The sequence below is a fragment of the Mustela erminea genome, chromosome 5 (genome assembly GCF_009829155.1).
Source record: "Mustela erminea isolate mMusErm1 chromosome 5, mMusErm1.Pri, whole genome shotgun sequence".
Taxonomy (NCBI): domain Eukaryota; kingdom Metazoa; phylum Chordata; class Mammalia; order Carnivora; family Mustelidae; genus Mustela; species Mustela erminea.
In genome coordinates, this window is record NC_045618.1 from 30,373,523 (window position 1) to 30,485,872 (window position 112,350).

Below are 112,350 nucleotides of genomic sequence, written 5' to 3' on the forward strand. Positions count from 1 at the left end.
AAAGGGAGAAACAGATTCCACGCTGAGCGGGGAGCTGGATGCAGGACTCAACCCCAGACTCTGGGATCATGACCTGAGCCCAAGGCAGACGCTTAACAGACTGAAACACCCAGGTTTTCAGAAAGAGGGATTCTGATGAAAGAAGGGAGGGAAAAGCACGGTGGGGGTGCTCTTCCACCCACTTGCTGGGCAGAGAAGCTGAGGCCGGCAATGCCGATGCTGGGGCTAGGCACAGGGCGGGCAGTGCCTCTACATGCTGGAAGTTCTGTGGTAGTATCGCTTTTTCTCCTCCTGTTTGGGGCAAGGCTGAAGTTGTTGCCTCAGAGGGAGTCAAGAGGAGCAGGATCCAGCCTGAAGCTGTCAGGTAGAATCTAATGCACGGCCAGATTTCCAGGAAGCAGCTCTAGGAATTTGGAACACCCAGATTCAGGAGTTAGGAGACTTGGAGTCTTAGTCCCAAAGGGCCAGGGACCTACACTCCACCTGGGGCCTGGTAAGAACGGCTTCTGGCTCTTGAGCCAACGTTCTCCTCCATAAAATGTAAAATGGGGTTGGGGGAGGGGGAGGGAGGGAGTGGTTCTTACCCACTTTGTGGGGTTATTTTGAGGCAAATGATACTGCCTTGTGGGAGACTCTGGAACATCTCTCTTTCGTAGACTACGAAATGGAGGCTGTGTGGGGCAGAGAAGGCCAAGATCACAATGCCAGGGGACACAGAGCAGAACCTCAGACTGGTGCCTCTCTGTCCAAATGGAGTCCCAAGGAGACCTTAAAGGAAAGCAGCCCAAAAGCAGTTTGTGTGTTGGTAGGCGCCTGTCCTCCTAGGCCTGGAGCACACACACACACACACACCCCAATCCTTGCAAGGGCAGGAGAAAAAGAAGTGGGGCTAACCCAGCTCAGACCCAGAGGAGGTCTCCTGGAGCCCTTGGGTCAGACCTCCAGGGGTCTTGGCTCCTCTGGGACTTTGTTCCTGATCTGCAGGGCAGGGGCTGGATCCAGCGGAGCTGTAAGGGTCTTCTCACCCTGGAACAGGGAGGAGCAGCCCAGCACGGGCCCTTTAAGAAAGTTGGGGGTGAGGGGGGCCAACGGGGGAGCCCCGTCCTGAAACCGGAGCGCGCGCTGGCGCCTGCCCCGCCCCCAGAGTTAAGTAAGGCGGTGGCAGCGGGTTGCTCCAGAGCCCCAGCCCGAGTCGGCTGAGCCAACCCTCCAAGCTTCTCTCCGCTAGCGCCTTTCTTCTAGCGTCCCAGCTCCTGGCAAATCCTGCCGCACAGCCCGCCGCGATGCGCTCAGGCCAGCAGCCTGCGCCTCTGGCCCCTGCCCTGGCCCTGACTTTGACCTTGGCTGTGTTAGCCAGACTGTCATCCGCAGGTGAGTAAGGGGTCTGAGACCACCGGCCTGGCTGGAGCTGTGGAGGGCTCCTGGGGCAGAAAAAAGGGACAGGAGGGCCCTGAAGTCAGCCCCGGACTGGGAGGGAAGGGGGCTGTTCTTCTGCTCCTCCAGGCTGGGATCTCTGGGAGTTCCACTCTGGGGCCGAAGCAGGCTCCCCAGTGACAGCTCTCCATCTTGGGGCTTCCGTGGGCTCTGGCTATCTGTGGTTGGCCCCACTAGGACTGTCTAGGGTGTGGCTTCACGCACGGTTGTCCGCTAAACCTAGCAGGGCCACGCAATGCTGTCTGGGCTCCCTGAGCCCACAGGCTTTTGGTGACTGCCCTGGTGCCCAGAGGACACTCTGTGACAGCAAGAAGCCAGTACCCCAGCCTCAGCTGCCAGGGCCAGGAACGGGGTGTGCTACAAGGCGAGAAATGGGGAGGGAGCCGCCCTGCCCCACCCTGTATGGGGCCCCACGTGTACCTACAGCCTGCAGCCTCCTCTGGCTTCCTCCAACGGCTCTGGCCCCCTTCCTTGTCCCCAGGTAAATCTGTACGGCCTCCTCACCACCACCTTCCTCCTGCCTTCGTCTCTAGCTCCTGCTAGACCACCCATGCCTCAGCATCCCTTCAGATGTCCCACACTCCCACAGGGGCCTGTCCCTCAGACAGCCCCTGGGTAACCCCTGCCACACTTTCCTGTCCTGGCATTGGTGACTGACCCCAGCAGAGACTGAGTGACGGTTCACCTTCTGAGGGGCACCAGGATGTGTCTCCTCTCTGTCACGCGCCAGAAATCCCGCCGTGACGGCATTCTTCCTTGAGTCAAGGCATGGTCTAGTTATGCCATAAGAACCGTGGCCTCAGGGCCCATCTGTCATCACTACCCATGTATGAATCAGTACTTCAGCCTACATCTTTCGGGACCATTCCCAAGAGCAACTCTCAGCAGAGGAAGAGCCTGATTCTCCCCTCCCAAGGGCCCAGGCCACACCCTCCTCCCCATCAGATGGGGAAGCCAGCTCTAACGGACAGCATCACGAGGTACCCAGAGGGAAATGAGTCAGGGGAGGACCCCCCACTGGGGTGAGTCAGAGTTGGGTCCCCAGGCTCTCCGCTCCCATTCCCAGGGACCCCCTCCTTCAGAGCCTCAGGGCCTGGGTGATGGGTTGGGCCTCCGGAGAGATGGGAAGGGGCCATCTGGGGTGACTGGAGTGGGCTGCTTACCCAGTCTGTGGCCTCCAGCCAAGAAATTCCAGCACCCCCATCCCCTTGGGCTTCAACTGAGAGCCATTCTTAAATACCTTCTCTGCATCAACAACGTACAAGCATTGTGCTGGGCAATGAGGAGGGCACGGAAATGGATGGGCTGAACTTGAACTCATGCAGGAGGCAGAAAAGCAAATTAAAACTCAAACAGCAATTCCCGTCACGTCTGCAAAATCCAGATGAAGAGTATGGTGAAGAGAAACTGCCAGGCAGGCTGGGGCAGGCCAGAGGTGATCCTGGAGCCAAGCTTTGGAGGATGGAGAGGGGTCAGTACTCTAGGCAGGAGCTCAGCCTGAGCAAAGGCACTGAGGTGGATGTGAGAAGAGCATGTTGAGACAGGAAAGGCAGCAGCCTGGTTAGAAGGCTTATTTTGAGCACCAGCCAGGAAGAGCCATTGGGCTGGGGCACAGAATCCTTAAATGGCAGAATATAGCCCACAGCCTATGCCCTGTTGGCACCGGGGAGCCAACGAAGATTTTTAAGGCAGGAAAGTAGTATGGCAGCAGTGGTGTTTTATGTTAAGCCAATCTCTGCCTTTAGGAAGAATTTGGAGATGGGAAGGGGACAGAGAGCGGGAATCTTCTCCCCCTCCCAGGCAGAGTTCCCCTCCAACAGTCCATCTCTGTCACAACACCTGCCGGGCTCAGCACCCTCTCCCGGTTTCTGCATAGGGTCAGCCCCTACCTGAGGAGGGCACCATTCCCATCCCTCCTAGACACCCCGAGCCGCAAAGGCCCTAGAGGTCTCAGGTACCAGAGTGAGGCACGTTAGGATGCTTTCCCTGCGTTCATCAACATTCCAGAACGTCTAGATCATGAGGCCTGGGAGTCAAACACCCTTGGAGACTGCCTGGGCCAAGCTTCTAGTAGTACAGACTGGGAACCTGAGACCCCAGGGATGAAGCGAAGTGCTCTAGGTCCCACAGAGAGTCCCAGCAACCCAGGAAGCCTTGCTTTGGGGGAGCGCCCCGCCTGTGTGGGAGCTTGGGCTAAGGGCCACTCTGCCAGGGTGGCATCCAGCTTCTTCTGAGCCCTATGGGAGGCGTTCGGCAGAGGGACGAGCAGTGGGGGAGACCGGTTTGAGCTGATGTGGACTTGGCATTCCCGCCAGGGGAACGGCATGAGTACAGCTGAGAGCTCAGAGTGGGCACAGAGCCTGCAGGAGCAGTGGCTCCCACGCCTCTGACCTGGCCAGACAGAAGGTGAGGGGTTGAAGTAGGACTTCGGGTAGGGCAGGAGTACCCCACTGGGAGGGCTCCACATTTCCCAGGTGAGGACTCCGACCTGATGAGGAGTCCCGCAGAACAGGACCCTGGAGCCATGGACTCAAGGAATTGAGTCGGGTAGATTCTTCTGCCTCTGGGGATCCTCTGGGGAGCAATGGTGCTGGAGATGTGTGTGTTTGTGCGGGTGCGCACTGCCCCGGGGCCTCTGGGGCAGGGCAGAGGCCAGGCCCTTGGCCTGGCCCACCCAGGCTCTGGAAAAGTTGTTCAAGAACCAAGTATAATTGAGCCAGCCCCCATCCGACGTCCGCCTGCCCTCTGTGGCAAGACAAGAGTCTCTCAGTGCTGTCCGCCCAGGGGTCTGTGGTGGGGGCTGCCAGGTGGGCTAGGCGGCTGGTGGGGACAGCCGAGGGGAGCGGGCTGTGCAGGGAGCTTTCAGAGGAAGTGTATAGGCTGCTTCTGGGAACTGGGCGTGCTGCCCAGGAGGGGGCAGGCAGGGGAGGGGGAGTTGGAAATAGGCCTGACTACACACTCACTAGAACACTCACATGTGGGTGTGCACACAAGTATGAGAGCTCCGAACACGATCACAGTGGCCGTGCTCACAGACCTGGGCTGGGTGGGGCCCGGGGTGAGGAGGCGAGGGCCAGAGCGGGCCAGGGGCTGCTGAGCTGGGCTGGGCTGTGGCTCCTTTTCAGCACCAGGACCAACTGAACAGGGGGGCCTTTGGACTTGAGCCTGCTACCTTCCTGGTCCCTCTGCCCTTTTATAACCTCTCCCCCAACTCCGGACCCCACCCAACTCCCCCATAGTCTCCAACTTTCCTCCTTGCCCTGACATATGCCTGGGTCCATAGAACTTTCTAGAGTTAAGACTCTTTCTCCAGGTGCAAGCTTCAGGTGGGATTCAAAAGTACCCTGTCATCATTCTTTTTTTTTTTTTTTTTTTTTTTTTAGATTTTATTCATTTTATTTGACAGAGATCACAAGTAGGCAGAGAGAAGGAAGCAGGCTCCCCGCTGAGCAGAGAGCCTGTTGAGGGGCTCCATCCCAGGACCCTAAGATTATGACCCGAGCCGAAGGCAGCGGCTTAACCCACTGAGCCACCCAGGCGCCCCTACGCTGTTATCATTCTTACTGAAAGTAGATGAGTGCTGGGGACACATGGAGTTTTTTATGAACAGTTTTGTACTTGGTTTCTCTCTGGGGTAAAGGTGCCTGGCTCTCTCGCTTCTCAGAAGGGCGCATTATTCCAAACAGCGGGAGGGTAGAGCTATGTTTAATTGGACCCTCACCTCCAGAGAAATCCTGGGCAGGAGCAGCTACCCTGTTGTACACAGCTTCACATCACCCCCGCAAGCCAGGGACTGTGCCCATTCTAGAGATGAGGAAACTTTTTTTTTAAAGATTTTATTTATTTATTTGACAAACAGAGATCGCAAGTAGGCAGAGAGGCAGGCAGAGAGAGGGGGAAGCAGGCTCCCTGCTAAGCAGAGAGCCCTATGCCAGGGCTCGATCCCAGGACCCTGGGATCATGACCTGAGCTGAAGGCAGAGGTTTTAACCCATTGAGCCACCCAGGCACCCCAGCTGAGGCTCAAGAAATGCAGGGACTGGCCTCGGGACACACAGGCCGCAGTGTTGTCACTCCCCTCAACAGCAGCCCACATGGGGCCTGTGGCAGTCACTCACCAGTGGGCCCAGGCCTCCGCAGCAGGGGAGAGGGACAGGTCTTCAGGGGTGAGACAGCTCCCCGAGGACCTTAGAACTCTGCTCCTGTGCCCCACACCTCACCTCTCCAGCCCCTCCCTCCTTTGTCAAGGAAAAAACAAATCCTCTTCAAGAAAGTCCCCCATGCCCTTCAACAGCTGGGGTAGCAAATGAAGCCACATTCGTCCCAGACGGAGGGCAGTGGTACTCAGGGCTGCCATGGAGGTGGCCTGGGGGCAGAGCTCTGAACAGTGCCCGTCCTGTTGACCATCCCTTCCTCCCACTCAGCTCTTGCCCACACCCGGCCACACCTGGCCCTCAGAACAGCCCTGGTGCCCAAGCCAGGCCTCCAGCCACGGCTTGCGCCTTCCCACGTCAGTGTGTGTCTCCTGTGGCTTCACTGTTGTGGTGGGTAGTGGAGTTGCCTCCCCTCCCAGACCTTACTGCAGAGGCTTCCCATGGTTCATAGGGAAATGGGCCCAGGGAGGGGCAGCTACTCTCAGTGTCCTACACCAAGTCCTTAGCAGAGTGCAGGCGAAGCCTCCTGGCTCTCTGTCCGTGTATCTGGCTTAGGTGTTGGCCTTGCCCACGGGACGAACCATTCCCTGCAGGCAGACCTCCCTTCTGCTTTCCTCGGAGGTCTCCACTGGCTTGCTCCATATAGAACTGAACCCACAGAGGGGCGCAGTGACTGTTTGCCCACTATGCCTGGGATGCCCCAAGGCTTTTCATCCAGAGGGGACTGAGTGTGGCAGCGGGAAGGGGGGTGGAGGGGGAGGCCAGCCCCGCCCCCAGCCACACAGAGCAGCTTCAGGAGCAGGTTTACATAGATCTGGGTTTTGTGTATGATACAGTTTTCATAACGTGTTCTGTGGCTTGAAAAAAAAGAAAAGAAAAGAAAAAAAGACGGGAAAGCCAAGCAGTTGCTTTGAGTTGAAACATGCTGAGAGCAGGGAAGACTCAGGTCAGATACAAGGAAGAACATCTTGGTTTTCAAAGAATCCAAATCTAGACTGATTCGAAGGGCCCCTGAAAGGCGTCCTTTCCCAGGGGGAGCAAAGTCCGGGGGCCTGAGGGCGGGGAGCAGCACATAATCCCAGCTTCCTCCCGGGCAAGCCTGGGGACCTGGCCCTGCTGCCCCAGCATCCCACTCCTGCCACTTCTAGAATGAAACGGGACATTCCTAAGCATCCAGAAGACACCATGATTCTGCTGGGCCCTCTCCCCCACTCTGATCTATCAGCCTCTACACTAAAGGTGATCCTGGGTCCCAAAGGATGACCGATGAGCTCGGCCACCGTAGGATAACCATATCCCTGGTGCCCTTCCACCTCTCTTCAAGCTGTTCCCTGCCACTGGTCTTTTCTCATCCTCCAAGGCCCAGCTCCTGTTCCTCCACCCTGTGGGTCTTTCCCAACCCTTGACTGCTGAGGTCCACAGCCTGGTCTTCCCCCTTTCTGGGGCCCTGCCCTCCTTGTCTGTGGGGCCAACAGCCTTTCTGCCCCCTGCTCCAGGACCCCCACCAGTACGAGGCCCAGGAGGTACGCATACACATGTGTGTGCACACGTGCACACACAGCCACGAGTGCCCCACACTTCAGCCAGTGGTCCTGGGAAAAGCCCCCAACTCAGGATTCACAGCCTCCAGCTCCATGTTCGAAGCAGGACCTCTGGCCAGGCCAGCCTCCTCTCTGGGGAGAAGGAGGAGGCTGGAGAGAGGAGACCAACTTCCTTTCCCACCTAAGAGCAGCCCTCCCCCACCCACATTTCAGGACGGGCCAGCTATAAATACCAGTGGGCCCAGGATGCTCATTCCCACGACTCCAGCCCCTCCCTGCCTCTACCCTGTGCACAGCAGCTGGGGCCGGTCCCCGTCTCCTGCAGCTGGAGGCTGGCCAGGCAGGCTACAGGCCCAGAAACACACACACACACACACACTTCCCACCATGGTCAGGGAAGAAACAAATCACCCTTTTTGGGTGCCTTGGAGCAGCTAAGAGCAAGCCCCCTCCCGCTCCTCAGACTCGGGCCCCACCTCTCCCTCCTCTGAGTCCTCAGCTCCGGGAACTTCTGCAGGGCTGGGGGAAGTGGGAGGGCTGGGAGGTCAGGCACACGGCGGTAAGGAACAGGGCATTAGGGAGCCCAGGATTTCATTCCAGCCCTACCCCTCGATGAGTGACCTTTCTGAACCTCAGTCTTCTCTCTAAAATGGGTCTAAATGATTCTGACCTCTAGTGCACATTGAGGATCAAAGCCCTTTGCCAGAGTAAAGGCTCAGCTAGGGGCTTGCTGCCTTTCTGTTGTTCCCATTGTCTTCTGGACTGGGGCAGGCCCAGCAATAAGGGGAATCTTTGAGAAAGGTGCCAAGGTGGGGGACTGGATGAGGCGGTCCTGTGAGCCAATCTGTGTGGGACTCAGAGACAGGGGAAGGTGGGTCCCCAAGGGAGTGAGCAGCCAGTGGCTTCCTGCCAGCCCAGGACCCTTCAGTAGAGGGGAGGGGTCCTGCATAGGACCGCCTCACCCCGCTGAGTCCCATACACCTCTCCCACGATGAGAAGTGGGACAGCCCTCCCCAGCCTCACCCCAAAGCCTAATGGCCCCTTTGACACAGACCCTTGGTCCTGGGTACAACACAACCAGTCCGTGTTCAAAGAACCACCAAATGAAACTCAGAGCCTGTCGGGTGCGGACAAAGAGAATGAGCAGGCAGCGGTAACTTTGGTAGGATAGGGCACCTGGACACTCATCTTCGCCCTGCCCACTGCCCACACGTGGGGCCCCTATGGAGGAGTGGTTGGAGATGACCGCCAGCGCTCCCATGGGGTCTGTTAAGGAGTGGTGACTCCTTAGGCAGGAGGACCTGTGTCACACGGAGCAGAATGCAGATGAAGGGAGCCAAGCGCCCTCTCTGCTCTGAGCAGCTCGGACCCATTGGGGATGTTGTTGATGCCCGAGTCCGTGTGTGTGAGATCAGAGCTGGTGCGGGATAGGCCACGTGAGTCCTGGAAACAGGCCGCGGAGCGGGTTGAGCAGCCGGGCCATGCCCCCTGGAGGGGCACTCTAGCTGAGAGGCTGGGTGGGGTCTGGGCCCCCATCTTCTGCCTTCACCCTCTAGAATTAACTCTTCTCAGCAGAGCACTGGGCAGAGCTCGGCCCGCTCCCCGGATGGGCACTAATAGCATCCAGGCGCCTGCCCCCGGCTAAGGCGCCCTCTCTCGGCATCTGGTGCCCAGCTGAGGCCCCGGTGAATTCTTCCAGAACTCTTCCAGGACCAGATACCCAGATGAGAGCCCATCCCTCCAAATGTTGACAGCCCTGAGGCAGGAGAGGTGGGGACCCGGAGTCAGCCTTGCTACCACAGCCCTTGGGATACCTGGCCCTGCTGTGTGGCCTCAGGCAGACTCTACCTTTCTGGGCATCTGGGTAGGATAGTCAGTCCCCAAGGTCAGCTGTAAAAGCCCCCTGACAACAGGACACTGGGCTCTGCCTCTGTGCACAGAGAGCCAGCTGCCTGTGTGGGGCCAAACAGTGAACTGGGCTGGGCCTGCAAGGGGGCGAAGGGGCAGCCCAGCCTGCCCGAGCTCCCTGGCACCTAGAATCCACTTTCCCTAGTGGGCATGAAGCCCCAGGGCTCTCCCAGGATGGGAGTAGCGGCCCTGCTCCGCCCCCGGTTCCCATTTTCCACCCCCTTGCTCTAGCCCCACCCAGCCAAAAATAAACCCGGACCACCCCATCTTGTACCAGCCGGACCCACCCAGGCCCTCCAGAGCCAATTGAGTCACCGCTCCAAGCAGCTCCTTTTTTTAACTGTCTGAGTCACCGGCTGTGGCGAGGGCTCCGTGACACGAGCCCCAGGCTACAGCCAGGCCACAGCCTCCAACGGCACAACCCAAGGAGGGGTCCGGATGGAGGCTGGCAGCAGGTGTGAGCCCAGACCACAGCCTCCGCCTGCAACACCTCCAGGCCAGGGACACCCGCCCCAGAGCCCAGACCTGTCTCCAACACCCCTGCTACCACCTCACCTCATCCGCCCAGGACAGTTTTTCAGGGATCTTGGTGACAAAGATCATCTAGGTGAGCCCAGCCCCCATAGCACTTCTTTGCCTCAGAACAGGTCTGGGCCTCCCACTCTGGGGTAGAGGGTCTCCAAGGCCCTGGGCCCTGCAGGGATGGGAGTGGGCCAGGCCACAGAGATACCTAATTCCTGCCCCTCCTCGCCGGCTCCAGCTCAGACTCTGGGCCCTCTGCCCTGAATGCCATGAAGACTTTCTATGGCACAGAGGTCTCCCCCTCAGATCTCTCTGGGCTTCCTCTATCCCCAGCCCTCACAGGGCCAACCAAGCTCTGGTCTCTCTTCCCTCATCCCTCCGTCTCTTCCCCGTGGCTGTCTCTCTGTCTGGCCACCCCATGTCTCTGACCCTGCTCTGTCCCCTTTCCTTCACACAGTCCCCGTGGCAACCCACAGTGCAGCCTCTACATCCGGCTCCACACACACACAGGGCCTTCCCGGGCCTTCCTGGGCCTTCCCAGCACACACAGCACACCCTCACCTCCACCCATTCCCATAAGGGGCTCTGGGCCCCAGGGACCCATCCTGAGGGAAATTTTCCATCCCCTCACCCAAGTCCCCTCCTTCCCTGGCCCCTGAAGCACAGGCTACATCCTGTCATCCTGTCATCCTTTGGTAGGGGATGTCAAGATCCCACAGGCACTTCCTTGGAGGCTGAGGCGGGGTGGGCAGGGGGCCTGGGAATGACCCCACCCCCGGCCCTGCCTGAGCAGGAGCCTGCACAGCCTCAGCCCCAGCCATCTCCTGTCTGTGGCCATGGCCTCCAGCTATAAATAGGGGCTCTGGTTCTATTTTCTTTAAAAACAAGCACCAGACTCTATCACCATGGGCCCAGAAAAGCACTCCCTGGCTGGAGCAGTCCCCCACCGCATCCCAGTCATGGTTCTCCTCCCCCTCCCCCCACCTGCTGAGGGCAGGCTTCCAGATTGGCTCCTGCCGCTGGCTCAGCTGGAGAACACAGCCACCCCTCTCGACCTCCCTGCTTTCCATCTCCCTTCCCCAAGTGGCGCCAGTCTTATTCCTGAGACACCACTGTTGACAGAGAGAGGTAACAGGAGCTCAACTCCCCAAGCCACAGCTCAGGATCTTTGCACCCCGAATGCAGAGAAGGAACTGTGGGGTGGGCTGTGGGGAAGGCCGGGAGAAGGCTTCCTTCCTGAAGGAGCAGGAGGGAATTCTGCCCGCCCCGAAAGGAAAGTAGAGCTGGCCTGAGCAAAGTCTGGGAGCGGGGACCTGTCAGGTGCGGACGGAAAACAGCACAAGGTCTAATAATGAGGCTGACACGTGCATGGGGTGTTCCCGGGAGGTGAACAAGAAAGCCTGGCAGGGCTGCGACAGGGTGACCCAGCACCTTCAGTGCCACACCAGGGTTGGGGCTGGATTGTGGGGCAATGGGGAGTCATCAAAGGCTCTCAGACAGGGCGGGGGGTGACAAGGCGACTTCGAGTTTGGGTTAAGAATGGTTGCTATTAGCAAAACAAGGCAGGAAATTTATTAAGCCTAGCAGGGACTGGTGACCATCTGCCCAGTGGGATGGCACAGAGGAGCAGGGGGGGGAGATGAACTGGAAAGAGAATTTAGGGACAGGATGGCTGGAACATGGGGAGGAAAGAGGGAGAATGTCCAAAATGACTTTCAGATTTCTACCCGGCCATGGGTAGGCGGTGAGGCCTTCTCTGGAAGGCAAGCAGGTTTGGGGAGAGATGACACCAAGTCTGGCTTGAGATGGGTGGGCTAGGGTTTGGAGGTCCATCTGGGTGTTTCTGGGGCAGATGTCTTGGGAGACATTGGCAGGCAGGCCCAGAGCCCCGGAGCCTTGGTGTGGAGACAGAAATGTGGGTGCCATGAGGAAGAGCCTGTGTCTGAGGCCAGGCGAGAGAAGAGGTTGGCCTGGAGAGAGCACAGTGATGGGACACACGCCTGGCCTGTGGGGAGTGGTAGGCAGGAACCTATTCCCAGAGGAGTTGGGCCCGTCCATGGGGAGAGGTCTCAGGGTAGGGATCTCTGGGGGATCTGGGTAGCACAGAGCCCCCTAGCAAGGACTCTGGGGTTTCTCAGTCTACCCTGCCAGGCCACGCACTCCTGCAGGCATCCCAATCATGCTGGAAGCTTGCTACTCAGCCTGTCTATGGCCAGCCCATAGAAAATCCCTCCCAGGGGCCAAGGGCCACCTCCATTTGATCCCTGTATTCCCTTACTGATGTTTCTGCTGTGGGCCCACATGTTCGGGTCTCCTGGATGGCAGGAGTCCTGCACAGGGGGTATGGGCCCTCTGTCCTGTCCACAGCGGCATGTGGCTGGGGGGGGGGGGGGGGTGGTGGACACTGTCCCAAGCCCCTGCTTCCCTCAGTCTCCTGGATAGGCGACTGCCATCTGTGAGATTATCCCACCTCTCTCCCCTGTATTTCAGTTGGAGGAACTAAGGCAGGGTTAGCGTGGCTTCTCCAAGGCGCACAGACTCCTGAGCGCAGGCTGGGCCAGACTGTCCAGGCCTGCGTCCAGATCAACAGTCATTGCTTCCGCCAATCCCCCACCCCAGCTGACACACTCACTGTCTCCAAGCCCAGGCTGCCAGGCTGGGGGAAGCCCCAGGACACCTCCCCAAAGGCCCTGCCTTTAGCGGTTTCTCATCCCAGAGCTGAAGGGGAGCTCGGGGACGAGCAACAGGCTTCCGCCTGCGTCCTGCCTCTGGCTTCAGCCCCAGAGAGGGGGTGGCCCCACAGCGTCCCCAGGGGAAGCTCCTCACCCAGGCCCCCTGCCCCACCACCCTCTTCCCTGGTCTCCAAGTCCCCAGTGGGCACGACCAGCATTTATCACTGGCCATTCTTAGCCAGGCCTGAAGAAGGTCCCTCCCTGATCCAGCCAGCCCCAGAACCAGGCCCGTCCAGCCACACCAGGAGAGGCCGGCTGCCAAACCAGCCCCAGAAAGCAGATGCTTTCCCCTCCCTTCCTCTCTCCCCTCCCCCCTGCCCCCCAGGGAGCCCCTGAGGACAGGAAGGGAAAAAGTGTGTCTCCTGGGCAGCTGGCCAGCTCTCACACCCTCCTCCTGTTGGAGCCCGGCACATGCCCCACTTCCACTCGCACACGCAACAACAACCCCCCCACGGCTTCTGTGGGCACACGGCCCTCCCTGATACCACACCAGCTGGCTCAGAGCCGCAGCCCAGGGGCTCCGATCCAGCCCTGCTCTGCTCCTCTCCCGGCCTCAATGCCAGAAGCATCCTCTTTGAGCCTCCTTACCTCACCTGTAACAGGGGAGCTTTGTCCCAGAGACCCTGGTGGGGGGCAGGGGCTGCTCAGCAGCCCAGCAGCTGGGTGAGAAGGGTCTCTCGCTCCCTTCCCTGCCAGATCCCCTGCCTCTCAGCCTGGGCCCACTAAGCTTTCCCTACCTGCCTGGGGCCAGGAAAGCCAGGGAGACGGGATGTGGAGAAGGGCCTGGAAATCCACCCATCTCCCTGCACAAGAAGGAAAATTATAAGGCAAGGAAAAGCCTCTCAGTATTGCTCCACACGCAGCAGCCCCACCCCTCTGCGCCTCAGGCCTGGGGAGCAGCCCGCCTTGCACAAAGACTCCGTTGAGGCCCAGCTTCCTCCCCGCCCCTGCCCTGCAGCCTGGGTGGACTCTGAGCCACTTCTGGAGCAAACCTCTCATTTTCCCTCCTGCTTCCTCTGTACGGCACGGGGCCTTCAAGGTTGGGTCACATGGCCCAGGGTACCAGTCCTTTTAGGTAATCCCCTTTTAGAGGAGGTCCCGAAATTGGAAATGTCGCCCAATATGTGCCCCTCGGCTTGGGTGGCCTCCAAGCTCTGGGTTAGAGGACCCGTAGCCGAGGCCAGTGGCCAGGGTCAGGATTCAGCCAATAGCTAAGGAAACTTATACCGGCCTGGCCTCCTTGGTCTCACAAGATCCAGAAAGGCAACCGAACTCCCGAGTGTCCTGAGAGTGAATCTTAGGGCTCAAGAGATCCTGGAGTGAAAAGAGATTGGGGCCCACCTTGACTCCAGCAGGGGGTCTCCCCAGTGCTGAGACGACAGGCAGGCGAGGCCGGCAGCCTGAAAGCTGGTAAGGAAAAAGCACATCCCTTGGAGGCACGAGGGGAGGGCATCTGGCCTGGGCTCTGGAGGGCCTGGGTGACCTTGGGGAGGGGGCAGGACACCTGCCTTTACACAGGGCCACACACTTAGGCACCCACAAGAGAGTCAGAGAGCCCTTCATCCTGGCCTTGGCCGTCCTAGAGCCCTCCCCCAGGGCCCCCTTCAGACTTCCCAGGAGACGGGCTCTCCCAGCCTCACCCCTGCCTGCCTAGGATGTGGATTTGGAACAGGGTCCGCACCCTGGGTGCCCAACCCCAAGAAGCTACAGTGGAGAGGGCTGGCTTCCCCTGAGAGCAGGAGTCCTTCCCCTCCCTGGCTGGCTGGCCATGCCCCCTCCTCGCCCTCCTCACTCCTGCTCACAGCAGCAGGCTTGCCGCCAACATCCAGCCTCCTGGGTCTCCCTTGGGTTCTCCTTCTTCATCTCCTTCGTCAGGCTTCTGTCTGCCCCTGAGCCCAGTTTTTGCAGAGGAGGGGGGTGGTCTTCATTTCTCATTCCAGGTTTTAACACCTTTCTCAAGCTTTCTGTCTCCCCGAGGTGGTTCTTCTTTTCCATGGCTGCATTACCATACTTGTGAATGAATGAATGAATGAATGAATGAACATGAATGAACGACTATGGATTCCCCCTTCTCCCACCTCCCGCTCCATCTCAGTACCACTGGGTACACCTCCCCAGCATCCATGTGTCCAGGTCTCCCCCCGCCCCCCTTTGCCCCTGGGCCCTGGGCGTGCCCCCTGGCCATCCTGCCCAGCCGCTCTGACTCCCAAACTCCCTCCCTTATAAAGTCAGGCGGCAGCAGACACCCAGGAATGCTGCTTCTCGTGACGCACGCTGACTGGGGGGCCGCCTGGCTGCCCCAGGGCAACCAGGAATGTGGCGGGAGCAGGGCCCACGGGGAAGGACTGCCGGGGAGCAGGGTGGGCTGGGGGTGCCTGTGTGGGAGGGGGCTCATTCAGGAGGCTGGGCCAAGAACTGCAGACTTTCTGTTTCTGTGTCAAACTGCTTCTCCTCTGGGGCCTCAGCTTGTCTGTCTAGAAACCCTACTGAATGCTAAAGCTGCAGAGAACTTTGATATTGTGGAACCCATCACCCAAGGATCTGGGGGCCAGGGCTGCGGAGGCCAGGGGCCCCACACCTAGCTCTCTAGACCATCCTGGGGTAAGAGTGGTGCTCCCAATGACAGCCAGGATGGGGCAGGGGCAAGAGGGGAGCCAAAGGTAAAGAAAGACAGGGAGAGGCAGAGATAAGGCTCCGAGGTGGCCAAGTGGCGAAGACAGAGACAAAGGAGATAAGGGACAGACACTTGGATAGAGACGGTGTGGCTAACACCAGGCATTGTGAGGACTCAGAAGGATCAGGGTCTGCAGCCACCCCGACCCCCAGTGACTCGCAAAGGGACCCACACTAGAGACCCTGCCCCTGGTCAGCCCGGGAGAGCACGGTGGGAGCCTGATGTGTGGAGGTACTCCCCACAGGGAGACCCGTTGTTCCAAGCCACTGACAGGTAAGAGTAGAGCATCATGGGGGAAGTAAGTCTCACGCTTGGGGTCCCCCAGGGCAGGCTTCTGGTCCCCATTCACACACACATTAAGAGTGCCCCGGGAGACAGGAGATGCTGGCACAACCTAGAGCCTGCCAGAGGGTGGTTTGCAGGGGACACTGGCCTAAGTGGAGGGGAAGGACATAGGCTCTTTCTGGGCCCCCAACCTCGACTCAGGAAGAGGAACGGAGCCGCTCTGCCTTGGCCCAGACAGGACGCCCTGTCCGTGGTCAGGAAGGGCGGGAAGCTGTGGGAGGCTCCACCTTCAGCAAACCTCTGGGACGGACGGGCGCCGGGCAGGAGGGGTGGGTGCCCTCCGGGAACACACAGCCCCTTTCAGGGAGCCAGGCCCGGCCAAGTCATGGCGGGCGGCACCGAGGGGCAGGACAGGCCTGGGCACAATTGCAGTTCTGTCCCGGCGGCTCCCAGCCCACACGCGCACACATGCACAAACACACAGCCTTATGCAAACCCAAAACACACCCCCGAGCAGCCACCCACACGCTTGAACACACACGCAAATAGGCTTCTACGTAGTCCTACACACCCACCCATGAACCGTCTTTCAGGTAGAGAAACCCAGACACACGGCATTCTTGGGGCCCCTCCCATTCCACCCAGACCCCTCAAGGCCCCTGCCCCCCCACGCTGAACTTGGCACCAGCCAGACAGCCCACACCATTACCCATTAACCCTCTGCCTACCCCTATCTGAGAGCAGACTCCCAGACCAGAAAGGGACCTTCGGGACTAATCCCCAGAGACAGAGGGAGGAGGGACTGGGAAGGAGCACCCATTTTACAAAGTGGTGACCGGAGGCCAGACTGGGCCCCTTCTGGCCCAAAGGGCAGCCCGCAGATCTGCTACAGGCCTGAACTGGTGTTTGGATGAATCATGGGTGTTCTTGACCCAGAAGAGTCAAGGGCAAGTCTCCAAGCAGTGATGTTGCCTTCTCTCCTCCCCCCACTGCCCTAGGACCCCAGTCAGGCCACTGAGGCTAGCTTGGTTCCTGCTTCTTTTCCCTCTCCTCCTCTGTCTTCAGTGTCCCGGTCTGTAGGTCCCTGCTGCCACCCTCTTACCGGGCCTTGCTGCCCTTTGAAACTGCCCAGGCCCCTCCCTCCCTCCTCTCCACCACCCTCACCTCTTCCAGGAAGCCTTCTGGAACTGACTCCTAACTCACTCCTTTATGCTGCACTGTTTCCCCATTGGCAGCCTCTCCCACTGGGTCCTTGCAACTGCGGCCCATCAGAGACGGTAAGGGACCACAGAAGGAGACCAGGAGGTGGGGGGAATGGCGCTGTCAGAGTTTCCAAAACCCTGGCCAGCAAGGCCTCCGAGGCCTCCATTGGGATGAGGGGGCTGCCCGAGCCAGGAGCTCCCAGCAGCACAAGGCAGCTTGTGTGAGCGCTTCCCTGCCCAGCCCCACAGGAAACAGCAGGGCCCAGCCCCTCAATAGGCTCATTCAGACCCCAGCTCTCTGGAAAGTACCTCTACTTCCTGCCACCCTCCCACTCCAGCCTGAAGAACCAGGCTATGCAGGCTGCCCCTCTCCTCTTCTGAGATGCGGCTGGAGGCAGGTGGTTCAGTGGGCAGAGCCTGCCATCCCCATCCCTTCCCGGGGGCTTCACACCCTGAACCCACCTTCCCCACACCCACTTTTGATGAAAGGGAGTGTGAATGGGTGTGTGAGCTCACTCCCCCCACCACCAGAGGGGGAGGGCCCCCTTCCCATGCATGCTAAACAGGCAAATGTTGAGCAACAGGCTTTCTGGGGGAGAGGGAATGCTGATCTATAGCCTTTGCCTCTTCTGTGGTATAAATACTGCCCACAACATCACCTGGCTGGCAAAATTCCTGCAAATTTAACAATCAGCTCTTGCCAACTGCCCATAGTGATAACTGCAGCCAGGGGGGCAGCCACGGGCCCCCACGTTCTGTGTGGGGGTGGGAGGCTGCCCTCAGTTCTGTGTGCTGCCTTTTTTTCTTAAGAATCAATGCCCTTGGGGCCCCTGGGGGGCTCCTTCCTTGGGCATCTGCCTTAAGCTCAGGTTGTGATCTCAGGATCCTGGGGTTGATCCCCCCATGGGGGCTCCCTGCTCAGTAGGGAGTCTGCTTCTCCCTCTCCCTCTCCTCCCTGCTCGTTCTCTCTCTCTCTAATAAATAAATAAATAAAATCTTCTTTTAAAAAAAGAGAAGAATCAATGTCCTTGCACAGGAGGAGCCCCCGCCCATGAGTTCTCACCGCGAGGGGCTGCCCCTCACCCACACCAAGGTCAGCTGACTCTGCTGGGCCATACCCACCCAGAGGGTCTTGTAGCTCGCACTTGATTCCTCTAGCCCCTCAGACAAGGTACTGGTATTGCCGGCAAGCACTGGCAAGAGGGATAACCGGAGAGATTTCAGCTCAGCCCAAGAGGAAGAGCATTATCTTTCTTGGACATCCTGCCAGACCCTTCCAGTGGCTGAAGCCACCTTGTCAGGTCAGGAACCAACACATATTGTGGCTGGTGCCAGATTATCCCTTTACTCAGTCACACGGGGCTTAAGGGAAGCCCCACAGAGGTGAATAGCTTTTTTAAACCGTTCTGCTCCCCACCCCCTTCCCTAGCGCTGGACCTCTGGGGGGCAGAGTCAAAGTTGTATTTGGCCCTAATCTCTGCAAAAAGAAAAAAACAGAAATTGTTGCAGCTGGTTGGAGGTCAAGGGAGGTTAATTTGGGGAAACTAACTGGAGGCGGTGGCGGCTTTAAAAGTTGAAGTATCCCAGTGAGGGACCAAAGGGGCCCCCTACAGCACCCACCAGCCTTGGGAAACCACAGATACAACCTGCTCAGGCCATGTGGACCTGGGCGCTCTGTCCTGCTCAGCAAACCTTCAGCCTCCCAAGGCCCTATCTTTAGCCATAGACCCAGGCTCAGAGAGGTCAGCTGTAGTCATCAGTGGCTCACTAGCTGAGGTGGAAACAATAGGGCCGGATCTGACTGCTCACCAGGGACTATCATCAGGTCTGCAGCAGGAAGCAATATAGGGCCATGCAGGAAGTTTTGGCCCATTTGGGGTCCAGCACTGCACATGGTCTCCATCTGGCCTCAGAGTCTTTGCTCCTTGGTGGACTCAGGCCGACAAGCTACTACCCCCATGCCTGAAGACATCTGAGAGTGTGGCCCAAGAGAGAAGCGGGGATGGGTGGGCAGCCTGTCTGAGCAACATGGTGGGAGGACATGGCATGGAAAGTGTTGCCCAAGAACCAAAGCACAGGGCATTTAGGAGAAGGAATTTGAGCAGGGACCAGTGTGGGGTAGGGATGGTTCCCCTGGAAGTCCATTTCCAGAGTCTACAACCATCAGGCCCGGTGACCCCGTCAAGGATGGTTTTCCTTTAGGCTCGAGGACTAGACCCAGGATGGAGAATCCTTTAAGGCCCAGGAGAAGAGAGTCAGAGCTGGCAGAGGTCCCCGGCCCCAGGAACCTCTGAGGAGGAAACCTGAGTTGCTTGGAATGGGTCTGGGCTCCTTTGGAGCCAAGGTCTGGGCTGGACACAAGGAGAGGCTGTGTCTTTCGGCCCCAGGACCAAGCAGGTGATGGGCCACACAAAACCACAAAGCCGCACCAGCCTGGACTACCTCCCCACAACCTACTCATCCTTTGCAGCCCCCACCCCTTCCAGGCAAGAGTCTGCAATTTGACCCCAGCTCTCTCTCTCACTCTCTCTCTCACGCAGCCTCCTTCTTCGGTGAGAACCACCTGGAGGTGCCCACGGCCACAGCTCTGACTGATGTAGACCTCTGGCTACAATTCTCCACTTTTCAGCCCGAAGCCCTGCTTCTCCTGGCAGCAGGCCAGGCTGACCACCTCCTCCTGCAGCTCCACTCCGGATACCTAGAGGTCAGTGCTGTCTCCCTGCTGGCCTCCTGCTCTAGCCCCAGATGGACCCCAGCCAGCTGGGTGGCCTTGTATGATTCACCTTAGCCGCAGGGTCTCTAGGTCCCCAGTGTGAGGTGAACAACAGCATTGCCATAAGTGTGACTCCCTCGTGAACTGGCTGTGCCTGCAGCCCTTCACCCACTCTTCCCACCGCAACCCCTGGCTGGCCATTTCCCTCACTGCGCGCCTGCAGTCCGGGCCAGCTGGCGGTCTCTGGTCTCTCGCCGCCAGACCCTGGCTCACCACAAGCCCTTGGCCTGGCCCTGCCCCACCCCGGCCTCCTGTAGTCCTGCCCCGTCCCCATCTCAGCATGTCCCCTGGCACTCCCCTGGGCTGGGTGCCTTCTCCTGGGACTGGCAACTCTAGGAAGTCTCCTGCCTAGCACCAGTCACCCAGCTGTTGAGTTGTCTGTCCATGATGGACACACCCTATACTGCAAAGCTTCTCCCTTTTCCCATTTCGTCCAGTCACCACCAGCTTTATTAGAAAGGAGTCTTCTGGCTCTCTCTCTCGAGGCTCCCCCTTGACCATGAAGAGTTTGAGAACTTGAGATCTTAGTCCAAATTTGGGAAAGCCCTCTGCTTCCACACTCCAGAGGGGAGAGGACTAGGACTGGTCTTCAGTTCATCTGCTGCTGCCATTGCTTCCCACTGCCACAAGGTGTCACTGTTGAGCGAAGGCTGGGTACAGCGCCGGGGCTGGTGCTTTCCCTCTCTGCCAAGTACAGGGGTGCCTCAGCCCTGTGGAGGGGCTCCGTACTCGGACTCCCAAGGCCACAGTTCTTAGTGCTCGGCTCTTCCAGTTTCCACACTCTGCCACCACCCACTCTACCATCCGGTCATGAGAACACCACACTAGATCCAGTTCCGGTGCCAATGACATCGAGACACATCTGTGTTCTCCTCTCCCCAAGGATCCCTCACCCTGGATCCAGGAGCTTTGCTTTATGTAACCTTCAACACAGAGAGCACCTGGAATTGGGCTCCCCGTCCCTGAGCAGTGAGCCTGGCTGCCCCAGGGGTCCCAGGGTGTTCTGGGGATTCTAAGGTGCCCGTTATTCCAGGGGCGAATCTTCTGGGTACTAAAGTGATTTTCTGGCGGCTCACCCAACCTAGGAAGGTTGGGGAGAGTGAAAAAATGCAGACTGAATCTCTAGAAAAGCATCTTGCTATATGGCAGTTCTCTGGTTCCCAGCAGGGACCCCAGAGCCCATCTAGACGTGGCTCAGAGATCGCTTCGGTGAGAGTCTGGAGGATGAGTAAGGGGCGTGGCAGGAAGGAGACGGGTGGCCTGAGAATCCCCTGTCCCAGCACCTCCAGTCTGGGGACTCCGCTGTGGCAGGCCCACTGTGTTCTTACAGTAGAAGCAGATGCCCTCAGGATGTGGCCCCCACTCCCATTCCTCCATCTTTCCCCAGGTCACACTCGCCCTGGGCCAGGAGAAGCTAAGGCTGCAGACGCCAGCTGGGACCCTGCTGAGCGACTCTGCCGTCCACACTGTGCAGCTGACCGTTTCAGACAGCGAGGCCTTGCTGTCCGTCGATGGGTTCCTGAACGCCTCAGCCCCCATCCTGGGAGCTCCCCTGGAGGTCCCCTATGGGATCTTCCTGGGGGGCCCCGGGAGCCTTAGCCTGTCCTACCTGAGGGGGGCTAGCCAGCCTCTGAGGGGTTGCCTCCACGCTGCCACCCTCAATGGCCGCAACCTGCTCCGACCACTGACCCCGGGCGTGCATGAGGGCTGTGCTGAAGAGTTTTCTGCAGATGACAGCGTGGCCCTCGGCTTCTCTGGACCCCACTCCCTGGCTGCCTTCCCGGCCTGGAGCACTCGGGAGGAAGGCACCCTGGAGTTTATCCTCACCACTCGGAGCCAGCAGGCGCCCCTGGCCTTCCAGGCAGGGGGTCAGCATGGGGACTTCCTCTACGTGGACATCTTTGAGGGCCACCTGCGGGCTGTGGTGGAGAAGGGCCAGGGCACGGTACTGCTTCACAACAGCGTGCCCGTGGCCGACGGGCAACCCCATGAGGTCAGCGTCCATGTGGACGCTCACCAGCTGGAGATTTCCGTGGACCAGTACCCCACACGGACTTCCAACCGCGGGGTCCTCAGCTATCTGGACCCACGCGGCAATCTCCTCCTGGGGGGGCTGGACGCTGAGGCCTCTCGCCATCTCCAGGAACACCGCCTGGGGCTGGCCCCAGGGACCGTCAACGCCTCCCTGCTGGGCTGCGTGGAGGACCTCAGCATCAATGGCCGGAGGCAGGGGCTCCGGGATGCCTTGCTGACGCGCAGCATGACAGCCGGCTGCAGGCTGGAGGAAGACGAGTACGAGGAGGACGCCTATGGCCTGTACGAAGCTTTCTCCACACTGGCACCTGAGGCTTGGCCCGCCGTGGAGCTGCCTGAGCCCTGCGTCCCTGAGCCAGGGCTGCCGCCTGTCTTTGCCAATTTCACCCAGCTGCTGACCATCAGCCCACTGGTGGTGGCCGAGGGGGGTGCGGCCTGGCTCGAGTGGCGGCATGTGCAGCCCATGCTGGACCTGAGCGAGGCCGAGCTGCGCAAATCCCAGGTGCTATTCAGTGTGAGCCGCGGGGCACGCCACGGCGAGCTCGAGCTGGACATCCCCGGGGCCCAGGCACGGAAAATGTTCACCCTCCTGGACGTGGTGAACCGCAAGGTCCGCTACATCCACGATGGCTCCGAGGACACCTCCGACCAGCTGATGCTGGAGGTGTCCGTGACCGCCAGGGTGCCCGTGCCCACCTGCCTTCGGAGGGGCCAAACCTACATCCTGCCCATCCAGATAAATCCTGTCAATGACCCACCCCGTATCATCTTCCCACATGGCAGCCTCATGGTGATCCTGGAGCACACACAGAAGCCACTGGGGCCCGAAGTTTTCCAGGCTTACGACCCAGACTCTGCCTGCGAGGGCCTCACCTTCCAGCTCCTTGGCACCCCCACCGGCCTCCCCGTGGAGCGCCGAGACCAGCCTGGGGAGCCAGCAACGGAGTTCTCCTGCCGGGAGCTGGAGGCCGGCAGCCTCGTCTATGTCCACCGAAGTGGCCCCGCCCAGGACCTGACGTTCCGGGTCAGTGACGGGCTGCAGGCCAGCCCCCCCGCCACCCTGAAGGTGGTGGCAGTCCGGCCAACGGTTCAGATACGCCACAACACAGGGCTGCGCCTGGCCCAGGGTTCCGCAGCCCCTATCTCTTCCACCAACCTGTCAGTGGAAACCAACGCCGTGGGGCAGGATGTGAGCGTCCTATTCCGAGTCACAGAGGCCCTGCAGTTTGGGGAGCTGCAGAAGCAGGGGGCAGGTGGGGCCGAGGGGGCCGAGTGGAGGGCCACACAGGCCTTCCACCAGCGGGATGTGGAGCACGGCCGCGTGAGATACCTGAGCACTGACCCGCAGCATCACACCGAGGACACCGTGGAGAACCTGGCCCTGGAGGTGCAGGTGGGCCAGGAGACCCTGAGCAATCTGTCTTTCCCAGTGACAATCCAGAGAGCCACGGTGTGGCTGCTGCGGCTGGAGCCCCTGCGCACTCAGAACACCCAGCAGGAGGTGCTTACCACGGCCCACCTGGAGGCCACCCTGGAGGAGGAGGCAGGCCCCAGCCCCACCACCTTCTACTATGAGGTGGTCCAGGCCCCCAGGAAGGGCAACCTGCGGCTACAGGGCACACGGCTCTCAGAAGGGCAGAGCTTCACCCAGGATGACCTGCAGGCTGGCCGGGTGACCTATGGGGCCACGGCACGCACCTCAGAGACAGTTGAAGACACCTTCCGCTTCCGTGTCACAGCTCCACCGCACTTCTCCCCACTCTACACCTTCCCCGTCCACATTGGCGGTGACCCAGATGCTCCCGTCCTGACCAACATCCTCCTCTCGGTGCCGGAGGGCGGCGAGGGCATTCTCTCCGCTGACCACCTCTTCGTCAAGAGTCTCAACAGTGCCAGCTACCTCTACGAGGTCATGGAGCGGCCCCGCCATGGAAGGCTGGTTTGGAGGGGGGCACAGGACGAGGCCACCATGGTGACGTCCTTCACCAATGAGGACCTGCTGCAGGGCCGGCTGGTTTACCAGCATGACAACTCCGAGACCACAGAAGACGACATTCCCTTCGTGGCAATGCGCCAGGGTGACGGCAGCGGTGGCATGGCCTGGGAGGAGGTGCGGGGCGTCTTCCGCATGGCCATCCAGCCCATAAATGACCACGCTCCCGTGCAGACCATCAGCCGTATCTTCCATGTGGCCCGGGGTGGCCAGCGGCTACTGACAACAGATGACGTGGCCTTCAGTGACGCCGACTCCGGCTTTGCAGACACTCAGCTGGTGCTGACTCGCAAGGACCTTCTCTTTGGCAGCATCGTGGCTGTGGATGAGCCCACACGGCCCATCTACCGCTTCACCCAGGAGGACCTCAGGAAGAAGCGGGTCCTGTTTGTGCACTCGGGGGCTGACCGCGGCTGGATCCAGCTGCAGGTGTCTGACGGGCGGCACCAGGCCACTGCGCTGCTCGAAGTGCAGGCCTCAGAGCCCTACCTCCGCGTGGCCAATGTCTCCAGCCTCGTGGTCCCTCAAGGAGGCCAGGGCACCATCGACTCTGCCGTGCTCCAGCTGGACACCAACCTCGACATCCGCAGTGGGGATGAGGTCCGCTACCATGTCACAGACGGCCCACACTGGGGACACCTGCTCCGGGCCGGCCAGCCCGCCACGGCCTTCTCCCAGCAGGACCTGCTGGATGGGGCCCTTCTCTACAGCCACAACGGCAGCCTCAGCCCTCGAGACACCCTGACCTTCTCCGTGGAGGCAGGGCCAGTGCACACAGATGCCACCTTGCAAGTGACCATTGCTCTAGACGGGCCACTGGCCCCACTGCGTCTGATCCAGCACAAAAAGATCTACGTCTTCCAGGGGGAGGCAGCTGAGATCAGAAAGGATCAGCTGGAGGTAAAGGACCGGTTTAGGGGGCCCTTCTGGCAAACCTTCATGCCCGGTGTGCTTGGATGTTCAGGGACACGCCTGTGTCCCTGGGGCTGGGTGTCTGTCTGTGCTTTGGGTATGTACCTGTACATGTGCCCAGGGGCGTGCCTCAGAGATTCTGGGCGAGCGTGTGTGTCTGCCTGTGAGCTGTGTGTGCCTCCATGTGTTGAGTGCACACACGGACGTGCTGCGCTAACCACACAGATTCCTGGGCCCCACCCAGACCGTGGCATCTCTGAGGTGGAGCCCGAGAACCTGCATTCTAATAAGTTCCCGGGGGGGATCTTCATGGGTACAGACTTTGAGGACTGGAGGCCTTGAAGACAAACCTATTTGATCTCCAGGCTCCCGTGTCCTCAGCTCTCTTCCCCAGACCCCACCCCAGGCCTCAGGACCTGGACGGAGCTGCTGACCATCCAGGAACCTCTCAGGGCAACCACAGGCCTTCCAGCAGGCCTACTGACCCACTGTGTGACCTCAGGCCTGGTCCTTGCCCTCTCTGCCACACTGCCGATTTCTGAGCCCTCTGTAGCTCCAGCTGTCTGGATTCCGGCGCAGACTGTGACTAAAGATGTCTGGCATCAGAAAGGCTTTGCCCTGAAGGAGGCAGCATTTGAGACAGGCTTTGAAGGCCCTGGGGTTTCAGTAGCAGGGGACAAGGGGACAGTAGTCTGGGTAGAGAGAACAGAATTCTGGAATGCAGGCAGTATTCCAGGCAAAGGCACAGGACCAGGAATGTGAGTTGGGGGTTGGCGTGTGGTCTTTTGTAGCTGGACCATCAGGCGAGGGAGCACGCAGTGGCCCTTGGGTGGGACCTGGGTCTTCAACGCTCCGCGAAGCCTGTGAAAAGGATGGCGCGCCCTCTGGTGGTGGAGAGAAGCGATAGCGGGGCAGGGGCTCCATCCGTGTATGTGTGTGCATGTGTGTTACCAGGGTGTGTTACGTGTAAGATGTACCTGTGTGTCTGTGTCCACATGTCAGGGTGTGGTGATATTGTACATCTGTGTCACTACTCTGGGGGCGTGTGATTGTATACATCTCTTAGGGAGTGCGTGTCTCCGAGGCTGTGTGAGCATGGGACTGGGTGGGGGGGAGGCATTGTGAAAGGGTGCAGTCCCCCCTGCCCCAACCAGCTACATGTCTGGGTGTCGTGTGTGTGAACCTGAGTGTGTGTCTGTGTGTTAAGGAAGCAGCAGTCGGGGGCTCACAGGGGCATGGAGACTGAGCCTGTTCTGGCCACCTAGGGACCACAATAGCCTCCCCCCTGACCCTCTGTCCACCAGGCAGCCCAGGAGGCAGTGGCACCCGCAGACATCGTGTTCTCAGTGAAGACCCCACCGCAGGCCGGCTACCTGGTGATGCTGTCCCCCAGCGCCTCAGCGGCCGGGTCGCCCAGCTTGGACCCAGTGCAGAGCTTTTCACAGGAGGCGGTAGACGCCGGCAGGGTCCTGTACCTGCACTCCCACCCAGAGGCTTGGAGCGACGCCTTCTCCCTGGATGTGTCCTCAGGCCTGGGTGCACCCCTGGAGGGTGTCCACGTGGAGCTGGAGGTGCTGCCTGCTGCCATCCCACTGGAGACGCACAACTTCAGCGTTCCTGAGGGCGGCACCCGCACCCTGGGCCCTCCGCTGGTCCGCGTGCTGGGGCCTTACTTCCCCGCACTGCCTGGCCTCGAGCTGCAGGTGCTAGAGCCACCCCGGCATGGGGCCCTGCGCAGAGAGGACGGTCCTCAGGAGGGGAACCTCAGTGCCTTCTCCTGGAAAGAGGTACAGCTGTCGGGGAGGCCCTGGGCACGCAGCCTGGCCCTGCAGGCAGAGCAGGGGAAGCTGCAGGCACTCCCCGTCTGGGCACCAAGAGGCAGGGAGTCCCATGTACGGACCCCTCTGTGAGAGATACCTGACGTCAGTCCTCCCTCTCTGGCCATATGGAAGTGCCTGTCCTCTTTCCTTTACTCCTTCCATCCTTCTCTCTGGGAGGAATGGCTGTCCCCATTGCCACCTGCAGGAGCTGAAGCTCTGAGGAGCCAGTCTCCCCCGACACCTGAAGGCAGGGCAAGAAGGGTGCTGGGCTCGAGACTCTCACAGCTCCCAGGCTGGCTGGCACCTGACCATCCGCTATGGGCCTGCCTGCAGGTGGAACAACAGCTGATCCGTTATGTGCACGACGGGAGTGAGACGCTGACAGACAGCTTCATCCTGGTGGCCAATGCCTCAGAGGTGGACCGCCAGAGCCATCCTGCAGCCTTCACCATCACCATCCTGCCCGTCAACGACCAGCCCCCCATCCTCACCACCAACACAGGCCTGAAGGTGAGAGTAGCCTGGGATCCCCTCCCACCTCCCTTCCCAAAGAGAGGCCCAGCACGTAGCACCCCCTCACTGAGCCTCAGCTTCCTTCTCTGAAATGGGGACCATGCCCCATGCCTCAGTAGGTTGTTGGGAAAAGAGAAGGAGTCATCGCACTGAAAACAGAACACAGGTATAAGCCTTCGTTATTGAACACTTTTAAGTGCTGTAAGCAGCCTTGGGAATGGCCATCCTTGGCCCTGATCTCCCTGGACTCACCCTCAGCAGGAGGCTTTTTTCTAAGGCTCAGGACCAGAACTCCCGAAGAACATTCTTTCTAGCCCTTAAGGGTGGACTCCCGGGTCAGAGGGGTTAAGCTCCTCCCTTCCGCCCACGGCCGGTGAAGGCCACAACTTGGCTTCTTGAGCTCCTGCCCCTTACATCCCGGCAGAACCGTGGTGCTCTCACTCAGCAGAGGTCAGAGCTGAGGCGCAGGCAGGTCACAACATCTCTCCATGGTCACAGAAGCAGTTATTGGTGGAATGAAAGGGCATGGCTTGGCCAAGATCACCCAAGATAGTGGATGGCCTTGATGCCAGTTTCTAGGGTCAACAGGAGTCATGGAAGGACAGAAGAGAGCTGACTTGGGATGTCTGTGATGTGAGACACAGGACACCTTTGATGGTAGAGGATGTACCCATGGGGAGCGGTCCAGCGGTGGGGAGGCCTGCAGAGCAGTGGGGGTACAGGGTATGGGCTGCCCTGGAACCGCAGGCAGGTGGTGCTGTGTGGCCTCTTGGCCACCAGGTGACGCTGTCCACCATGTTTGTGTCAGGAGCCGGGAGCTAAAGACCCACCTCCATACTTTGGTCCCCCCAACTCCAGAGCTCATCTAGGGTTAACCTGGGGCTCGGAGAAGGTGCCCTGCAATCCCAGAGGGCTCGTTTTCCAGGTATGAGAGCCCTCCCCGAGGCTGCCCAAGTTGCTTACCCAGCTGGGGTCACGTAACAGGATCCCAGAAATGGATCTGCCAGGCAGGAGGCTGAGGGAGGCTCCTCTTCGCTCTGAGCATGGGGAGTGGCTGCCGCCATCTGGTGGGGCCTCATAACTGCCCTGAAAATACCTGAGCCCTCATTGCAGTGCCGCTTCTGAGCCCCGAGCCACAGGACAGAAGCCAACCCTCAGCCTCTCTGGCCTCTGTGCCTCCCATGCCCTCCCTTCACCTGGAAGGGGAGCCCATTTATAAACCTCCTGGGGAAGTAAAATCACCATTCCCATAGTGTGTACAGCGCATGCCCAGACTCACTATGGAGGGTCTAAAGGGAGGCCCCGGCCCTGCCAGTGAGACAGGACCAGGGAAAGACAGTGGCTCCGTCAGTCAGGGCTGGGGGGCTCTGAAGGGAGAGAACTTGATGAGAGGAAGAACTGGGGGCTTCCTGAGGTCAGGGACAGGAGCTGGCCTTGAAGGACAAGCAGGATCAGGGCAGAGAGAAGAGACTCTGGGCCCTGGGGTGATGCGGAACAGCCAAGTAGAATTCCTACTTGGCAGAATGGGGTGGAGGGCCCTTTGTCAGGCAGAGCCCAGCATCGCCGGGGGCTGAGCTGCAGCCTGAGGATGATGGCCTCAGGGCCAGGGAGGAGTCTAGCGGGAGAGCATGGAGGGGACAGAAACTTCACAGGCTTGTATCCCTAGATGTGGGAGGGGGCCACGGTGCCCTTCCCTCCGGAGGCTCTTAGGGGCACAGACAGCGACTCAGGACCGGAAGAGCTGGTCTACACCATTGAGCAGCCCAGCAACGGGCGGGTGGTGCTGCGGGCCGCGCCAGGCACCGAGGTCCACAGCTTCACCCAGGCCCAGCTGGATGGCGGGCTCGTGCTGTTCTCGCACAGAGGTGGGTACTCGGGGAGGCTGGGGGGTGGTGCCCTGAGGATGGGGAGCCACTATGGGCCAGCGAGACCCAACTCCACCCCCACCCGCAGGAGCCCTGGATGGCGGCTTCCGCTTCAGCCTCTCCGACGGGGAGCACACCTCCTCTGGACACTTCTTCCAAGTGATGGCCCAGAAGCAGCTGCTCCTCTCCCTGGAGGGCAGCCGAACGCTGACCGTGTGCCCAGGTGGGTCTGCCACACATGGCATGCCTTGTAGGCCAGGTGACACGCCAGGGTCTCTGCCTCGCCAGCCGTCGCAGACCTCGCCCTGGCTCTGGTCCACAGCCAACAGGCCCCTTGTGCCTCTCGCAGGGTCGGTCCAGCCGCTCAGCAGCCAGAGCCTGAGAGCCAGCTCCAGTGCGGGCACTGACCCCCAGCACCTGCTCTACCGGGTGGTGCAGGGGCCCCGACTGGGCAGGCTGTTCCATGCCCAGCACGGCAGCACCAGGGAGACCCTGGCGAACTTTACCCAAACCGAGGTAAGAGCCCAGTTCTCTACAGCCACCACGCAGACTCAGTTCAGCCCCAGGGGACCCAATCTGCCTGTGCACCTGGGCACCACTCCCACATCATGGACAGCAGGCACTCTCTGGCCCCACCATGCCCCAGGCTGAGCCTGCCTTGCCCTCCAGGAGCCACCAGTCCAGTACACAGAAGATGGGAAAGATCTCAGCCCAGAGCAAGCCTAGGGTCCTGGGGCATGGCTTCCAGAAGGAAGCTGCAGTTGGACCTCAGGAGCTGAAGAGGGTGCTCTGAGTCAGGGACGTGAGCATATCCCCTGTGGCTAGTGAGGGGCCATGCTTGGTTTAGGCGTGGAGTTTGAGATGAAGGCAGCTGCTGGGCTCCTGAGAGGTGGGAGCCTGAGGCTGAGGTCTGGCGCCAGCAAGAAGCAGAGTGGGTCCCAGGGGCGTGAGTGGACAGAAGGCAGCCAAGGAGGGTGAAGTGGGAGTGAAGCTGCCATCTCTCTTCAGGGCCTAGTTGTTCCAGAGCACGCCAGAGGCCACCAGTTAAACACTAGAACTGATAGCCATGGGAAGAGGTCTACTGCTAGGTTGCTGGGAGTGCACAGCTCTGTGCTAACTGGGGGGGTGGGGGAGGTTGCGTTGGCAGGGATGGGGGACAGCAGCCATCACTTAAATTAACACCCCTTCCAAGTGCAGGGGGTACTTCCTGTGAGTGCTGGCAGCCTTGGCTCTCTCCAAAGGCGGAGCAGGTGGGGAACTTTCAGGCATGGGGGGAAAGAGGCAGTTCTCACAAGGGATACACGGCAAAAGGTCTCTCCTGTCAGCGTCCCCCTGGGCCCAGGTTTTCTGTTCTCATCAAGTCCTGGCTTCTGCCCAGGTCTCCTTCCCACCATAAGATATTCAGCAGGCTGGCGGCTGCAGCCGCTGAGCACCCTGGTTCCCAGGGAGCCGCTGTCATTGGATGCCCAGGAAATAGGAGGGAAGAGGACCAGGCTTCAGGGTCCCACCCCCACCCACCGCGCTTTCCCCACCCGCTGGCAGTACATGCAATGACCGTGAATGGCCGCCAGGGGGCCAGGCTGGCAGTGCCACCCAGGGAAGCCGGGGAAGAGGCTTCGTGGCGGAGACTTTGTCCTGGCTTTGGGGCAGGGGCAGGGCAGGACTGCGTCTTGTCTTGACAGCACCACTGTCCTGCAATATTGAGTCGGGTGGGGCAAGGATTAGGTGTTCCGTTCTGCAGATAAGGAAACTGAGGCTTACAGAGATCATGTGACTATTCAGAGCGCGCGTCTAGTGAGAGGGAAAACGAGGAATATGACTTCTGACTGTCAATGCAAGATTTCTCTCACCAGAGGATACCACTTGCTCGCAGAGCTGAGAGGCCCCTCCCCATCTTGCCTGTGATTTGCCACCCCCAATGGCACACCTCCCATCCACAGAAACTCCTGCAGGCTTCCATTCTCCCAGGCCACTCCTGGGGGTCTCTGCTTCCTGCCACCTTCAGCCTGGGCCAGAGGTCACAGCTGACAGTCCTTGAGGGCCACATTTAGACCACAGATGTGTTTTATTTGGCATGGACAAGGCATTTAATATTTTAAAATTAATGGTCAACATACAACTTTTGAGGGATTTTAAACAAACACACACACACTCAAAAGCCTGATTTCCAGTTTTGGGTTTTTTTTTTTTTTAAAGGTTTTATTGATTCATTTAAGAGAGAGTACGTGTGTTCAAGTAGAGGGGAGGGGCAGAGGGAGAAGCAGACTCCCCATTGAGCAGGGAACCTAACCTGGAGATCATGACCTGAGCTAAAGACAGATGCTTAACCGCCTGAGCCACCCAGGTGTCCCTGATTTCCAGTTTCGTTTCTTTTCTTTTCTTTTTTTTGTTTTAAGATTTTGTTTATTTGACAAAGAGAGAGAGAGAGATCACAAGTAGGCAGAGAGACAGGCAGAGACAGAGGGGGAAGCAGGCTCCCTCCTGAGCAGAGAGGCCAATGCGGGGCTTGATCCTAGGACCCCAAGGTCATGACCTGAGCTGAGCCGAAGGCAGATGCTCAACTGACTGAGCCACCCAGGTGCCCTGATTTCCAGTTTCTTAAAAGGCTCTGTTCCCTCCTATAGCAATCAGCTGAGGAGCAACCACCCGTTTCACTGGGGCTCCACTCCCCCTTTAGAACTGAGGTGACACCCCCTTAGCGTGTGGCTGCCTCCCCTATTAGATGGGCACTGCTCTCCAGTTCATCACTACCCTGTCCCGAGAGTCTCCCACACGCTGGGACATCAGTTTCCATCTCATTATTGCACAAGCCCTGTTTTTCTAAGGAGGAAATAGATCTCCCTCAGGAAATAGATCTCCCTCCCCTAAAAGGGGAAAACAAGAGATAAGACCAGAGAACACATTTGGATTAGCAGGCAGAAGAAAGGAGCAAAATTCTTCATGGAAGTGAGGACTATCCCTGGGTGTTTACCAGGCAGACGGGCCTGGAGAACAGCAGGTGTGGTGGGAATGGGGTCAGAGTGGGGGCTTTGTGGTCGGAGGAGAAGCCGCTGTACTATCTGAACAAGAAGGACAGTAACCCTACATAGGAAAAGTCTCGCTCTGGCTTCGGTGTTCAGAACAGTTGTAGAGCAGGGATCAACGGACAAAACTGGGACACGGGAAGCTATAGCGATGATCCAGGCCAGAAGTGATGGCGTGCGAGAGAGGGAGGAGTCAGGGACGCCTCCACGGCAAGAACAGAGCTGCCATCGTAAGAAGCAGGAGGACTAGGAGAGGCGCGCAGGTCAGAAGGCTGTCTGGTCCAGGCCAGCTCTGAGCTGGTCCTTAGACATCCTCAGGGAGCTGTCCAGAAGCAAGTGGATATGTGAGTCTGGAGTTCGGGAGAGAGCAGTCCAGGCTGGAGACAGAAGTAAGGGGGTCACCTGCAGAGCTGACCTGGGACGACACGTGGGATGTGCCTGTAGATAGAGGAGACTCTGGAGGCCATGCTATAGGCATCGGGGAGAAGAGGGGGACCATGGAGTCTGTGAAGGAGCAGCTAACGAGACAGGAGGAAAACATGAAAGGGGGCCATGCTGGAAGCCAACGGATGTTAGAGGAAGGAATGCACGATGATGTCTAGTGCCGCGTGCCAAGCAGGTAAGCAACATGAGGCCCGTGAACCGCCGTCGGGTCTCACAACGCAGACATTGTGGGTACCCTCGGTGAGGACGGGAGCAAAGGCCTGTGTAGCCTGCACTCAGGACAGCATAGAGCAGGTTCTAGACTATTCTTTTTGGAGTTTTGCTGTAAAGGAAAGCCAGATGTGGAGAGGGGTGACACATGTTGGTGGAAAAAGTGAAGTCATGGGTCTTTTCTTTAAGAGGGAAGAGAGGAGGTGGCTGGGGGGCTGGGTGCAGTCAGTTAAGCACCCAAGTAGATTTCAGCTCCAGTAGTGATCCTCAGGGTCATGAGATTGAGCCCTGCACTGGGCTCTGTGCATAGCGCAGGGCTTGCTGGAGTTTCTCCCTCTAGCCCCTCTCCCCCACGCACGCACGTGCTCTTGCTCTCTCTCAAAAATAAATAAATAAATAAATAAATAAATAAATAAATCTTTAAAAGAAAAAAAGACAGAAGAGAGAATAACGTGGTTGAGTAATGATGGGAATGTTCTCTTTTGGGGGGGAAATTTTTGCCATAGGAGAAAGGAGGGAGCTGGTGAAACTGGTGTCCTCAGTGGGGAAGAGGGGCAGGGACCCAGGGCAGAAGAGGAAGGACCAGCTGCCGAGAGAGAAGCGTTCGAATACTGCTTTTCTTGCGGGCTCGGAGAGGGGAGGTGATTGACCTGAGGAAGCAGAGCCCAGATTTCACAAGGCATCACGCTCTAGATCCAGTGTCCTCACTGCCGCATCACTACCGATGGTGATCCACTGAGCTAGTGAGGGAGAACACAGGTCCCTGACATGGGGCCAGGGAGAGCCAGGAGAGTCGACAGTGAGGCTGGGCACCAGGGGCTCGTCAAGGAGACTACAAGGGGCTCCCAGGCTCCATAGGCTCAACCTGCCTCTCTTCTCCCAAAATGGGGTCCCTCCCCAGGTGTATGCTGGGAATGTTCTGTACGAACACGAGATGCCTCCTGAGCCCTTCTGGGAGGTCCACGACACCCTGGAGCTCCAGCTGTCATCACCCCCTGCCCTGGATGTGGCTGCCACCCTTGTTGTGTCTGTGTCCTTCGAGGCTGCCTGCCCCCAGCGCCCCAGCCGCCTCTGGAGGAACAAAGGTGAACTGTATGATGGGGAAGACGCTGGGCAAGTCCAGAAAGAAGGGGACACAAGGCCAGGGTCAGCAGCTCCCTCGTCAGTTCCCAGGATCTGGGAAGTTAAGGGAGGGTGAGCAGGTGGGGACATTTTGAGGTCAGAGAGGAGACATGATCCTTATCCTCCAGGGGTCCCTGAGCCCCACCCTGGGGTACCTGGTCTGAGGGAAAAGGCACAACCTTGCCGTGGGGGTCCTGGTCTGAGGCTCTGAGGTCTTTCTTCAGTGGACAGGACCTTCATAGCCTACATCCCACCCCTAGGTCTCTGGGTCCCCGAAGGCCAGCGGGCCGAGATCACCACGGCCACCCTTGATGCCTCCAACCTCCTGGCCAGCATCCCGTCACCCCAGCGCCCAGAGCATGACGTGCTCTTCCAGATCACACAGTTCCCCACCCGGGGCCAGCTGCTGGTGGCCGAGGAGCCCCTCCACGCCGGCCGGCCCCACTTCCTGCAGTCCGAGCTGGCCACAGGGCAGCTGGCCTATGCCCACGGCGGCGGGGGCACCCAGCAGGATGGCTTCCGCTTCCGCGCCCACCTCCAGGGGCCAGCGGGGGCCTCCGTGTCAGGACCCCAGACCTCAGAGGCCTTTACCATCACAGTGCGGGATGTGAACGAGCGGCCACCGCGGCCCCAGGCATCCGTGCCGCTCCGGCTCACCCGGGGCTCCCGCGTGCCTGTCTCCCGGGCCCAGCTCAGTGTGGTGGACCCGGACTCGGCGCCTGGGGAGATTGAGTATGAGGTGCAGCGGGCTCCCCTCAATGGCTTCCTGAGTCTGGTGGGGGCCGGCCCAGGGCCGGTGACCCGCTTCACGCAGGCTGACGTGGACGCTGGGCGCCTGGCCTTCGTGGCCAATGGGAGCAGCGTGGCTGGCATTCTGCAGCTGAGCGCATCTGACGGGGCCAGCCCTCCCGTGCCCATGTCCCTGGCCGTGGACGTCCTGCCATCGGCCATTGAGGTGCAGCTGCGGGCGCCCCTGGAGGTGCCGCAGGCTGTGGGGCGCTCCTCCCTGAGCCGGCAGCAGCTGCGGGTGGTGTCAGACCGGGACGAGCCAGACGCCGCCTACCGCCTCACCCGGCGGCCTCGTTTCGGGCAGCTCCTGGTGGCTGGGCAGCCCGCTGCCTCCTTCAGCCAGCTCCAGGTAGACCAGGGGGAGGTGGTCTTCGCCTTCACCAACTTCTCCTCCTCTCGAGACCACTTCGGCATCCTGGCGCTGGCCCGAGGGGCCAATGCGTCCGCCACGGTGAACATCACTGTCAGGGCTCTGCTGCGTGTGGGGGATGGTGGGCCATGGCCCCAGGGGGCTACCCTGCGCTTGGACTCCACCGTCCTTGATGCTGGAGAGCTGGCCAACCGCACAGGCAGTGTGCCCCGTTTCCGACTCCTGGCGGGACCCCGGCATGGCCGTGTGATACGTGTGCCCCGGGCCAGGACAGAGCCCAGCGATAGCCAGCTTGTGGAGCAATTCACCCAGCAGGACCTTGAGGATGGAAGGCTGGGGCTGGAAGTGGGCAAGCCAGAGGGCCAGTCCCCTGGCCCCGTGGGCGACAGTCTCATTCTGGAGCTGTGGGCACGGGGTGTCCCCCCCGCTGTGGCCACACTGGACTTTGACACTGAACCTTACGATGCGGCCCGACCCTACAGCGTGGCCCTGCTCAGTCTCCCCGAGCCTGCTCAGACCGAAGCAAGGAAACCAGAGAGCAGCACCCCCACGGGGGAGCCAGGCCCGTTCGCCTCCAGCCCCGTGCCCACTGTGGCCAGCGGGGGCTTGCTGGGCTTCCTGGAGGCCAACATGTTCAGCGTCATCATCCCTGTGTGTCTGGTCCTCCTGCTCCTGGCACTCATCCTTCCTCTGCTCTTCTACCTCCGCAAACGCAACAAGACGGGCAAGCACGACGTCCAAATCCTGACTGCCAAGCCCCGCAATGGCCTAGCGGGCGACAACGAGACCTTCCGCAAGGTAGAGCCGGGCCAAGCCATCCCGCTCACAGCGGTGCCCAGCCAGGGGCCTCCACCGGGGGGCCAGCCTGACCCAGAGCTGCTGCAGTTCTGCCGGACACCCAACCCTGCTCTCAAGAACGGCCAGTACTGGGTGTGAGCCCGGGCCTGGGCCCAGATGCTGATCAGGCCAGGGACAGGTTTGCTCAGGCCCTGGCCCCATTGCTCCCATGCCCTGGTGCTGTCTGAGTATCCCCAGAGCTAGAGACACCTGGGGACATCTGGTGTGGAGGGTGCTGGGAGGAGGTCCCAGGGGTCTGGGACCAAGCGGAGTCAAGAGCTGGAATCCCCCCAGCTTTCTCCATGCCTGGAGAACTGCAAGGGGTGGGCTAAGGTCAGAGGCAGGCTTGGAGTCAGTCCCCCTGCCCTGGAGCTAGTTTGGGCTGTCAAAACCAGAGTGACCTCCTAGATATGTCAGGACTCTGGATCCTGGGTCTGTGATCTTGGGTAAGTCACAGCTGGCCCAGACTGCTGAGAGGGCAAGGAGAGGAGAGGGCTGGGGTGACAGATGGGGATTCCTGGCTTTTCCACTCCAAGCCAGGCCTCCCTTTGTCTCTGCCCCAGAGCTGATGGGAAAACTTTTTCCCCTGGTTTTTTAGGGAGATGGTATTCCCTGGAGCAGAGGGCAGGAGGAGGGAGCCCCTCCACTCTCTAGGAGACATAAGCCAGTAGAATAATACATTCAGGGAACAAGATGGGGTGGGTTGCTCTGGGGATGGGTTTATTTAAGGGGGATTGCAAGGAAGCTATTTAATACAGTGTCGAGCTCGCCCAGACTGAGGGAGCTCCTGAGAGTGTGGGAGGGAGGAAGGTCTGAGGCCAGCTCATACCCGGAGCCCAACCTTGACAGGCTGAGGGCGAGGTAGGCAGTGTGTGTCTGTGGCCCCGGACCTGGCTGGGCTGGGGACTATGCGGGCCTCAGGCCAGAGGCCACTACAATGCCTGTGCTCCCCCAAGGACTGGGGGTGAGCAGTTGAGGACACTCAACTCCATGGGGCCTGGATAAACGGTGTTGTGGAGGTTCTGGACAGATGCGTGTTGTTTGTCTGACCATGCACTGGGCCCTTGTCCAAACCGGCCTGCACTCCTCTGGGGCAGGCCGTCCCACCAGGCCTCAGCCAGCAGGCTGGACAGGGCCATGTGAGCCCTCAATGTCCACCTCCAGGGACCATTCAGATCTCCTCTGCCCCCACCTGTGTAGGCAGGTGGGCCAGTCTTTGTGGAATGGGACCAAAGCCCTTTGGTTTAGTAGAGATAGGCTAGGCCACCTCCGAGGAGCTCAAAGAAACAATGAAATCAGGAGATGTATTAAACGTCCCAGCCACAGATGTCTTAGCCTGAGTTTTGGCCTCCACAACCTTGTCCTTCTCCACCTACCTCTCAAGTGGCTGGAGCAGCAAAGGTCAGGAGACTGAGGGGGTTACATAGGGATCCCAAGGCTGGGACCTGGTGCTGCGGGGGAGACGAGGGGACCGCCACTGGTGTCTTCCCTTGGCTCCCTGGAGATTTTCCCAAGGAACATTTCAGTTGGTCTCCGCCCCCCAACAAGAAGACCGAGGGTGCCCCTTCTCGAAGGCAGGGTAAGCAGCAAGGATTCTGAAAAGCGAGCTGCCCCAAGAGGCCATCCTCTGGTTAGAGACCCTCTATGAGCTGCTCGGGAGTCACGACCCCTGCCCCTCTCCCTTTTGAGAGTTACCGACAATGAGGACAGATTCTGGATCCCAGGTGATGCTGCCTGGCAGTAAGCAGACGTCCTCCAAAGAAACACAGTGCGGGAGGTGCAGGATCTGGGACATTGGAGCCCAGTGCCTCAGCACAGTCAGACGGGGTGGAGAGCCCCAGCCAGCCTTTGACAGCTGACCAGTGTCTGGGGACCAAAAGCACCCCTTCCTTGTGTCTCCATATCGGGAACATCTGAATCAGAAACTAGGGCAAGAAAGGAAACTCCCTCCTCCCCACTGTGCTGTCCCCAGAGCGCCCAGCCAAGACGCCTCTTATCATCCCCTTCCCATCCCAGCATTTCCCAGATCCTCCTCCACTCTCAAGATGTGGGCAGGTCACCTGGAATCCTGGACTATCAGTGCTGAAAGGGCACCCAGGGGACCAAGGGCAGGCTGAGAATCAGGGCTATCCAATCACACACAGCCAGGCAGCACTAGAGTGGACCAGAGCCCAAGGCCCAGCCAACTCTTCTTGCCAGACTGAAGAGCCTGTCCGAGGCCGTAGAGGGGACCCCCACAGAGACCCCTCTCCAGCAGGAGTTCCAAATCCCAACCTGGCTTCCTTCTACAGCCTAGTCTCTCTGGCACCCCTCAGGCCAACCTCATACAAGGGGCCCTGCCAAGGGAGTCTCCATGCCACACCCCAGGCACTATGCCCTGCCTCTTCCTAGAGCTTGGGGCCAGATCCTCAGGGCCCTCATATCTGACGCCAGACTCCACCCAGGGCGACCAGTTTCCCTGGGAGTGTAACCGGAGACAAGAGTGACAGACCCGCCAGGCAGGATCTGGCCTCATCTCCTATTTCCCGCCCCTCCCAGGACTGACGACATGCTCTCTGTTCGCTCAGCCCAGCCTGTCCTGCCCCCCCAGCGAGCTGGCACAGGCTGACACTGCTCCAGCTCCTTTAAGCCTCTGCTGACCAGGGAGCCAGCACCCAGGGCATTGTGCACAGGGCTCCATGAGGACCTGGGAGAAGGTCTTTCACTGGAAGACCAAATCTGGAACCCACTTTAAATGTGGGGCCTCCATTTAAGTAAATCCCTTGCAGATTTCAGACAGGCCCCCAAGGCTTAAAGGGATTGTTATCCACTTTGCAAAATAACTCACTATCCCCTTACTTTAAGAAGGCAGCTCCTCCCAGGCACTGAGATAGACGCCAACCGGGGCACAAGTGTTTAGGAATGTGTGGGAGCACTCTGACCCTCTTCTTTACCCCCCACCCCACACACACACACAGTGCACTTATGCACATGGCTGTGTAACTTTAGACCTTCAGACGCACCCTGTTCTAACATAAATACCTGCCCACGTAATACGTATGCCCGCATGTCCATACAGGTGCACACACAGACTTGGGAGAGAAGTACTCTGCACTTGTGGGCCCTCCTACAGGCCTCAGAGCTGCCCATAGGGAACCAAGGGCTGGGGCTACCTGACGATCCAGAGGCCCAGACTGACATCAGCAGTGCCAGGAAGCGGAACCACAGCAGGAGAGGGTATGGGGAACAGGGTAGGGATGGCCAGAGGGCCCAGTTTTTGGGGTCCCCAGCTTGGAAGTCCTGCCCACCACCTTAAATGTTTTAGCCGCTTAGATGCTAAAGAAGGGGCTCCCTCTGAGCCCCTCTCCTAGTGCTAGGAGCTGGCCCTTTAAGTGGAGCTGCTCAGGCTTGAACCATCATTCCTCAGTAGGAAGCAGAGACATGGACCTCCTTGCCCTGCCCCCACTCCACATTGTCTCCCGACTGGGATAGGAATGGCCAGGTGCTGGCATCTTTCTCTAGGCCCCGAAGATTCAGGATTTTTGTTTTAAAGATTTTATTTATTTATTTGACAGAGAGAGATCACAAGTAGGCAGAGAGGCAGGCAGAGAGAGAGAGGAGGAAGCAGGCTCCCTGCCAAGCAGAGAGCCCGAGGCGGGGCTGGATCCCAGGACTCTGGGATCATGACCTGAGCCGAAGGCAGAGGCTTTAACCCACTGAGCCACCCAGGCGCCCCTAGATTCATGACCTTAAAGAAATGGAGGTACCTGGGCAGCCCCCGGAGTGCTCTGGTTGGGTTTCCGTTCCTTGTCACACCACATGAGGAGGCCCTGGCAAATGGCGGGAGCCAGGATGGGAACCAGCTCTGCTGGAACCCTCTCTCCACAGCCCGTCTCCTACCCGAGGTCGGCTCCGAGTTCACATCGTCCCTGTCTGGTCTCCACTGGGATTAGTAGGCAAGGGCATTTGGGGCCAAAAATGTTGTGGGAGACCCCCTGAAGACAAAAGTAACCCTTGGTTAGATCAACCAGTGGCCAAGAAGGGACTTTTCAAGGAGCTCCCAGGCCCCTCAACCTGGGCACTGCCAGCTCTGTTAGCGTAAAGGCACAAGCTAATGACAGGGCTTCCTCTGGATGCCTTGTAAGCTCACAGAGGGCTCAGGCAACACCACCTCTGGGTCCTGGAGGCCCAAGCTGGATGGGCTGCCTAAGTCTTTGTCGCTCAAAGTGCGGTCCATGGACCTGGAGGACCAGAAACATTCGGGAGCTTATTAGAAATAAGAACTCTGGGGCGCCTGGGTGGCTCAGTGGGTTAAGCCGCTGCCTTCGGCTCAGGTCATGATCTCAGGGTCCTGGGATCGAGTCCCGCATCGGGTTCTCTGCTCCGCGGGGAGCCTGCTTCCTCCTCTCTCTCTCTCTGCCTGCCTCTCTGCCTACTTGTGATCTCTCTGTGTCAAATGAATAGATAGAATCTTAAAAAAAAAAAAAAAAGAAAGAAAGAAGAACTCTGGGGACACCTAGACTGCTCAGACAGGAGACAGTGAGACTCTCTTGGTCTCAGGGTTGGCAGTTTGAGCCCCACGTTAAGTGGAGAGATTACTTAAAGATAAAATCTTCAAAAAAGAAAAAGAAAAAATGAGGGCTCTCAGGCCTCACCCCAGATCAGCTGAAACAGACTCTGTGTTTAACAAATAGTAAAGACACATTGACTTAGGTCCTACCCCTCCACCTCCAAATGGAGAAACAGCTCAGAGAGGCAGGGACAAGGTCAAGACCATGGTAAGTCAATGGCAGAGTTAGAAAGAGGTCAGACCCCATGATCCAGTTCCAGAATTTTGTCTTTCAACTCAAGTCCCTATATCCTCTGCAGATTTGGAGGGACAGGGTTCTGTTGTGGGGGTTCCTGCTCAGGAGCCTCCACTGAGGACAAGAGGGGAGCAGAGGAGGATGAGGCCAGTAGCCAGGTCTGATCAGTGGGGAGGGTCTGCAGAAGAAGCCCACTTCCACCCTTACCTCCCAAGACAGGCTCCTGGAATATACAGCAACCCCCTGCCACCCCACCTTCTACAATCCAGCTAGTCCTTCCCTCCCCACCCATCTGGGTTCCACCTGTAGAGGGAAGGAAAAAAGGAGGGGCCCCGCCAAAGCCCCCAGTCAGGGCATTGGGTCTCCTGCACAGTAGAGCCGCAGCAGCCAGCAGAGGAAGGGGAAAGAAGCTGGCCGTCAGGCCACAAGACAGGCCTGGTCAAGAAGGAGGGCATGGGCCTCCCACAGCACTCTGTCCTGTCCTGCAGGGGTGGGAAGCGAGGGAGGCTGGACTACTCACTGTCCCTTCTGGCCCCAGAATAAATGCTGTGGCCCCCAGCCTATGTGCTGTCCTGGTGCTGTGCATGACTTTGAGAGCCCCAGCTCCCTTTCCCTGCCAGGTTGCTGACCCAGCCCTCTGTTCCTTGCAGTAAACATAGTTCAAGGCTGTGTGCCCTCTGGGGGCAATGGCCAGCCGGGTCCAGGACTAGGTTCATAGCAGATGTTCAGTAAACATTTCTTGACAGAATAGAGCCCCTCCCTTCCCGCAATCCAAAAGGTCTCTAACCCCCAATCCCACTCTGACCCTGTATCCTGACTTCCCATCTGGTTCCCCTGGCTTCCGTCACCCCTAGGAGTGCTAGTGGGGCTCCCAACCACAGTTCTAGCCCCCAGATCCCTTCCAGGGCCCAGGCAGACCTGGCCCCACGTCCTAAGTTTCTAAGGAGCAGGTTTAAACTGTCCCTGCCCGACTCTTCAGCACCCACTTCTCTCTTCCTCCATACTTACCCGTGGCTCCCTCCTACCAAATGCCTGGGGTCTAGCTCTCAGAAGCACACGGGCAGAACACTTCAACCCAATCATGTGTGGGAGCATACCACTGATGCAGTCAAACTGATTAACTGGGACAGGAGGAGGAGACAACCCAGGACTCCCTGACACTCGCCTTCCCTTGCCCTACAGCTTCTCCTCAGATCGTCCTGGAGCCACTGGCCACCGTGCCAGCTGTTCTAACCCCGGTAGGGCCTACCCGATCCCCACCTTCAGAGGCAAGCAGTGGAGATGAGCCAAGGGCTTCCCCAACTTTACCTGGCCCAGAGGACCCTGCATTCAGTTGGAGGTCTCAAGAGTCCCAGCCTACCTCCTGGAGGCTTGAAACCCTTCCAGATGCCAAAGATGCACCTTCCAGCAGAGGAACTCCTGGCATCTAGAGAGGCATCAGGATAAGTGTGAGCCAGTGATGCCAGACACGCAGGCCAGGGCAGAGACCTCCAAGAGCCAGAGAGCAGCAGGGAGAACCCTGTTGGGTCTTGTTGGGGAAGGTGGAGCCTTTTCTACAGAGCTATTGGTTGAGCAAGCAGGCAGGTGGGTGAGGCTGGAGGAGGCCGAGAGCTCCTGGAAGTCTGTGAGTCAGGGCAGAAGGGCTCCTCCTGAGTCAGCCCTGCTAACAGGTTGCCCTGTGAGGCAACTAGGACAGGACCCATGGATCCGAGAAGGTTCCAGGCCCTGAGACTTCAGCCCCTCTGCCCCATGAGCTGCCCTGCCTAAGAAGCTCAATCTGGGGATAGACGCAATAAACTAGAGGAGGGAGGGCAGCGACGGTGATTGTGTCTGCCCAATGAACTTGTACAAGTCCACGTACCTGTGAATGGGATGTTCGACCCTAGCAAGTACAGAGCTAGGCCTGGGAGCTACCTGCTTCTGCCTACAGCCCCGCCTCCTGTCTTCATTTCTGCCCATTTCCCAGTTCCTACAGCCATGAATGGTACATGATTGGCCTGGGGTCCCATCCCCTTGCCTGCATTAGAACCTCTCAACCAAGGCTGCTTTTCAAAGTGTTGTGGCAAAGCCCTTAGAACAGCACCAGGCACATAGTAAATGCTCAGTAAATGCTGACTATTATAATCAGTGCCGTTATAATGGTGGTTATTATTGGATCGGCTAGCATATGGGTCTGACATATTGTAGAAGCTTAAGAAATATTCAGATTGACATTATTGTTATTACTATGATTTACGACAGCCATCTCGGTGCCTGGCACAGATTACATGCTAAAAAATGCTCAGTCCTGGAGCATCTAGAAATTGCCCATTTGGAAAAGAGGGACATTCAGGTGCTCTCCTTTGCTGGACTTTGGCAGGAAGAGTGAGGTGTGCAGACAGGTTCAAGTTCTGGCTAGAAGCTGGCAGCCACACTGACCTGCATTCCTTCCCCCCACCCTACTGATCCAGAAGAGCTCAGAGGAAGCTTGACCCCAGGGACCCAAGAGGGAGGAGTGGCACTTGAACCTGCCTGGCTGGTGGAGGAAGGCAGGGTGGAAGGCAGGGTGGAAGGCAGGGTGGGGGGGAGGGTGGGCCCAGGGAAGGCCAAAACACAGGGGATTCCAAGAGAGGGGAGCCTGGACTATCCCTGAAAGACAGGGAGTACGAGGGCAGGGGCCAGATGACGTGGAGCCAGAGGGACCAGAAGACTGGCCCTAGAGCCAACAGGGGCTCTGGGGATCAGGCTGAGAGAAGCTCCCGTGGAATTCCCAGTCTGATAGGGAGTAGCTGCCCGCCCGGAGTCAAGCTGTGATGGGCTGGAAGCTTGTCCTTCCCCACTGCCCGCCTGCCAGGGCCAACCCTTTAAGATACAGAACTGTCGTGAGGAGCAGGGGACTGCTGAGCCCCTGTACCAGAACTCTGCATCCAGCCCACCCCCACCCCCAGGTTCAGTGAGCTCAGTGGGAGCCTTAGGAGTCAATCAGGTTGGAATACCATCATCCCTCCTACATAGTGGGCAGCCCCCCACCCAGCTCGTGCCAGGCCAACCAGGCTGGGCTTCAGTGCCAGGGAGGAAGGAGGTGGCCTGCTCTGCCCCCTGGGATGGCACAGCCTCCTACTCCCCAGAGGACAAGGAGTGGCTCTCTGGGCCACCCTGGCCTCATACCCAGCCCTCCAGCAGAATGAGCAGGGAAACAGTGCATACATCCTTCCCACCCTTTCCCAAGCCATGCCTTGCTGAGAAAGGGGGAAACACTCCCCAGAACAATCCCTGGATCCTGGGGGGTGTGGGAGGGGATGTCAGGGAGGAAGCACGCTTTCAGCCACCAGCTGCTGCAGCAACACACTCACACACACACACCCATGCACATACGCACGCAAGCACAGGCACGCACACACGCACGCAAGCACGCACACACGCACGCAAGCACGCGCGCATGCACACGCACACTCCCACGCACGTGCACACACATTCACAGGACTGCCCCACGTGGCAGTGCACACAGGCATGTGCAGAGGCATTCCCTGACAGCAGATGACCTGTGCAAACCACAGTTCACACACCTCCCCTCCCGAAGATCTGAGACAGAGACCTGCAGACATCCCAAGTCCTGGGGCTGTGAGCACCACGGGGGTGAGGGGGGGTGCTGCAGCTGTGAGCAAGACGAACACCAGCTCCCCCCAGGGCTGCCTTCTAACCAACAGGCATAGTTAAAATCTAAATTTTGCCTAGAAGTATTTATTTGCAGATGAGAATGTGTGATGTCTGGAGTTCGCAGGAAGCTAGGGATGTGGGGGAGTAAAGTACTGGCCTAGGGTTGATCATTGCTGAAGCTCACATATGGGCATGTGGGGAGAGATTACATTAGTTTCTCCATTTTTGTATATCTTTGAGACATACATGTATACAGTTGGCAGTTGATAATAAATAAAATGAAAAACAGTAAGGCAGGGCAAGGGGACAGAGGACTAGGACGAGGAAGACTCTAGCTTCTCCAAGGAGGTAACATTTTAAGCAATGACTTGAATTAACTGAAGTTCAAACCACACAAACATCTGAGAGGAAGAACATTCGAAACAGAGGGGGCCAGCAAATGCAAAGGCCCTGAGGTGCAAGCATGCTGGGCTTAGGAGAAACAGCCAAGAGTATAGTGGGTCTGGAATTCTGTGACCAAAGGGACAGAGGTCCAAGGCACCATCAGAAATGGGCCTTGTGGGCTGTGGCAGCAGCTTGGAAGCTGGAGTCAGAATGGCAGGAAGCCCTAGAGGTTGAAAGCGGGGTCAGATATGTTTGGATTTAGACTAGTTTTTTGGGGTTTTTTTAAGACTTTATTTATTTGAGAGAGAGTGCGTGCATGCATGAGTTGGGAGGAGGAGCAGAGGGAGAAGCAGGCTCCCCGCTGAGCAGGGAGCCCCACGTGGGGCCGGATCCCAGGACCCTGAGGTCTCGACCTGAGCCGAAGGCAGACCCTTAACCACTTAACCAACTCAGCCCCCCAGACACCCCTAGAGTACAGTCTTTTTTTTTTTTTTTAAGATTTATTTATTTATTTATTTGACAGATAGAGATCACAAGTAGGCAGAGAGGCAGGTAGAGAGAGGAGGGGGGAAGCAGGCTCCCTGCTGAGCAGAGAGCCCGATGCAGGGCCCGATCCCAGGACCCTGCGATCATGAATGACCTGAGCCGAAGGCAGAGGCTTTAACCCACTGAGCCACCCAGGTGCCCCCTTAGAGTACAGTCTTAAGAGATCACTCCAACCCCTGTTGGACCATCAGGGAATGGTTGAGAAAGCAGAACAGCTCGGAGCCTACTCCAGCTGTCTACACAGGTGGTGGCTTGGGCTAGGCAGTGAGACGGTGACATAGGTCAGAGCTGGGATCTCTTCTGAGGAGCTCCCCAAGGCTTTGTTCGTGGATGGATTTGGAGTGTGACAGAAAGAGAGGTACTAAGCCTGCCTGCACATCTAGGCCTGGCTTCAGGGTGAGAGCTGTTGCCTCTTCTAGGCTGGGGAGCACAGGGAAAAGCACATGTGGCCGAATGGCCACAGGCACAGAGTGCCAGCACAGGGACCCTCAAACAAGCATGGGTGCACCCATGGACAGGCTCTCAGCGACCACATGGACGGACGCACACACTCCAGGCTGCCAGGCATAGGCACACGCCCCATCCCCCCGCCACCAAGCCCCCCACTGCCTGCCCACCCTCCCCCACCCGGAAGCCCCAGGGCCAGGGTCCCCCGCCCTCTCCAGCTTGGCCTCAGCACTCCCAAGAACCCTGTCCTAGAATCTCCTTACCAAGCCTCACTCTCACCCCCAGACTGGCTCCTCAAGCAAGGAGTTTCCTGACTCACTTCCTTCCCAGATACCTGAGTCTGGCCCCTGACCCCTGTCCTGCCTTTATCTGCCCAGCCCACTCTCCCATGGCCAGATTCTGCTCCCACACTCCAGCCTGAGACCCTACAGAAAATTATCAGTCAACAGATATTTGCTCAGCGCTCTCTGGGGGCCAAACCCGCTGCCCTTGCCCCTGCTAACTCAAGGCATGCAGCCTCCCCCAGCCACTACCTGCCACTCGCCACCCACCTCCCCACACCCCTCAATCCCCGGCACACGTGCGCTCACCCCACAGCAGGACAGCTGCCCCCAGCCTGCCCAGCCTGTCCACCTCAGAAGGGCACAGCTCTGTGCCCGGGGGGACCTCAGCCTTAATGGGATACACAGACCAGCAGCACGACCTCGTGTCCATGACCCCGTGGCCTTGAGCCTCTGTTCGCAGGGACGCACTGGCACTCATTCTCACCTCCCGTGCAGTTGCAGATGAGAGGTAACTCAGGGGAGGCACTGAGCCTGATGCCCAGCACCAGGGCTACACAGCAGCCATGCAGTGTTGAGTCGCTGTGCCCTTAGGCCGCCCCCCACCTTGCCGGCCTGGGCGGCTCCGAAGACACAGTGCCCCGAAGCAGGGACATGCTCACACTCGTGAGTGCGTGCCCTCGTGTGACTGTGTCAACTGCCAACATCCACTAAGGAAAGTCCAGACTAAGGAGTCACCTTGCCTGAGGTCTCCTGTCTACCCAGGGAAGGTCTGACATGAGGCCACGTCTCTTAACCCTTGGGCCCCATGTTCCTGTGTGTGATGGTGTGTGTGACAGCCAAAAAATGGCCCAGGGGACACCTCCTTCCCCGGGGCTGACGAGTAGCATGACAGGCAGCAAACCCCAAGGAGTGCTCCCTGTGAAGACATGGTGGCGACACAGGGCGCCTAGTCCCAGACCCAGCCCTGCCATCTACCTACTGTGTGGCCTCAGATGGCTCACTCAAGCGGTTTTCTCACAATGACCCAGCCTCTCTCTCCGGGGCTGCTCTAAAGGCTCTGCTCGAAGGCCGGCTGTCCCAGCTACTCCCTCCTGAACACTGGCTATGGGAAGGCTCCGTCCAGCTGATGTGTCTTGCTCATGCAATCATGTAATCCTCCTAACAGCCATCTGGAAGGCCTGTTATAAATAGAGAAATGGAAGCATGAACCAACTAAAAAACGCCCCTCGAACAAGTACGTGTAGTGTAGGATTCGCACTAGGACTCAGCCACTGCAGCCAATACTGGGGCCCTGCCCCCAGGGGGGTGGAGGGAAAGGACACAGGGGGCTTGTGGCTCTCTGGGGGCAGTAGGGCCACCCCGCCCATTACACTCCTGCCAAAATAGTAGCCGGGGGACCAGGTCAGCCCAGAAGAGGCTCCAGGTGCCTCCATGAAGCCAACTCCTACCACAAGCACCAACGATTTGCCTCCCAACGCAGGTGACCCAGGCCTGGGTACCTCTCACACCAGCTGGCCTGCTCTAGCACCCCCTCGCTATGCCCCCTTTCCCTGTCTGTAAAATGACATTGATCATCTCTCGAAGGCAGATAGTGGTTTGGAAATACTGGCCATCCAGCATCTGCCCCACAGTACTGCCTGCGCTGGGGAAGGGTAGAAGCCCCAGAGGTGGGGAGATCTAGGAGCAGCAGGCGACTTGGCCCCTTCCTAGGTAGAGCCCCCAGGTGGCAGCCAGACCCCATAGGACAAAGGCTTACATAGGCTCTCCAGAGCTTCTTGTGCTTGAGTATGTGCTGGGAGCTGTGGAATGTTGACCATGAGCCCCAAAGGGGACCACAGGCCCCAGAAGAGACTTTGGCCAGCCCCCTGAGGTTCCTTGAGGTCCGCAGGTATACAGACAATCAAGGGAACCCCAAGTGCTCAAAAGAGACCAAAGGCCAGACCAACAGAGGCCTTGGGATGAGGATCAAAGGAGCAGGTGGTGGGAAGACACCGGGTGGGGAGAGGGGAGAAGATGACCAGAGGATCCAATGCTAACCTAGGACCATGGTGGGTACCCCAGGCCCAGTGCCATGGTCCAAGACTCTGCAAGAACTCACAACATATTCGGGGGGGGGGGGGTAGCAGGACACAAAAAGAAAAGAAAAAGACAAAATCAAAATTAACAAAGTTTACGTAAATATCTGTAAGACAAGGCACTGCCAAGTAATAAACTGAACCCAACTGAAACAGGTGTATATGAGTGACCTTTAATGTGGAAAGCAGGCAAATTTTCATGTGTGTGACAGGCTGTGGGATTCAGCTTCTAAAATTCGAAGTGCCAGAGGCCTGCCCACCATCTTCAAATAGGCCATCCCCAAAATGTATATGCATCCTGTTAGAAAGGAGGGGCTCCCAAATCGATTTGAGATTCCTTTTCTACCATGTGAGGGAAGGAGAATGTGACAAAGAAATTCAGGCCAGTTGCGGAGAAACGAGGTGCTGTTCCTCACACAGGTTCATGTGTAAGGAGAAATCCTGGGCCAAGGCCATGGCCACTGTGCTGGGCTGTGGTCAGCCTCTTCATCCCTCCAGCTCCTTCCCATTTCAGCAGGTGGGTCTGCCAGCCTCCTGCTCTTTTACCTCTGGAGCAGAGCTCTGCCAGCCCCTTTTCCTTCAGACCTAAATGAGTCAATCAAGACTTTGCGGAAAGATGTCAGGAAGCTGGGTTCGAGTCTAGCTCCACCTTCATCTCACTGTGTGATCCCAGGACGGGCCCATCTTCGCTGTAGCCAAGCCTCAGTCCCTTCATCTGTGCAATGGAACAACTCTGCCTACCAGGGCTGCTATGAGGACCAGGGAGGCCACAGCTCTGTGAGACTTGCTTTTTCAACAGCCTGGACTGCACCGGGATTTGACTAACCAAACCAAACCAAAGGAAAAAAGGGTTTGCGTTAAATTATCCTGAACCCTGGGACTGGGTTTCGCAAGCAGAGCCCCGTCTGGGGGAGGTGAGTTTTCATTTCTCTCCGTGGTTTTGGCCCGAGCTCCTCGTCTCCTACCCCAGCCCACAGAGCCATACTGGAGCTGAACTGGAAGGGAGACAGGTTGTGTGGGGGGGGTTGGGGACCCGCCGGCTTGGCTCCGGGAGGCCTGAGTCAGCGGGCAGGCAGGCAGGGCGGGCCCAGTCCTCGCATGCTTGGGGAGGAGACAGTGCAGGAATGTTCCTTCTGCACAGGCCTGGGCCCTGCCCACCGCGTCCCGGCTCTGGTTCATGTGGATACTGCAGCCTCAGCTCTGACTGGACAGATAGGAGTTGCCTGGAGCTTCATTGGGTGGGTTCAGCCAGGGCCTTACTGAGGCAGGAGGGGCTGGCCTTGGGGACTGGCCGCAGAGCTACCCAGAGCTGGGCTCAAGCCCTTGAACCTCCTCCAGCCCTGCTGGGTGACACCACCAGCCACCACCCTCCACTAGACTTTGAGTTCCCCACCTGGACAGGCCAGTGTCAGAAGACGGGTGATGCCACTGGCTCCCCCCAGGAGGGAGCACGGGGGCAGTCTAGAAGCAGCAACACAGGTGACACCTTCGCTATGAGCACATGTGACTTGAAGCCGTGTGTTTGAGTGTATGTGGCTCTGTGCAGGTAGGACAGTGGGACATTATGAGTGAGGACACGATGGGACCGGTGCTCTGAAGAGATGACGCATGTGCAGCCGTGGCTGTGAACGTGTGACGGTGGGCAGTGCCATGGCTGGGAATGCCCCTGTAAGAGCATTTGTGTGCAGATGTGCACACAGGTGTGGCCTATGTCCCTGTGGGCAGGGTGTGTGGCCGCATGTGGCTGTGCCTGCTTGGGGCTGGGTGGCTCCAGCTGGGACTATGTGGACGTGGGGATGACAGCATGGCCGTGCCACAGGTGCGGGAGAGGTGCTGAGCTGGCCCTGGAGCCCCCATCTACCTGCCTCCCCTCCAATGGTGGCACAGCTGTGGCAGAGCCATGGCACAGTAGTTCACGTGCCCCCCCCCCCCCCCCCCCCCCCCCCGCTGCCAGCTTGTTGGGGAAGCAACAGATGCAGGATCTGAGCGCTGCCTCCGTCCCCAACCCCCACATGTGGCCACAAAGCCAACTCCTTTCATGGCCTGGACCAAGACTGGGGATCAGAGATTCGGATCACCCCACCCCCAGGTCCTGATAGCTGCCCAGGGCAGAAAGAGGGGCCTTGTTTCCCACCCCCTTGGAGCAAAGTGAGGGAGGGAACTGGAGGCAGCTGGGCCCAGCTCAGTCTGAAACATCTGCCTGGCTAGTGACTGAGGCTCCCAGCGGGCCCTGCCACCACCAGGATGCTCTCACACCTCCCCCAACTGGTCCCCCAGGTGCCCCCTGAAAGGGGCTCCGGTCAGCCCAGACTAATCTCAAACTACTCCCCCAATACCCCAACCCACAGAGAGACAGAAAGAAACCTGAGGGAATGTCTGTGACATCCTCCCTCCCACTTATACAGAAGCCTGCCCCAGCCTAGATAGCTCAGGATGCCGGCAGTAGACCTGGCTTGTCCCAGGACTTCACTTCTGGACTCTTCTCCCAGGGGCACACCCCTCCTGAGTCAAGCGTCAGACCGCCTTCCTCACCCTGACAATGGAAGGCGTGCAAGGTGCCCCCCACCCCAAGGAAGGGACACAAGAGGGTAAAACTCTTCCCAGGGCAGGAAGCAGGAACAGGGGACTTTCCAGGCACCGTGGGTTAAGAAAGGCGTTTCCACCACCCCGACCCAGACTGACCTCAGAAAGGAGCCTCCCCCACTGTGCCCGGAGTTCTGTCTACAGAAGGCTGCCTGGAGGTCAAAGCGGGAAGGCCCTTGGGTGGGTTGGAAAATGGAGGGAGGGGAAAATTCCACAGAAAGTCCCAAATCTGACCTAATTTTGACCCAGGGCCAAGGGCCCATTCCAAAAGTTTCTCTGAGGGTGCTCTGCCCTGAACAGGGAGGCTTTGCTGCCCCTTTCCTACTGCACCCACCATTCCTCACCCCTCTCACTGCTGTGAGCTCCCTGGGCCCCTGGCCTGGTCATAGTCTCCCCTGGGGCCCAGCCCTGCCAGCCCTATCCCCTTGCTCTGAAAGAGACCCGGGGTTTTCTAGCACCCCTCCTTCCCACGTGGAAACTGATTCTTGCTCATCCTAACTGGGACATCGCTGAGGGACTGGCCAGGGCAAGGGGAGGGCAGTTCTCCTCAGCTCCCAACATGGAAGCCACCACAGGACTGGGTGCCCTGGAATGCTTGGGGAAGGACACAGATCCCGAGTGCCCCCCCCCACCTCCCACCTCTCCTGGACCAGGGCCTCCCTGGGGCACCCCCTTTCCATTAGACTGTCCTGAGCCTGGCCTCCTCTCGCAAGGTGCTCCTGCCGTCACTGATCACTGGGCAGTGCAGAAAAACCCTCAGCAGGACTCCACCCATTTGAGAGATGAGGAGCATGAGGACTGAGAAGGATGGTGTCCAGCTGGGGTCCACGGCCACCTCTAGCTCCCCAGCTAGCACCTGCTATCGGCACAGCCCTCCCTACAAGCTTTAGAGGTTTTGTGCCCACTAAGACCTCACAGTCTAATAGCTCCCAGGGACACTTGGGGTTTCATCCTTCTCCCACCCTCAATCCCTTTGGGATCCAAACAAACAAACAAACAAACAAGCCATGCTTTTGTTGTCTTAATTGCAAAAGGTTTATCAAGAAAACAAGAAAGAAAAAAAGATTCAAGCAGCAGGAGCCAGAAGTGGCCATGACCTCCTGGGGAGGCCAGCAGTGGCACCTGTCAGTTCCCCCAATCCTGATGGCCCACACCCTGGCCTGGGAGAAGGGAATAGCCCCCTTGAGGATGTAAACATGGGTGGGAGACAGCACAACCTGGCTGGGGAGGGAGCCGGGGCTGAAATCACAGTGAGGCTGGCCATAGGCGCGTGGGCCCAGGACTTCTGGGGCAGTGGGCAAGCTGGCCCCTGTCTTTTTCCCCTTGGCCTTCCCTCTGTGCAACAGGAAGGATTCCGGGATTCATTGGGGCCTGCGCCTGCTCAGAATGTGCAGAGCTGCTGCTGGTGAACTCAAATATCTGGTAACTTCTGGGTGTCCTTTCCACGAAGGTGCCACCAAGGTCCTGGGGTCACTGGCTTATCTCAGCACCTTGAGCCCAGGGAAAAGATGCTGCATGGTCCCCTAACCAAGAGCTAATGGAGGCTCAGGAGGTGGAGGGGAGTCAGGAGGGAGTTGGCCTGCAGCTCCTCCTAAGGGAACAAAGTGAGGCAGGGACAGCGACAGGGGAGGAAGAGCCCTTCCCTCTGTCACAAAGGCCAAAATCCCCACCAAGGGGGCACCAAACTTACTGGGGAAAAGTAAGGGAGAGAAGAGGGGGTGTTTTCATGTCTTCACACCTTTGCCCATGCTATTCTTCTCTCTGACTGTCCCCTCCACCCTTGGCCCCATCTACTGTCTGCCAGGTCCTGTCATTCTCCAAAACACTACTCAAACGTCACTTATTCTACGGAGCCTTCCCTGACCAGCAGAATGAGTGGTTCTTTCTTTAAGCTTTCAGGAAGCCATTATTTACCATCAGTCACTCTGTGTTGCCCTTGTCTGCTTCTGTGTCTGACCCCAGCTCGCCTGGGGACTCCCTGAGGGCAGGCATGTCGCAGCCCTGGTACCCAGCCAGCATCTGACATGGGGCCGCAGCAGGGCCACCCCGTGCCTGCTGAACGAGTGTGGGGGTGGTGGCCAGGTGAGTGAGCACTGCAGGTTCTACGGGAGGCTAAGGCCGGGGCCCAGCCTCAAGCACTGACCCAGGGCCCAGCCTCAAGCGCTGACCCACAGCCCAGGGCTCGGCCTGGAAGGTTCCTGACCCCGATCTCACCCCTGCTGTGCCCCTTACCTCTAAGAGCTGGGGAACTTCCACAGGGGGACCCAGGACTCGTCCAAAGCCCCCACAGCCCTCCCAGCCACTACTGGAGCAGGTGGGTCTAGTGAGCAGAGCACGTGGCGGCGACCAGGCTGAGGCGCAGGGCGGGGGCTGGGGACACATGGTCAGAGGCTGTCGTACATGCGCAGAGTCTTCTCCAGCTGCTGGCCCACCCGCTGGTAGAAGAGGATCTGCTGGCGCAGGTAGTTCTGCATCATGTGCTTGAAGTCGAGTTCGCGGCGCTGGTGGAAGTGGTTCATTTCGGCCTGCAGGGCGAAGCCCACCACACGGCAGCGCCTGCGAATGCCATCTGCCTCGTCCTGTGCCATGCGGCCCTCGTCACTCATGCGTTGGCTCTCCTTCACCTTGGCGAAGGCGCCTGGCACGGGCACAGTGGAGGAGGACAAGGGAAGTTAGGGCTCTGGTCTGCCTGCTTTGCTCCCTATACCTTCCAGGAGCCCCCTCAGGGACAGCCACCTGGGTGTCTCCCCCAGGACCTCCCCCAAACCCTCACCATCAGGACATCTTCCCTCCAGACCTGGGGCACTGCCAGCGGCCTGTGGCACCCAGCCCATCACAGCCCTGCTGGCTGTATCAAGTTCCAGGACAGGGTCGTCCTTACCCAACACCAGCATCGTCTCTCACACTGGCTCCTAATCGGCTCAGACGTCACCTCCTCCAGAAAGCCTTCCCAGCAGCCCCCCAGGGCATGAGGTACCTCCCCGTGTTCCTGGGGCTTCCATCAGCCCTGGCTCTTACCACCCTGTGCTTGCTCTGCCTGCCTCCCTCTGCTCTGTGAGTTCAGTGTCTCCTGCACCCAGGACCAGGCCTGGCCCCCAGGAGAGCTGGGTACACGTCTGATGAGCGGATTCGACCAGTCCCTCCATGAGCAGCAACTAAGGGGCTCCCACCTCAGGCCCAGTGTCTAAGAGGTTCTCCATACCACCTGACGAACAGCCAAGAGGGGTGCCCCTCTACCCGCAGACGAAGGTTGCTGGCTGTCTGCCCAGCCAGGAGGCGCTCCGGGAGTTAGGCCCTGCACCCATTCCATGCTGACCCCGTGTTCATCAAACTCACCCTGCTCTTTCCTACCGCCACCTCTCTGCCCGCAAGATCTTTCTGTATAATTTAAGGCCCCTGATCAGACTCGGGCAGCATTTCCCTGCCAGAGCCTCCCGCAGTGCCCCTAGGTTGGATGCCTCCCACACCTCCCGACCCTTCTCCAGGGCGCTCCCGACCCCCACTGATTCTAAAAACAGCACATCAAAGTCACATGGAATTTTCCTTTGTGTGTGTCTCCCCACCAGCCTAGAGGGACCAGAGGAGGCCCTGCACTAACCAGGTGACAGATGGGGGATGGGGGACAAACCTGGGCAGGGGACCCAATTTAGAAGAATCTGAATAAATCAGCAAGCAGTTGGTGAATGAATTTCAGCTCTGCATTAACAGGCACTTGACTGACTGTGCACTGAAGGCTGCGGGGCCAGTTGCAGGGGTAAGGAGGACGTCTTCCTGGGCCTGACGTGCACTCCTCGCAGGGCTGTAGGGACTGCACTGTGCAAAGCAGGGTACAGGTACAGGAAGGCCTGGCACACAGGACAACACAGCCCCGAGCGCTTGAGAAGCATCCAATCACGCCAACAGCCCGCTGGGTGCCTCTGACTCTTGTTCAAGATGTCTAATGCATTCGAGATCCTTCTTTCAGTCATTTACTCTGTGGCAGGCCCAGGGCTCCACATGCTGGAAACAACTACAGAGGCACCCATAGAAGCTGGCAAGTGCATGGCTAACAGGGACACCTGAGGCGGGCAGACACAAGTTTGGAGGATCTCCAGGGTCGCTCACACCGCACTAGAAAGAATTCCGCCGTCACCAGCTCCCAACCCACTTGCTCCTTCTGCCACCCTCCCTGAGCCACCTCCCGCCTCCTGTTCCACCCCAACTGCCCAAGTCTGGGTAGCACAAGAGGGACCATCCCAAGGCCCAGCACAAGGGCTCAATAAGAGACTTCGGAGCTAAAGAGGTCCTAGAGGCCAGCAGCACAAAGGAAACTGAGGCCCTGCCAGGGAGGACTTCCCTAGGGCCTCCCAGCCTCCTTCGTGCCCCATATGTGGGGGTGCAGAGGTGCCCCGGACAGCTGGGGATGTGGACATCTACTGCAGAGACCCCATGCTAGGTCACCCAGGTCACCCCATCTGTGTGAGGCCCCCAGATAACAGACAAGGAACCTACTTGAAAAGGACACACTAACTAGCTTGGATTCCAGCTGCTTTAAAAAAATCTGGATGCAGTGAGGGTGGACCCAGATTCCAGAGGGCTTTTCTGACCTTGGAGGAGAGAAAGTTTCCTTTTGTTGACGGGGAGACAGAGGCCCAAGTAATAGAAATGAATCTATTGCAATTGCTAGGTATCCACACCCAGGCAGGGGGCCAGCAACAGGGGACAAAAGCTGTGGAGGGGAGGGGACAGGCGGAGGTCCCACCCTGCTCTCTGTCACCTCCCCACCCTGTGACTCAGATCTGGGGCTGAGACCGAACAACCCTAACATACCCCTGAGACAGGCTGGGAGTCGGGACTCAGGCCCATCGGGCAGCTCTGCTATATTCCATGTAGGACTCAACCCCAGAGCTCAGGACCCAGGGAAGCCTCCTGCCCTGGCAGGTGTCCTGTAAGCTGGATCCCAGGAACTAGGAAAGGAAGGTCGGGACCCAGACACACTCCTGACGCTCCCACCTAAATCTAACCTGTCCCCGCCTCTCCGAGGAAATCACCCCCAACCCACGTCAGGGACAGGAGGTCTGAGCTCCCGTCCCAGCTGTGTCACTTCCAGAAAGCCACTGGGTCAGAGGTCTCCCAGCTGTCCAGTGGAACAGGCTGGACTAGGTCTGATGCCACTGACTACTGCTCTTGGCAGTACAGTGATTTTGAGTTTCTAGATCTAAAAAATGGGATCATAACTGTCCCCACCCTAGAGTGTAGTTAGGATTTAACAGAACTCATCTGTACAAAGTACTTAGGCCAGCACCCAGCAGAGTTTAAGAGCTCAAGATGCTCCATGCAACCATGTGCATCAGCTGCTGGTGGCTGGTAGCAAGAGGCTTCTCTTTGTTTATGGAAGTCTAGGAGGGGAGGGAGAAGGAGGGTTAGATGATAGCCTAGAACACAGAGGTCAGACCTGCCCATCCCCCCAGACAAGCACTTGGTCCTGCTGTGGACATGCTTCCACCGCCAGCCTAGGAGTCCCATGGCCGCTGCCGCACACTGTGAGTTCCTGGGCCTGCTTCCGACCCGCCAAGCACGCCAACTGAGTTAGCAGGGTGCTAAGCACCCATCCTCCCTCATCTTTCCCCTCTGCCTCATCTACCCGTGCACCCATCCCTTGGGGTGCTCCTTCACCCCATCTGTCTGGCACAAGGGAACCAGCCTGGGCGGTGTACTCAGACACCCTTGGGCCCCAATTTCTGCTCTGCGTATCATCCCCACCTCACTGGACTTCATCGGGAAAATACAGGGGACCACAGTAACTTCCCTGCCCTGCTGGCTCACAGGGAGAGGCCCTGGATAGGCACTATTTCCCCTTGTCCCAGAGTAACTATGACTGGGGCCCCTTTTACGCCAAGACTGTCCGGGTTTCAACGGTTAATTATATGGTTCCTCTTCTCTTAGGGGACCCCTAGACTGCTGGGCCACCGGGCAGACAGAGTGGTGGCCTTCATCTCAGTGCCAAGTAGACTCCACGATCTGTTTTACTAAGGGGGACACTGAGAGAGGAAAAACACCCTCACGGTCATCTCAGAGGCAATATTTGTCCAGATCCTGGCCTCCTGACCCCACCTAAGCCTCCTGTCTCCTTCCTTCCATGGCCTCTGCCATTCGCTTGCTATCTTTCAGATGTCCTGATGGACTAGACAGAATTCTGGAGATCTGAGGCCCAACTTTCCTGCTCCTCTCTCTAAGAAAGGGTCCCACCCACATGGCCAGCATGGAACTCCTTCTCGCCTGATCAGGCCATGGTCCTCCAAACCTGCCCAATTCTGTCTCAGCCAGATCCCAAGCCCTCCTCCCTAACTTGCCCAGCCACAGCCCAGAAGGGGGAACAGTAAGCCCAAATGAGTTGGTCCACTGGGGAGGGGTCCTCAGGGTGAGGGAAGGTGGGTTTGCCTCTGCCTAAGGTTGAATGCATGAGCCCAGATGACTGCTGGGCCCTCACTCTCAGAAAGACCTCAGGAAGACACTCGGAAATGGCCTCTCTTAGCTCTGCGTCCCTGCTCCTCTGAAAGGCCAGCCTGACATCACTGCTTCCTGCTTCAGTGCAACCCTGGGAGCCCTGGCTGGGGAAGGGGCCACGCTCCTTCCCCAGCTCTGGCCCGGGGTGGCTGTTTACTCACTGTGCCCCTGCTTTCCCCCGCCACTGCCCACACAGACATACACGATCCAAGGAGCTGGTTGAACCAGCTTTCCCAGGCCTGAGTGCAGCAGTGAACGTGCTTCTACTTCCGGCCAGGGAGACACCTGCCCCACAGGCCCCCGTCAGCCAGCCGCCTCTGCTGTATGCCTGCCCCAGAGCTCAGAGTCAGCTCTAAGGCATGACCCTGTTCTCCACCAGATCCTCCCCAGGAAGCTCCCCTCCTGAGAGTTCACTGGATCGACCTTCCCTTGTTTTCTAGATCAGGAAACTAAGGCCCAGAGAGGGGAAGGCACTTCCCGGGAATACCCAGCAAACTGGGAACACAGCCAAAACTAGAACTCAGGGCTCATGTTTCCTGAAGCTGAAGGAAGGTGAAAGGAGGAGGACAGGAAGGTGAAGGTGAGAAAAAAAGGGCAGGGAAAGGAAAGAGGATGAGAAAGTGAGGGGAGAAAGGAACCTGGGAGAAGTTCTAGAAGGCGATCTCCTGGTAAAGTAGAACAGGGCTGGCGTACTTTGGGCTCTCCTGGATACAGAGGCAGAGGGTGGTGTTTGCTGTCCCCCCGGGCTCAGTCCAGAGGTCTGCCTCTGAGCCCCACCCAGAGGAAAACTCCGCACCAAGCCAGGCCTGACCTCAGGGCCTAGGGGCCCGGGAGCCAGCCCCACGCCCTGCAGACGTTCTTCCGGAGTTACCAAGCAGCCCCAGGGAGAACCACACCTCTCTCAACATCTGCCCGGCCTGTTGTCCCAGGACTCAGCCACCTGCCAGTTCAGCCCCTCACTCACTGCGCAGGCCAAAAGAAGCCAGGTTCAGGAAGGGGGAGTTGAATGGGCCATGTGGGTAGTGCCCCGAACCCCTGTTCCTCCCCTGGACCAGCCCCGGTGCCCCTAGGTGACCTGGGATGAGTCACTTCCCTGGCAGTTCCTTGAGGGCCCAACAGTAACAGACAGGGGCTCATCCTGTCCCTCCCCCACGGAGGGGGGCCATGAGAACTGAAAACACAGCTGGGCTTGGGAACTGGCCAACATGGTTGTGTCCTTAGGGAGGCGCAGGAGGAAGGGACAGTCTCAGCTGGGCCACGGACTCCCTGTGCAGCCAGCCTTCTGCGGACATCAGCTTCTTCATCTGCAAAATGGGGACAGCGAGCCTCCCGCACATGGACAGGGAGCTCACAGATAGGGTATGCAGTGCGACGAACAGGCTCCAAAACACGAGGGCAGGGAGTGGAGCTTGAGAGGAATGGGAAGACAGGCCACACTCTGTGCTCTTGTTATCTGTGTCCCTGTCCCCCACGAGCCTCTGGGCTCCTCAAGGCCAAGGCCTGGGCCCCAGTCATCTCCATGTTCCCAGACTCAGCCTGATACCTCGACGGGCTCAGCTCAGAATGGCTAGATGATCAAATGAAACAGAAACAGAAAAAATGGAATGCATGAGCAAACGAACGGACAATGAAAAATAAACAGCGAGCTCCTCGAAGTCAGGGACCAGAGCTGTCTACAGTAACATCCCACACATAGACCAGCACCTGCCCCATGGCAGGTGCTCAACACAATGTGGAATGAATGAATGAGACAGAAAGACTAGACAGGCTGCTCCTATTCCCCTAGGCTATCCTCAGATTTCCAGTGCCCTGCAGAGCGCAGACTCGGCAAGGTCTCCTGCCCACTCTGGCTCTTACCTTTCTGCAGGTGAATGATGTCGGGGAAGTTTGAGAGCAGGCCCTGGTAGAGGGAGAGCGTGTCAAGCATCTGGAAGAGGTCGTTTTTGGGCTGCTCGGCAAACATCTCACCGACAGCTTCATAGGTGCGGCCCGTGTGAGAAATGGCGCTGTTGAGGGCCTCGGAGCTAAACGGGGGGTCCATCTGGAAGGCATGGCTGATGGCCTGGAAAGCACTGCCCAGTTTCTGGAACTCCTTGCGGAAGCCCCCCACATGCTTGCGCACCAGTTCTGAGGCCACGGTGCTGAGCTGCAGGACACTGTCATCCATCTTCTTGCTGAAGGCCTTGAAAGTGTCCACACGGTCCTCCACGTCCTGCAGGTCCTGGTGCTCCGTGGGGATCTGGAAGGTGAGCAGGAAGCTGGCACCCACCATCTCATCTTTCTCGGCCCGGCGCTTGCCCATCTTCCACTGCTTGTCATCCAGGCAGCTGAGGAAATGCTGGAAGCCCTCATACTGGGACAGCACGGGGTGGCTGGTCATGTGGTCCATCCAGAGAATGAGCCGACGCTTCCGCTTCTCAATAAAGTCCTCCTCGAAGCGGCCTGTGGCCTGCTTCTCCGGCAGGTGGGGCACCGAGATGACAGTGAACTTGTGCAACAGGCGGTTATAGAGCCAGTCAAAGTGTTTGTAGCGCCGGTAGACTGGCGAACCGGCGTGGGTCGGTGTGAGCTTGTAGGAGATGTAGCTTTTGATGCCCTTGAACTTGGTCTGTTTGGTGGGGTCCTCCACGGAACAGGCAAACGGGTGGGGGTTGGCCTTCCACTGGGGCCCACGAGGGCCCATTTCAATGGAGTACGTCTCGGCAATCTTGGCCATCATGGGCACATCACCCAGGATAAAGGCCTCCACTCCAGAGCGCACGAAGCACGAGAAACGGTTGAGGTTGCGTCCCACCACACTGCCGCGCTTGGCAGACGCCAGGCTGTCCTGCCGCTCCAGGGCTGGCTTGGGCCGAAAGGCCATGTGCTGGCTGGGGTAGGCACCAGGGTAGGAGAGGTTGAGAGGTGGGTGCCCGTTGGTGCCCAGCCCACCAGCCCGAGGCTCCTCTACCACCGTGCTTCCATCGTCCCAGTCATCCCAGTCATCGTCATCATCCTCCTCAAAGCTGCCCTGGTGTGAGAGGAAGCCACTGACCCCACCACTCCTGGAAGGGCTGGCCACACCAGAGCTATCGTACAAGCTCACCTGGGTGCCCAGAGAGCCTGGGCTGCTGGAGTAGTCGGCATGGTTGGGGCTGGCACCAGACCGGATGATCTCCACGTAAGAGGCAGGGAAGAGCCCTGTCTCCCCGCGGCTATTCTGGCCCTGCAGCCAGCCATCCAGCGAGGTCTCACTGAAGATGACCAGGTCCTCATCCTGATGGATACTGATCTCCTCCTTGTTCTCGCTGCGGAAGTCATAGAGGGCTCGCCCTTTCAGTGCCATGGCTGGGCCAGTGGTAGAGAGAGACGAGGACAGCGTCCTGCCCAGAACTGGGAATGCACTAGCAGCTCAAGGCCTTTCACAGCAGCTCAGTCTCTTGGCCCCTAAACTGGGGTTTACTACCCACAGATGCTGTCCAGCCTCCCACTACTCAAAGCAATGTCCGAGGCCCATTAACTGCCTATTATTATTAGGTCTCCGGAACCCTCCTGTGAGCAGGGAGAGATCATGTCCATGTAGTCTCTCCTTTCTTCCCCTCCCAGAAGAAAAGTCAAGTGAACTAAAGAAATCAGCTTTAAGAGGGCAAGAATTTGACACTTTCCACTGGAACAATGTCCTAAAACAGAAGAGAATCACTCAAAAACCACCGTTTCAGAAACCGAGGCAGCTCTGGCTCTCAGCTCCTTCAGGCTGCTCTCGTATTCCTCTGCAGATCTGCTCCTTCCTCCTTCCTCCTCCTCCTGGGCCACTGGGTTTTCAAAAATCCAGAAAATCCAAGAAGGGCATGGAGAAAAGCAGCAGCCTCTTGAATCCAGTCCAAGGGTGGATGTGTCCGGCTTCACAACGAGCCAGGCCGGGGGGGAAAACAAGGACTGAGGCTTACACAACAGGCCGCCAACTCCGCCGACCCTGGCGGCCCAGCCGGCTCTGGCCCGGCCTCTGGCCCCCCGGCCCCCAGCCCTCAGCCGGCTCAGGAGCCTTCTCCCGCCTCCGGAGCGGCCGGCCCCCACCCTAGGGAAGGAGGGGGCGCGACGAGGCGCTCTGGCGACTTCTGGCCACTAGCTGAGTGGCCTCTTTTGTTTGCCTAGCTCCTCCGCAGATTCTGAGCCTGAAGCTGACCCTGATCTGAGTCCAAGGATCCCGTCCAAAGGTAAGCCCCGCGGTCCCCGGCCCCGGCGCGCAGGCCCTACAGACCCCCAGCCCTGGCGTGCACGCACACACTCAACAGGAGTTTGTAGAGTGCGCTCCGGCGAGCAGATGGCGCGCCCGGCCGGCTGGCGCTCGGTCCTCCGCTCGGCCCCGCGGTGTCCCGCCGGCGGGCGGCGGGCTGTGCCCCCGGCCCGCCTCCTCGTTCAGCAGTCGCAGCCCCTCTGCGCCGCCGCCAGCTAGAATCTAGCTCCAAAACAACAGAAAAAAGGGATTCCAGGAGGCGGTGTCCGGAGAAAGGAGGGAATAGCCGAGGGGGAGGTGAGGGGTGGGGAGAGGGAGGGAGGGAGGGAGGAAAAGCTGGCTGGGGAATTGGGCAAACTCCACCGCACTTCCGTGCGTCCTGGCTGGGCCGGCACGGCCCGGCTCCGCCCTCCCGCGGCCTGGAGCGCTGCAGCCGGGGGCCCTCGGCTACTCCTCGCGTCTTTCCTTCTCGCGCTCGCCTTCCCTCGCTCGCTCGGGTCTGGGTCTGAAGGAGGGGGCCGGAATTCTCCAGGATCCCCTACCAGTCCGCCCCGCGGGGACCCGAGGAGCTGAGCGCCGCCGCCGCCGCCGCTGCCGCTGCCGCCGCAGCCGCCGCCTCGCCTTGCCTCCTGGGTTCTGTCACCCTCCTGCCTTTCCCATGACGCAAGTGACGGAAAACTCCGAAAGTTTGCAAAGTGAGGGCTTGCGAGGAGGATGCCAGAGCCAAGACCCGGGGGAAGGGATTGAAGAAGGGTGCCGGGAGAGCAGCCGATGCCCCCCTCCCATTCCCCTGCCCTTTCACCCCTTCCCTGGGGAGACAGGATGAAACTGGGCCGTGGCGCAGCCTGGGGATTGTTCTCCGGAGGGGGCCCCAGGGCGGCCCCAGTGCCAGCAGCGCCCTCTGGGAAGAATCCTTAGAGGCCTGGGATACTGACCGCTGCAGGTCCTGGTACTTTAGCCAGACAAGGCCAGAAGTGCCCCCTGCCCTGGGAGACTTCCTTCAGAGGGAAAGACCTAACCCTGCGTATGTAGCAACCGGGAACAAGCTTAGGCACAACCGGTTCCCTGATGCTTTGTGCGGCCACGGGGACTAGATGTTCATCTGCAGTCAGCAGCAAGGAGAGAGGGGTGGTCTACAGAGGCTCGGGCAAAGAGGCAGGGGGGATCTGACACTCGGTCAGCCCATCCGGGACACTTTGGTCGCTGACTGTCGGGCACTCTGCTGGGGGCTGGAGATTACATCACAACAGGCAATAGGTATTGTGCCTTCTTGGGTTTACAGTCCACGGTCTTGTCTTTAATTCATCTATCCTGTGTCTGTCTCATTCATTCAGTCATGCAGTCAAGGAAGCATCAATTTAGTAATCATTCTGTATCAGGCCCCCTAGGCTACAAAGATAAGACATTGTCCTTACTTTCCTGAAGCTCAGATACATCAGACCGGTAACTCCCTACCCAGTGTCACCAGGGGACTGAAATGTGCATGGGAGGGCACTTGTCCCATGGCTGGAGCAAGGATCAAAGAAGGCTTCCTGGAGGAGGAGGTGCTTAAGGTGAGACCAAGGCCTTAGCCCCTACTCCTCTTCCTGGCTATGCCCTGGAGCCTTGCCTACCCTCTTCCACCTAGAACATCCTTCCTCCTCATTCTGACTTTTCCTACTTTTTGCAGATTGGTACAAGGTAGAGCTGCTAAAGCTGGGCACCTTTGGCTGTTTTTGTTGTTGTTGTTTTGGTTTGTTTTTTTGTTTTTTTTTAAATATTTTATTTATTTGACAGACAGAGATCACAAGTAGGCAGAGAGGCAGGCAGGAGTGGGGGTGGGGGAGGGGGGGGAAGCAGGCTCTCTGCTCATGCAGGGCTCGATCCCAGGACCCTGAGATCATGACCTGAGTTGAAGGCAGAGGCTTTAACCCACTGAGCCACCCAGGCGCCCCACCTTTGGCTGTTTTGAGGGTTATAGGTGCAGGTCTCTGGCCCCAAAACCCAAGTTCATTGGTACAGTGAGTAGATCTGATTCCCTATGCAGGGCTGGATATGACCTGGCTATGTACAAACCCCTGAAGGCCAGGTTTGTTTGTTTTTTTTTTTAATTTTTATTTGTCACTGGAGTTGACATACATGAAACTAAAATACGTTAGTTTCAGGTGTACAACATAAGTGATTTGACAGTTATATTACCAATTGCTCACAGTGTTAAGTGTAGTGACCAGCCCAGGTATTAAACTGCAAAGAGAAATACAACTGGTCAGGCAGGCCTGAATTTTTGCATCAACAGAGCATGGTAGTCTGAGCTGCTCCTTAGGAAACCCAGTTACCAGGTTAGCTCAGAAACAGAAAACCCCGTGATAGGAAGAGGAGACGGTGTGACAAGTCTTTTAGCCAAGAAATCTTGAGATCTTGACCCCCACAATAGGGGCAGCCTTGATTCTAAGGATTCGGGTCATCCTACTCTTGCTACAACCAGAGCTGGAGTATGTTCCCCCCAGTTACTTTTGGGATACCCTTTCTTTGTGATCTCTCTTCAGTTCCCATAGCCTCTCTCCAAGCTGAGCCTAACAACAGCAACTTCTTCATCAGTGCCACACACTGCTGTAAACGTTTTACCTTTATTAGCTCCATTAATACAATCAGTAGGATTTCTGCTTACCCAACCAGGATCCTAGTCCAGCCACCTCCCTGATGGCCTTTGAGTTGATTCCCAAACACCTCAGTCACACATTCACAGACCAAGGATCTCAGACTTACTCCTACCTCTGTTCTGGGTGGGGTTTTTCTAACTCTCAGGAGCCACCCTTATGTCCAGGTTCTTGGGAAAAATTCTCTTGAGTCTCATAGAGATTTCCATCCAGTACTGGTATCTTCAATTCCCTCCCTTTCAATGACCTTCTTGAAGTCTAGGGATAACACCACTCCCCCGACCCACCCCGGCCCAGGTGCTAGTCCCTGGGAACTGCACTAACCTTTGTGGTTTCCCTACACCCTGCCCATTCCCTTGAGACAAAGTCCTTTTATTTAATTCTCCTCACATTATTCTTTTTTTTTTTTTAAGTTTTATTTATTTATTTATTTGACAGACAGAGATCACAAGTAGGCAGAGAGGCAGGCAGAGAGAGAGAGGAAAGCAGGTTCCCTGCTGAGCAGAGAGCCCGATATGGGGCTTGATCCCAGGACCCTGGGATCATGACCCGAGCCGAAGGCAGAGGCTTAACCCACTGAGCCACCCAGGCGCCACCACATTATTCTTTTTTAAAAAGATTTTTTAATGTATTCATTTAACAGAGGGAAAGAGCTCAAGCTGGGGAAGCAGCAGAGGGAGAGGGAGAAGCAGGCCCCCCGCTGAATAGGGAGCCCAACCCTGGGATCACAACCGGAGCCAAAGGCAGCCAGCTGCCCCTCCTCACATCGTTCTATTTGGAGTGTGTTCTCTTTCCTCCTGGGGCCCTGACTCATGCTCAGCAAACAGCATCCATTCCCCATCCAAGCACCCAACTCTCCTCCTTTAGCAAAGGAGTCAGCAAGGAGAACTGCAGCCAGTGGTTTCCAAGCTGACCCCACTTGTGGCAGCGAGAGTACATGGGACTACACTGTAACAATGCACAGGAGAGGACAAGAACCTGAGATAGTGCAAGGGTACCGGGCTAGGGAGAAGTAAATCTGGGACTTTATGCAAGTAGAATAGACTGGAATGGCATCCAACAAGCTGTGGGTATTGAGGAAAAGAGTCAACCCACATCTTTAAAAAATAGATTCTCCACTCTACTTCCCCCACCAGCTACTGCCCCATTTCTCTGCATGCATGAGCAAAATTTCTCAAAATAGCCATCTATACTAGCTGCCTGCAATTTCTTTCCTTTCTCTTCTTAAACCCCTCTAGCCAGTCTTTCATAGTCACACTCCACTGAAACTATTCTTGTCAAGGGCAAAGTCATCAATGACCTAATAGTTATTCTCAGCTCCCCTCTTACTCAACCTCTCCTTAGCATTTCACTGGGTTGATCACTCTTTCCCCCTCTGTACACTTTTCATTTGCATCAGGGAGACCATACTCTCCTGGTTTCCCTTCTACCTCACTGGTTCATCCTCCTCTCTCCAATAATTCTTAATCCTAGAGTGACTACAGAAAGTGCTCCTCTTAACTTTTCTAACCTATTCTCTCCTTTGATGACCTCCCAGGATCATCTTTCTGCCAATAAATTTCAATTTTTTTAATCCCCAGCCTAGGCCTTTCTCTAGAATTCCAGACTCAAATGTCTTTCTCCTTGACATCTCCCTGGGATGTCTAATAGACACCTCCAACCCAACACGTCCCGAGAAATATTGGGTACTGCATGCCAGACCTGTTCTACTTGGCAGCATTTCCATCTCAAGTGATGAGTAGTTTCTTCCACTTGCTCAGGCCAAAAACTGGAGCCGTCCTGGACTCTTCTCATCATCCTGGGACTCCTGTCACTTCAGATTTTCACTACTGCTCTCCTGGTTCCAGCCAATGTCTTTCTCACCCAGATCACTACAACAGCTTCCTAATGATCAGTTTCCATCCTTGCCTCCTGACAGTCTATTCTCAACATGGCAGTCAGATTGAGCCATTTAAAACATGAGTTAGATGTCAATCCTCTGCTTAAACCATTCAGCATCTCACAAATGTAAAAACCAAAGTCCGTCCTTACTCAAAGGCCTATGAGCCTCTGTCATCTGAACCCTCTTTCTTCCCCTCAGAGCCCACTGCTCCAATGAGAATGGTGTTTACTCCTCTTCTGACATGCCAGGTGCATTCCTGTCTTAAGGCATTTGCAGACTGTGTCCTCTTTCTGATATACTCCTCCCCCAGATATCCATATGGCTAAATCCCTATAAAATATCACCTTCTCAATAAGCCCTCCCCTGACATGGCCTATTTAAAATTACAGCCCTTCCTCACCCCCCAAAACCCCAGTTTTGTGTCATAATGCTTGTCACTTAACACATATAGTTTAGTTTTTTACTATGTTTATTGTCTGGGGAGCAGGAAGTTAACCAAGAGTCCTACTGCAGACATGCTGAGCGAGGGATAAGGATGGAGGTGAGGTTGGAGGAACATGAAGGGTGAGGATGCAGTACAAAGTGGGAGAAGATATTTGTTCCATATATAACTGGTTAGGTTTAATATTCGTAATACATAAAGAACATCTTCAAACCAATTAGGAAAAAAAAAAGCAAACTGTATTAGTTTTCTATTGCAGCTACTACAAATTACACAAACTTGGTGGCTTAAAGCAACCCAGTTTTATTCTTTCACAGAAATCCAAACTGGATCTCACTGGGCTAAAATTAAAGAGTCATCAGGGCTATATTTCTTCGGGAGCTCTAAGGAAAAAATCATTTCCTTGCCTTTCCAGCTTCTAGAGGCCTCTCACAGTCCCCTGCGTTTGGAACCCTTTCATCTTCAAAGCCCACTATCACATCACTCAGACTTCTGCTTTCATCATCATATCTCCTGACTCTTCTGCCCCCCTCTTTTATTTATAAAGACCCTTTTGGTAATATGGGACCCACCCAGATAATTGAGAATATTCTCACCATCTCAAAATCTTTAATTTAACCACATCTGCAAAATCAGTGTGTATACAAATTACCTGGGGACCTTGTTAAATGCAGATTCTGATTCTGTAGGTCAGGAATCGGCCTAACATACTGTATTTCCAACAAGCTCTTTGCTGGTCCACTGACTCCACTTTGAATAAGAAGGCTCTCAATGTATTTAGAGATGCATGTGTAATGATAAAACTGTTTTTTACTTTTTAAGCAAAAGGAAAAAATAAACACAAAACTCAGAAGAATAGATACCATTAGCTCTGGCTAGAGGAGTGACTGGAATAGGTAGATGAAATGGTCCTAGCGACATTTTCTTAAACTGGCTGTCCGGTTCATAAGTATTCATTATATTTTGTAACTTCCATATATTAATATATTATTTTCCATATCAAGTATTATATACTTAAGAGGACGATAAAAACCATACAAAAATAAGACAAAATGATCACCGAAGAAGCTAGGTGGCGTCAAAGGCCTGGGCAAAAAAAGTGGTGAGTCCACATAACTTACAGATGTAACTAGCCATAACAGCGTTAAATTTCTTAAACTCAGTACTGGGTGACCAGAAGTCCACCCACCCAGTCGGGCTAATTTGTATGAATTCAACTGAGGAGTTAGGTTTCGTACTTAACGTCCAAATTTCTCAGACTTGCTCTGTTTTAGGAACCACGTGGCAATCCTGCTAACAATACAGTTTTCCAGGAAGCTCCCGTATAGATCTCGATTCTATACATGTAAGGAAGCAGCCGGGGAATCAGTATTTTATAGGTTCGCCGGCGTCCAGCCCCGCCAGACAGGCAGGAACCGCTAGCCGGCCTGCTGAAGGGCCCGGCGGTAGTGAGCCCCGTGGACTACCGGTCAGCCCCGAACGTCCGGCTCCGGAAAGATCCCCACCAGGTGGGAGGGAGCCGACGAGGGTTAGCACGGTAAACTCCATTCAACAAGCACGGCGGTCATCCGTCTTCCCCCAGCACTGTCCTCAGCTTCTCTGGGCAGACTCACCTGAAAGTCCCTAAAAGGTGTAAGTGTGAACGAGAGGAAACGACTACCGCACTAGAGGATACATTTTTGGTAACTTAAGACCTCGCGAAATTTTTTAACAAAAAACGAAAAGAAAAACACCTCCCCGCGACACCTCCAGCCCGCCGCCCCACCTCCGGCCTCTCTCCGCTACTTCTTCCCGGTCCCCTCAGCCAACGCGAAAAGAAACGCGAGACAGAGATGTGAGGCGTGGCTCACTCTGACCAATGGAAATCGAGGGCGTGGCCTCGAGCCTTTCCCTCAGTGGCCAGGGGCCCCAGGCCCGGTCTTCGCGCTCGGAGGCGGAAGTCGCTGGGCTACTCGTGCGCGTTCTTAGCCTGGCGGTTTGCTGCACCGGGAGCCGCCATCATGGTGCGGAAGCTAAAGTTTCACGAGCAGAAGCTGCTGAAGCAGGTGGACTTCCTGAATTGGGAGGTCACTGACCACAACCTGCACGAGCTGCGCGTGTTGCGGCGTTATCGGCTGCAGCGGCGGGAGGACTATACGCGCTACAACCAGCTGAGCCGGGCTGTGCGCGAGCTGGCGCGGCGCCTGCGCGACCTACCCGAGCGCGACCCGTTTCGCGTGCGCGCCTCGGCCGCCCTCCTGGACAAGTTGTATGCTCTCGGCCTGGTGCCCACTCGCGGCTCGCTCGAGCTCTGCGACTTCGTCACGGCCTCGTCCTTCTGCCGTCGCCGACTGCCCACCGTGCTCCTGAAGCTGCGTATGGCGCAGCACCTCCAGGCTGCCGTGGCTTTCGTGGAGCAGGGCCACGTGCGCGTGGGCCCCGACGTGGTCACCGACCCCGCCTTCCTTGTCACGCGCAGCATGGAGGACTTTGTCACCTGGGTTGACTCGTCCAAGATCAGGCGGCACGTGCTGGAGTACAATGAGGAGCGCGATGACTTCGATCTGGAGGCCTAGCGGATCGTCCCGGCCAGGGCTGTGCCTCATAGATGGGACAGCTGAGAACTGAAGTTTGATTCTGTGAGGGCGCTCTCCCCGAGAGTGTGTCAGCCAGGCTTTGGTTCTTAAGAACTTAGCCCCTCAGCTGCAGGCTACACACAGAGCCAAAGGGTACGGCCGTTTTCCATGAATTTTGTTAGTCCTAGGACTGTTGATAAATGACTGATTTAAGAGTCACTGGGAAGGAGTTTGGTGCTGCACTGTCGAGTTGTTGGATTGTGTGCCTGAAACATTGTAGTGTGAAGGAACTTTGGTCTCCACCCCCTTCCCCTCAACTTTCCCTGTATTATCTTGTAGCAGGACAATTTGGTTCAGTCTATTTAATTAGAATACTTGCTCTGGTTTTGTGATTAAGTTATGTACAGACGATGGAGAATTTGGTCTCACGTTTTCATAAAATGGGTGTTACTGTAGTATTATGGGTGCCCTTCCTTGCCTAAAGGAAGACTTCCAAATGCCAATAAATGGTCCAGCTGCTTTCTATGTGCAAACTTTTGTCTGTCTGGTTTTCTCTTTTAGGTACACATCTGAGCTCCTAAGGCTCAAGAACCCAGCAGAAAAGAATAGGGTCAGCAGCGACCTGCCTGTGGATGAGGCCTGCCACAGGGGGGCATGTGGAGGTTGCAGGATGTTGTACAGGGCTGGGCAAATTTGTCAGTTTACCAATCCCTTCCTCAGAATGAGTGTTTTGGCAGAGCTCTTCCCCACAAGACTTCCTGTTGATATTCCAGCCCCAGGAAATACCATATTAGAGGGTGAAGTGTTTGCTGTTTGCTTGCCTAAGGAAATAATCACCCTGTAGCTTGGCCATCTAGCGGCCAGAAGTGGCCCAGGGAGGGTCCTGGAAACATGTTCTTCGTGGTAGGAAATTGGAGAATAGGAAGACTACCTCTTTTTACCCAAAACTTAACACAAGGAGAAAAGGTAGGATGCCAAGACCATGGATTGGCTTTTACATGTGCCTTCTCCATTACCCAAGGTGAAAGGCAGCATTTGGTAGAGAAACAAAGGAAGGGGATGCTGTGGAAGGTAAATAGCAAATACCTCTATCATGTGTCAGGCACAGTTGTAAGTGCATTATGTGAATTAATCTGTTTAATCCTCCCAGCAGTGCTAAACTAAGAAGTGGGGAATCCAATTATCCTCTGCTTTTCAGATAAGGGAACTGAGGCAGAGATGGGTCAAACTGCCCAAGTTTGCATAGCCAATAAGCGGCGGAGCTGGCATCATGCTCGCTTTAAGAGACTGTCAGTGTTGGCTCAGCCAGTCCCTGAGATAATGTAGGGGTATAGAGAGAATCCCCGAATTTGAGTTTCCAAGCCAGCAGAGAAGCAGCACCAACCAATGTGATTGGTCCCCGACAAGATGCTATACAAAGGTTTGAGCAAGGAGCAGGCTTTGGGCTTCAAAGACTTAACTCTCACTGAGACCTGTGTTAGGCTGTCCTTTGATCTTTCCAACAACCCTGCAAGGTATAGGTAATCTTATCCCTGTCTTTAAAGTGTGGGAAATAATTGAAACAAGAACTTTGTCCAAGGTTGGGGTTCAGGTCCAGGCTTATGTGACTCTAAAGGCCATGTTCTTTTCAGGGCCATTGCTTTAGAAGTAGAAGGAAAGAGAATCCTACTTAGCTCGGGTGGCTGGGCACAGTCTCTGCCCATTTGAGGAATGTCCTCAGGGCTCCCAGGATTGGGGATCTCATGGGGAAGCTGATGCTCTAAAAGCCACCTCTGGCTCCTACCCAGATCCCACAGACCAAGGCAGGTAGATTGACCCTTTGGAGTAGTTGGAGCCTGCTTCTATAGCCCAAACGGATACAACTTCCAAGTTCCCTTAAAGGAAACTGGGCTTAGGGTCTTGGGAGTAAAATACAAGAGTCTTTAGAAAAGTTCTTCTTTCTTTGGGAGGAAGATATGAAAGAATAACTTAGCAAAAGTTATCTAAAAACTTAAAAACTGGGATAGCTCAGTCTGTTAAGCATCTACCTTCAGCTCAGTTCATGATCCCAGGGTCCTGGGATTGAGTCCCACATCCGGCTCCCTACTCAGCAGGGAGTCTGCTTCTCTCTCTCTCTCTCTCTCTGCTTCTCCCCACAATTCGTGCGCTCTGTGTCTCTCTCAAATAAGTTAAAAAAAAAAAAAAAAAAAACTTCAAAAAAAACTTGTAAAAACTTAAAAAAACAACAAAACCTATGCAAGAATCAGAAGGCAAGTTCTCAAACCAGGCTAACCTGGTCTGAATTGGGGCTTCTAGGCTTAACTAGCTGTGTAACGTTGATGATTTTTCTTAGCCTCCTCTGTGCCTCCATTTGCTATAATACAAATATGTGGTAATACAGGGTAGGGGAAAACAATGGGGAACTACTGCTCAACAGGTACAGAATTTCCATTTGGGCTGATGAAAAAATTTCAGAAATAGATTGTGGTGATGGTTGTACAATGCTGTGAATGTAGCAATGCTGTGAATGAACACCACTGAGTTGTGTACTTAAAAATGGCTAAAATGGCACCACCGTTTTTTAATTTATTTACCACAATTTTTTTTTAAAGATTTTATTCATTTGATAGACTGAGACACAGCGAGAGAGGGAACACAGCAGGGAGAGTGTGAGAGGGAGAAGCAGGCTCTCCACGGAGCAGGGAGCCCAACGCGGGGCTCCATTCTAAGACCCTGGGATCATGACTGGAGCCGAAGCCAGATGCTTAACGACTGAGCCACCCAGGTGCCCCACCACAAATTTTTTTAAGTTTTATTTAGTGACTTAAGTAATCTCTATACCGAGCATGGGGCTTAAACTCACAACCCTGAGATCAAGAGTCGCACGCCCTACTGACTGAACTGGACAGGTGTCCCCACAATTTTTAAAAAGTGAAAAAAATGGGGGTGTACTGACGTTAAAAATTATGGAGAGGATTAAATGGTTTAATTCCTACAAAGTACTTAGAGGAGCTCCGGGAATGTGTTAAAACCTTAAAGCTTAGCTCCTGCTTCCCCTCCTTCCCCAGGCCACAAAAGAAAGTCAGGGAGCTAGACATGTTACAACCAAAAAGCCTAATGGATGGGGCGCCTGGATGGCTCAGTGGGTTAAAGCCTCTGCCTTCGGCCCAGGTTATGATCTCACGATCCTGGGATCGAGACCCGCACTGGGCTCTCTGCTGGGCAGGGAGCCTGCTTCCTCCTCTCTCTCTGCCTGCTTCTGCCTACTTGTGATCTCTCTCTCTGTGTGTCAAGTAAATAAATAAAATCTTTAAAAAAAAAAAAAAAGGCTAATGGATGAAGAGATGTGGCAGGAGATGGGGCACCTGGGTGGCTCAGTGGGTTAAGCCTCTGCCTTTGGTCATGGTCTTGGAGTCCTGGGATGGAGCCCTACATGCCCACATCACCACCCCTCACTCCCCAACCCCCCCACCCCCGCAGGCAATCTGGCTCACTGCTCAGCAGGGGGTCTGCTTTTCCCCCTCCCTCTGCCTACTTGTGATCTCTCTCTCTGTCAAATAAATAAAAATAAATAAAATTAAATTAAAAAAAAAAAGAAATGTGGCAGGAGGGAAAATTGATACGACCTCTCAGAGCAATTTTACAATGTATCAAGAACCTTAAAAACAGGGCGCCTGGGTGGCACAGTTGTTAATCCGCTGCCTTCGGCTCAGGTCATGATCCCAGGACCTTGGGATCAAGCCCCACATCAGGCTACCCACTCAGCGGAAAGCCTCCTTTCTCTCTCTCCCACTCCCCCTGCTTGTTTTCCCTCTCTCACTGTGTCTCTCTCTCTCTGTCAAATGAATAAATAAAATCTTAAAAAAAAAAAAAAAAGAACCTTAACAGCATACATTATAGGGGCACCTGGGTGGCTTGCCAGTCAGTTAAGCAGCTGCCTTCAGCTCAGGTCATGATCCTGGGGTCTTGGGTTGGGACCCCCCCCCCCCCCCCCGCATTGGGCTCCCTGCTCAGTGGGGAGCCTGCTTTTCCCTCTCCCTTTCCTGCCACTCCCCTTGCTAGTGCTCTCTCTCTGTCAAATAAATAAATAAAATCTTTTTTAAAAAATAGATTATATGTGGGGCACCTGGGTGGCTCAGTCAGTTGGGCATCTGCCTTTGGCTCAGGTAATAATCCCAGCATCCTGGGATGGAGGCCCAGCAGGGCTCTCTGCTCAGCAGAGAGTCTTCTTGTACCTCTGCCCCTCCTGCTCATGCTTTCTCTCAAATAAATAAACTCTTAAAAAAAAAAAAAGGGGACACCTGGGTGGCTCAGTAGGTTAAGTGTCTTCCTTTGGCTGATGAGGGTCATAATCTCAGGGTCCTAGGATTGAGCCCTGTGTCAGACTCTATGCTCAGCAGGAGTCGACTTCTCCCTCTCACTCTCTTTCTATGATCTCCCTCTCTCTCTCAAATAAATTAAATGTTAAAAAAAATACATTATATACCCTCTGATCTAGAAATGTCACTTTCAAGAATTTAGCATAATCATGGGTCTTTGCAGAAAATTAACTACAGGGATCATCACAGTATTTCTAATACAGAATAATAGGAAAAAATAAAAAAATGTGTCCCAAGTGGACTGGTTAAATTATTGGATAGCCTTGTGATGAAACACAGCCACTAAAAATTATAGGTAGGGGCACCTGGGTGGTGCTGTCCATTGAGTGTCAGACTCTTGGTCTCACCTCAGGTCATGATCTCAGGGTCGTGAAATGGAGCCCTGAGTGGAGCTCTGCACTCAGTGGGGAGTCTGAGATTCTCTCCCTCTGCCCCTCCCAGCCTCATGCATGTGTGCACATGCGTGCGCATGCACACACTCAAATAAATCTTTAAGAAATAATAATAATTATTATTATTATGGCAAGGTAGCCCATCCCCTCCAAGTTTCTGACTCAAGTCTGAGTGGGCCTGAGGTGCTGCTGGTCACATTTTAAGAAGCACGAGCTTTGTGCCCAGTCCAATGCATGGCATAAAGCCAGCACTGCGACAATGTGAGATCATCTCCCAACAACTGAGCAGGGCAGAGGCTGTAGGGGCTGTAGGCAAGCCTGGGCAGAAAGCAAGAGAAGCAGGGGCCTGGCTCTGCTGATAATTTAAAGTATGATTTGGGGCATACATACCCTCCCGCACTGGACCTCTCTCCCTTTCCTCTCACTAATAGGAGAAGGCTGAACCAGGTGGCCCCTAGTTTCTGCTTGGAAGGTTTTTTATTTGAAGGCGAGAACATGAAAGAGTGCAGTTAACATTTAAAAAAAGGCAGAGAAGAAATTAGAGCTGCTTTGCCTGGCCCAATAATCCCCAGTCTGACTCAAGGTGAAAGCTGTGCTAGCTTTGGGACAAATCTGAGAATGGGCCCCCCTGTTTGGCCCCAGGGAAGTTTCTAGGAGATATCTTTCCCCCCACTATCCAGGGCTGGGACTATTCCCAGCCTGGGGGGGTGGGAGGGCAACATGGGGATGAACCAAATCACCCATTCAGCTCACCAGCTGAAAATCAGAAGCAAAATGAGACCCCCTCAAAATACAGAGCAGGCAACGTCTCATGGGCTAAAGATAAGGAACTTTGCACTCACTAGGGCCTGGATTAAAATCATGGCCCATCACTTTCTGACTGTATATGACCTGGGCGAGCACTTCTGTCTACAGAGAAGAGACTATTTTGGGCTCGCCTAATTAGTTGACATACTTATGATTAAGTAAATCAGTAAGGGAAAGGTTATCTTATAACAAGAAGTTACATACTAATAAAACAAAATTTTTGAGGATTCACTCCGTGCCAGGTACTATCCTAATCACCTTACCTGAATTATGTCACTTAACTCTAACCATCTTGTGAGGTAGGTGCTATTAGTCACATTTTATGGGGGAGGAAACTGAGGCATAGGTAGGTGAAATGAAATAACACATAGGCCATAGAGCCAGCTGGTAGGTGAGTCTGGATTTGGACCCAGGCCATCTAGCTCCAGAGCAAAAGACCTGAACCACTCTGACTTGCTTCCTTTCACCCAGAGCTGAGCCCTAGGTACATTTGTGAGCATGGGGGAAAAGAGCTTTGTCCCCTCTGAGCTTTAGGATCTCCTGTGCCTGCAGCGTCTGCATCCCGGCTCATGTGACACGTATTAGTACATGATTTTGCCACCCTCTCAAGTCAGAGTCTCCCTCCTGTCCAACTGGCTGGAGAATGCCTCTCTTACAGGGTCTCCAAGTGGGCGATGAGAAGCAATGGTCCTCAAGATGGCTTAGATGGTACAGGGCCTAGGTTTAAAGCATATCAAATTACACGGGGGAAAAAGTTGTTCCCTTTTCAATTCTCTTTCAGTTCCAGTAACCCCAAAGGGAAGGTCTTGGCTAGGGGGCTAGACTTGAACACTGTATAATTCTTGCTACCTCCTCCCCTCTTTGAGAACAGTAAGACTTCTCAGTTGTTGGTTTTGTTTTTTTTTTTTTTTTTTCTGCATGAATCCCAAAGGCAGCCCTTCCTGCCACAACTTCAGTGCAAGCCCTGCTCATTGGCCTCCTGATCACCACGAGGATTTAGGTTCTCCACTGAGTTGCCAGGGTGAGCTCTTTCAAGCTCAAAGTTATCTCATAACTTTAAAAACCTCCATATGGAATGCAGGTAAAATCCAAACTCTCCGCTACAGGAGTTAAAGGCATCCCACCTGCCTCTGCGACCTTGCTGCCTCCCCTTCCTCCTGTGCCTCCTGTCTACCCCCTCACACAAACCTCTCTGGAAATGCATTCAGTCTCCCTGTCCTCACCAATGGCTCCTTTTCATCATTTGGGTCTTGACTCAAATGTCATCTCCTGAGAAGAGTTCCCTGAATACTGGCCCAGCAGCCCCATGCCACTCCCTCTCAACCCAGCCACCTAAGCTCCTTAACATTGGTCTGCCCCCCAGCTATAACCTGTAGCTCTTGGTTTTCTCTTGGGCTGTAAGGTCCTGGAGGGTGGAGACTGCGGCAGTCTTGGTCATTTTGATATTTCCTGTGCTTGGCTCAGTATCTAACCTACAGTAGATATTAAACACATATCTGTTAATTGACTGATGACACAGTGACACTCGGGAGTCCTCCTGAGAGCTTATTTTTTTTTTTTTTTTTTTTTTTTTAAAGATTTTGTTTATTTATTTGACAGAGAGATCACAAGTCGGCGGAGAGTCAGGCAGAGAGAGAGAGAGAGAGAAGCAGGCTCCCGCTGAGCAAAGAGCCCGATGCGGGGCTCGATCCCAGGACACTGAGATCATGACCTGAGCCGAAGGCAGCGGCTTAATCCACTGAGCCACCCAGGCGCCCCGTCCTGAGAGCTTCTTTTGGAAATGGCTGGTCACCTTCCTGCTCTTGAGGTCCTCTTTTTTAGGGAGGGATTCTCCCACTTGTGGACACTTACTGGATGATTTTAGGGAGTACACAGATTCCACCTGAAATAATATCACCATGGAAAAAGGGGAACTTCCCTCTTCCATTATCTTTGAATTTTCCTCATTGTACAAGAGGAAAATTCTGTTAGTGTTATTCCTTATCACTTCTCCAACACTTGCTAATCTCAGATTCTTACAAAGTCCTCAGTTTCACAGTTTCCTGCACATACCAGTATTTAGCTAGATTATAACATTATATTATTTTCACTGTGTATATATTTTATAGATACTTTGTTAAAGTGGGAAGTAATTTAAGGTAATGCTATAGTGTTCCTCTCTTAAATAAACTTATTTAGGTTTTTTAAAATAGCAAATTGACTTAAAGACATTAAACACAGGTGTATGTGTCTGTGGCCAGTGTTGTGAAGGGGGCGTGCCTTTGGTGATATTTGGGGGACCACTCACTGTTCCAGGCAAAGCAGTCCCTTCTGGAACACAGACTAACTCCAAATGAGTCCCTGGGCCAAGTGCCATTTAGTTTGTTCAGTGATATGAGAAGTTATTCAGCTGAGTATGAATGAGCCTTTTCCCTGGACCTCAGTGCATGAATTTGGGGGACCTCTTTGTCAATTGCAGTCTATTTTGCTTTAATGTGTAGGGCCTCTGTTCTTTTCTGTGCATTTCCGACAACTTGGTATGAACTCCATGGTCATGAGTAGAGAATGAAGGATCTGGAACACAGAATACTTAATATCCTGCTGTTAAAGTTGCCTAGTGAAGTCAGGCCCTGGGCTTTTGTCTATCTTATAAGCCAGACAAACATGAGCTATTATTTGTGAATGCACCAAATAAATAACCTAGTGCACAGCTTTGCTCAGCCCAACTACTGAAAGATAGAACTCAGCCACATAAATTCTAAGGTCCAAAAAACTGTACCTTCCCGGGCCCTAAGCACCCTTTACCCTCTGTGCCAGTCGGATCTCCTATTCTTTTCAGTCCATATGGATGGTGTTAGGTATTTAAAATATGCAGCAAGTATACATCTTGGCATTCCTTTGACTCAAAATGTGCCAGCTTTGTGTAGTTTCTGTAGCATACTAATACCCAACTTCTCCATAAGTCAAACATCCAGCAAATTCAAATGTTTGGCTTGAAAGCTGTGTGGCTTTGGATAAGTACTTAACCTCTCTGAGCTTCAGTTTACTTCCTTGAGTTGTTTGAAGATTAAAGGAGATAATGCAAGTGAAGCAGTGTCCAGCATTCAATAAATGGCTGTCATATTTTTAGTTTGCATCTCACCAGTCCCCTCCCTCCAAGAGACTGCACTCTAATTTGATTAGCTCTCCTAACTATATCTCGGCAGCTTCCTCTCCACCCCTTGCAGTCATTCAGTCATTTCTTTACCAAGATCTACTGAGTGCCTTGTTTTGTGCTGCACGCTGTCTCCGCTAAGCGGGAATCAAGCCAGGTCCCCAAGCCAGGTACCAAGCCCACAGCCGAGTAAGAGACTCTCAAACGGAGCAGATGGGCTGTAATGGAGGTATGTGGCCCGTGCAGCCAGAGCGAATGCGGCAGGAATGTCTCACTGAGACTTGGGGGTGTGAGGAGTCGACGGAGAGGGGGTGTCATTCAGGCAACTCGCAGTGTCCGTACAAAAAAGCACAAGCACAGGAGAGAGCGCGGACTGCTGGTGTACGCCGAAAGCCTGGGGCAAGCTTCAGGACCCCAGGCCGGAGGGCTTTGAGTCCGGGTTCCTCCAACTGACAAAAGGAGCCCCGAGGAGCTTGAGCTCAGGAGTGAAGCCTCGGCCCGGCCAAGCCACCTTGAAGGAACGGTTCCGGGCAGTGCACCACAAGAGCCTGTGGACCCCCGCTGCGGCCGACCGAGAACACGCCAGCCACTGAAGGCGGAAATCACTGCCCGCGAGCTAGTGGACTGCGGCTGCACTACCAGCATTCACGGCGCTGGGCGGAACCGGAAACTCCGGGCGCGTGGCTGGTGGGCCTGGCGGCGCGGCTGCGGCCCAGGGGGCGGGCCCGGCTCCCTCTGGACAGCTGATTGGTCGGCCCCTGGCAGCGCGGCCGCGGCTCCTGGAACTGTCATCTCCGCCGGGTGAGTCCTGGGTTCGAGCCTGAGCCCCTCCGGCTGCCGAATTGCTTCTCGGTTCCCGGCTAGCACCCCCGGCCTTCCGAGGTGTCCCCTGTAGAGGCAGAGCCAGGCCCGGGCTCGTCTCGGGCGTGCTGCTCCTTTTCTGTTCCAGACTATTGTGCCAGGACCGCTCAGGTAGTTTTTGTGGGGGAGGGGCGAATCATGCGTAGCCTATGGGACCTCGTCCCTAGAGAAAGGTAATGCGGGGCTGTGGCATGGAGGACAACCGAGTGGATTAGGTAGAGGCTTGGGGCCTGAAGCCTGGTGAAAGCCTCAGAGGAGGCCTCAATCCCGGACTGAGGGGTGGGAGGGGAGAAGGAGGCGGCAGGGGACTTGCGTGGGTCTGGATGAGACCGCCCAGGATGAGGTCAGAACTCCTGGAGGCAGGACCATCCGAAGAATGGGTTGAAAGAGTAGGAGCTAGCCAAGAAGAGCCATAAAGGTACAGAGGACCGCTCCAGTATCCAAGACGTGTTTAATGATTTTGTGATTCTTGGCAGAACGGGAGGCCACACCGAGATAAAGCGAGATACGACCTAATAAGTGTATTTTAGATGTGGGCATCACATTGGTAAGCCGAAGACATAATTAATTTTTTAAAAGATTGTATTATGGAAGTGTTTAGACCTATATAAAAGTCAATAAAACACGGAAAATAGCATACCATATGGATCCAAGTTCTGGTCACCCAGCCTCAACCACAAATGGCCACCCTGGTTGCATTACACATATGTTAAGATTCGCCTCAAATCCATACCGGTAATATGTCAATCTTAAGTTTAAAAACAAAAAAGTTCCTTTCATGTTTAATGGGTATAGAGGTTCAGTTTTGCAAGATGAGAAGAGTTCTGGAAATTGGTTGCACAACAACTACTGAACTCTAACTTAAAAATGGTTAAGATGGTAAACTTTATGTCATGGGTTTTAACCACAAATCTTTTTAAAGTTTCTTTCAAATGAAAAAAAAAAAAAAAAGATGCTGCAAATTAGGGGAAAAATCTGATCTTCAAATGTGCAATGGAAAGTAACTCATTGCCAAGTAGAGACCCATAGAATTGTTTTTAACTATGGAGGCTCTGGAATGAACCTGTTGGTTTTGATGCTCAGAGCAGTGGGACCTGATCTGGGGTGCAGTTTAAGCACTGGTGGTGTCCTCTGGTTTATACTAGACCTAACCTGAAGGTTAGGCCCACCTGGCTTTGCCAGATTTCTCCTGAATATTCCTGTTTCTTACACTCAGAGGCGTACCTTTAACCCATAGTGAAGCTCCTGTACCTTCATTCACAGAGGGTGAGTGAAGTGTGAATTTGTCTTTTTCTCTCCATTCTTATTCTTTAGGGCACACCTGGGTACTCTGTCTCCAATCTACTCCATCTCCCAAATGTACCACAGGTCAGTCTTTCACACTCATTGGTGTTAACTGGTAGGCAACCTCTCTCTTCCAAGTGAGCCCTACATGGGTAGCCCTGAAACCTCCTTTTTCCCACCCTAAACAAACAAAACAAACTATAAAATGAGAAAACAACTGCCAGGTTTGGGTTTGGGGCTCCCCTTATCTTGCTCTAGGGGCCCCAGGACCGGCTAAATTCTCTTACTGTAAGTTGGCATTTATTAGAGAGTCAAACAATAATTGGATAAAATCTGCATCAGAAAGTTATATTAGAGGGGTCACTTGGCCTGCCAGTTGGTGGAGCATGTGACTCTTGATCTTAGGGTTGTGAATTCAAGCCCCACATTAGGCATAGCGCTTTAAAAAAAAATAAAATGCAGGCATCTGGGTGGCTCAGTTGGTTGAGAGTCTGCCTTCAGCTCAGGTCTTGATCCCAGGGTCCTGGGATCAAGCCCCATATCGGGCTCCCTGCTGAGCAAGAAGCCTGCTTCACCCTTTCCCTCTGCCTGCTGTTCCCCCTACTTGTGTTCTCTCTCTCTCTCTGTCAAATAAATAAATAAAATCTTTTAAAAAATAAAAAATATAAAAATAAAATAAAAATAAAAAATAAAATATATGCATTAAAAATAACTTATATTAGTTTTTGAGTAATGGCTATTTAGAACTATTCAGGAAAAAATTAGACACTTAATCATATCACTAGATAGTAATGATGGTAAGATGGAATTAGTGACAGGGCTGCTGGTAATGAATGACAAAGCAAAAGCTAGATTCAAACACAGGGTGAGCTTGCTTAGTGTTCTATATGTAAATATATATCTTTTTTTAAAGATTTTTATTTATTTATTTGAGACAGAAAGTGAGTGAGAGAGAGACAGCATGAGAAGGGGGCATGTTAGAGGGAGAAGCAGGCTCCCCACAGGGCAGGGAGCCTTACTCAAGGACTCAATCCTGGAGCAAACTGAGCCACCCAGGTGCCCTGTATATATATACCTGTTTACTGAGAGCTATCGAGATGATCGTTATTGAAGTATCTGCAGGAAATAATGCTATTGTTCATATATAACTCATTTACCCTTTAACTTCCTTTTTCTCCATAGAAACAGTTGTGATTTTGGATTAAGTGAGTTTTTTTTAGGAATACAACCATCATGTTACATCATAACTGCCTGTATACAGGAGGTGATATGAAATCAATGAACCATTTTCTTATGTTTTTCTTTGTAGGGAAGATGGAAGAGCTGAGTCAAGCCCTGGCTAGTAGCTTTTCTGTGTCTCAAGATCTGAACAGCACAGCTGCCCCACACCCCCGCCTGTCCCAGTACAAGTCCAAGCACAGTTCCTTGGAGCAGAATGAACGGCGCCGTCGGTTGTTGGAACTGCAGAAATCGTAAGGGACGCTTTAACTCTTTGGCCTCTTTCTTTTTTTTTTTTTTAAAGATTTTATTTATTTACTTGACAGAGAGAGATCACAAGTAGGCAGAGAGGCAGGCAGAGAGAGAGAGGCGGAAGCAGCCTCCCCGCCGAGCAGAGAGCCCGATGCGGGACTCGATCCCAGGACCCTGAGATCATGACCTGAGCCGAAGGCAGCGGCTCAACCCACTGAGCCACCCAGGCACCCTCTTTGGCCTCTTTTTCAGGTTAGGAGCTGGGAGCCAACCAGGAGGCTCTACGTCTGGTTTCTTCAAAGTAGCCCCTTTGTACATACATCTTGCCCATGAAGTTGAGAGGCATAAATCCTGGCAGAGGTAGACATCCTGTACACTGAAAGCTTAGGAAAAGATGGAAACAACGGCAGATACTGAAATTTGAAAGCAAAAGCTCACTTATTTGGTTAAATTTTTCTTTTTTTCCTGGCAGCAGTACCGAGCTTTGCGATTTAGGGACTTGTGAAAGCCACGCCCAGACTTCCACTCCCCACATTCCCCGTGTGGCTTCTGCACTCTGAATCCTGGCCCTGGTGTGGTCTTCCTGTCTGCCTTAGCCCAAATGTTTCTGTGGAGCCCTTGAGAGTTCAGTACAAATAATTCCACAGGGAATCTGAGGAAATGTCTTCCATACACTGAATTCTCCGTGCCAAGATGAGCAAGCAGGCGAAGAGAGCAGGATAGGAGAGTTTGAGGCTGGGCTGCTCTGAAGGCAGGCCCTGTCCATTTTTCCTCTGTACAACATGAGCCTCTTGGTCATAAGGAATTGAGGATTTGAAGGAACTATTAACAGCTGCACAGTTTCTCTATGATCTGCATTCTGCCCAGTGCTGCGTCAGTGGCTGTATTTAGCAGAAATGGTTCCCTGTGGCCTCTGGGTTGCTTGTAGATTACATTCTCAGATCACCTCCCCCACTCCCCACCCCCACCTCTGTTGTTTAAATATTATAATTGATTATTTGGGAATAGGTAATACATTGATTGTATGTATTCTGATTCAAAATTCAAAATTTGTACGAGTATATGGTGAAAAGTCTCCATCCCAGTATGATGCTAAGTGAAATAAGTCAGACTGAATATGATTTCGCTCATATGTGGACTCTGAAAAATAAAACAATTAAATAAACAAACAAAAAGTAGAATCAGACTGTAAACACAGAGAACAAATCGGTGGCTGCCAGAGGGGAGGGGGTAGAAGGATGGGCAAAATGGGCGAAGTGGGTGGGAGAGGCAGGCCTCCAGTTACAGAATGAATGAGTCTTGGAAATAAAAGGCACAGTGTAGGGTATACAGTCAATGATATTTAATAGTGTTGTATGGTGATAGATGGTAGCTACACTTGTGGTGAGCACAGGAGATAACAGAGAGAAGTTGCATCATTGTATGTACACTGGAAACTAATGTAACCTTATGTGTCAACTGTGCTCAACAAAAAAAAAAAATTAAGAAAATAAAAGTCTCCCTCCCAATTCTGTCCTCTGGCCATTCAGTTCCTCTCCCATATTATTAGTTTCTTTTGTATCTTTCCAAAAATATTCTGTGCAGATATGAGCAAGTGTGTGGTTGTATGTGTATATGCCATTTTTTTAAAACAGAGTCAGCATACAATACACTGTTCTGCACATTGTATTTAATGGCGTGGTTTTTTTTTTTTTTTTTTCCCAGAGATTCTGTATTAGTACCATCCTGCTCAACAGAAAGTATGCTTGTCCCTCTCCTTCTGCCCCTCCCCTTGTTGTGCGCTCTCTGTCTCTTTAGGGACCCCTAAATAAATAAAATCTTTAATAAAAAAAATTAAATCATAAACTAAGAGACCTGTTATGAAAGTCAGATAAGAACTGGAGGAAGGGGGCGCCTGGGTGGCTCAGTGGATTAAGCCGCTGCCTTCGGCTCAGGTCATGATCTCAGGGTCCTGGGATCGAGCCCCGCATCGGGCTCTCTGCTCAGCAGGGAGCCTGCTTCCTCCTCTCTCTCTCTGCCTGCCTCTCTGCCTGCTTGTGATCTCTGTCAAATAAATAAATAAATAAAATCTTTACCAAAAAAAAAAAAAAAAAAGAACTGGAGGAAGGGCACACCTGGATGGCTCAGTTGGTCAAGTGTGTGCCTTTGGCTCAGGTTATGATCCCAGGGGCCTTGGATCAAGTCCCACATCAGGCCCCATGCTCCACTGGGAGTCTGTGGCTCCCTCAGCCCCTCCCCGTCTTGTTCCTTCTCTCTCTCTCAAATATTTTTTATTTATTTATTTAATTTATTTGACAGAGAGAAATCACTAGTAGACGGAGAGGCAAGCAGAGAGAGAGAGAGGGAAGCAGGCTCCCTGCTGAGCAGAGAGCCCAATGCGGGACTCGATCCCAGGACCCTGAGATCATGACCTGAGCTGAAGGCAGCGGCTTAACCCACTGAGCCACCCAGGCGCCCCTCAAATATTTTTAAAATTTTTTTATTTGGGGCGCCTGGGTGGCTCAGTGGGTTAAAGCCTTTGCCTTCGGCTCAGGTCATGATCCCAGGGTCCTGGGATCAAGCCCCGCATTGGACTCTCTGCTCAGCAGGGAGCCTGCTTCCTCCTCTCTCTCTGCCTGCCTCTCTGCCTATTTGTGATCTCTATCTGTCAAATAAATGAATAAAATCTTTAAAAAAAAATTTTTTTTTATTTGAGAGAAGGAGAGGGAGAACCAGGCTCCCTGCTGAGCAGAGAGACCAATGTGGGGCTCAATCCCAGGACCGTGGGATCATAACCTCTGCCAAAGGCTGACTTTTAACCAACTGAGCCACCCAGGTGCCCCAAATAAATAAAATCTTAAAAAAAAAAAAAAAAGAAAGAAAGAAAGAAAGGAGCTGAAAGAAGGCCTGGCTGCTCCTTAGAAAGCCATATAAATTAGGGGCATCTGGGTGGCTTAGTCAGGTAAGCGTCCTATTCTTGATTTTGGCTCAGGTCATGAGTCATAATCTCAGGGTTGGGCTCCATGCTCAGTGGGGAGTCTGCTTGCAAGTCTCTCTCCCTCTGCCTCCCCCCACATGCACACACATTCTCTCTCTCTCTCTCTCTCTCAAATAAATAAATACATCTTTGAAAAATAAAGAAAGAGGGGCATCTGGGTGGCTCAGTTGGTTAAGCATCTGCCTTCAGCTCAGGTCGTGATCCCAGGGACCTGGAATCAAGCCCCACGTTGGGCTCCCTGATCAACAGAGAGCTTACTTCTCTCCATCCCCTGCTCCCCCTGTTTATGTACTCGCTCACTCTCTCTTTCTGTCAAATAAATAAAATATTTTTTAAAATAAATAAGTAAAAAAGAAAGAAAGAAAGCTGTATACATTGGAAACTCCTCACATCTCAGTGACTCCTCTCTTTAATTACCGGGGGCCTTTGGATAAGACGCCTGCCAGGCAGGAAAGTGTCAGCTCTAAGGGGGGAGTAGAGATGGGAATCTGGAATGGTGTGTGCAGGAGCAGGGTCAGCCTTTCCAGCTAGTGAACCTTGAAAATTCCTTTCAACATGTCACTCTGTATTTAGGATACTCAGAGGAAGGCTGAGTGCACACAGAGGGGGCTAGTTTAGCATTACAAAGGAAATTCTACCATCTCTTCCACTAGAATTCCCAGGCTGCTCCTGAACTTGAAGCCCTTGAGTTAAACTAAAATTGTCACATCGTAGGGGATCTTCCAAGGAGACATAAAAGGCCTGTCCTTGTGCCTTCTTTTCTCCAGCAAGCGGCTAGATTACGTGAATCATGCCAGAAGACTGGCTGAAGATGACTGGACAGGGATGGAGAGTGAGGAAGAGGAAGATAAGAAAGATGACGAAGAGATGGACATTGACACTGGCAAGAAGTTACCAAAACGCTACGCTAATCAAGTGAGTAGTCCAGGGCAGGTAAGGCCCAGGTCCAGCCCCATGTTGCCATAAAGAGAGGAGGAGACAGGAAGAAGGAATGGGGGACTGCAAAGAAGCTGGTTATGTGCATCAGGTATATGGACTAAGAGAAGAAATGGCTTACGGTGCCATGTGGCAATGGGGTCGGGGAAGGCACTTGTCACTGAGGGAGGCTGGGGTGCTGGGTTTGAGAACATTTACCCAGTGCCACTGCAGAAAGCCACTGGGCTATTGCTACACTAACAGAGTCCATGCACTTAACATTTCTTAGTGGTCATTGTAGGGCAGCTCTAGATCGGGCCTGCCCAGGCTAGCACTGTGCCCACCCTACCTCCTAGGTTATGGGTCTTTCCTGAGCAGTAGACTAACATGTCAGTCTTGGATCTTCACATTCAGATGGTGGAAGGTGGGGAGGACAGCTGCCCTTGAATTTGGGGCACCTGGCCAGCCATGCCAGGCCTGCCAGTTGGCCTACATGAGGTTGAGGCCATGAAACAATAGATGACAATAACAAACTTGACTAAGTGGTCTGTTGGTTGCAGAAAGAAACCAGTGTGGTTTCCCACAGGGGAAGTAGGCATGGAGACCATTCAGTACCCCATGGCACCCAGGTATTCCAGAAGGCAGGGGATGGGTCCATGTGGAGTTGGGACTCTACCTTGCTATTATATTCTTCTCTCTAGATCTATATCTTGTCAGCTCAGAATCCTGTCCCACCTTAGGATACGGTTTCTAGGGGTGCCTGGGTGGTTCAGTCAGTTAAGTGTCTGCCTTCTGCTCACCTTATGGTCCCAGGTTCCTGGGATGGAGCCCTGCATCTGGCTCTCTGCCCAGGAAGGAGCCTGCTTCTCCCTCTTCTTATGCCTGCCGCTCCCCCTGCTTGTTCTCTTCCACCACCCCCTACCAAATAAATAAATAAAATCTTAAAAAAAGAAGAATATGGTTTCTGGGTACACCTGCTCCCATCTTCTTTCTGTGTCCCCGATACAGCGCAGTAACATCTTCTATGATAAAGTACAGTTCCGTTCTGTTCAGCAAGCATTGTTGAAGGCCCCGCTCTGTATTAAGCTAGACTATGTGTGGGAAGATGGACAAGGGTCCTGTACTGGAATAAGTGGAGATTCTGGTTTTTGCTGTAAGAAAGTGAGATTAGCTAACAGCAAGGAAGGAAGCAAGGTTGTGAAATCAGGAAAAGGTTATTGAAAGAGGAGGCAGCTTTTTCCTTTTTTTTTTTTTTTTAAGATTTTATTTGTTTATTTGACAGAGAGAGAGATGACAAAGAGGTAGAGAGGCAGGCAGAGGGAGTGGGGGAGGCAGGCTCCCTGCTGAGCAGAGAGCCCAATGCGGGGCTCAATCCCAGGACCCCAAGACCATGACCTGAGCTGAACGAAGGCAGAGGCTTAACCCACTGAGCCACCCAGGCGCCCCAGCTTTTTTCTTTTTTAAAGATTTTATTTATTTATTTGAGAGAGGGAGAGAGTGTGTACATGAGCAGAGGGAGAGGCAGAGGGAGAAGCAGACTCCCCACTGAGCAGGGAAGCCCGACACAGGGGCAGGGCTCATCCCAGGACCCCGGGATCATAACCTGAGCCAAAGACAGCCACTTAACCCACTGAGCCCCCCAGGTGCCCCAAGAGGAGGTAAGACATTGACAGGCAGAGGTGCAGAGCATGCCAGGGCCTTCCAGGCAGCAAGAAGAGGCTGAGCAAGAGCCCCGAGGTGGGAGGAGTATACGGTGTGTGGAGAGCAGTGCAGGCCAGTGAGGATGGAGCAGCACAGCGCTGTGGGAAGGAATACAGCAGAAACATCTGCGCGAGTGTAGACTGTGTTTTAAATTATGGGGAACCACTGAGAATTTTTGAGCCAGGGACAGAGTTGGGACTTTGTATGACACGCATGTCCATGTATAGGAGGGCCTAGAAGAGAGAGGCTGTAGTAGGTTGCTTAGCTTTGCTAAAACCATCTGCTGCCCGTGCTGAGGGCAGTGAAGGTGCGAAGGAAATGAGGTCATGAGTGTGAGAAGTGTCGCCAGGATGAATGGATAGAATGTAACAGTGGATCGGATAGGAGAGGCAGTGTGAGAAGTGGTTAAGTGTTTAAGCTTTAAAGTCATGCCCCCTGACCTCAAATTCAGGCTCTTTGTTGACCTTGAGCAAGTCACTTAATGGCTCTAAGTCTTGGTTTCTTATCTGTAGAGTAGGGATAGTTATAGTACTATTTCATAGGATTGTTAGAAGGATTGGAACATATAGTATACCCTAAATACCTAGCCCAGAGCCCATAATAAATGCCCCACAAATGTTAGCTACCATTTTTTTCAGCAGCCGTGTTGAGATAAATTAACATACCATATAATTCACACATTTACAGGGTACAATTCAGTGTTTTTTGGTGTCGTCACGGAACTGTGCAACCATTGCCACTCTCTAATTCCAGAACAATTTCATCGTCCCCAAAAGGACCTTCATACCCATCAGCAGTCAACTCCCATTCGTCCTTTCCCCTAGCCCTTAGCACTCAGTCATCTACTTTCTGTCTCTCTGGATTCACCTCTTCTGGATATTTCCTATAAATAGAATCATATGAGATGTGCTCCTTGTGTCTGGTTTCTTTCATTTAGCATAAGGTTTTTCAAGTTCATCTGTGTTGGAACGTGCGTGAGAACTTCATTTCTTTTTATTCCCAGATAATGTTCTGTTGTCCGGATCCCCCGCATTTGGCTGGTCTACCCATCAGGTGGTGGCATTTGAGTTGCTCCCACTTTCTGGCTGTTGTGAATAATAATGCTGCCGTGGATAGTCACGAACAAGTTTTTGCATGGATATGTTTTCATTTCTCTTGGGTATATACCTGGGAATGGAATTCCTAGGGCGTATGGTCATTCTATATTTAACATTTTGAGGAGCTGCCAGACTGTTTTGCAGAGTAACTAGAGTGTTTTACATCCCCGCCAACAGTGGAGCAGGGCTCCAGCATCTCCACAACTCTTCCAATGCATCTTGTTGCCCATTCCTTTGAGTATAGCCATCCTGGAGGGTATGAAGTGGTGTCTCGCGGTTTGTTTGTTTTTTCAAGATTTTAGTTATTTATTTGACACAGAGAGACACAGCGAGAGAGGGGACACAAGCAGGGGAAGTGGGAGAGGAAGAAGCAGGGAGCTGGAAGTAGGGCTCAAACCCAGGACCCTGGGATCATGACCTGCGCCAAAGGCAGATGTCCAACAGCTGAGCCACCCAGGAGCTCTGTGTGTCTCATGATTTTGATTTCCATTTCCTTATGGACTAATGATATTGAGCATCTTTTCATGTGCTTATTAACCATTCGTATATCTTCTTTGGAGAAATGTCTATGCCCCTTTTTGTTTTTTTAAGTGAGGGGGACAGGGAAAGAGAAAGAAAGAGAGAGTAGGGGCAGAAGGGGAGAGAGAGAGAGAGAATCTTAAACAGACTCCTTACTGGGCTCAGTCTCATGATGCTGAGATCATAACCTGAGCCAAAATCAAGAGTCAGACGCATGACCAAGTGAGCCACTCAAGGCGCCCCGCTATGCCCATCTTTTTTTTTTTTTTTTTTAAGATTTTATTTATTTATTTGACAGAGATCACAAGTAGGCAGAGAGGCAGGCAGAGAGAGAGGAAGGGAATCAGGCTCCCTGCTGAGCAGATGTGGGGCTCAATCCCAGGACCCTGAGATCATGACCCGAGCCAAAGGCAGAGGCTTTAACCCACTGAGCCACCCAGGCGCCCCAAATACCTATGCCCATCTTTTAATTGGGTTGTCTTTTATTATTAAGTGTTTAGAGTTCTTTTATATATTCTAGATACAAGTCTCTTATCAGGTAGATAATTTGCGATATTTTCTCCCATTCTGTGGATTGTCTTTTTACTTTCTTGATAGTATTAGCAGCAGCACTAAAGTTTTAAATTTTGATATAGTCTTATTTATCTATCCTTTGTTTTGTCACCTGTGCTTTTGGTGTTGTATCACTACCATTCTTTAAGGACACACTGACTATGTTTAGTTTAAGATTTGATAACAGAGGGGCACCTGGGTGGCTCAGTGGGTTAAAGCGTCTGCCTTCGGCTCAGGTCATGATCCCAGGGTCCTGGGATCGAGCCCCACATCAGGCTCTCTGCTCAGTAGGGAGCCTGCTTCCTCCTCTCTCTCTGCCTGCTTCTCTGCCTACTTGTGATCTCTGTCTGTCAAATAAATAAATAAAATCTTAAAAAAAAAAAAAAGATTTGATAACAGAGGAATGCCTGGGTGGCTCAGTCAGTTAAGGGTCTGTCTTCGGCTCAGGTCATGATCCCTTCTCTGACAAATAAGTAAATAAAATCTTTTAAAAAAAAATGAGATTTGGTAACAGAGAATGGTATTACCATTAACAGGGCTACAGGGTACAGAAGGAGAAGGAGGGGAGTTTCAGGGATGGAAAGTACTTGGGCGACTGAAGGCCATGAATCCTGTTTTGGGGACTCAGAGTTAAGGTATAGAGAGAGCAAGCAGAGAAAGAGATACCATGTGGACGGCTGGAAATACAGGTCTGGAGGAAAGGAAAGCAGTCAGGAGATGAAAAAGTGGGAGAATTGGGGTACCTGGCTGGCTCAGTCGGTGGACTGTGCAACTCTTGACCTCGGGGTTGTGAGTTTGTGCCCCATGTTGGGTGTAGAGCTTACTTAAGAAAAGAAAGAAAGAGAGAGGGGAACAGAAGGAGAATTGGGGGTGTCCTTTCAGAAGTGGCAGGTGAGGATGCAGAAGTAGATACAACCAGCCCCAAGCAGATAACATCTAAGAGAAAAGAAAAGGGGAACCTAAAACAGCCTCCTGAAGATTCTCTGGGTGTTTTGGGGGAGTGTGTGGAGGAGTGTTTGGAGGGAAAAAAAAGAATAGCACTGGCTCACATGGCCAAGGGAACATGTGTCAAGGAGAATGAGGAGGTGGTGATCAGCAGCGTCACACGAGGAGTGGAGTGGGGTGGGTAAGGGGGAGGGAAGGGAAGAGAGACACTTGGCAGCAAGCAGGTCACTGACGGCCTCTGGCAGGGCTTCGGGGTAGCAGGTCTGGACTGAGGGTGTCAGGGTGTGGGGGAGGGCAGCATCTAGAAATATGAAGTCGTTTTAAGAAGGACAAAGTGGGATAGTTTAATAGAAACACAGAGTGACAAAAGGTTTTCATTTTTGTTTTGTTTTTGAAGATTAGGACTTGAGCAATTTGTGGGCCAAGGGGAAGGAGAGATGAAAGATTCCGTGGGGGCGATTCGGTGATGGCTGGTCTCTGTGGAGATGGGAGGAATTGTGAGCCATGAGTTAATCTTCGCAAAATTCATTTCAACACCATCACCACCCCCCCTTTTTTTTTTTTTTAATTTAAATTTTGTTAGTTACCACACAGTGCAATTTTGGTTTCTGGAGTAGAATTCAGTGATTCGTCACTTCCATGTAGCACCCAGTGCTCATCACTGGTGCCCTCCCTAATCCCCATCACCCATCTAGCCCATCCCCCCACCCACCTCCCTCTGTCATCCCTCAGTTTGTTCTTTGTCATTAAGAGTCAATTATGGAGGGGTGCCTGGGTGGCTCAGTGGTTTAAGCCTCTGCCTTCAGCTCAGGTCATGATCTCAGGGTCCTGGGATTGAGCCCCACATCAGGCTCTCTGCTCAGCGGGGAGCCTGCTTCCCCCTCTCTCTCTGCCTGCCTCTCTGCCTACTTGCGATCTCTCTCTGTCTATCAAATAAATAAATAAAAATCTTAAAAAAAAAAAAAAAGAGTCAATTATGGATGGGGCACCTGGGCGGCTCAGTTCCTAAGTGTCTGCCTTCAGCTCAGGTCATGATCCCAGGATCCTGGAATTAAACCCTGCATCTGGCTCCCTGCTCTGCAGGGGACCTGCTTATCCCTCTGCCACTCCCCCTGCTTCTGTTGCCTCTCTGGCTGTCTCTCTCTCTGTCAAATAAATAAAATCTTTTTAAAAAAGTCACTTCTGGCTTGTTCCCCTCTCTCCTTTTTTTCTTTTCCCCCTTCCCATATGTTCTGTTTTCTTTTTTAAATTCTACATATGAGTGAGATCATATGGTATTTGTCTTTCTCTGACTTATTTCACTTAGCATAATACACTCTAGCTCCATCCATGTCATTGCAAATAGCAAGATTTCATTCTTCATCCCCCCTTCCTTAAGGCAGATTTCCCAACATTCTTTGTACAGTATTTGGGGTCACCAGTTTCGGAAATGATGATCTACATTAAGAGCATCTCAAGGTCAGGGATCTCATTCATCTCTGAGGTGTAGCCCCTGGAACAGAATAGTTATAAGAATGGCAGGTAGACAGACAAAGTAAGGGGAGGAAGAAGGTCCCATTACCCAGACACAGGAGGCAACGTAGAAAGAATGGATATGGATGCAGGAAATGAAGATAAGGGGAGAAGTTGAAGCTCACAGTGAGCGGCCTCTATCCCATCAGCTGAGACAAGTCAACTAAGAGCAAGTGGGGCAGAGGTCTACAGTCAGCCTTGTGTGTATTTTCACTATACATATAGGATGTGAATTCTTTGTCATTGCAAACATTGCAGCAGCACACCCCTGTTGATTTTCTTTTCTTTAGGGTTTAATTTTTCTTTTTCTTAAAAATTTTTTAAAGATTTTATTTATTTATTTGACAGACAGAGATCACAAGTAGGCAGAGAGGCAGGCAGAGAGAGAGGAAGGGGAGCAGGCTCCCCACTGAGCAGAGAGCCCAATGTGGGGCTTGATCCCAGGACCCCAGGATCATGACCAGAGCCAAAGACAGAGGCATTAACCCACTGAGCCACCCAGGTGCCCCTAGTGTTTAATTTTTCTAAGTAATCTCTCTACCCAGCATGTTGCTCAAATTCACAACCCGGAGATCAAGAGTCACAGGCTCTACTGACTGAGCCAGCTGGGTACCCCACCGCTGATAATTTTTTTTTTAAGATTTTATTTATTTATTTGACAAACAGAGATCACATGTAGGCAGAGAGGCAGGCAGAGAGAAGGGAAAGCAGGCTCCCCACTGAGCATAGAGCCCAATGCAGAGCTCGATCCCAGGACCTTGAGATCATGACCTGAGCCCCCACTGATGATTTTTAATGCCTTTTTTTGTGTTCCTAGTTGATGCTGTCTGAGTGGTTAATTGACGTCCCTTCGGATTTGGGGCAGGAATGGATTGTGGTCGTGTGCCCTGTTGGAAAAAGAGCCCTGATTGTGGCCTCCAGGGTGAGTCGCTGCCTCCTCCCTATCCCAGCATGCCTGGTCTGTGGCGGGAGGGATTCTTTGCACTTTGTGTTCCTTTTTTTTTTTTTTTGGTGAGCATCAAAGCAAGGTTTATTGAGCAATAGCAAAGTGAGAGCACAAAGCTCCCAAGGAGGGAGGGGGCCAGAAAGGGTTGCCACTGGGGTTTCTAAGTCCAAGGGTTTTTATAAGCTTGTTAGCGGGCTGTTTTCATCTGATTAACCCTCCCTGTGCCGGTCATCCAAACATGGGAAAGGGTGGAGGTCTCCTTCCAGGATGGTGTAACATCCTTTCAAGAGTGGTTTCCTTGGGGCGCCTGGGTGGCTCAGTGGGTTAAAGCCTCTGCCTTCGGCTCAGGTCATGATCCCACAGTCCTGGGATCAAGCCCCACATCGGGCTCTCAGCTCACTGGGGAACATACTTCCCTTCCTCTCTCTCTGCCTGCCTCTCTGCCTACTTGTGATCTCTGTCTGTCAAATAAATAAATAAAATCTTAAAAAAAAAAAGAGTGGTTTCCTCTTAGGCCAGGGGCCCCTTGACCCTACTTGTCTGCCTTCCAACTGTCCTTCATCATTCTCCCCTCTGAAGAGGTAACCCTAACTGCTGTTAGGGGAGAAGTGTGGCGACCATTCAAAGCTACTTCCTGCTGGTCAGGGTGTTGGATGGGGTGGCTGTCAGGATTCCTCTCGTCCCGATCTATCAAGAGGTCCTCTGTAGATGTCTGATTTGACCTCCATGTGAGCCTCCATCTGAACCACCTTTCGGAGTTTGATGACCTTTATCTGTTAGTTGTCCTTAACAATGGTGCAGATCCTGGACGAGCCCCTATAAATGTTTTAGGACTTTTTTCTCCGTCGGTGCCTGTGGTTCTTGGTCACACCACTTTGAAGAATGAAGAGGTAGACCAGACAGAGTAGTGGGCAGCAAAGCAAGGTTTAATGACCAACAGCAAAGTGAGGGTACAAAGCTCCCAAGGAGGGAGGGGACCTGAGAAGGTCACCTGTGCTTTGAGTTCCCTATCTCTTGCAGCCACTGGGTCTGGTATGGGTGTTGAAACACTTTCCTGCAGGAGGGCTAAGTTGAGAGCCGTCTTTGGGCCTGACACCCCTGCAGACTGTGGAAGCAGAGGGTGAGGAGACCTTGATGCCTAATGGGAATGGTAACTTTCCACACAGGGTTCTACCAGTGCCTACACCAAGAGTGGTTACTGTGTCAACAGGTTTTCTTCCCTTCTGCCAGGGGGCAACAGACGAAACTCAACAACAGCAAAAGGTACCTACATAAAATTATCTATTTATTCAGTTTGTTTGTGTGTTTAGAAATATATATTTTAGGGCGCCTGGGTGGTTCAGTGGGTTAAGCCTCTGCCTTCGGCTCAGGTCATGATCTCAGGGTCCTGGGATCGAGTCCCACATCGGGCTCTCTGCTTGACAGGGAGCCTGCTTCCTCCTCTTCTCTCTCTGCCTGCCTCTCTGCCTACTTATGATCTCGCTCTGTCGAATAAATAAAATATTTCAAAAAAAAAAAAAAAGAAAGAAATATATATTTTAAAGTAATCTCTACACTCAACAGGGGTTCAAACTCATGACCCCAAGGTCAAGAGTCACAAGTTCTACCAACTGAGCCAGCCAGGTGCCCTATTTATTAAGTTTTGTAATTAGTAAAAGACAGTGGAAGGTCCTTGGTTACTTGCTTTAAAGACTCACTTTGAAAGTATACCTTTGAAACTGTAGCTCTAGATTTAGGCCATCTCCTTCAAGTTCAAGGAAGTTGAATCCACTGAATTCAGGCCGTCTTCAAGGTCAGGCCTCCTCAGTTACAGAACAGATGCAGTCCTGTGAGGACTGCTGGGCAACAAACCCCTGAATTAAAGTCGACACACCTTCCCCATGGACACCCATTACAAGGTGACACATGCAGTTTTGGGTGGGGGAGGTCCCTTGGAATGCCGAGTGTAAATTGGTGAGCTGCTTCTGGGGCTTCCTGCCAAATTCCCTGTCCTCCTTTATCATTGTTCTAACCATAGCCTCTCCAACCTAGGCTCTGCTGAGGAGACTAAGTTCATGGAGGTTAAATCATTTGCGGGCAGTCATTCATTGAAGTGGCAGAGCTGGACCTGAAACGCTGTTCTCTTCCCTGCCGGCTCAGGCTCCCTGGGTGGTTCTTCATGTGCTTGTTACTCAGCCTAGCCTTTCCTGTTAGCTTCTAGAGGGTCTCACATGTGCCCTTTGGCTCACCCATCCTCATGTCTTTCCCCTACTCCTTACACCCACTCCTAGCTCTGGTCAGCTCACTTGCCTGCTTGTTACCCCCATGTGGCCAGTTCGTTTCAAACCTGGAGGCCTTTCCTCATGTCAGGTCAGTATTCTGGCCTGAAATGCCCTCCCACCTCCCTTCTGCCCTGTTGTTTTAATCCTCTGATCCCGGAAAACCACATCTCTTCCATGCTATCTCTTCCGTGAAGCATTTCCTGCTTCTTTAGTGTCCCTCTTCTGGAATTCCTGTTGCTCTTAGTTTGTGTGGTACAGTTCCACTCTTGGTTCTTTTTCTCTGTGATCATCTTATCTCTTTACTTAGATTGTAAGTTCCTTAAAGGCAGGGACTACTTAGAGTTAATATTCCCCACAGAACACACCACCTATGATAGGAACTCAAAAGTGCATGTAAATTAAAATGGAAGATGGCTTGCTTTTGGATTGGAGCTTTCCTAAGATGAGTAAATGTCCCAGTTTATCTAAAAGTTTAGAATTCCCACCTGGCTTAAGGGTCGCCTTGATCTCTTTCATGCTGTCCTGCTCACATCACCCTTCAGCAGTACCAGGAGCAAGAAAGGGCCAAGAAGAACTTTCTCCCTGGGGTGCGTGGGTGGCTTAGTCATTGAGCATCTACCTTTAGCTAAGGTCATGATCCCGGAGTTCCAGGATCGGTACCTGCATCAGGCTCCCTGCTTCACGGGAGGCCTGCTTCTCCCTCTCCCACTCCCCCTGCTTGGGTTCCCTCTCTCGCTGTGTCTCTGTCAAATAAATAAATAAAATCTTAAAAACAACAACAACAACAACACCTTTCTCTCTAATGAAGTCTGATTGGAACGGGCACCCGGTCCTCACTTTCTGCTCTGTGTCCCCAGACTACACCATTCTGGACTGCATTTACAGTGAGGTGAACCAGACCTACTACGTTCTGGATGTGATGTGCTGGCGGGGACACCCTTTTTATGATTGCCAGGTAAGGACAGGTCCTCTCCTCGCGTCTTCCCCTGTTTTCTCCTCTCCTCCCAGGAAAGTGACTCCGCATGTGGGTTTGGTACGTGACCAGCTTCTATGTGTGCACAGGATGTGGTATATCAAGAACATTATCTAATGTTCCTTGTATCTTTGTGTTTAAATTAGCTTCGTTTAAAAAAAAAAAAAAAGAAGTAGGAGGAACTAAGGGAAGTACAGCAATCTTGAGGGGAGGAAAGAGTGAAACGGAGCAGAGGGGTAGGCTGGGACTTTGTAAAAGTTGCAGCCGCCCCCTCCCCTCTCTCCAGAGTAGAGGAGGATTGCTGGCAGGGAAGACTGTGGGCAACAGGGATGCCACCTTGTGCAGGCTGCGCAAGGAAGAGAAGGTGGAATTAAGTCACCATCGGAGAGTCTCCAGCCAGCTCCGCTGTCTTGCCAACCACATCCTGACCCTGAAAACAGCAGGGCCTCCTTCGTATGACACAACGGCTCGAATCTCTGAGGGGCCAGTTCTGGAAGGAGATTTTCCAAATGAGGAGAACCCCCCCAATATTGTCCCCTCAAGTTTCACCTTCCCCCAAGGTTTTTCTGAGATTGGCGATTCCTATGAGTGACAGTCGCAGACCCTGGAGTGAAGCTGGGTCAACTCCTTAGACTCCATTTCTGTTCCCAACACTCCCGCAACATTGTCTCAGTTGTCTAGTGGTGATTTTTTTGTCCTCCCTGTCAATTAGTTTATCACAGTCCTTCTCACTGTGGTTAGAAATGCAAATTGGCAGACCTTATGAATCTGAGACTCTAGGGTCAGCTCACATTTTAACAAGCTTCAGGACCATCCTCATGTAGGCCCAAGTGTGAATCGCAGGTTGTCACCATAGGCTGCTGCTTTCTGTAGCCATGAGCCAGAGCATGGTTTCTGAAAGTACGAGGCTAGTTGGTGGTGCCATAGAATTCGAAAACATGCTTTGTCCTAACAATAATAGCTAAGACTTGCATTGCCAAGCATGTTTGAGCACTATCTCACTGAAGCCCTTATAACGACACTCTAAGGTGAGTGCTGTTGTCATTCCTCACATATAAGCATGGGAAGCTAAGAGCCACAGATGGTAAGTACCTTGCTCTAGAGCAGAGACACACCTAAAACTCAGACCTCATAAAGTCAGTGTCGAACATATTTTCCTTTAATTTTGCTGAAGGATATTTCATAACATGTATTCACAACCTGTAAATTTGGTTACTAGAATTACCTTTATTTCAGGGCGCCTGGGTGGCTCAGCTGGCTAAGCGTCTGCCTTAGGCTCAGGTCATGATCCTGGGGTCCTGGGATTGAGCCTCATGTCAGGCTTCCTGCTCAGCAAGGAACCTGCTTCTCCCTCTGCCCTGCCCCCTGCTTCTGCGCACACCACATGTACACGCTCTCTCTCTCAAATAAATAAAATCCTTAAAAATAAATAAAATTACCTGTATTTCTATAATATATAGAATAGACTTCTTAAAAAATTTTTTTTAAAGTTTTTATTTATTTAACAGAGAGAGATACAGCGAGAAAGGGAACACAAGCAGGGGGAGTGGGAGAGGGAGAAGCAGTCTTCCTGCAGAACAGGGAGCCTGATGCAGGGCTTGATCCCAGGACGCTAGGATCATGACCTGAGCTGAAGGCAGACACTTAATGACAGCCACCCAGGCACCCCAGACTTTTTTTAATTTTTAAAAGCAAAATAATGTATAAGAAACAAAAGGCACTTAATAGCTACAGAAGGATACATATCAGGAATTCAGAAAATAAAGTAGTTTATAAGAAGTTACAACTACATAGTAGTTTCTTTTCTTTTTTTTTTTTTAAGATTTTATTTATTTATTTGACAGACAGAGATCACAAGTAGGTGGAGAGGCAGGCAGAGAGAGAGGAGGAAGCAGGCTCCCCACCGAGCAGAGAGCCTGATGTGGGGCTCGATCCCAGGACCCTGGGATCATGACCTGAGCTGAAGGCAGAGGCTTTAACCCACTGAGCCACCCAGGTGCCCTACAGAGTAGTTTCTAATCCTCAGAATTAAAATAAAACAGATGTTAACATAATGTGCTTTGGAGTTAGAGTACAGGGTCGCCTTGTATTTTCTGTGGGGAAATGATATAATCTCTGTGGGCCTCAGAGTCCTCAACTGTAGAATGGAGATAATCATAATCCAACTCTCAGAGTGTGGTTGAGGGTTAATAATGATGTGCATAAAGTCCTTAGCACGGAGTCTGACACCTAGTAGGCCTTCAGTGATATATGTTGGCTTGACTACTATTAAAAAACCTTACTGGCAGGGTGCCTGGGTGGCTCAGTGGGTTAAAGCCTCTGCCTTTGGCTCTGGTCATGATCCCAGGCTCCTGGGATCAAGCCCCACATCGTGCTCTCTGCTCAGCAGGGAGTCTGCTTCCCCCCTCTCTCTGCCTGTCTCTCTGCCTATTTGTGATCTCTCTCTCTCTGTCAAATAAATAAATAAAATCTTTTTAAAAACAGTTTTTTAAAATAAATAAATAAAATAAAAATCCTTTAAAAAAAACCTTACTGGGTTTTAAGAAAAAAATCTTCAGGGGCCCCTGGGTGGTTCAGTGGGTTAAAGCCTCTGCCTTTGGCTCAGGTCATGATCCCAGGGTCCTGGGATCGAGCCCCACATCGGGCTCTCTGCTCAGCGGGGAGCCTGCTTCCTCCTCTCTCTGCCTGCCTCTCTGCCTACTTGTGATCTCTGTCTGTCAAATAAATAAAATCTTTCAAAAAAAATCTTCAAGATTTTATAAACATATTCCTGACCTTATGGCAGTATTTTAAGGAATAATGAGGGTAATGATAGAGGGGCTTAGGTCTCTAAAAATTAGGTGGCTATTTAGAATGGGGAGTTTTGTTCATGTTATAGTTTGAAATGAGCAGCATTTCATCTTTCTGTTTCCCTTCTCTGTGGCAGACTGATTTCCGATTCTACTGGATGCATTCAAAGCTACCAGAAGAAGGACTGGGAGAGAAAACCAAGCTCAATCCTGTAAGGCCTGGTGTTAGGACTGTAGGATTCTTTAGGGGGGGTTGGTTTGGATTGTTCTCTTATCCAAATATAATCATTATGAATGAAATTATCTTGTTGTTGAGGTAGCATGGCACAATGGGAAGGATGTGGGCTTACCAGCCTTTCACATCTGAACCAGTTTTGGCTTTAACAATTACTAGCTAAAGTTGATAATCTAATTTGGCCTTAGTTTCTCCATCTGTGTAATAGGGTTAATAATACCCACTTTACAGGGTTGTTCTAAGAACCAAGGGATGTGAAGTGTGCATGTTCTCCTAACATGATGCTTATGGTAGTCACTCAATAAATATAAAATGATAGTTGATATAAAATGCTAGTAACTGCTTTTATTAATAATGCTCTTTAGAGCTCTAGTATAGTGGTTCTCAAACTGTAGCATTGTCAGCAGTATCCGGAGGCCTGGTAAACATAGATGCCTGGGCCTCCCCTTTGGAGTTTCTGATTCAGTAGGTCAGGGTGAGCCTGAGGATTTGCATTTCTAACTCTGGGGAGTGTTGCTGGTGCTGCTAGTCCACAGACCACACTTTGAGAACTTCTGTTCTTGTATCTGAGCTGAGAGTGAGCTCATCTAGTCAGCTGCCTCATTTGACAGATGAGGATGTAAGCTCAGAGAGGGGACTGCCTTCCCCAAGGTCCCACAGCCCAGGATGCCAGCCCCTGTGTCTTTGCTACCCACTCAGCAATTAAATATGCAACAGCTACGTTCAGGGCATTTTATTAGCAAAGCCCTGTAGATTGGCATTTGCTTGGATTGCTTACAACACTTTTAAAGGCATTTGGATAACCAATTACAGGACAGGTCAGCATCAGTGATGTTACCAGGAAGGTCCTGGAAGAACATGTATGAGGAAGGGGAGCATGGGAGCAGCTGTGTCTGAAATGTTCTAAGAGCTCTGCATGTATTATTCCACTAAACCTGTGCAACGATCCTATGAGGGAGATACTTTTATTATCCTATTTCATAGATGGGAAAGCAGAGACATATACAGATGAAATGATGCAAAGTTGGGAGTGAAACCCAACCAATCTGACTTTAGAGTTTTAGTCCTAATCACTTTGTTACACTTTTTGTTCAGGCTAAAAATCCATGCTGATATGAAAGGAGCTGCACTAGCCCTTCTTAGGACTGTCATATGGCTTCAAGAATAACATATGGTCCCTAAATCTAGCACAGGACAGTGGTTCTCAGTCCTGGTTGTGTGTCAGAATCAACTGGATAGCTTTAAAGAAAAAAAAGAAAGAAAGAAAAAATGCCTGGGACTCATCCCAGGCCAATTCAGTCAGAATCTTGGGGTGGGGCCTGGACTTGAGTGATTTTTAAGAGTTCCCTTGGTGATTCTTGTGGCTAAAGCAAGGTTGAGAATTAACAACCCAGTAATTCAGAGGGTGGGGGTGGGTAGGGAAGGATGAGACTGAACTTTTCTTCTTTAATACAGTTTCACTTGCTGGAACCAATATTATTTGTAACATGTACTAATTCTTTGCTCTAATTTATTTTAGTTTAAATTTGTCGGACTAAAGAATTTCCCTTGTACTCCGGAGAGCCTATGTAAGGTGCTGTCTATGGATTTCCCTTTTGAGGTAACCACCTTTGTCCTTACTGCTCTGATGAGACTGCAGGACGCAGGGAAGCTTGGTCATGTAGACTCTTTGGATATCCTCTGACTTTGCTGTGTCAGAGCATCAGAGAAGGGCTGGAAGCTGATTCCTGGGAAAGATGTGCCACTGCCCTTCAAAACCTCAGCTCTGCCCGACTAGATAAGTCAGAATGCCAGAGCTGGAAGGGCCCTGGAAGGACAGCTCATCTACACCCCTCATTGTATAGATGGAAAGGTGGGGGCACAGGTAGGGACAAGGCTTCCTTCCATTCCTAGGTCCTTCTTGGGTACCTCTTTTCTGCTATGAACCTGAGAACCAGGTCGCTTGTTTGACTGCCATAGCTGTGGGTGGAGTTGGGGGCTTCTGTGACTGACAGACCAAGCGGGGGGATGAACTCTTATCCTCCCTCCCAAGACAGATGGTCCCTGGGGTGGTGGTGCTTGCTGAGCAGTGGCTGAGAGCAGGGTGACCAGCCTGTCCAGTTTGTCCAGAACTTCCCCAGTTTAGCACTGGTCTCATGTCCCTAGAATCTCCTCAGTCCTGGGCAGTCTTTTGTCATCCTTAGAACCTGCAATTACCGTCTCCAGGCTCAGCACAAAAACTTTTCTTTGCCCCTCACAACCTTTAAAATTCTTCCTAGTCACCCATAAGAATTTGCTTGAACTTGGAGCTCCTGGGTGGCTCAGTGGGTTAAGCCTCTGCCTTCAGCTCAGGTCATGATCTCAGGGTCCTGGGATCAAGCCCCGCATCGGGCTCTCTGCTCAGCCAGGAGCCTGCTTTCCTGCCCACCCCCCCCCCACACACACACCTCTCTGCCTATTTGTGATCTCTCTCTCTCTGTCAAATAAATAAATAAAATCTTTAAAAAAAAAAAAAAAGAATTTGCTTGAACCCAATATTTTGCTAAAGGGGTCACAGCTCCCAGGGCGCCTGGGTGGCTCAGTGGGTTAATCCTATGCCTTAGGCTCAGGTCATGGTCTCAGGATCCTGGGATCGAGCCCCATATTGGGCTCTCTGCTCAGCAGGGAACGTGCTTCCTCCTTTCCCTCTGCCTGCCTCTCTGCCTCCTTCTAATCTCTCTCTCTCTGTCAAACAAATAAATAAAATCTTAAAAAAAGAAAAAAAAAAAGGATCACAGCTTCCCAAATGAGGAAATGGCAAAGGCCAAGTTGCCTTCATTTCTGGGAGTCAATTAAGAAGGTGGTAAGAACACCATCTTTATTTATAATCCGTATGCCCCAGTGACAATAAATGCTTTTTAGAGATGAGTCACTGAATCGTGGAAAAGAAAATGTGGGACTGTAGGAGGTCTTCCCGTTGAGAAAAACTGAGTTTCCCAGAACATAGCTCGCAGACAATTTAGGGGGAGGTGTGGCAACCAACAATGGCATAGGGAACAGAGCTTCCTGACAGCCTGTTTCCCCTGTGCTCAGCAGTCCAGCGTCTTGGAGAGGCCTGTCCAGTTCCCCTGCTTTGTTCCCTGTGTGGAATACATTCTCCATTACAGAGACATCTGAGTGGTGAAAAATGCATGGAATCTGGGGACAGAAGACCTGGGCTCAAGTTGAATTTCAGCTTCATACTGTGTTTTTATTTTTATTTAGTTTTACTTATTTTTTTAATTTTTAAATTTTTTTTTAAGGATTTTTATTTGTTTACTTGAGAATGAAAGTGAGCAAGAGAGAGAAAGAGAGCACAAGTCAGGGAAGGGGCAGAGGGAGAGGGAGAAGCAGACTTCACATCAAGTAGGGAGCCCAATATAAGGCTCCATCCCAGGACCCTGGGACTGTGACCTGAGCCGAAGGCAGATGCTTAACCGAGTCACCCAGGTGCCCCTGTTTTGTTTTCTTTTTAAGATTTATTTATTTTAGAGAGATTGAGAGCCCAAGTGGGAAGGGAGGGAAAGGAAGAGAGAATCTCATGCTGACACCATACTGAGCGTGGAACCCCATGCGGGACTCAATCTCATCATGACTCTGAGATTACCACCTGAGCTGAAACCAAGAGTCAGGAACTCAACCGACTCTGCCACCTGAGCCCCCCCATACTGTGTTTTTAGGGAGGACCCCAGAACTAGCCCTAGCCTCTTTTCTTAAACACCCTAGATGGTGGGCAAGAGGATAAAGTAGCGGGTAGCAAGCAGCCTGTAAACAAGAAGGTGCTATGTATGTTTTTATTTTCTAAAATTTAATTTACTAGGCCATTTCTTCATCTAGAGAAATTGTGCACATGTGAGAAACAAGGATTCTTCTCCCTCTGGCAGTGATCCAGAAAAGGGAGTTGGCTCGCTAGAGCTGCCCCTGTGTGCCTAGGCTCTTCTGGAAACAGGGGGGCCCAGAAGTCATTTTGGTCACTCGCTTCCCCTTTTTGTAGGTAGATGGACTCCTCTTCTACCACAAGCAGACCCACTATAGCCCTGGAAGCACTCCTCTGGTGGGCTGGCTGCGCCCCTACATGGTGTCAGATGTTCTTGGCGTAGCCATGCCCGCCGGCCCGCTGACCACCAAACCGGAATATGCCAGGCTCCAGCTCCAGCAGATTATTGAGCATAAAAGAAGCCAGGAAGGCATGAAGGAGAATGTTGCACACAAGGCATCTGAGAACGGGTGCTATGAGTTGGAACACCTGTCCACCCCCAGGCCGAAGAGTCCTTCCCGTAGCCTGGACCCCGCTGAGAGCCTCATGGAGAACTAAACAGCATGGCTCCTTGTGGAATCACAGGATGGTGCTTCGTCCCAAAAAGAAGGCTGGGGAGGAAGATAGTGACAACATCAGGTTATTTCATTTTTGAGTGGACTTTCCAAAGCCACTCCAGCTGGATATAGCTTATCTCCTATCAGAAAAGAAATGCTGGCTCAGACCGTTGAATGAGGTTCCCAGATTGGGTGGTCTTTGGATTTGAGCAGTAATTTCTGTAAAAAGTGTAACCCAGATATTCACAGTGTAAATATAGGTAATTCTTACGAAAGAAGTTGTTTGTGGTTCTTAAACTTTAGCTGGTCATGCCCCTCCCCAACCTTGACTCTCCCCCCCCATCCCCCACCCTGCCCCAGGTACCTAAACCATGACTGTTCAAGTCTTGGCCCATTTCACTGTTTTTAGCACTTAAGCATTCTGCTGAGTTTCCAGTTGCTGCTGTTACTAACATCATTTTCTAAAAGGTCTTACCAGGAACTGCAGTTCTTGGTATTTGAATATGTTCCCTCTTCTGAGAAGTGTGATTTTCTTTGGTTTAGACAATGCCAGAGATAAAATGCAAATAGAGTTCATTCACAACTTCAACAAACACTGAGCCTTCCAGAAGATAAACCTTGTGCTGGGCCAGCAGTGATGTAGATAAAGGGGGTTGTGGAGATAGATAGGACTCAGACTCTGCCCTGCGGATTAACAATCCAGTGGAGGAAAGGAACCCACCAGCAGGAAGGTGAGAAGATTGCTTTAGGGCTGAAAGATGCAGAGAGCCTGGGGCAGGATAGCAGAGGGCATGAGCTCTAACCATAGAGGAAACTGGAGTTAGACTGAGGCTGAGGGCAGGATTGAAAGTGCTCCAGGGACAAGGAGAACAGGAGGAGAGCAGGAGTTTCTCACAGAGGCTGGAGGGTATGCAGCTGCTCCCTCTGGAGCAGGCCAGACTCGCTCTGGGACCTCAAACAGGTTCAGCATGGCTCAGACTTAAATGAGGGTTTGGGAGCTGCCCAGGAAGAGGCTGGAGAGAGAGAGGTAGGCCTGGGTATCAGGTTTTGGATTTCATGCCATAGAAGAACTTTGAGCAGGCCAGATCCATTCAGATTTGTAAACTAGGGCTCTTTGGCAGCAGTGGCGTGGAAGATAGCGTCTAAAACCAACCAATTCGTTTCTGTTCTGTGTTCAGGAAATGTGTCCCATTTCCCGTGACCTCAATCTGCAGCTCACACTGCTTTCCACCTTTCTAGGATTTCTTTTATTGGACAAAAAGAGTTCGCTATTTCACTCCAGCAATACTAGCTGGTGTCCTGTGGACAAAATATTGGAGGCATGCAGGTCAGATCTTTGTTTGACTGGCAGTTGGTTCCTTTGTGTTAATTCTGGGAACAGATCTGGGCAGAAGTTGTGGTTAAGTGGAGCCCGATGACACAAATGCAGCACACCAGTGGAGCTAGCCTCAACGCTGGGCTCTTACAGAGCTGCTTGAGCTGATTCTATAAAAATCAGAGAAGGAAGACAACCCTTCCCACCCCCATAATGATCCTGCTGGCTGCAGATTGAGGCATGCCTACACCAATACGCTCTTTTCTGAATTCCGGTCAGTTCTGCAACGGGAGCATTGTATTCCTGTTGCCAAGAAGCATGCTGTCAGCTGCCTAGATGCTGCATGATCTCCCCAAGAAGAATGCACTGGTCTGTGCTCTCAGCAAGCCAACTGCATCATTTCAGGAGTTGGGCATGCTAGCTAGTATCAGTAGAGACTTGGCTGGGCTCTGCTCAGAAATAAGCCAGTCTGGAGAGACTACTTCCACAAAAGGACACTCTTAGGAGAGAGATGCAGGAGCCACAGAACATACCAGGCAAACTTATTGCCAAGCATAGCTTGATATTGTTCAACGATAGCTTGAAGTATATATTTCAGAGGAGTGCCCCTTCAGAGGAGCCAGTATGATCAATCACTGAATGGCGTGTCTTCTGGTCGTATTTCTTATGAATTGTAAAACCACCTCCTGCCACCTCTTTCAAAGATGGCTACATCAATAAGTTGTTGTGATTCGGTATTAGCTTTCTGGCCACCCTTCCGAATAGTGAACAGTTTCTTTTTTGTGGAATGATCTCTTCCCCATGCAGTATGTGTGGTCTGGTGGAGCTGTCATCTAGGGGAACTGCTCTCCTTCAGCCAAACATCAGGCTCATGACTCAAGATGGACCAGTCACACACTCCTCACCAAGAATCTGTAATCCTGAGCAGAAGAACAAAGAAAGTGAATCTGCTGGAATTCATTTATTTTGCCCTTGGAAGGGTAAAGAGTGTTGCTTGTTCTTGCTGTTAAACCAATGAACACCCAGTAAATTCTATCTTGCTTAAATTAGCCAGAACTGATTTCTGGGCTTGCAACTAAAGGATCCTAGCTGATAACATCGCTCATGGCCTACCCCACTTGCCTTGGCTAGAGGGCCAGCTTGGCATGAGTTATCTAAGGACTACTAGTTGAGATCACCTATGTCATCTCAAGTGCCACTGGAATGCACGTACCTGGAAAAGACTAGGTTTTCAACCAGTTGCTGCAAAGTAAGCAGTCTTAGTTGTTTTACTGTTGACTCAGAAAGCCAAGCTGGGTTCTAATGCCTGCATCAAAGAGTTGGTGTCATCCTAATTCCCTTGTGTTTGATAACAGTTTGTCTATAATCACTGCTTTTTCACTAGTTCACTTCACACTCGTGTCAGAAATCTGACTTCTGTTCCTATCACTTTTGAGTGCTCTCATCAAGGGACTGCTGGTCCCCTCTTTTCCAAATATAAGGGACATTTCCCAGCCTTTCTCTTTTCTGACTTCAACTGTGTATTTCCTGATGCCTTCCATGAACTCTAGCCCTATCTATATATCTAACTCCTTACCAGCCAATCTCCCAGTCACCTCTCAAACTTGGCATGTCCCAAACTGAACTCATTATCTCTCCCCCACAGTCCCTCTCAGTCGTGCTCTCTTCCTGGGATCCTTGTCATTGTTAGTAGCATTTAGTCACCCCAGCTAGGAACGTAGGTATTCTGATGATTCCTGTCCATTTCTTACCTTTTACAGCTAGCGAGTCACCACATCCTTTAAACTCCACCTCTCTCTTCTCCATTTCCTCTATGACCCAAGACCTTAATTCAAGTCTTTCTCATCCTGGAGTACAGCCAGAGTTTCTTACCTAGTTTCCTGCCACCGATCCTCCTCATCCACCCTATCCACTCCTGCCACAACTGGCAGAGTGATCCTTTCTAAAAATGCATTGCTTCAAGGATTTCCCATTGCCTACAGGCTTCTCAACCTGCCATGCAAGTTTCTTCATGACCTGGGCTTAGTATATCTGTCCAGCCTCATAAATTACCTTCCTTCCTTTACTGCCTCCTCTCCAGGGATCTGCTCTACAGTTCCTTATACAAACACATGTGTTTCATGTTACATCCTCCCACACCCACCACCATGTCCCTCCTCACTCGGATTTCATTCATCTGGTAAATATATCTACACATCTTTGGAAAACTCCATTCAGCAGATACCTGGTTGAAACTTTACCTCTGCAGGTAGAATTAGCCATTCTCATGTTTGTGCCCTCCCCATCCCACTGCATACATCTCTCTCCCAAGTTTAGGGATAGTCCTCGAGACCATACTTCGGTTTAATAATTCTCCAGAAGAACTCACAGAACTCACTGAAAGCTGTTATACTTAGGGATAGAGTCTGTCACGGTGATAGGAAACAGATTAGTTAGCCTAGGGCAGAAATGCACGGGGACAAGTCCTGAAAGTTCCAAACGTGGATCTTCCAGGTGTCTTCTCCCAGAGGAATCATGGATAGCATTTATGTCTCTGGGACCTGTGTATGATGGTCCTCAGGGAGTACAGTCAACCAGAAAATTTCACCTGAGCCTTGGTGTCCCAAGTTTTTATTGGAGACTTTTCATTTGGATCTAGTTGGTGGACCTCAGTCTCCAGCCTCTCCAGAGATATAACTGATTACACATGATCAAAAGTCCTCCTTTCCCCCCGTCACACTGCTAGACTATCTGGTGTGGCCAAAGACCCCCCCAGGCCAACACAGAAACTTTCTCAGGACATTTCAAAGACTTGGAGGTTATTTCCTAGGAGCCGAAGACGGCAAAGGACAACTTCTCTTTGGCAACATTAAATTCCTTACTTCACACTCCCTCTATTAGATTGCAAGCTCCTTTTTTTCCCCCCAAAGATTTTTATTTATTTATTTGACAGAGACAGAGTGTGCGTGCGCAAGAAGGCTGAGCAGCAGGCAGAGGGAAAGGGAGAAACACGCTCCCCTCTGAGCAGAGAGCTCAACTTGGAGCTCTATCCCAACACCCAGGACCATGACCTGAGCCAAAGGCAGACACTTAACTGACTGAGCCACCCAGGCACCCCTAGACTGCAAAATCTTTCAGGTTCAGAAACCTGGTCTTACTCATCTTTAGCTCCCCAGTGCCTGGCCTGGATTAAAATGTCAGCTGGGTGAATGAAATGGTGAGCTGGAATGAGAAGGCAGTTTAAGGGACAGTCCCTTTTCTTTACTGCACAGAGGAGTGACCCTGGAGAGGTCACTGGAGTGGCCCTGGAGAGGAGGCTGAATGGAAGTGTGTGGTGGACAGCTAACGGATGGTTGGATATGCTGCAAGTTCTAAGAACAAGAACTATATTTAGTTCTCTGAATGTGCTTAAAAGGACAACTTAAAAACTTCTCATACACTGGAGGAGGGAAAGAAATGATCTTCATAGCTACAGATTTCCTCTCTAGTAAGGAAGTGAGCAAAAACCTCACAATACATATTTTTAAGCAGATGTGGTCATTTGTCTTATGCATTGTGATATGTGGGGCAGGAAAAATAGACAAAAGCCCTGAGATCTTGGCAAGAGTATGACTGCTTGTTTTGGTAAGATGCACTGATTTCTGAGTTCTGCCCTGTCTTAGGATTCTGTGATTACACCCAAATTTACTTTTTTTAAAGATTTTATTTATTTATTTTAGAGAATGCATATGCATCCGGGGGGAGGGGCAGAGGGAGAGGGAGAAAGTGTTTTAAGCAGACCCTGCACTGAGCACGGACCCGTTGCAGGGCTAAATATCACGACCTTGAGATCAAAACCTGAGCCGAAACCAAGAGTCTGATGCTTAACCGACTATGCCACCCAGGCACCCCTAGAACCAAATTAATTTTTTTCTTTTTTTAATTAATTATTTTTATTACTATATAATGTATTATTTGCCCCAGGGGTACAGGTCTGTGAATCCTCAGGCTTACACATTTCATAGCACTCACCACAGCACATACCCTCCCCAATGTCCATAACCCGACCACCCTCTCCCTAACATTCCCCCCAGCAACCCTCAGTTTGTTTTGTGAGATTAAGAGTCTCTTATGGTTTGTCTCCTTCCCGATCCCACCTTGTTTCATTTTTTCCTTCCCTACCCCCCCACAACCTCCACCCTGCCTCTCCAATTCCTCATATCAGATCATATGATAATTGTCTTTCTCTGACTGACTTACTTCGCTCAGCATAATACCCTCTAGTTCCACCCACGTCTTTACAAATGGCAAGATTTCGGGGGTTTTAATGGCTGTTCCATTGTATATATACACCACATCTTCTTTATCCATTCATCTGTTGATGGACATCTAGGTTCTTTCCATAGTTGGATTATTGTGGACATTGCTGCTATAAACATTTGGGTGCACATGCCCCTTCAGATCACTACATTTGTATCTTTAGGGTAAATACCCAGGGGTGCAATTGCTGGGTCATAGGGAAGCTCTATTTTCAACTTTTTGAGGAAACTCCAAACTGTTTTCCAGAGTGGCTACACCAGCTTGCATTCCCATCAACAGTGTAGGAGGGTTCCCCTTTCTCCACATCCTCGCCAGCATCTGTCATTTCCTGACTTGTTAATTTTAGCTGTTCTGACTGGCATGAGGTGGTATCCATTGTGGTTTTGATTTGTATTTCTCTGATGCCAAGTGATATGGAGCACTTTTTCACGAGTCTGTTGGCCATCTGGATGTCTTGGCAGAAATGTCTGTTCATGTCCTCTGCCCATTTCTTGATTGTATTATTTGTTCTTTGGGTGTTGAGTTTGATAAGTTCTTTATTGATTTTGAATGTTACCCCTTTATCTGATGTCATTTGCGTATATCTTCTCCCATTCTGTCAGTGTCTTTTGGTTTTGTCGATTGTTTCCTTTGCTGTGCAAAAGCAAGATCAAAAGCTTTAGAACCAAATTAATCTAAAATTTTTGTTTCCCCACCAAGTCCTGAGAGGTTTGGTCTTAGGTGTTGCTTTGGCCCTGTGCCCCTCCACAGCGGGTCAACCCACTGCAAGGCAGAGATGAGGAGGAGGGGGGCCTGGCAGAGCTGGGAGGCTGGCAGTAGTGAAGATGAATCTAGAGTGGCCTCAGGCAGCAAATATCTGAGGGCAGAAACAGAGCCCCTAATCTAGGATGTGTGCATTTGTTTCTCACATCCATTCCCAGTGATAGTGATTGTTTTGAGAAAAGTGAATTTTTATGTCTGTGTTGAAGAGGCAGAACAGTGGCCAGAGGCAGCCTGCAAAACTGGGGGATAGGCCTCACCATGGGGGCCCAGCCCAGAGGCATTCTCCTCATCCTCAGAGATGGTATGAAACCAGAAGAGACAAAATGTAAAAGCCAGAGAGCTCTTCTGGCTAAGACTTGGCACAGACCACTAGCATTTGTAGCGAGCTTCCTTCCAGCAGGCTGGCGGGGCCCTTCAAGCCTCTCCCTCTGCTTTTGCCCTGCAGGTTTTCTCCGCAGTCAAACTGGGGAAATAAAAGATGGAACTCCAGTCTGTCATTTCTGCTTCTCGCTGGCAACATAACAAAAGCTTTTGTAAGGGAGGAAGTTGAAACTGGTTCAGACAAGGTTCTATTTGTGGACTTAATTTATCCATTCTGCTCTGGACTAGGGTTAACACAGATAAGTCAGAGTGAAAGCAGCGTAATCAGATGGTACCTCCCTCTTACATTGAAAGATTTTTCATAAGCAACAGAGAATCCAAAGTAATCAAGTCAGTTTAGTATTCTTTGATAAAAATTGGACCTTGTTGGCTAGAAAAGGATGGATCCATTCTTTCAGCAAACATTGACTGAGCACCACCTACTGTGTGCAGTGTATCACACTAGGTCCTGAAGAAAGAGGAGGGACCAAGACATGGTCCCTGCCCCCAGAGAGCTTGTCTAGGTAGGAGAAATGGGCAAGGAAGCAAATAATTGTCATCAGAGTGTTAGGTAAACCCTAGACACAGGTGTCAGTAACATAGACTAGTGACTGATTGGGGTGTGTGAGTGGTTCAGTTGTTAAGCATCTGCCTTAGGATCGGGTCATGATCCCGGGGTCCTGGGATGGAGACTCACATCCAGCTCCCTCCTCAGCGGGAAGCCTGTTTCTCCCTTTCCCACTCCCCCTGCTTGTATTCCATCTCTTGCTGCTGTCTCTGTCTCTGTCTCTCTCTGTCAAATAAATAAGTAAAATCTTTAAAAACAAACAAAAAGAATAGCGGCTGATTAACCCATGATTTAGGAGTGGTGCATAAGGTGTCAAATGATAAAACTGTATGTGGAAAGAGACAGCTCATGTTCTTGTTTAAAAAGAAAAAAAAAAAACAGCTAAGAACAGCAGTAGGGAAGTATTTTGGGTAATAGGGGAAATGCAATCTACATGGGATATGATTTTTTCACCTTCCTTGCAGAGCACACCTTCAGTCATTCTAGTGGTGATAGATTTAGCCTATGAGTAAACAAGAAGAAAACGTTCCCCCTAGACATTGGTTAGCTGTTTGACCTCATTTAGCCTGTATCCATTTGCCTTTTAGAAAAAACGCAGTAAGAATCTTTGGGGGAGGGGCGCCTGGGTAGCTCAGTAGGTTAAAGTCTCTGCCTTCAGCTCAGGTCCTGATTCCAGGGTTTTGGGATCAAGCCCAGCAGCAGCATCAGGCTCTCTGCTCGGCAGGAAGCCTGCTTCCTCCTCTCTCTCTGCCTGCATCTCTGCCCACTTGTGATCTCTGTCAAATAAATAAATAAAATCTTAAAAAAAAAAAAGAATTTTGGGGGGATCTTTTATAGACAAAGTATGTGTGCATAACACAACACATCTTTTCTAAAGGCAGTAGACATTTTAGAACAATGTTTGGGAGGAACTTTGGATTTTATTTTCTCATTTTTATTTTTTAAGATTTTATTGAGCAGGGGTGCCTGGGTGGCTCAGTGGTTTAAGCCTCTGCCTTCAGCTCAGGTCATGATCTTGGGGCCCCAGGATTGAGCCCTGCATCAGGCTCTCTGCTCAGCAGGGAGTCTGATTCTCCTCTCTCTCTGCCTGTCTCTCTGCCTACTTGTGATGTCTCTCTCTCTCTCTCTGTCAAATAAATAAATAAAATCTTTTTAAAAAGAGAGAGAGAGATTTTATTGAGCTGGCCTGTTGTGGGGCTCAATCCCAGGACTCTGGGATCATGACCTGAACCAAAGGCAGACGATTAACCAGCGGAGCCACCCAGGTGCCCCATGAGCTTTGGATTTTAGAAGTAAAGGTGTTTCGGGAGAAAATGTTGTAAAATTCCAATCACAGCTTTGGAACTATCTCTTTTCCAAGTAAGTATACCTGGACAAATATAAGAAAGGCAGGAGAAAATGCAAGCTAGAGGTCTCAGAGTTAAGGTGGCTATCTTTTTAAGTGTTATTTCATTTATTTATTTATTTTTGTTAAGGCGGCTGTCTTCGCTGATTCAGTCATCCAACACATTTATGAAAGGCCTCTTTCATAAAGGTACCAGGCTCTAGATGCTGAGGGGTCAGGCAGTAACAAGACAGAGGTGGTTCCTGCCCTCCTGGAGCTTATAATCTAGTAGAGCAGACAGAGACTAGGCTGATGGACATAGAAACAAGGGCACAGTTAGAAACTGTGATTGGCTCTTTGATATAAACAAACAAACAAACAAACAAACAAATAAATAAATGGGAAAGAGAGAGCCATAGAATGTCTAATTCAGTTTAGGGAATAGCCAAGGAAGATCTTGCTGAGGAAGTGACTTTTGAGCTAAGAACTTAAGGATGAGTTCCATTTGTCTGGTGAAGAAGATGGGAGAGGAAGGGGAGGATAACCTTTCTAGACAGAGACCTGAAATCTTTGCTTTAAAAGCAAAAGACAAAAGTAAAATTCATAACACCCCTCCCCCCGAGATTCCCTCTTTGTCATTTATTTTTCACTTTCAGATTTCAGTTCATGTTAATTTGATAAAAATGTGATTTTGGGGGTACCTGTGTGGCTCAGTCAGTCTGCCTTTGGCTGGGGTCATGATCCATGGATCCTGGGATTGAGCCCTGCATCAGGCTCCCTGCTCGGTGGGCAGCCTTCTCCCTCTCTCTTTGCCACCCCCACTGCTTGTGCTCTCCTGCTCTCTCGTTCTGTCAAATAAATAAATAAAAATCTTAAAAAAAAATAAAAAATCTGAGGAAGCTATATCAATACATGTGGATATACCTTGATTTTTTAAAAAAGATTATTTATCTATTTATTTGACAGAGAGAGAGAGAGAGATCACAAGTAGGCAGAGAGGCAGGCAAAGAGAGTGGGGGAAGCAGGTTCCCTGCTGAGCAGAGAGCCCGATGTGGGGCTCGATTCCAGGACCCTGAGATCATGACCCGAGTCAAAGGCAGAGGCTTAACCCACTGAGCCATCCAGGCGTCCCGATTTTTTTTTTTTTTTTAAATAAGGATAATTTCAGCTATCTCATACTGCGATGGTGAGGTTAGATGAATGAAAGTCATGTAGAACAATGCCTGGCACATGGTAGGGACATAATAAATAAATATGAACTTAATTATTTCAGTGTATGGGTGAACTATAATTTATTTACTGAGTTTTCTACTGATGGGCCATTATATTGTTTCCAATCTTTTGTTGTTAGAAACCATTTGCATCTCTAAGATTTGATTGAGCAGGATGACAGTACCATACTTGGTTTTGTTGGCTTGAGCCTGTGGTTAAAGGCAAGCCTTTGTACTCTGATTCTCCTGAGATGACCGAACGGGAGCAAATCCAGCCAGCTCCCTTACACTTAGTTTTGTTACCCATGTGTCTGCTCGGAAACTTCCAAACATTGTCCTGTTAGGACTGTAATAGGCAAGCAGTTCTGGAGAACTGTTCCCTGAC

At 53.1% G+C, this 112,350-nt stretch overlaps 4 protein-coding genes across 10 annotated transcripts; 3 read left to right on the forward strand and 1 right to left on the reverse strand.

Moving 5' to 3' along the window:
• The first annotated feature begins 1,145 nt into the window (after nt 1-1,145).
• CSPG4 (chondroitin sulfate proteoglycan 4) lies at nt 1,146-36,483 on the forward strand. Its single transcript, XM_032342374.1, has 10 exons — nt 1,146-1,371; nt 18,992-19,155; nt 20,612-24,151; nt 25,468-25,950; nt 26,317-26,493; nt 28,163-28,361; nt 28,450-28,584; nt 28,711-28,877; nt 32,940-33,123; nt 33,421-36,483. The coding sequence occupies exons 1-10, from the start codon at nt 1,284-1,286 to the stop codon at nt 35,253-35,255; spliced, it is 6,972 nt and encodes a 2,323-aa protein (XP_032198265.1). The 5' UTR covers nt 1,146-1,283; the 3' UTR covers nt 35,256-36,483.
• A 14,418-nt stretch (nt 36,484-50,901) lies between these two features.
• Nucleotides 50,902-59,740, reverse strand: SNX33 (sorting nexin 33). Its single transcript, XM_032342375.1, has 2 exons — nt 58,239-59,740; nt 50,902-52,533 (listed from the first exon to the last, which is right to left on the reverse strand). Exons 1-2 carry the CDS (start codon nt 59,704-59,706, stop codon nt 52,280-52,282), a joined length of 1,722 nt encoding a protein of 573 aa, XP_032198266.1. The 5' UTR covers nt 59,707-59,740; the 3' UTR covers nt 50,902-52,279.
• A 727-nt stretch (nt 59,741-60,467) lies between these two features.
• On the forward strand, nt 60,468-102,422 carry SNUPN (snurportin 1). 7 transcript variants are annotated; one of them, XM_032342382.1, is made up of 10 exons: nt 60,494-60,574; nt 78,975-79,028; nt 80,254-80,416; nt 84,159-84,306; nt 91,450-91,554; nt 92,745-92,841; nt 94,697-94,794; nt 97,739-97,813; nt 99,356-99,436; nt 101,828-102,422. In XM_032342382.1, the coding sequence occupies exons 3-10, from the start codon at nt 80,259-80,261 to the stop codon at nt 102,146-102,148; spliced, it is 1,083 nt and encodes a 360-aa protein (XP_032198273.1). In that variant the 5' UTR covers nt 60,494-60,574; nt 78,975-79,028; nt 80,254-80,258; the 3' UTR covers nt 102,149-102,422. The 7 variants fall into 7 exon arrangements, with proteins under 7 accessions (XP_032198272.1, XP_032198273.1, XP_032198269.1 ...); XM_032342378.1 differs by lacking the exon at nt 60,494-60,574 and adding an exon at nt 77,459-77,600; XM_032342380.1 differs by lacking the exon at nt 60,494-60,574 and adding an exon at nt 77,607-77,771.
• IMP3 (IMP U3 small nucleolar ribonucleoprotein 3) lies at nt 66,605-68,642 on the forward strand. Its single transcript, XM_032342384.1, has one exon. It carries the CDS (start codon nt 67,555-67,557, stop codon nt 68,107-68,109), a length of 555 nt encoding a protein of 184 aa, XP_032198275.1. The 5' UTR covers nt 66,605-67,554; the 3' UTR covers nt 68,110-68,642.
• Nucleotides 102,423-112,350: the final 9,928 nt, after the last annotated feature.

What these genes read in the sequence shown, in the direction of transcription:
- SNX33 (XM_032342375.1), bottom strand. Translation starts at nt 59,706, where the DNA reads ATGGCACTGAAAGGGCGAGCCCTCTATGACTTCCGCAGCGAGAACAAG. An exon ending in CATCATTCACCTGCAGAAAG is followed by an intron (nt 52,534 to 58,238) that starts GTAAGAGCCAGA and finishes TGCCCGTGCCAG; the next exon opens with GCGCCTTCGCCAAGGTGAAG.
- IMP3 (XM_032342384.1), top strand. Translation starts at nt 67,555, where the DNA reads ATGGTGCGGAAGCTAAAGTTTCACGAGCAGAAGCTGCTGAAGCAGGTG.
- SNUPN (XM_032342381.1), top strand. Translation starts at nt 80,259, where the DNA reads ATGGAAGAGCTGAGTCAAGCCCTGGCTAGTAGCTTTTCTGTGTCTCAA. An exon ending in TTGTTGGAACTGCAGAAATC is followed by an intron (nt 80,417 to 84,158) that starts GTAAGGGACGCT and finishes TCTTTTCTCCAG; the next exon opens with CAAGCGGCTAGATTACGTGA. An exon ending in CTATGGATTTCCCTTTTGAG is followed by an intron (nt 99,437 to 101,827) that starts GTAACCACCTTT and finishes CCCTTTTTGTAG; the next exon opens with GTAGATGGACTCCTCTTCTA.
- CSPG4 (XM_032342374.1), top strand. Translation starts at nt 1,284, where the DNA reads ATGCGCTCAGGCCAGCAGCCTGCGCCTCTGGCCCCTGCCCTGGCCCTG. An exon ending in CCACCAACACAGGCCTGAAG is followed by an intron (nt 26,494 to 28,162) that starts GTGAGAGTAGCC and finishes TTGTATCCCTAG; the next exon opens with ATGTGGGAGGGGGCCACGGT. An exon ending in AACGCTGACCGTGTGCCCAG is followed by an intron (nt 28,585 to 28,710) that starts GTGGGTCTGCCA and finishes TGCCTCTCGCAG; the next exon opens with GGTCGGTCCAGCCGCTCAGC.